This window comes from Equus przewalskii, chromosome 5, assembly GCF_037783145.1.
Source record: "Equus przewalskii isolate Varuska chromosome 5, EquPr2, whole genome shotgun sequence".
Lineage (NCBI taxonomy): Eukaryota > Metazoa > Chordata > Mammalia > Perissodactyla > Equidae > Equus > Equus przewalskii.
Window position 1 is genome coordinate 12,599,319 of NC_091835.1, and position 144,179 is coordinate 12,743,497.

General features: G+C 42.8%; 3 protein-coding genes and 1 long non-coding RNA gene across 7 annotated transcripts in view; 2 read left to right on the plus strand and 2 right to left on the minus strand.

The window, feature by feature from the left end:
* Positions 1-11,698: 11,698 nt before the first annotated feature.
* On the minus strand, positions 11,699-71,920 carry WDFY1 (WD repeat and FYVE domain containing 1). 2 transcript variants are annotated; one of them, XM_070619952.1, is made up of 14 exons: positions 71,456-71,920; positions 60,985-61,045; positions 60,196-60,535; positions 43,293-43,360; positions 37,918-37,991; positions 31,353-31,407; positions 29,755-29,905; positions 27,785-27,897; positions 25,815-25,941; positions 24,606-24,711; positions 19,225-19,326; positions 17,005-17,135; positions 15,862-15,970; positions 11,699-15,050 (listed from the first exon to the last, which is right to left on the minus strand). In XM_070619952.1, the coding sequence occupies exons 3-14, from the start codon at positions 60,330-60,332 to the stop codon at positions 14,991-14,993; spliced, it is 1,233 nt and encodes a 410-aa protein (XP_070476053.1). In that variant the 5' UTR covers positions 60,333-60,535; positions 60,985-61,045; positions 71,456-71,920; the 3' UTR covers positions 11,699-14,990. The 2 variants fall into 2 exon arrangements, with proteins under 2 accessions (XP_070476053.1, XP_070476054.1); XM_070619953.1 differs by lacking the exon at positions 60,985-61,045 and having other exon boundaries at positions 71,456-71,913.
* On the plus strand, positions 71,621-81,240 carry MRPL44 (mitochondrial ribosomal protein L44). Of its 2 annotated transcripts, XR_011540177.1 has the most exons (5): positions 71,650-71,828; positions 73,504-73,972; positions 77,341-77,519; positions 78,316-78,626; positions 79,361-81,240. XR_011540177.1 is itself a non-coding variant. In XM_008519108.2 (4 exons), exons 1-4 carry the CDS (start codon positions 71,650-71,652, stop codon positions 78,485-78,487), a joined length of 999 nt encoding a protein of 332 aa, XP_008517330.2. In that variant the 5' UTR covers positions 71,621-71,649; the 3' UTR covers positions 78,488-78,854. The 2 variants fall into 2 exon arrangements, 1 of the variants encoding a protein (XP_008517330.2); XM_008519108.2 differs by lacking the exon at positions 79,361-81,240 and having other exon boundaries at positions 71,621-71,828; positions 78,316-78,854.
* Positions 81,241-83,818: 2,578 nt separating this feature from the next.
* Positions 83,819-89,470, plus strand: LOC139083460 (uncharacterized). Its single transcript, XR_011540178.1, has 2 exons — positions 83,819-85,439; positions 87,799-89,470. It is a non-coding gene; the product is annotated as an uncharacterized lncRNA (long non-coding RNA).
* SERPINE2 (serpin family E member 2) overlaps positions 86,216-144,179 on the minus strand; it is a 58,401-nt gene continuing 437 nt past the window's right edge. Inside the window, exons 1-9 of one of the 2 annotated variants that reach the window (XM_070619955.1) lie at positions 144,055-144,179; positions 109,852-110,132; positions 106,668-106,895; positions 101,097-101,294; positions 94,076-94,274; positions 92,311-92,411; positions 90,328-90,414; positions 87,831-87,914; positions 86,216-86,851 (exon numbers count right to left, since the gene is read on the minus strand). The exon at positions 144,055-144,179 is cut by the window's right edge and continues 174 nt beyond it. In XM_070619955.1, coding sequence (XP_070476056.1) covers positions 86,814-86,851; positions 87,831-87,914; positions 90,328-90,414; positions 92,311-92,411; positions 94,076-94,274; positions 101,097-101,294; positions 106,668-106,895; positions 109,852-110,110 — 1,194 coding nt within the window. In that variant the 5' untranslated portion in view covers positions 110,111-110,132; positions 144,055-144,179 and the 3' untranslated portion in view covers positions 86,216-86,813. The remainder of the gene's footprint in view (positions 86,852-87,830; positions 87,915-90,327; positions 90,415-92,310; positions 92,412-94,075; positions 94,275-101,096; positions 101,295-106,667; positions 106,896-109,851; positions 110,133-144,054) is intronic. The other variant, XM_070619954.1, reaches the window with a different exon arrangement.

The following is a 144,179-nucleotide window of genomic DNA, read 5'->3' on the forward strand; positions in this document are numbered from 1 at the left end:
TAGCATTACATAAATTTCAGGTGTACATCGTAATATATTTCGAATTCTGCATAGATTACATCATGTTCACCACCCATAGGCTAATTACAATCCATCACCATACACGTGTGCCTAATCACCCTTTCGCCCTCCTCCCTTCCCCCCTGGTAACCACCAATCCAATCTCTGTTGCTATGTCACACAATGTTTTAAATGGACCTTAAACATATGAAAAGATGTTCAACCTGAGAAATGCAAGTTAAAACTAGAGATTGCTTACCTTTGGGCCAAGAAAAATTAAACAGTGTGACAACATCCCCTGTTGGCAGGCTGTGGGGAACAGATTTTTCCATACATCGCTGTGGGAAAGCAAACTGGTTCCAGCCTTAGGCAGGGTAATTTGACAACATCTAGCAAAACTATATATGTGCTTCAATTCCACAGCTAAGAACTCACATGAAGATACACCTCCAGTGATCCAAAAATATACATAAACAAAGCTAATCACAGCAGCATTGTTGGTAATTGCAAAATATAGGAAACCGCTCGTAGGCCACGCATAGGAGGTAGTTAAATAAGCCTCGGGGCAACCACACTATGCAGCGCTTTGAATGAATGAGACGGATCTCTGTGACGGATGTGGTGGTTCCCAGAATGTCTATACTGTTAAATGAAGAAAACAAAGTGCAAAAGGGTATCTACAGGACGCCACCTTTGTGTAAGAAAAAAGGAACAAGAAAATACACATGCATCTACTAATTGAGCCAAAGGAACATAAGCCAGGCATTATCAGATTTTGTACCTATGGAGGGTGGGTGGAACAGGAGTGGACAGAACAGAAGGAGTGGAGCTGAGGGAGTATAAGTATAGCTTTGGGTCCCGTTCCAACATTTGGCTCCAGGTTAATGTTTCACAACTGTATTAGCCAAGGTTCTCCAGAGAAACAGAACCAGCAGGGTGTGTGTATAGAGAGAGAGGAATGTTTATTTGAAGGACTTGGTGCATGCAATTATGCTGACAAATCCAAAATCTGCAGGGTATAGTTTTTGGACTATATTCCCTCAGGTTAAAGATAAATAACTCTTAAATAATGCACCCTAATTAGGAAACAACTTCTTCCTCTTCTCTTCCTCCTCCTCCTCCTTCTGCTTCAGAGGCATGGATTAGGAATTCTAAACTATTCCTGTATATTCTAGGATTCAACAAATAAGTAAATGTATTATGGGTAATGGGAGACAGGGCTCTCACTGTCACAGAAGGGAGTTATAAATGTGGAAAGAGTGGATGAACCATGTGGCATCAGATTGGAACTGGAGTTATTAAGAATGCATGATAGAGGTAGAGAAATAGATAAAGGTGTGTGTAGGTGTGTAGGTATACATAGGTGTGAATGTATCTACATGTGTGTTGGACATAACATGTATTTCCTATGCCCTCTCTAGTGAGAAGTCCTAAAAGCTGTGATGCCCCAGAAGCAATGAGCGCACCTAAAACTCCGATCTTGTTTCTACTTACCACGAAAAGAACCAAAGCCTTTTGAAGAAATGGCAGATACCAGGGCTGACATGGGGAAAGTGCCAGAAAAGCCCAGAAAGTCTTGTGCCAGAAAATAAGGAAGTGTTCAAAGAATGATAGCAACATGTCAAGAGGACAAGAGCCTGCTTGCAGGGGCTCCCGCTGGAAAAATCTGAAATAATTTGAACAAAAAAATAAATATTGATGGTAAAGGAGTATAACCTATTGATTAAAGTAAGAGTTCATGAGTCTACATGGATTGATTTCTAAATAAAGAAACAAGCAAACGGATGAGGGAACAGAAAAGCTCTCCTTACAGTAGAAAGCAGTAAACAATGTAGAAGGAATGCTGGAATCAGAAAATAATGAAGTGATCCTGGTGAATACCAAGAAAATCATTAAGCAAGAATCACCAATGGATGCTAAAACTAGTGGGTGAAAATCTGAAGAGTAATAGAGTATTTATAGGGTATTCATGACAGTTGGTAAAATATTAACAGCTGGAGAATTGGGGAGGGTACATAGGAATTTTGTACTATCCTTGCGACTTTTTGTAAGTCTGAAGTGTCAAAATAAAAAGTTACGAAAAAAGCAGTTGGCAGCATTCTCAATTGCTGATAATTGAGGACCAGGACAAATTCAACAGTCTTATTCATGTCCCAGATGATTGCAATTTTTTAAAATGATGCTAGAATGTTGACAAATACACCGAAACCATTTGTCTTGAAAAACTTACTTCCATAATAGATTTTCTATTTTTTAAAAAGATAATTATTCTAAAGACAAAGGGCCACTGAAGTAGTTTTTACTTGGGGTGAAAGTCACTGGAAAATCATTGAAAACTGGACTATTCCTTGTTCTTTTCTCTAATAACCAATTAGCAATACTATGCCAGACTAAAGAAGGTTGGTTTGGCGGGGAACGAGGGGGAAGGAAAGAATGAAGGAAGCTTTCATATCTTGGGAGAGGAGGTGGTTATGTTTTCGTTTTTAATTCATCTGAAATAAAAATGGAAACTTGAAATATTTTAGTTTAAAATTACATTTATGAGTAAAATGATGTCATAATAGTTTTAAGCCATGGAGTTAAATTATAAACCTAATTAAAATCAATATCTATCACTCATATTTACGAGTATTGAGCCATGTGAATGTATTACAAAACCAAAATATAAATTAAAAATGGAAAAAAATGAATCAAAACATACTCTGTGGAAATAATAACTCAAAATCTTCTTTTTAAATTTTAATTCTAATGAAAATAGATCCTGTTTTAACGGCGTCTCTTACATAATCTGATAGAAACCTTGACTGCGGCTAATCTTTGGGAATATAAGAAACAGATAGAAGGAATTTAAGAATGACGATGTTTATATTTTATGAGAACTTGCAAATAATGTTGGTATTAATCTAAATTTTGCTTCCCTGAGTAGTATAAAGCCTTTCCATTTCTAGATAGGAGTGGTATTTATTTTAATTTACAAAGGCTTAACAAGCTGAATTTTGAATCTGTACCATTCTAAACAGTTTTTTTTTTAAAGATTGGCACCTGAGCTAACAACTATCGCCAATCTTCCTTTTTTCTCCCCCTGCTTTTTCTCCCCCAAATCCCCCCAGTAAATAGTTGTATATTTTCAGTTGTGGGTCCTTCTAGTTGTGGCATGTAGGACGCCGCTTCAGCGTGGCCTGACGAGTGGTGCCATGTCCGCGCCCAGGTTCTGAACCAGCAAAACCCTGGGCCACTGAAGCAGAGCGTGCGAACTTAACCACTCAGCCACAGGGCCGGCCCCCTACCACTTTTACATGGATTAATTGATTTGGCCGGAACAACCTCTCAATGATGTAGGTACCACCATAACCTTCTCTTTAAAGATAAGGAAACTAAGGCTCAGAGACGTTAAGTAACTTGTCCAAGATCACACAGTCAGTAAGTGACACGGCTGAGATTCAAGCCCAGGCATGGAGGCATCAGTCTGCACTCCTAACCACTACACCACCCTGCCTCCCCTTCCCAAAACAAAGTTAGATGCCTATAAAAGGACTGTCACCTGTAACAACAGAAACTAAATTTTGTGAATTTACCCACTGTATTTATCATCAGTCCCAAGAGGTGATTCTGTCCATTCTTTGAAATAAACTATGTGAATTTCCTACTACTGGGACTTGAGATGTGAAACGCTGTGATCCATTTAACACTTCGGCACGGTGTTCTAGAATTCCCTGAGATTCACCTACGGTGTTTCCTGATGAGCATAAATAAAGGATTTAAATTAAAACTTGGGCAACTTGAATTAGCGAAGAGAAGACAGTAGGCAACTTTTTAGATAAATGAAAGGCCACTGAAGGCAGAACAATAACCACTTATTTTCTTTAAAGGCAGAAAAAAAATGGGCTTCCATTTCAGCAAGAACGCTGGCTGGTCTATGCAGAGTGTCCTTGCGGTGTTTGTCAATCACATAGACAGCGGGTTGTAAAGCCCATCCAGGAACGTGGGACGGATTAGAGTCTTTGGCATTTCTTTCAATCTAGATTAAAAATTAAAATTAGAAGTAACAATCCTTAGAAATGGGAGACCTTCAGTGGTAAAACTCTGTTTCCAACTTCTCTTGACTCAACTCCCAATTTCTATCTTGGTTGAACGTTCCTTTCACAGGCTCATTCATGTGACAGTGATTTCCCCAGCACCTGCCTTGTGCCAGGCACAGTCCCAGCTGGGCTGCATTATGACTTCTGTGGGCTCCAGGCCACTTTGCCATCGTGGTTCCCTTTCCCCCCAAAAATACTTTAAATATTATATTTTATGGCTACATTGGTATAAAGACAAATATAATCCAGGCTAGATCCATGATTATTTATTCATTTTTATTATATTCACTTTTTTCTTCTGATTTTAGAAGTTGCGATGAAAACGTTTTTGCGGGCCCCTAAGTACCCTGGACCTAAAAGTGCTGTGCCTCCTAATCCTGCTGGATAAGCAGTCCCTGCCTTTGACAAAGAGTTTATATTTTCACTGAGCTTATTGTCCAATGGGAAAGGTAAATAACAATACCTTGGTAAATAAATATAGACGATAGTTTCAGATGATGGTAAATACTAAAAGGATTAGGGTAATGTGACTCAGCATTGGGATTAGTGAGGCTCTGAGAGCAGAAAATTTAAGGACTCAAGGTCATGCTAAGTATCCATCCTGCACGTGCAGGACCCTGAGAGTGTGTGCCTCCATAAGTTCTGCACCATTTAAGGAAACCAGAAAGTGACTGAAGGTGAACAAGCTTCCATTTAATTTAAATTGTAATTGGAAATGGGAAACCAAGATTAAAAAACCCTGAGGCAGCCTGGAGCAGTTGGAGTCTTGCACGCCCCCTACAGGCCAAACAGTGTGCTACCACTTAGTCACGATGATGGTATCCGTGGACCCTTCGTTCATCTAAAATGGGATATTTGGAATGGCGATTCCACACTGGGGGTATAAAATGTCTGCAGCCCCCTCTTCTCGGTTGATAACTATTCCTGAATAGTTCCCCACCCCCGCACCTTCCCTAGGCCTGAACATTCCAGCAGGCAGAGCCATTTATGCAGCACTAACTACGCTGCTAACATTTCCACATTTCACCAATTTCCTCCTTCTAATGAATATCTCCATATAATAGAATTCTAGCAGGATGTAAAAATGTATCAGGCATTCCTAATTAACACCTCATCTGGCACCCTCATGAATCCAGATGTCAAAAATAAAATGGTTCCAAAGTCGGCGCAGCAAAGATACAGAGGAATTCTAGTTAACTCACACACCTAGGTTGGGAAACTGACAACCTGCTCTTTTTCTTTTCTCCATAGCATCTGTTACCTTCTAACATACTGTATAATTGACCTATTTATTAGGTGTATCATTTACTGTCTGTCTCCCTCTGCAAGACTATGAACTCCATGAAAGCAGAGACCTTTGTTTTGTTCACTGTTTTTTCAAGAACCTACAATAGTACCTATACGTGATAGACGCTCAATATTTTTTCAACGAATGGTGTTAAGTCAATAAAAGCACAATGTATATGGTACCACATACATCATATACAGTATAGTTACGTTTCAGTGCTTGGAAAACTGAAAATTCCACAGTTCAGAACCCTCCAGGCCTTAACTATAGTGCATAACTTGCACTTACCTAATGGGCAAAAACACTGAAAAAATTGAGCACTCTTGGGAGGGAGGGCAAAATAAGGGGTACATGTGTAGGTGACAGATGGCAACTAGACTTGGTGGTGAACACAGTAGACTCTCTATACAGAAGTTGAAATATAATGACGTACATCTGAAATCTATATAATGTTATATAAAACCAGGCTGAGCAATGTGATCTCAATAAAAAAAGAAACCTAAAAATTTTCTTAAAAGTAAAAAATTGATGGGGCCAGGCCGGTGGCGTAGTGGTTAAGTTAGCGTGCTCCACTTTGGCAGCCCCAGGTTCGCAGGTTCGGATCCTGGGTATGGATCTACACACTACTCATCAAGCCATGCTGTGGCAGTGTCCCATATACAAAATAGAGGGACAATCTTCCTCACCAAAAACAACCAAATTTTAAAAATTGAGCACCATTAACTATGGCCAATAAAAAAATCAGAATTTGGTTAGTCTAAAACCAAATACAATGTGGCCAAAAGGAAAATCTCAAAGAAAAATTTGATGGAGGTAGGGGGCTGGGCTGGGCTTGGAGGGTAGGAACGTGAAGTCTGAAGAAAAATAATGAAGACCATAACCAATTAGCTATAGGCTCCTAGAGTGCCCTTATGGAAAAAAACTCAACTTGTTTCTGAGGAAGCTCCTCATCTGGACTATGTTGCTTTGTGTCCGCAGCACTCCTCTTGCTTGGGGTGGGGATGGGGGTGCTCTGCCCTGTGACACCCAGATGAAGAATTAAGAGTCCAGCGGCCCATTGTTCAGGTTACTATTGCTGTGTAACAAATCACTCCACAACTTAGTAACTTAAAACAACGTTTTATTTTGTTCACAGTTTTGTGGGTCAGCCCTCAGTTGGGGCCTCTCATGCTGCTGCAGTCAGTTGTCAGCTGGATCTGCAGCCATTTGAAAGCTCAACTGGGCTGGACATCCAAGATGGCACACTCACAAGGCTGGCAGTTAATGCTGGATGTCAGCTGGTGGCTCAGCTCAGCTGCCGACCAGAACACCTGATGGTCTCAGGTGGCTGGTTTCCCTGCAGAGAACCCCGTGGGAGCTGCATGGCATTTTCCGATGGAGGCTCAGACAGTGCACAGTGCCACTTCTGCCACATTCTATTAGTGAGTCACTAAGGTTGGACATAAATTCCAACACTCGATAAGAGGGTCTAAGAATTTGCAGAAATATTTTAACATCACCACACCCATCAAACACGAAGCTGCAAAGTGGGGTTGATTTAAAGTAAGTCGTATGATGATCAGACACTCAGAACCAGCGTTTGACGTTTATAAAAAGAGGAAATACTTCAGTATATCCCCCATCTTATCCTCTATAGCCTCTGGACACTTTCCTCCAACTGCTCCTTTCAGCCTCTGGAAATTCTAACGGCAGCTTGGCAGGTGGGAGGGATGGTAGGACTGATGGCAGGGGAACAGTCTCTCCAAACTGCTTCACTACAGACTCACTCCCTAAGAAAACTTACATAATTTCCTTTTCGTTTGCGCACACAGCACCCAAGTTATACACATACAGGCATCATTATTTATTAAGTGCTTACTATGTGCCTGGCACTGAGCTCAATGCTGTTGTGAACAGATTCCCTGTTCCCACTGAAGTCAGAGGGAAGAAAACAAGGACTGTGGCTAGACAGGAGGAAGCAAGGAGAGCACAGGAGATGTCAGAGAGATTACGCGAGACCGTTTCAGAACCTAGGCTTTCTACTGGGAATGGGATGGGAGCTGGGAGGGTTTAGAGTGCAGGAGTGGCATGATCTGAGTCACATTTCAACAGGTGTGTTGAGAACAGGCTGACAGGGCAGGGGCACGATCAGGGAGACCGGTTAGGAGGCTGCTGGAATAATCCAGAAGACAGTGGACTGGACCGTGGTTAAGAGCAGCTGAATGGTGAAAAGGGACCATATAAGAAAGCATGTTAACTTTGAAATAAAGTGCCCCCCAAATCACTTGACTAAGTTGTTTTTACACGAGTAAACCCAGAAACGAACAAATTTCTGTTTGACCATATGCTTTTTCCTCTCCGTTTCTTCCTCTTTTTAATACCACACTGGGTTAATTCAACCAGATGTTCCTACGTATTGACAGAAGTGGCTCTCCAATGAGTTCCTCTAACTCCAGGTAACAGCTCCAGGAAGTGCACGTAACACAACTTTTTCTTTTACATCTTTAGCCTGATGTGGCATTTTCAAAGGATGGGAAGAAACGTGCCTAAGTTTGCTCTCCAATCTGTTGAATAAATGAATGAAACACAGAAAAGCTTTCGAGAAGCAAAGGGTTCATAAAGCCTTCAAGAGGAACCCTGGTGAGAACAGAGCATGTCATCGGGCCATTACCACACATGACTCAGCCTCGCGATGTGACTTAAAGTGGGTTAACGCATGCGGTGGGTCCAGAAGAGTCGTTTAAATAAACTTGCAGCTGTTCAAAAATAATTTTCCTTTCTGTGACTTCAGGTATCTTGAATTCAACAAATTGTGCAATCAAACAAATTTTGATATCACAAAGTGAACTGAAACAATCTACAGCTATTGAAATATCTGATGTTTGCCATTATCTTGTCAAAAGAATATGACATTTAATAAGTGAATGATACCTGGAATTCTGAAATATTAAAATCATGTGGTGCTTTTGTGACTTTATTAGTTGGGTTTGATTTTCATGATAGAGCCTACAGGCTATTGGCTATTTTTTTTATTGAGTTAATGATAGGTTACAATCTTGTGAAATTTCAGTTGTACATTAATGTTTGTCATTCGTGTTGTAGGTGCACCACTTCACCCTTTGTGCCCACCCCCCCACCCTACCTTTCCCCTGGTGGCTATTGGCTATTCTTAAAACTTATAGGAAAAAATGAGAATCCCCGTTTGGGGGGGCAGCTTTAAATGAAAGTCCCTTAAGAATTTCACAATTAACAGCCTTACTTTAGAAGGGTGATTCCTATGTTCTTTCAAATTCATTGGCTTGATTTGGGGGCACCTCTACATTCTTTGCTTGCATTAACGTTATTTCAGACAAAAATAAAATGTACTTTTTAGAAGGAATTTTGTAAGTTTCAAAATGACTTAGAGGTAGAATATCATAAAACACAGGTTAAAGATCATCGCTCTTTAGAGTGTATGGGAAATGAACCCATTTTGCAATAAATTTGCATTATATAATATTTTTATATTTATAAAAATAAATTTGACATTATAACGTCATCACAGAAGCTACCTCTCAGTGCCACCATTGATTCATGATTCCAGGAACAAAGAATGGCGAACAAAGTTCTAATGCCCTCTTGATCTTAACACTAGGGTGTGGGAAAATATGCCATTCTGCCCTTGCTAATGGAGTAAAGAAATGTCTATTACATTATCTTTATCCAGAATGTCAAATTCAGCATCTAAAATTTCTTCAAATACAAAAGAGCCAGATGGGGTACAAGAGAAAGGAGCATGGGCTTTGAGATGTCAGAAGGACCAGAGCTTCAACCTTCCGTTTTCCACTTGGGTTTGACAGGGAAGTTCTCTCTCAGGCTCTATTTCTATAATACAAATGACGAGACTCTAGTCAAGAATGTGTTACTCAACTTTCATGAGACCCTCTACACGTCACTATGAATAAGCTTCCTAAAGGATGGTTTGTCCATGTAGTGAAAAGATTTAGAGAGAGAGCTAAGTATAGTCAAGGAGCCTCAGGGACTGAAGAGTGATGGATGGGAAAGGAAATTGTAACTCAAGTACAGTCATGTGCTGCTTTACAACGGGACGTGTTCTGAGAAATGCTTCACTAGCTGATTTCGTTGTTGTGTGAACATCATAGAGTCCACTTATACACAAATCTAGATGGTATAGCCTACTACACACCTAGGCTACATGGTACTAATCTTATGGGACCACTGTCATATATGCGATCAGTAGTTGACCAAAATGTCATTATGTGGCGCATGACTGCACTTCATCACCCACCTGAGAGTGTTTTCACAAATGGATAGTAAGCTAGGTGAAATCTAGAACTTGCCGGTGTGTTTTCACTTTCCAAGTGAGAAGAAACCAGCCCACTCACCAGCACCCTTGGTGATGAGCACATCAGGTCGTCGTGGCGGCATCAAAGTCATTCCAGCCAACCTGTCTTCCTCTGCATCTTGTCTGCTAAGCAGCCTTCCAGTGACGACCTGGGTTCTATCTAGACCGTCCTACAGAAACCCAGATCTGCATGGCAGACAGAATTCTCAGTGTAAATTAATCAAGTGGAGCTTCATAAATTAAGACACTGACATAGGCCTTTTTATTGCCTATTCAAAGGAATAAATTCAAGCATTGGCAATAGTGTGAGGATATTAGCAGTAAGAATAAAAAACTGACACTATGCCCTATTCTTTGACCTAGCAATCCCCACTTCTAAGAATTTATCCTAAGAAAATAACTGGAAAAGTGAGCAAAGATGAACATGTGAGCATGCTGAATTTAGTATTTTTAAATATTTAGTGTTTCAATTAAAATTGTAAATATTCTAAAAATGTATAATCTAACTTCAACATGGGTTTGATGAAAGAAATGAAGGCTTAGCCACATAATGGAACAATGGAACACTGCTGTTCAGGCTAGGTTATGCTGCAGTTAAAATACACACACACACACACACACACTCACACACAACCTCAGTGGACTGAAACAACAAAGATTTACTTTTCCCTCATTCAAGTCCACTGCAGGTCCAGGGCAGTTGGCTGGACCAGCACCATCAGCTGGCTCAGCACCATACTTCTCTATCAGCTGTATTTCCATGACCACTGTGGAGGAAACTGTCATGGTTGGGCCTCTTACCTGCAATTAGATGCTTCTGTGCACACTTCACTGGCTAAAGCGAGTCACGCAGCCTCACCTAACCGCAAAGTGTTGGATCCTGGCAAGCCCAGCGCACGCTCCGACAGCACCAAGCTAGTGTCTCCTGCAACTATGCCGCAACTAAAAACGCTGATATGAAGCTCTACTTTTAGACATGGGCCAGCCATTCATAATGTATCAAGCGGGAATAAAAGTATGGCCCCATGAAAAACATATTTGTAAGTGTGCGTTATATATGTATATGTGCATTTATAAACATACTGGAGAGATATACAGCAAAGGGTGAACAGTGTTTTCTTCTGGGTGATAGGACTAGAGGGTTTTTACGAAAAAATCTTCTTAATACTTTTTGGTATTATCTATTCTCCTTTTTATTATAATGAACACTATTTTGATGATGAGAGGAAATAAAGCTAGATCTCTTTTAAAAGACACACTAAACGGCCATCCTGGTTTCTAAATCAACCTCTTATTGGTTAAGCCGAGGAATCGGTTCTCCTGGGTCTGAACCACTCTGTGTGTACTCACAAGGCTGAGCTGCTGAGGTGGAGAACCAGGGAGAGAGTCATGGTGTCTCCACGTAGCTCGGCGCACTCTGAGAGCTGGTTATCCTGAGCAATCTGACTTCAGGGTTTCACAAACTTTTCAAGAGTGACAATACCTACTTTCTGTACATAAAATGCTCATTATGCACTAGCGCCTTAAGGCAAGCGGTATGGCGAAGGTATGTGCTTTCAAGCCAGACAGACAGGATCTTCTTGGTTTTCTCATCTGTGAAACGGGAAAATAATGCCTCGCAGAGGTTTTACCAGGACTGAATAAATAGAATGTAGGTAGAGCACGTGGTACAGAGAGGATGCTAAACACATAGGCGCTACTGTTATGCCCTATGTCTAGATCAAACAACAAAACCTAAATTAAGGGGCCGGCCCGGTGGTGCAGCAGTTAAGTTTGCACATTCCGTTTCGGCGGCCCGGGGTTCGCTGGTTCGGATTCGGATCCCGGGTGCAGACATGGCACCACTTGGCACGCCATGCTGCGGCAGGCGTCCCACATATAAAGTAGAGGAAGGTGGGCACGGATGTTAGCTCAGGGCCAGTCTTCCTCAGCGAAAAGAGGAGGACTGGCAGCAGTTAGTTTAGGGCTAATCTTCCTCAAAAAAAACCCCTAAATTAAGCAACAGAGTAACAAGCAAGGAACATTTTATTGTATGCATATTCTCAAAAAAACCACAAAAACAGAACCCACAAATAGGAGCAAAGAACAAAGTTTTCTAATTCAGGGTATCATATCTTATAGAAACATAGCTAGTACAAGACAAAATGTACTAATCAACATTGCCCTTTGCTTCCCCAGTCAAAAAAGGTTATAGAGAAAAACACTTTACATTGTATTCTAATATAAATTTGTTGCACAATTAAACTTCAACTTACTCAAAGGAGTTACTGTACAGTAAACTGCCGAAAATAGAGTAGGCATTCAATAATCTGCTCACAATTAACAATTAAGCAATAGATACTTGAATTAATATAGCATGTATTACTTATTTGTTAAACATCACATTTATAATGAGCAGATGGTTTGTCACTAACAGTAACTGGTTTCTTACATTTTAGGAGACACCAGATCCAGTAACGAAAGTAGAAAGTAATTTAATGGAAACTGATTTTAGAAAATATCTCCTTGGGTCTGAGCCACCGCAGGATTTATGACATACTCAGGTCAGTTTCAACAGTTTAAAAATATAGGTGCTAACAAACTGAATTCTTTAGGGGGAGAACAAAGTGACACATTCAGGAGCAACATTTTGTTTATATCCTCTAGGCAGCAGGACAGAACTAGGACATAGTAGCAGAGAGTTACAATGTAATGAATAATGTTTCCACCTAATGCTATAGGGGTGCTTCTACCACTTGCACTAATAAAGGCCCGTTTTGAAACATGTTTACAATGAAGAATTGGCATTTCCTTATCACAGACATCCTAGATATAAACGTCAGGATCTTCTCTAACATCCTGTACTTCCTAATCCCCATTTGTACAAATTAGCGTGAGTACTTAGGAATGGAAAAACCAGTAAACCATTACTTGAAGAAGGATTTTAAATGACCCGTTTAAGAGTAACACGGTCAAAATAAGGCAATAACTAGAAGTCTAGCTGTACTTTCCTTATGTGCCCAGTCAGTAAAATTGAGAAAATAATTTTTGCCCACCTCTATAAAAAATATTACCCCATTTGCTACCTAGCATGTGCTAGAGACAAGACTGTCATGTGTTTTTAAAAAGAAAAATGAAAATAGGCTCTGGAGGACAGAAAACGATATTGAAACATTCTCCTGTCCTTTTCTGGATACCCCACTCTAATTCTTCCTTATATATTCCTTTCTTCCTTGATTTATGTTAGTTTCATCCCTTAGGTGGCACTAAAACCACCTTATATTCTCTATGGAACACTGAGTTTTTCACTAAGAATTTTTTAAAACAAAACAAGCTTGAAAGCTACGGCTATTCTTGGCAGCTGTGATTTCTGCTCAGTCTACCACAGACATTATAAAATCACATTTTACAGAAGTTAAAGGAAAACAAAACCACGGTTCAGCACTCTTCGACACAGCAAGGACTAGATTATATTCTGTTTTCCTTTCAGGACTTCAGAAAATCCCCAGGATAGCACCTTTGTACGAGCTGAACCATGAAGTGAACTAAAGCTAACATTCAACATTGCCATTTAAAAGTTACCATAGCTCGATTTTTCTTCCAGACTGTGTTAGTGACACACATTTTGCAAAGAGCCTAGGAAAAGTTTTTATGGGAAACATCTTTTTCAGATGATATAACACAAAAATTATAAGAGCAACAAAACCCTCAGTCTTATTTCTGAAGGCAAGTCCACTTTTAATGCAGATCATTCCAGAACATGATGTGCCTGACCTCCTCCTCTTTCCTTACTATTTGTGTCTCTTGGCCATTAACACATCTTAGTTTAGTTGCCTGTCCTGAACATTATAGTCCTTCTGACCTGCTGTTAAAAAACAGATTTAGTCCCTTAGCTGAATCATACAGAATGACCACGTTGTCTCGATATGATCCCAACACAGTGACGAGCTGTGAGCTTTTATCAAAATCCACTAGTAAGACTAACAAAAATACTGTTGCTATCTATTTTTAAATTTATCCTTAAAAAAAGTAGGCCTCTCTCCACTCACTTCCATAGCCCTGAAGTAACAGATACACTTACTATTGGTAAAAACAATCAAATAAATATTTGAACATTAATAGACAGGCTCCCCATCCCCCACCTCTTCTCTATCCTGCCACTAAGTGGCCAAAAGCTTTTCAAACGCCATTTGATACAAGAGATTTTGCTAGTTCTTAGGAAAGCAATTTACAAGTTAGAATTACTGTGCAGGACCTGGGTGACAATTACTGCTCTGGGTTACCAATTCCCTTCTATGAAATATTAATGATATTAGTTATGACTAAAAGTCAATGTGGTTTAAGAAGCTTTGGAGTTCTTTTCTGAGGTGTATACTAAACTGCCACACTATCACAGGGGCTCATCTTGGAGCTACAAAACGACAAATAGCATATGTCTTTTAGGAGGACGGGGCTATTCCATGGAACAGACTGATCATTTCCCATCACGATCATGCTGGTAGCTGGATTTTCCATTCGTCGTTACTAATCGCGATGAGAAAAAGTCAGCTGGCTTGTGTGGCTCCCATGTTAACAGCACCATAAAAATGCTTTGTCCTCAGAAGCACATGTCGGGGAAAGGGAAGAATGTGGACAGCCTTGGTTAATGTAGAAATTCTACCACTCACTTAATAACGGTTCGCCCATGGCATTTTGGCTGGAAGGGAAACAACTGAAGCAGGCCAAACACTACGGGCACTACCTGAAGAGAACAGGTATCTTTAAGAAGTCTGTCAATAATAAGTGTAGAGACTATTCACACACCGCCAGGAAAGAAGGAGAGATCTCTGGGTTCTCAAGTTCCTACTGTGCCCCTCAAGAAAGAGAGAACGAGTCCTCCTTCCCCCTAATTCCTGCTCCAACACCAGAGCCGCAGGAGCCCTCGGAGGGCCAGCCAGTCTGAGGGGAAGTGTGCGTGTACTGGGAACTGCTTCGAGAAAGTTCTAAGCATTAACTTTTTTGTTCGGTATTTTTCCTCTAAGACTCTCATTTGCTAAATTGTTCTTTCAGCACACATCAGCTCTTTGTTCACGAGGAAGCCTCGCTGAAGTAATTCCAGTCCTCAGGGAACCACTACAGATGAACCTTGTCCATCTCGTCCCCAGAGGTAGTTCCACAAATGCCCAAAAACCACACCTTTACATGTTTTTTTTTTTAAAAATGTTGATTTGTTTTTTAGTGGCTACTGTCCATCACGCGACAGGGACCGTGGCGCTACAGAGAAGGGCTGCATTTGGTGAAGGTCGCGCTGGGAGGGCGCAGACCTCGCCCAGCTCCTGGATCAGTGTGGAGAAAAGCCAGTTGCCAGACTGCAGCCCACGACAGGCGTCATGTCCCATATCTGCAAGAGAAACAAGGCAGCGGGAGAAGGCAGGCCTCACCACGTGGTCTAAAAGCAAGCATGGACCCTGAAAACAAACAGCTGTGACACTTAAAGAGGGGTCAAAATCACGCATTCTCTCATCCCCTTCTTTCATGACAAAATATCGTAGTTATAAAATAACACAGTTCACTAACACGTGAAAAACACATATCTCGACACCTGAAAATTACATCATCATAATGTTTTGGTACAAATTTAATTTTATTTTTAATAAAAAGCCCACTGGGAAAAAGCCCATATTTAAATTATGCAATAAAATATGTCATAGTTTCACGACTCAAAAGTGGTACTAAGTATGAAACACTGACTTTCAGTTGCCGTCTTAGTGACCCAGGGATTTAATGGAAACATGTGGTTACTTCTTACAACTAAGAAGCCTTCTGCCCAGGATGAAAGGAACATTACCAAGGGAAGGAATGACCAGAGAAAGGGGGCAGCTAAGGGCCAGGCCGGCTGGGGAGAGAGAAACTCTGGACACTAGCTGAGCACAGACAGCGACAGAGGGTGTCCGGCCCTCCCCAGCTCACTCTGAAGACTGAGGCAGCAAAGGGCAACACCACCAGAAAGAGCTGCCACCAAGGGTGTGGAAACTCACAATCATGGACTGTGTTCCTCAGGGTTTTCAACTGACTGTAGGTTGCTTGTAAAAAGGGAAGGCAAGCTTGCCAGTCAGAAACGAGACTGGACTGGAAATGTCTTACGCCCATTCACAGCAAGACGATGGAGCAATCTACACTGAGATGCTCATCGGGACAATGAAGCAGGTTACCTTTACAACGCGATCGGTCCCACAGGTCACCATCAGTCCCCTGGCCACGTCCATGGACATGTGGGAAATGTTATGTTTTCCTTCATGAAAGGTTGCTAGAGAAGTCCGACTGACAAAGAGAAAAGAGACCATTTAAAACCCACCTGTTCCTAGGGCTAAGGGGTAAGTGCTCTTAGCAACATAAAGGAAATGCATAAAATACTAGTGTTAAAATTTGCTCCTAAAATGCGGCTACAGTTTGGAAAACAAACTTTACAATTAACGGATGACAGAAAGCACGATAAGCTGCTAGACTGTTTTATAAAACGTTATATCAAACTCTCAAAATAATTGATTTTTACTTTTTCAGTGGAAAGGCTGACATATTCCTAGACATAAAAACAAAAGCCTTTAATACAGAAGAGGAACTATGGTGCGTGAGATCACAGAGTGTGAGCAAAACGCTCACTGGGAGACGGCAGGCCCCGCAGCCTCTGCCGTCCACGGAGCGGCACTCTCCCACAGCTGGCTCTCACTCTGCCCCAGCCTCCACCACGAGCTCTTTGGCCAACACCGATGGTGCCTCATGAGCTTTCCAACTCGGGGCTCTGCCAAGGTTTGCCCGTATACTACTTTCAAAGCTGACTCAAAGGGAAGGGGAAAGAATGGTGGTTCTGCCCTAATGGATCCGCTTGAGTCAGGACAGAATGGGGAACAGACAGATTTGTCTCACACAGAAATAGTTATTTAGGAACAGATTGCTAGGTCAAATTTGTGAGGAAGAAAGAACACTGGTCTCTAGATTTTTCCTACTAATTAAATTTCTGCACACTGTGGGCAAAGGTCGGAGCACTGGATGCTTCCGTGGAGAGCCAGCTCAGCCACTGCATCAGTGTGCATGTGGCCTTGACCCTGCACAGCCCCCTGAGTGGTGTGGGGGCTCAGGAAGGTCCCTTCGACGGCCGGACTGGTCTTAGCAACGTCATTCCTCTCAGTGTTGGGGAGAAATTTGTCTTAAGTCATAAAGTCAGGACAGAATCCTCTCTTTAGAAATTGTTTATGAAATCGGGAAGAGACCAACGAGTGGGTGGAAATACATCTGCGTCACTTCTTAGGCCCTTCCCATTGCAGACGCGCCCAAAGACAAAGAGATGCAACACTCACTCCTCGTCTTTGATGGAGTCGTAACAGGAATCACACACCCGGACCTGGAACTCGAATCCCATGACGGGGTAGCTTGAGCGTTTGCTGCTGCACTTGCCGCAGACAGCCTGCCCGCACTTCCTGCAGTGATGCTTCGGGATGACAGGGAGGAGGAGGAGGGGAGGGAAACTGAGTTAACACACGTGGATTCCCTTCAGAGGACGGGGAGGGGTGGGGAAGATTCGCCTTCAACTGTAATCACTCCAATTCAACGGATCAACGAACACGCAAAAGGCAGACAATTTCAACACCTGTGAAGGATTTCCAACTATCCTTGCTTTTGGGTCAAATACTGCCTTTCATTCACTCATGTTATCTGTCTAGAGGTCAACAACCAAGATTATTAAAACCAAGTTCAAGTTCATTGAGAAGCCCAAAAGACTAGAGATTTCAGGAAGGAAAAATCTATTTTTATGTCAGAGAAAAGTCTGGAAACGAAGTTTTAAATGTAATATGCCCTCAATAACAAATATTCATAATCATATGTTTTATTATTTCTTTTAATCCTGCAAATTGTGATTCTGGAAATAAGTTTCAAGAACATTCCAAAATAGTCCAATTATTATTACTACTTTTGACATATAGTCGTTCCGCCTTATCTGTGAGGGATACATTCTAAGACCCCCAGGGGATGCCTGAAAGCCCAGATAGTAACAAATCTTATATATACTGTGTTTTTTCCTATACAACATACCTATGATAAAGTTTAATTTACAAATTAGGAACAGTAAGAGATTAACAACAGTAACTTTTCTGTGGCATATCTGAATTGCCAGCATCACTATTCTCAGGCTTTGGGGCTGTTATTAGGTAAATAAGGGTGACTTGAACACAAGCACTTTGGTACCAATATCGCAACAGCGGATGTGATAACCCACAGCTACTAAGTGACTAGCGGGAGGGTAGCAGATGCAGTGTGGATCCACTGGACAAAGGGGTGACTCAGGTCCCAGGTGGGATGGTGTAGGAGGGCACAAGATTTCATCACGCGACTCAGAACAGCACTCAATTTCAAACTTATGAATGGTTTATTTCTGGAATTTTCCATTTAATATTTTCGGACCAAGGTTAACCAAGTGTAATTGAAACTGCAGAAAATGAAACCGCAGATAAGGGGGGGACCTACTGTATTCTTTGACCACTAAAAGTTTCGTGACCTGCACCTTTCCTCTCTCTGCTATAAGTTGTTAACTCATAGGATTAACTTCTTCACGTTTCCTTTAGAAGTAGGGCTGACTTCACCCATCAATGACAACGCACAAGTTACCACCAGGTATGCATTGCGATGACTAGGCTAATGATAGAATTCAGGTGCTATTTCAGAGCGTTAGAACGTTATGAGGGCTAAACTAATTCCTGCACTGCCTGCCAGCTCACATGAGACCTTGCTGGAGAGCAGCTGGGAGCAAATAAAATCAAAGAAAGTTTAACACACACAAACTTTAGGCCAACCCTTCACAGAGGTGCAACCACTTATAAAACAAATAAAATCAGCATTCTTTTTTACTTACCTGCACAAATTGATATTCAACCTGAGTGAGTGGCTACCTTCAAGGCTGCTGTAGAAATACGTTTTTTTGTAGAACTTTAGTATTGCACCAATACCTTGTTACAAGAGTCTCTTTGAAATCTACAGGTTATTTGGGGCATGTTTCTTTAATGAAAAAAAGTAAAACACAGAACTTGAAACATGCTTCATAAAAACGCTCCAGGTACACTTACATGGAACAATTTATGAAGAATCTAAAATTCTTAGTGCCAGAGTCTTCCAGTGAGGGCTAAATTGTGACTATTTATCTGCCTGTGAAAGCATAAGGCCTATAATCTTATGCCTTAATTCATTCTATAATTTTGTGCTTGGCTGGTTAGAAAAACTGACTTTAACAAGTAACAGTCCTAAACTGAAAGATCTTCTTATCTATTTACAAATAGGCTTTCAGGGTTTTCTGTGCATCCTGGCTTTCCCAAGACAGAGCAAGTAATGGACTAACTAGGTAACAGTCTCGCTGGGCCCAGGAAAGGTCCTACTCACTGATAGTCACACAATGATAGTGATATCAAAAATGTAGGAATTCACAGTATTTACAAGGAAAAGGGTGATTCCACACAAAATGACAGACTAATTACACAAACGTCAAAATACATGATGAACCCAGCAATGATTCAATGCTGGCCACTCACCTGTCTCAAGCCCAGCGTCTTTGTGTCCCACATCTGCTTTATATTCCAGAAAAAGGGCTGCTCGCATTTCTGACAAGAATCACTTTCTAACCACTGAGGAGCCTGGCAGAGAAGTCAAAGCAACATGAGTGAATCTGCATGTTTGCAATGATTTCTTTTTAGAAATTAACACAACAGTTCCAGACATTGTTGGGGTTAGCGTTTTTAAAAATTCCTCAATACATCATAGCTGTTTCCATACGCAATATTATGTTTGTGTTGTGGGTAATCTTTATAATTTCAGCAATGCTTAAAGGATTGTTCTATTTTTAATCTATAGATAGGAGGGAGGAATTCAATTTTCACTGTGAATTCTTTAAGGGTTGTCTTTATATGTTTCTTTTTTATGCCAAAGTTGTTTGACTTCTACATCCATTTGAGTAAAAACCCATTTCCTGGAGAGTCTGGTGAACGACCACTTGGGAAGGCTTATGGGGTCACAGGGGACTGACGGGAGAGTTCCTCTAGGGGGGCATCATGGCAGACAGATCTGCCCCCTCTCCTTTCCCAGCTCTCACGAGGGGTCCCTCTCTCCTGGGCGTCCTCACAGCTGGCCCGCAGACTCCATTCCAGGAGTGAGCTCTCTGAACTGCAATTCTTTCCATACAGTTCCGCCCTCCCCCTAACCTAAGAGTTATTCATGGGTCTCATCCATCTCTATATACGGACAGCCTGTCACAGAGTAGACTCTCAATGAATTTCTGTTGAAACAGACTACTGAAAGTCTCCAAAGTACTTTCTTGAGAACTTGGAAACTATTTCTCTAAATAAAACATTATACATTGTACTCAGTTACAAGATGAACCTGTTAAAAGCCTATTTAATCTCAGTCATTTATGATCATATACGTGCAATAGAAAATACTAACTTCTATAAAGTAAACCAAAGATTATGAAGTAAAAAATCATCTTTCCTTGATCTTGAAAGTTTACATTCAAGAAAAATATATAAGAGGAACCAATGATGGGAGAATCACAGAAACCGAATTATACTGATCCTTATAAAATAGGCAGTGAAGATGGAGACGTTTATAGAGATTCAAAAGGGGACTTCTGGCGGCTTAAAAAGGATTGCCCCTGGCTCTTTATTTTGTTTCCCATTGCATCAAAACTTCCGGCCTCCCTATTTCTTATTTTAGATCTGTCACAGGAAGGTTTCCACATGCACAGCCATTAGAAAGGTCTTTCTTTCGGCGTGGGAGGGAAGGCGCTCACAAACAGAACGAAGTGGGCTGACATGGAAGGGAGGTTTCTTTAAATAACTGGGGAAATGTTGGCAATGAGAAGGGAGGACGGAAAGAGTGGTGAAGAGATGCGTATCTAGATGAAGAAGATTACCGTCTTGATGTAGAATTATTTCTTTGTTTCTGTGATCACTGGAAGAGAGAAGGTGGTTTGGGAATGCAGCCAGAGAACAATGTCCCTGAGGGAGGAAGATGGTAACATGGATGACATGGCAAATTGTGCTGTCAACATCATGGGGACGTCTAATCGCAGGGGGAAGGAAAGCCTCCAAGGCTTACGTTTGCGACACACGCCCGTGTAACTCCTGCAATACCATACATATGTGGAACAGTCACGTGGAACAACGTGCAAAACTGTATTCACGACAGCAATGTTCAAGTACGAGTATACACCTCATGAGGCTGGGAGGACGAAATGAGTTAACATTTGTGAAGTGTTTTGCATAGTGCCTGGTTCACAGCAAGAGGCACGTAAGTCCAGGCAGTAGGCCAAGTGTTTCATACGCCTTGATTTCACTTGATTTTCAACACAACCCTAGGAGATACACAGCTACACTATCCCCATTTTATAGGCAAAGGACTGTGGCTCAGAGACAGAAGCAACTGGCCACTGGCAGTTAGTGGGTGGAGACGCTGGGAGATCCCGGAGTCCAGCCAAGTCCCCACACTTGTCCCCTGTGCTCAATACTGAAAGGAGTCCTCTTCATTTCAACAGGTGAGGGTCTCCCAACACAGTCCTGGGGCATGAAAACCAACAGAACTTGCCCTCAGGAAGCATAATTCTGTCTAGGGTTTAGGAAACAATATTACTTTGCTGCGCTGGAAGGTGGAGGGACACAAAGGTAGAAAAATATGCTTAAATAGTTTTCGTGACATAACAAACTAAAAAACAAAATCAGAAATAACTAGGCTTTTTGGAACATATTTTGATATAAGAAATACCATAATTTGTTTCTTTTAATAGCATGAAGTGTTACACTGGAAGCCATCATGAACCATCCTGTTAGATGCTTATTCTCTAAGCAGAAGGAGTTTTGTTTTCTGCTGACAAGGGCAAAAGAGAACATTAATCAGTATCCTGACTGTTTCACTCTTTTCTACATCTTGCTCCATCTGCCTCATTTGAACCATCCCACCGTACTGTTTCTAATCAATTACCGCACTAATCTACTTTGCGCTAATGGATAAAGTATTTTACATTCTGTGACCTACTCATTTAAAATCAAGTTCTCTTTTCAAGAGGATTCATTCTAATTATTGTTATTTGCTCATTTAGATCTGATGCTACTTCCCCAAACGAGTCCCTCTAATTATGATCTGGCAGGGAGGCCGGTTTGTCTCTCTCCTGCTGGGGTGGCGGCTGACAGCCACGGGGGGCTGCAAAAGCTCCAATCAGTATTTCCAGGTGACTCGGAAAGAAATTCCAGGCGAGAACTGCGGGCCTGGAGAATGTGAGATTAATCCTGTGTGCCCTTGCCTAAGGAAGTCCTACAAACTACACAAAACTCAGGGTCAGAATCTTATAGATCATAGGCTGCTTACTTCTGCACCAATATTTACTCAGCTCGTTAAAAAAAAAAAAAAAAAAACTACTAAAAATGATGCATCTTTTTGACACAATTTGCTTTTCCACCAACACTGTCAACCACGGAGACAGATAAGCTAGTAAAGCAAAATACGTTGCCAGCCAGTATGCACTTGATTTGGGGTAATCTTGCATAAACGACTAAAAGGAAGAGAACTGCCCACAAAGGAAGCACCTTGAATGATGGGACTGTCCTCTTTGCCTAGATGTACAAATAAACTCCACAATTGTGTAACCTTGAAGGTAAGAACCCTGCTTCTACTTTCTAACTATTTTCCCTAAAATAACTTACTCAGGGTAAGAATAGTGGATTGAAATCAGAGTTGTTGAACCCTTAGAAGACCCACTGGTAGCACTGAGCCCCAGTGGTCTCCTTCATGATCCAGGGAACATGCCCTCTGAGTTTTCTGCTTTCTCAGGATAAGACTGAAAAATAGGCTAAGACTCCAGGAAACAGAACAGTAAACCAGCTGTTTTTGATGTGCACGACCAGCAGTTGATACATATAAAACAGTTCAAATAACTCTTTGCAAAGAAACTACTACACATTCTATAATATTAAGCCAATGTCATATATGTTTAATAACAAGTTACTCTAAGCTTTACCAAAAGATTTGTAGAAAATTCAGAAAGAGAAATTAGCCAGTAACCATGTAATCAAGATTTCCTCTATTTGACTTGTCTTACAAGGTCACTAAAAAAACTAGCAATCAGTACTTCTCCATATTGTGGACTGCATTTCATTATTTATAGGGTAGTCTATTTCCTTCACTAGATTACGAGCTTCCTACAGGCAAGAATCTTTGTATGTAGAACATGGTAGCCAAAGTCTGGAAATGAGTAATGTCACTATTTTTTTTAAGACACTAAACCCCCCTTGATTACATCTGCTATGATATGCTGAAGATGCAGACTCAGACACAAATAATCAGAGGCCACACAAAGCAGACATGCAGGGTTGGTGCAGATGCTGCATTCACACCTGGCATCCACTGCAGTGGTGCACCGCACACTGGCCTATACACTGTACAAAGGACAGCACCCTGAACAAATCGTGTGATGTCACACAACACGTATGTCTGCAATGGACTATCAATGAGCCATTTATGACACATATTCATCTAAGTTTCCAGACTTTACGGTCACCATGTAGGTACTCAATAAATGTTTCTGAAGTTAAACGCTAAGTCCCTAACATCCCCCTTATTCTAAAAATCTTCTCGGGCATCAACTCTTTTGCTATCTCCATCACAGGCTGCAGATGCCATTTGGAAAAGACAGATTGTACCCATGCTGGCAGAGGTGAAAATGGAGATCCTGCCTGGAAAACATCTGACAACATCTATAAAAAGCCTTAAGAATGTATATATCCTTGGCCCAGAAGGTCTGTCTTCAGAACTTTGTCTGAAATGAACAATTGAGCAATCACACAACAAGGTCAAGAATGTTCATTGCAGCATTACTTAAAATGGAAAAAAAAGACAGAGGTTGCTCATAGATACAGAGAACAGGTTGGTGGTTGCCAGAGGCTGGGGGTGGGTGTGGGCAAAATGGGTGAAGAGAGTCAAAAGGTACAAATTTCCAGTTATAAAATAAGGAAGTCGTGGGGGTGTAACTTACAGCATGGTGACTATAGTTAATAATAGTATATTGTATATTTGTAAGTTGCTAAGAGAGAAGATCTTAAAAGCTTACATCACAAGAAAAAAATCTTGTAACTATGTATGATGATGGGTATTAACTAGAGTTATTGTGGTGATTATTTCACAACATATGCAAATACTGAATCATTATGTTGTACACCTGAAACTAATATAATGTTATATATCAATTATATCTCAAGTTTTAAAAAAAGAGATTGTTTAGACAATTAGAGTGTCTGTCTAAAGACCTGGAAGAGACCTCAGAAGTCATCTCATTCAACTATTGCACTTTATGGAAGAGGGAACGGACACTCAGGGAAATTAAGGCACTTATCTAAAAAGGTTTCACAGCTAGTTAGTGGCCCAAATAAGTTAGAATTCAGGTCCCCTGAAAAGGACACTACCTCAACATGGACTCAGTGGAGAGAACTCAGTGGAAAATAAAAGAAGAGAACAGAGATGGACTTTCCCAGAAACCTGTCAGGCTCCTAGCTGTGTCCCCAGTACTCATCCTTGGTGCGCCCCTCGGGGTTTCCATAACAGAAGTGCTGGGGGCCCAAAGTGCTGCAGAGGGACTCCATGCACTCCAGTCTCTGCATCTGTTGGAGACTGTCTCCAGTGTCCTCCCAGCGTACTTCTTAAGGCTGAAAATCAGCCTAAATGTTCAGTCTGTGTGCACTGCTTGCCACTGCAGAGACTCTCAAATGAGTAGAGGATGCAGTGAAAACTGACACGTGGGACTTGTCAGATCACAACCAAAAAGCACAAGAGTGAGGAGCTCGGTGGGCACTGAGAACTGGCAGGGTGGCCAACCGCAAGGCCAGGTTCTCGGGGCTGTCTGCTGATCAGCCTTGCCTTGCTCTTCCCTCACCTCCTCTCTGCTCACGTCCATGTTCCACACTGCAATGCCACCATCCGAGGAACAGGAGACGAGCTGCCTGGTGAGCTGAAGGTAACACAGCGACTGCACTCTGTCACTGCAAACAACACACACGACGGTCACTTGTCACTTGTGGGAAAACACAGAAATTGTCTTTATTGAGGCTCAAGCCTCTCCCTTAGTCGGAATCAGCAACGGGCATTTTATCACTGTTTGATACGGTAATATGGATTCCTGTATAAACTTTACTCTGCATTCTATAATATATAGGATAACAGTTTCAATGAAATAAACACTACTTTCAAATCACTCATTAAGACTGCGGATCAGAGATGAGAGGATGACTATGGTTTTCTGGACCAATTACCATGATTTCCTTTTCAGGCACACAAGATTTACCTACCTGTTCAGAAACAAAGAACAAAAAGGGGTAACCCCCTTACTGGAACACAAACCATAAGAACAAGTAACGCAACACTATGGAGATTACTGTACACATGCAGACACGTACACCCGCGCACACACTGATGGGGTGAAGGAATCTGCAGGCTTGTCACACTCCTCCCCTGGAGGCCCTGGGAAACCGTCTCCTGACCTGTAGACTTGGGTGGGGAATCTTTCCATGGCTACTTTTCAACCTGATTCTGCTTACAGTAAACAGCGACAGCCCAACCAACAGCAAGGAGGAAAGGAAGAGCCAGTGTTCCTTTCCCTTTCAAGACCAGACGGCAAGAGCATGATAGTACAGCATCACAGCATAGGTGAATATGACTGCGTCAAACCATCCTTCTTAACGAAATACATTCAAGAATTTTAAAAAACAAGTTAGGCATCCAGTTCGAGAATGGCTTAGCATCACATTACACGCAGTCTTCCATGGTCAAAGTCCTCACCTACAGTCCCTAACCCGCAGGTGCCTTATTAAGAAGATATTTCGACTGTCAACGAGGGGACTCCTTGGGGGAGAAAAGTGGAACAGCTCTTTGGATCATGAAGGAAGGGAACGCTGTGCTTTTTTTTTTGCGACAGAACACCAGACACTAGGACTAACAGAAAAGTAGTTAAAAGTGGATTGAACGAGCCCTATCAAATGACCATCTTAAAAGATGGGGTTTGGAGAAAGCAGCATCGGAACACCAATGCTTCCCCTGCCTCCCCCAAACTCAGCTTCTTTCCCCGCCCCCACAAACAGTCACGCACTGATGGCCCTGGAGCAAGAGCGTGCGGCCCTTCCTTCCTCCGATGTCCCACATGATGATGCTGTTGTCGGAGGCTCCAGAGAAGAGTAACCGCTGAATAGGGTCCCACCAGAGGCAGGCGATGCTACCTGGGGGTGAGAGAGAAGGGGCGGGGGGGGGCGTTAAACGTAACTCTACACTAGGACATACACATTTGACAGCCGAAGACTGAACTACGATCAGTTGAATCTTTAAGTAAAAATATATCTTTGTTGTACAAAGGGCCATTCAATACTTTATCATGAGTCATAGAGAGCACACAGTACATCCATCATTCAGAGTTGTAAGATAAGGATTTTCGGTTGTGCATCAAACTACTTTGACCACAAAGATGTTTAAAGAAATTTTTCCTTGTTCTGTACCAAAAAATTATAAAATAGTTGCATACAAAATATTAGTTCAGAAAAAGCTTTTGAAGAAAAAAACAATAGCTGCTAATATTTAATGAGAAAAGGCAGTGAAGTTTACTGTGGTTATCGTAGGCAAGATAAAAATCTAGATTGATTCCAGGTCTCTAGGACCTTGCAGGCATTTTACCCCAAGACGCCTATGTTTAAGAAAATTAAATTAAGTGTCTCAGAAAAAAAAGCTCTGTAGGGATACCACAAAACTATACCAGAGAATTTAAGTAAGAAATCCAAACCTCACATTTCATACTCTCTATTGGCTAAACTTAACAAATTTGATACCCTTACAGAAATCTTTCTTTCTACAAATTTCTCTTTCAACAGATATCTTCATTGTCCCATTGATTGTTGCTTGACTAGAAAAATATTATTAATAATCCTAATAAAATTGAACCAGTCACACAAGCTAAATAATATTTTTGGTGGGTATATAGAAAACTGATGAAGCCATATGCAAAAGCAACAACAGAAACTAGTTTCTCACAGAAACTTAACAAAAGTGAAAAAAGCAGCATTCTGCTAAACTGGCTTTGGGGTTCAATTTTGCATAAATCCTGACCCTGTTTGATCCTATGCCCCGTACACTTCAGCTAGAGGCCTAACAGCAGATAAATATGGTCTTTCTACATGAACACTAAGTGGTTACCAGAACCCATTCCGTCCTTAGCAACCCAGAGAACACATAAGAGCCTGAGGGTCATGAATTAGTCACAAAGGGAAAGCGGTTTCTTCACGGGCTGTGCTTTCCTGCCCAAATCTATCCTAAATTACTGTTCTTTGCCCTCCCTCTTGCTCTACAAAGTCCCTGATCTGAGACTCGATTTTGCCTAAAGAGATTAGCTAAAAAGCAGAGAGTATGTTTAACTCGTTATACTTAAAAACTCTATTTTCATAAATAAGTCCATCATTTATCCTTTCAACAAATCCCTCATTCTTCAATCTAAACCAAATGGCCTCAAAACTTCTAATTTGTTACCCAATGTAGCCAACTGAGTTTCAAAAACCCCTCCACAGAGCCTCGCCAACCCACGGCATTGCAGAAATAACGAAATTCTACCCAGCAATTCTCGTCCCTCAGGCCCTGCACAAGGGATGTTTCCCAAGTCGAGGGAACCAGCCCATACGTTTCTTCTCATTCCATTGGTCTACCAGGTCTTGTTCAGTGTCCCAGAAACTGACAAATTAAAAATATTAATAATAACAGTCTTCCAAAGGTCTTACCATTTACAAGATATTTTAAATGGTCTTCTGATAATAATTTAATTTAAAAAGGGAATGAAATAGAAAGTATAATCCACACAAGCAAGCCAGAAGGGATTCTGACCATATGAAATTCAACCCAAGACCCTACCTTCACTTGGTTTTCACTCTTTGAGACCTCCTGAGATCTAAATCCCACATTTGGCCAATCAAATTGAAATCTGACAAAGCCTAAGAAGTTGATCGTTCATGAAACCACAAAACTGAGAACTAAATTTGGATGCCCAAATGAGGTGAAGAACCCATGGGTGATGACACAGCCTACCTTCATGTCCTTTGAGGGTCGTAATAACTGAACAAGTGTTCTGTTCAAGCTTCAGCAGGGTGATCTGCCCAGAATAATCACCAACAAAAGCATACTGAGTATCAAAATCATATCTGTGGAGAAGTGGTCAAGGATATATAACATAATCCATATCAAAATCCTCCTGTAAAAGAGATACCAGCATTAGTCAAAGTTATATGACAGGAAACATGCATGTTAAAGAGAATAAGCACAAAGTTAAAACCATAACAAAAAAGGAAATGCCCAACTGAAAATCACGCAATATGCAAATATTAAAGGAAAAAGTTAAAACTGCTAGAATTGAGAAAATTAATAACCATTTACTCAACAAGACTTCACTGAGTACCTGGTACTATACCAAACAATATCCTAGACACTGGCAATAAAAAAGACAAGAGCCGATAGAGAAGACAGACATGAAAACAAGTAGTTATCATGAATCAGAATAAAGTGAGAAAAAGTAAAATACTCAATGATGAAAACTGCCAGAAAGAACTAGAACAAAATGGCTATTTATGAAATATCTCTGGAAATAATGTAAAACTGACAGCACACACAGGACGGGAAGCCATCTTTCTTTTGGCTGAGATGATTCACCCTTAAGCGAAGAGGATGGTTTACTTTAAATTGCTGTGGAGAGTTTAATCATCTGGAAGGCAGTTATTTGGGGTAGCAGTAAATCCAAATTTTAAAAATATATTAACTATTGGTAACAACTCATGACCTCCTCAGTACTTTTTGTTTTTCTCAGGAAGAGTGGCCCTGAGCTAACATCTGTGCCCATCTTCCTCTAGTTTGTATGTGGGTCGCCGCCATAGCATGCCTTGACGAGTGGTGTAGGTACACACCCGGGATCGCAACTGGCAAACCCTGGGCCGCGGAAGTGGAGCACATGGAACTTAACCACTACACCACCCGGCCGGGCCCCTTCCTCAGTCACTTTTTAGCCACAGAAATTTTTGGCAAGTCAGTAGTTTATACTCAATAGGATAACTATTATTTTAACTCAAAAACAGGTCCACAGGAGTACAGTAGGCTGGGCCAGGACCACGTGACTGTGTCATTTTCCATCGATCCATAAGAAAAGCCTAACCCCTAACAGAAACACTTATTTAGCATGTGATATATCTGAGTATTTTTCCCATGTTTGATTCTAACGTGTGGTACTATTTCACATGCATATTTTAAATTTCACATGCTGTGCATTCATCTGTAGCAAACATTTTTTACAAAGGCTTTTGATGGAAAAAAAAGAATTTTACTACACTAGATGTCCAACTCCGAAAGAGAAACTACCGCAGGGTATTTGCCTGTTGTTGCTAGCCTTGATCTTGCCGTCACTGAGATCCATGGCTACCAGAGGCAGCCTGAAGCAGGGGCGAGCTCTATGTGAAACAAATTCCATACTGTAGTAGGAAATTCTTAAAGCAGCAACTTCTTAACATTTTGGGGATCCTAGGGCACCTTTGAGAGTATCATAAGGATTATGAACCTTCTCCACACACACACAAAAACTATGAAACTCCTTGTAGCCCGTTTATGAACTCCAGGGTCACAAATCCTTATTATAGTCTCTGAGGGGCTGCAAATAATCAATTAGTAAAAGATCAATTCCCTTTTTCCTTTCTTTATACAACAAAACACCTTTTCTTTCACTTTGAAATGCAAAGGAGTGAGGGGAGGGGTTTGTATTAATGAGGTTTATGTTTTCCAAGATTTTGTATTAAAAATGTATAACAATTTCCAGCAGACAACAGCCATTCATTTACTTATTTTTAACAAACCAATTTTATGCCAAACAAAAGTAGATTCAGAAATTCTTGGATTCTACGTGAAATATGAGGAATCATTCAGTCTTTGGATTTCAACGAACAATTTATGATCAGACTCAAAACTAAGTGTGGGGACAAGGAGGTTGGGACGGGAGGGCGCAGTCCCAGGAAGGATACTGCAAACATGAAGCCCAGGACGTGAAGAAGTGCCGGCCAAGCATGTTCCCGCTCCGCGTGCACATCCAGCTGACACACTTGTCGTGGCCGGTGCTGATCACCCACTCTGCCGTCAAGCTGAAGATAATCGCGGACACCCGGTTCTGATGAGCTGCGGGAACAGAAAAGGAGAGTCTGCGCTCTTCAGAAAGAAAGTGACCTTCAGAATCAAGTCTCGGGGGGTGAGAAGTGGGGCTCACCTCCTCAGCCTGGCGGCCCTGCAGACTCACGGGCCTAAACAGCCCTGGCATGGAAGTGCCTGCGCTCTGTGAACAGGTTTCTGGTAATCTGCCCTTTCCCACTCACTACCACAGGCTTTCCACGGCCCCCTCCACCTCCATACATGGAAGACACTTAGAAGCTACAAATCACTAAAGAGTAATGCTCTAGAGGGATTCGAATAATAGATTAGAGAACAGATTTTTCTGGTTTTTTTTTTTTTTTGCTGTACTCAACAGAATATTTTCACTCTGCTCTAAAAAAAATCTTAACTATCAGTGAGTTTCATATGGAAAGCAGTAGTCTTTTCTCAAAAGAGCAAAGTTTTGGGTCCAGCCCTGTGGCCAAGTGGTTAAGTTCGCATGCTCCGCTTCAGCAGCCCAGGGTGTCGCTGGTTCGGATCCTGGGTGCAGACATGGAACCTCTCATCAGGCCACGTTGAGGTGGCGTCCCACCTACCACAACTAGAAGGACCCGCAACTAAAATATACAACTATATACTGGGGGGATTTGGGGAGAAAAAAGCAGGAAAAAAAAAAAAAGATGGGCAATGGTTGTTAGCTCAGGTGCCAATCTTTAAAAAAAAAAAGCAAAGTTTTTTTAATTGTCTATAAATTTTACTGTTTTGACCCTTTAGAAAGTATTGGCTTCATAAACAAGAGCACCTGCAGTTTTCTGAAATTAAAAAATTGTGTAAGCATTTTGCTTCTGGAATAATTTCTGTTGGTGTCTAACTGTTTATTATTTATGAAGACAAACAACCTGTAAAGTTCTGTCTTGCAAAATAATAGCCGGGAATGAGAAAGGTGTTCTATGACCTAACTTCTAGAATATACGTATTTCCAGGTCGATAGGAGCCATCCTAGGGTAGTGACCTGTCTACTTCATCTGGCACAGGTGCACGCAGCAGTCTGACAAACGAAGTCAGGTAGACAGAGAAACCTCTGACCTCAGCTGTACAGGTTGCTTCAGAAGAACTGAGGGACTCTTTCTTATAAATTGATTAGAAAACACTAAAACTCACTACTATGTGCTCATAGATGCATATATACACACATACCTATGTATCATATATGTGAGTGTGTGTTATCAAAAAATGGAAGCAGTACACCTGTTCAAAAATAGAAGGATGGTTAAATTAAATCTGATATATGCAGCCAATTTTAAATGTTATGAACAGGAAAAGGACGGTAAATAACCCTGAAGAGCTAATTTGATTAGGGTAACAAAACTAAAAAGTTAATGTGAAAGCCTGACTTTGATCCTAAGAGACAGTCTTATGGTTGTGTGTGTGTATCTACACGTATATTTGTGTAAGTACGTGTGTGTATTATAATTACCTGGGTAGGTCTTGATAAAGTTCATTTTATTAAAATCTTCAGACACATGAAATTCCTAAAAGTAAACACATGGAATAAGAAAACAGTTATGGTTTTAAAAACATCATGAACTTAACTTTCAAAATGAAGAAAAATCCAAAAATAGCTATCACCAGACTTGGGACTCAAGATCAGCCATATAAGAATAATATGGAATTGCTTCTTTCATCAGACCCGTCCTCAGGCCACTATTTCTTTTGGGGACCAGACCAAAAGACGAAAGTGCCACTGACCAGCACAGCATTTTTGTCCAGTTCTTCCTCCACAAACGAGAGCACTGCGTTCCCTCTCCGTCTAACTGCAAAGGAGGCATCCTGTTAATTCTGCTCTCTCAGCTACACTGGAAATCCCTCCAGATGACATAGAGACAGCAGAACTGCAAAGACCCATTACTAACAGAGCTCTCAGCTACAGCGAAAATAAGGCAGAGGTTATCTCAGCATGGAAGGGCAAAATTATACATACTTAATATGAAAAAAGGAAATTCAGAGATGGTGGGTGGTTCTCTTCTTTTTTTCATGCTTCCGTATTTTCCAAATTTTTTATAGACTATGTAATACTTTATAAGTAGGAAAAAAAATTGAAAGAATATACTTATTTAACAACAAGCTACTGAACAACTAATGGATCATTAAGAAATTAAAGGAGAAATCAAAAATATCTGGAGAAAAATGAAAATCAAAATACACCATACCAACTCATATGGGATGCAGCAAAAGTGGTCCAAAGAGGGAAATTCATAACAATACAGGCCCACCTTAACAAACAAGAAAAATCTCAAATAAGCAATCTTAAACTACACCTAACAGAACTAGAAAAAGAAGAACAAACAAAGCCCAAAGTCAGCAGATGGAGGGAAATAATAAAAATTAGAGCAGAAGTAAATGAAACTGAAACCAAAAAAACAGTAGAAAGGATCAATGAAACTGACAGCTGGTTCTTTGAGAGGATAAACAAAATTGACGAACCTTAGCCAGACTCACTAAGAAAAAAAGAAAGAAAAAAAAGAGAGAAGGCTCAAATAAATAAAATTAGAAATGAAACAGGAGAAATTACAACGGATGCCACAGAAATACAAAGTATTATGAAAGAATACTGAAAAACTGTATGCCAACAAATTGGACAATTGAGAAGAAATGGATAAATTCTTAGACTCATACCACCTCCCAAAAGTGAGTCAAAAAGAAACAGAGAATCTGAACAGACCAATCACAAGTAAAGAGATTAAAACAGTAATCAAAAACTTCCCAAAAAATAAAAGTCTAGGACCAGATGGCTTCTCTGGAGAATTCTACCAAACATTCAAAGATTTAATACCTATCCTTCTCAAACTATTCCAAAAATTGAAGAAGATGGAACACTTCCTAACTCATCCATGAGGCCAACATTACCCTGATACCAAAACCAGACAAGGACAAGACAAAGAAGGAAAATCACAGGCTAAGATCACTGATGAACATAGATGCAAAAATCCTCAACAAGTGGCCAGCCTGGTTGCATAGTGGTTAAGCTCGTGTGCTCTGCTTCAGTGGCCCAGGTTTCAGAGGTTTGATCTCAGGTCTGGACCTATACACCACTCATCAAGCCATGCTGTGGTGGCATCCCACATACAAAACAGAGGAAGACTGGCACAGATTTTAGCTCAGTGAAAATCTTCCTCAAGCAAAAAGAGGAAGATTGGCAACAGATGTTAGCTCAGGGCCAATCTTCCTCACCAAAAAAAGAAGAAAAAATCCTCAACAAAATATTGTCAAATCAAATACAGCAATATATAAAAGGATTATACACCATGATCAAGTGGGATTTATACCAGGGACGCAGGGATGGTTCAACATCCACAAATCAGTCAATGTGAAACACCACATCAACAAAATGAGGAATAAAAACCACATGATCATCTCAACAGACACAGAGAAAGCATTTGACAAGATCCAGCATCCATTTATGACAAAAACTCCCAGTAAAATGGGTAGACAAGGAAAGTACCTCAACATAATAAAGGCCACATATGACAAAACCACAGCCAACATCATACTCAACAGGGAAAAACTGAAAGCCATCCCTCTGAGAACAGTAACAAGACAAGGGTGCCCACTCTCACCATTCTTACTCAACATAGTACTGGAGATTTTGGCCAGAGCAATTAAGCAAGAAAAAGAAATGAAAGGTATCCAAATTGGCAAGGAAGAAGTGAAACTTGCTGTTTGGAGATGACATGATTTTATATACAGAAAATCCTATTATGTTAAGCGAAATAAGCCAGACAGAGAAAGACAAACACCGTATGATTTCACTCATATGTGGACGATAAACAGACACATGGACAAAGAAAACAGATTAGTGGTTACCAGAGGGGGAGGAGAGTGGGGGGGGGGGGTGGGCATAAGGGGTAAAAGGGCACATTTATATGGTGACTGATAAATAATAATGTACAACTGAAATTTCAGTTATAAACTATTATGACAATAAAATTAAAATAAAAATATTTATGTTTATAAAAGTATATACTTCTTAATGAAAAAAATGAGCCCCAGCATAAAACTGAGAAGATAAAACTCTCAAGAAAAAGCACTAATTAAGAATTCTATGGATCAATGCTAATTGATAATTTCTTAAGGCTCTAAGTAACATGGACATTATGAATTGTTAACTGATCGGACTTAAAAAAAAAAAAAGGAACACTGACTCCTTTTTCTCCATCTTGGTTTTGCAGAGTACAAAAATTGTATCAGCATTGTATATACACTAATCTGTATTGGGTGGAAGATCAATTGATCAATTACTAACTAGTGATAAACTGGATTTACACTGCCCCTTCCCACTCAAGAGTGATGAGAGCTTTTATATGCTGTCCTATAACCGCAGAGTCGACCCTTGAACCAGGAGCCACAAGAAGGGTCCCTAGGGAAATACACACAACCACCACCACCAGTGGAGAAACCACGTGAGGCCAGCACTTCCCAGCTTCTTGTTATACACGTGTACACCCCTCACCGTGATACGCCTACAGTGTTTTCAGAAGGAGAAAACCGAGGACGCTGGCATTACTACTAGATAACGCACTTACAGCTCATCCCCCCCCAACCCCGCAGCCCCGGCCCCCTGCCTACTGCTGGGTGGACTCCTTGGGCAGAGGGCCTGAACCTTCCTTCTTGGTGCTGAAACACACTCAAGGCTTCTTCTCCTTTAATTTAAAAAACAAAACAAACAAAACCCAATGAAACTCTTTTAACAATACTAAAACTTTCTTCATCTTCTTCTCAGCCAAAAACTTCTCTGAAGATCAGCCTACACCCGCCACTTCTGGCTCTCTGATTCCTCACCCCGGTCACTCTCTGATCCACTGCACTCCACCGCACCACCGCCACGGCACGGAAAGGGCGCTCCCTGCCGCCACTTGCTGCCACCTGGCTGCCACCCCCAAGGTCACTTTCCAGTCCTGATCTCATCCTCTCTCTGCTGCACCTGACACCATGACTCAGGCCCACCTGAAACCCACTGACCCTCTGGCTTCCATGACCAGACTGTCCTGGCTGCTCCTCCTCCCACTCTGACCCTTCTGCCTCTGTCTTCCTTGTGGGTCCCCAGTCCTCTGACTTTCTCTTAAATATTGAGATTTCCCAGGGAATGTGACCTTGGCCCTCTGCTCTTCTCAACCTACCTGCTACCCCTAGTTGAAGACAGGCCCAGGCCTGAGTCCTGAGTAACTTCAAGATTTAGGAGTGGGGTGATGGGGAAGCCAGCCAGGGGAAGAAGGGGAAATGATGATCCCCGAGTGTGTGTTAGGAGCTCAGACTACATCCTATGAGCCGAGTTTCCCAAACTTGCGTAGCCATACAAATCATTTAGGGAACTTATTGAAGACAAGTTCCCTGGCTACAGGCCAGACCCACAGCTTCAGCATCACTACGGAGAGGCCTGGGAACCAGCATTTCAGCACGTCCTCCAGGTGAACCTCAGGATCAAGTGCATGAGGGAATCACTGCACAACGGGGAGCCAGTGAAGAGCAGTGAGTGGGAGGATGGAGCAGTCAGCTTTCTCTGTTGGCTGGCTTAGTGTCCAGTAAGTGGAAGATGCGTTTGGGGAGGCAAGGCTGAAAGTGGCAACGCCAGTTAGGAGGCTGTTCAGGATCCCAAAATGAGACTGTGGAACACAGGTAAGGTAGTGATGGAGAAGAGGTGACGGCTTCAGAACTGTCTGCACTGTGGGGTTCGATGTTAGATTAGATGTGGGCATTTAACGGACAACAGTGTTAAGATAGCGTCCAGATTTCTAGCCAGGATGGTGGCGCGTGGTTAGCTGCCCTCTAAGACAGAAACAATGCTGACATAGAGGGGAAAGGTGACGAGTTCAGTTTTGACAGTTGGGTACGTGGGCCTGAACCTCAAGGGTTTGGTCTGAGCTGGGGGGTTGGGAGTCCTCTGAATTTAGATCTCAGTGGACACTACAACACTGGCTCAAACAGTGGTCTGCAGACCTGGTGCTGATGAGAGAAGGAGAGAAATAGGGAGTGAGTGTTCAGAAACCCTGACAGCAAATATTTTTATGGCATCCAAGTATGAAATTAGTGGATTATCACATTCAACAATGGAATTATCAAAAACATCAATCTAGCAAACTAAACCCAAGGCAAACAGAACAAGGAAAATAATAAAGATTAGAGTTGAAATAAATAAGCAGAGAATAGGAAAAACAAGATAGAAAATTAATGAAACCAAAACTAGTTCTTTGAAAAGATCAACAAAATGGACAAACATTTAGCTAGAGCAATGAAGGAAAAAAGGGAGAAAACACAAACTACTAAATTCAGGAATGAAGGGGGATGGGACATTACCATCAACCTTACAGAAGGAAAAAGGATTATAAAGGGCTACTGTGAACATCTCTGTGCCAACAAATTAGATAAGCTAGACGAAATGGATAAATTCCCAGAAAGACACAAACAACAAACACTGAAGAAGAAACAGAAAATCTCTAACAAGTAAAGAGATTAAATTAGTACTCAAAAAACTTTCTGCAATGAAAAACCCAGGACCAGATGGCTTCCCTGGTGAATTCTTCCAGGCTGCAAGTACTAGTTTCTTACAACTCAACAATTTAAAAAAGATAATTAAAAATGGGCAAAGGACTTGAATAAATATTTCTTCAAAGAAGAAATACAAATGACCAACAAGCACATGAGAAGATGCTTCAATGTTATCAAAACCCTATCAAACCATATCAAAACCATAAAAAGATACACTTCACACCCACCAGGATGGCCATAATAAAAACAAAATAATAAAACAGAAAATAACAGGTGTTGGCAATAATGTAGAGAAACTGGAACCCTCATACATTGCTGGTGGGAATGTCAAATGGTACAGCCCCTTTGGAAAACAGTCTGCCAGTTCCTCACTAAGTTAAATAGAGTTCCCATATGACCCAGCAATTCCATTCCTGGGTAGATACCCGAGAGAGCTGGAAAGGTAGCTCCACACACAAGCTTGTATACAAATGTTCATAGCAGCATTATTCATAACAGCCAGAAAGCGGAAACAACCCAAATGTCTATGACTAATGAATGGATCAACAAAGTGTGGTATATCTATATAACGGAATATTACCTACCACAAAAAGGAATGAAGTATTAATTCAAGCTACAACATAGATGAACCTTGAAAACATTATGCTAAGTGAAAGAAGCCAGACATAAAAGGCCACACATATCATATGATTTTTCTAAATAAAATGTTTAGAACAGACAAATCTCTGGACTCAGATAGTAGAGTAGGGATTGCCAGGAGCTGAGGGGAGGGGGAATGAGGATGACTACGGATGGGTATGGGGTTTCCCTGGGGAGGCAGGGTGATGAAAATGTTCTGGAACTAGAGAGTGTTGATGGGTGCACAACCTTGTGAATATAGTACAAAACCACTGAAGTGCACACTTCAAAATGGTGAATTTTATGGTGTATGATTTATATCTCAATTAAAATACATATATATACACACACACAGGCACACAATTAGACCCACAAAAATAGCAATCTATAATAAATTGAAATTTTAAATATCTAGTTTTTCATGATAGTTTGAGAAGCACTTCCTTAAAGAGTTATACAAGTTGTTGGCTGACTGACTAATCCCTAACCTGGTTCTCCTTGCGCCTCCAGTTACACACACATGTGCGTCCACACACATGCATGCACAAACACAGGCTCTCCACCACGCTCTCCTGCCCCGGCCCCCTTCATGGTTCAGGGATGGCAGCTGCTACAGGTCTCACATTCACTGTATGGAGGCTGTACCCTGTGGGCTAGCCTGAGCACCGAACCATCAATCGTGACAGCTCTGTGACACCAGTTTAAAATTAAGCACCAATTAACAGATTAAAATTAATCCATTTTTAGGCCTAATATCTATCCTGAAATAAACATTTTTTATGTGAAACCATCAGGCATCCATTGTTAACTTCGTATAAACTGCTCAACAGAAGTGAACACAGGGAGGTCAGTATAATGAAGACATCCTGGAAGCTACCTACCATTACGGCTCCGTTATCCTGGCCCACAAATATCCGTCTGCTATCGTGATGGTACGCCATAGCAGAGCAGGGAGCTGCCGGAAAGACAAAGAGCACATTATGAGCAAAGCCAAGCACTTTAAGTCATTGTTCAAAGCAATTATTAAAAAGAGCTATACGATTTAGGTTAAAAAAGGAAGGCAAAGACGTTTTGTAAAAATTAATGATGTAAATTGAAAATGTTACTAAAGTTCTGTCATTTTAGTTTAAAATTCTTACTTTAAAAGTTTTCTATGTTATTTTTATAACTCTGGGTAGAGCGAGCCAGCATAAAGTTTCATCTGATTGAAACTTCTACCAGTTTCTGGAAAGATCTGGGGACTGGTGCTACAGTATATGATCTGCTACCCAAACTCAGCCGGTCATCCTGCCCCCAGCCCCATTTCCCCATCACAGGTGAGAGAGCAGCTGGGATCTATAGAAAGAGGGGTTCCCAGGACCAGAATTCCCATTCCATGGCATATGTGAGCAAGTTGGGAAAGCCACTTTGGAATTACATTTTTTTTTCCAATGGTCAAAAAATGTTCCCTTTTTTTTTGTAGTAACTGGAGATGTGAGGTGTAGACATGTTTCTTTGTCCACAGCAGTGTTATGTGACTGGGAGAGCTCCTGCTTCTTCTCAGGTACATACCCCCTTCCAGGTTCTACCTATCCTTCCAGAAAGCGTGGGCCAGAGAATGAGTTTTAGGAAGGAAAAACTCTAAATCGTCTCCTTCTGCTAAAAATCAGAACTAAAATGATTTAGAAAATGGAAATTTGGAAAAAGGACTACTTCGGTTCATTTCAGCCTAAAGAATTTTAATTGACCATGCAAGAACCACAACGAGGAAACTCATGCCAGAAAAAACAAACACACAAACTTGAGTTTACTTTGAAGTAAAACTTCTCATAAAAAAGCAAAAGAAAAGAATCTTATACACGAAGTCACCATTTGAAAATAACTTAAAGTTATCTCTTTACAGTGGGCTGACATTCTCCACCAAGGAAGAAAGCAAGCTATAATACTGGATTGTAACTCACAGGAAAAATGTAGCTAGCTGCATGATCAGACTATAGAAACTGTTTCAGTTGCATTCAAAGAACTATGTAATTGAAAGGTAGGTACTGCAACTGTCTATATACAGAACAACCACAACTGACTACAAGCCTGTCCACCCTTATCCACCATACTGATGTTTCAGACTACAGTCATGCCCCACATAACAATGTTTTGGTCAACGATGGACCACATACATGATGGTGGTCCCATAAGATTAGTAGCATACAGCCAAGGTGTGCAGGAGGCTATCCCATCTAGGTTTGTGTAAATACACTCCACGCTGTTCGCACAATGACAAAATTGCCCAGCGACGCATTTCTCAGAAAGTATCCCCATCATCAAGCAACGCATGACTCTATAAAGAACGATCATGTTTAAGAACTATGACCACAAAGATATACGTATCTTCATAAAAAGTGCTCTATAATAACCACACATAAAATTATCTTTGAGAATCAAATCATGCTTTGATGATTTCAAAGACACACTGTCACCATTTTTGCTTGCTTTTCACATGGTACTAAATCTTAATGGCTTAGTTTTAAGCTTCTTTTCAATTCTTTTATGCTCAATCCTAAAACAAACTATACATAAACACGCCAAATCTCTCTTTGTGTAAAAATTATAAAGCGTTGAGTAATTTTATGAGGTTAGAGAATTCCTACATTTAAAAAAAACAGAGGGGGCCCGCCTGGTGGTGTAGTGGTTAAGTTTGCGAGCTCTGCTTTGGCGGCCTGGGGTTGCGGGTTTGGATCCCGGGCATGTACCTACACACCATTCAACAAGCCATGCTGTGGCAGCATCCCACATGCAAGTGGAGGAAGACTGGCACAGATGTTAGCTCGGTGACAATCTTCCTTAAGCAAAAATAGGAAGATTGGCAACAGTTGTTAGCTCAGGGTCAATTTTTCTCACCAAAAAGAAAAAGGCTTCCCTAGTTTATTTGTTTTGTATATAAAGATGTCCTGGCTTTTTTCCTAGAAGAGAAGCTTCTAGTGAGATGAGCAATATAATTTAAAAAAATAAAAAAAGGTTTGGACATTCACATAGTTTTATAAACTAGCAAAGCACAAATCACTTTTCAAAAAGGTGGCCTTTTTAAAAGGCATCAGTGCAGTGCAAAATCCTATGCTTACCTCTATGCCAACTCTAGTTTTGTAAATAAAGGGTTTTTTTGTTTGTTTTTTTGGAACACGGCCAGGCTCTCTCATTTATACATTGTTACGTTGCTTTCAGGCAACAAGGGCAGAGGTGAATTGTTGCCACGGAGATTGTTTGGTCCACAAAGTTTAAAAATATTTACTGTCCAGCTCTTTGCAGAACATGCTTGTCGACTGGGGTGGGCAGCACAGTTTAGGAGTCAGACAGGCAAGGACTGTTACTCCATCCACAAGCAATCGACCCCACCCCTCAGGCCTGTTTCCTCATCTACTAAACGGTGAAAATATCATCTTCCTTGCAGAGCTGTTGTGATGATTTCATAAAATGATATTTCAAAAAAAAGGACATGAGGCACATGGTTGATACAGAAACTAAGAGTTATCATTTTCCTTCAGCTAAAGCAGAGTCTGAAAGTTACTTTTGTTACGTGACGTAATGTTATGAAACATATCGGGCCACCTAGAACAACATACTAAGGTTTGGCTTATTGAGCACTCTGTTAGATGACAGGAAAAAGTTAAATTCATGGATGACCACGAAAATGTCCTAAATTGGGATAGTTTTTCTTTTTTTTTTCTTTTAATTTTTGTGAGGAAGATTGGTCCTGAACTAACATCTGTTGGCAATCTTCCTCCTTTTTGTTTGAGGAAGACTGTCACCTAGCTAACATCTGTGCCAACCCTCCTCTATTTTATGTGGGATGCCACCACAGCAGGGCTTGACGAGCAGTGCTAGGTCCACACCCAGGATCCGAATCTGTGAACCCCGGGCTGCCAAAGCAGAGCGTGTGAACTTAACCATTATGCCACTGGGCCAGCCCCTCTGGGACAGTTTTTAGATAGTTTGTTTTTAGATACCAACATGGCACTTGTTTTTCAGACAGTTTTTAGAACCAACATGGCACTTTTCCTATCATATTTTAAATTTAATTTTAAAATAAAAGTCATCCTAACACAGACAAGCATTTACTTCTCATAATTCATTCATTCCATTTTCTTCTGGCAGTGTTCTTGCAGTCTTATCAGTAGAGACAATAAAGAAGTAGCTGGAAGCAACAAGCTGAATATGTGTAGGTGCAGACACGCAGATGTCACCCCACAGCGGGCGCTGTGCTGGTTCTTTCCAGTTTCCACTGGCTTTTCCAGCCACAGCCCTCTGGGAGCCCTTCCGGAGGATACAGTTAAGCCAAATTAGCAAGGGATGGCGACAGAGAGCGCCAAGCCACGTGCCCAAGACCTAAAAGCTAAGGAAGAGTAAGCACATCTACTGCCAGGTTCTGGTGCCCTGGGAGAGAAATTAACTACAAAGCTGTACTAAACACGTGGAAGAAACACAAGCCGAGGAGAAACTGAACTAAACACAGGATGAAATCCATCTCAGTCTCTATTCTATTGAGCATGAACTCCAAGGCCGAGGACTCAAGGAGATTAAGCTCCGGTCAGAATATGAGGTGTGGGGGAGGGGAGGGGGTGACGACTCATGGCAACAGCATTAATGAGACTGTCCACAAAGATGACACACGTTCCCCAGCACTGGCAGGAGTTCCTCAGGCTCTTGCTGTTTCCAGCTATCAGATCCATCACAGGGCCGCTGGAAGGGAGGAATCATCAGTGTAAGAGAAGCCCTTTTTTGGGGTTGGGTAAAAGGTGGACTCAGAGGCCCAGGGTGTCCCACCCTCCTCTGCCCCGACTCTAAAAAATCCCAAAGTCAACTTTTCAAACGGGCTCTCTGAGCACATTTACTAAGATGTCGGTCACTTCATATTTCAGACTGAGTAACGACAATACAAGTAGACATGGGTACCAGGAGATTCTACGGCTTGGCACAATAAATTCTGATTAGGTTTTCTGGTTGTCTTCTAACGTGCTACACGTCGTTATGTTTTATGGTTCCGTTTATAATAGTTATCTTTATACCAGTATTCCAAAAAGTCTACTTCATTGTCATCAAATGATTATCAAGACAGAGAAGCTGACCAGCCTGCCCAAGCTGTCAGCGGAGGCTAGAACGCATGAAAACCGTGACAAACTACTAGTTTTCTGTGGAAGTGATTACAGGATCCAAATATTGTACGTATGCTGGAATATATGTGCAAATGAGAAAGTGAGAGCCGAGAAAAGAGGCGCTCGGAAGGATGACTTAAACTCATTATACGGAATTTGCTGACTAATTGGCTGCTCTGTATTTCTAACAAACCCCACAGCCTCCGGAATAACTCTTAAGAAAGCTGTGAGCAGTGTCAACAGTGTCTGGAACCACTGACAATAGCTCTTCTTTAGAGAACTTTATAAGGGCTTCAGAAGTAACACACCTTTAAGCACGCCCAAAAGCCTTGTTTCTTTTCCTAGGGGGTCCTCTGAGTACTGAAACCCTGACCTGAGGAAAGTCCCTCACTGAGGACCAAAACCACTAGGAAATGAGCAGCCACGGATGCCTTCCGTGTGGCCATTTGGAACAGCAGGATTCAGTCCTGGTCTGGACCTGGATGACATCCAAGCTTTCTTTCCAAGAAAGGATGAAGAAAAGTGGTGGGAGAGAAGGATGGCAAAGCTGCTTAGATTTGCATGAAGGGCTAGAATTTAAATGTAATTTTATGCCACTACATCTCAGGGCTGTTTTAAAATCTCAATGCAAAAGCTTTATCTTCTGGATTTATTTTCAGAATGTACTTGACTACTGAGAAAATCGTCTATTTAAAATGTGTTGAACCTTAGGCAAATCTCTCATAGCACCCAGAGTTTGTGACGAGGGTGACCAAAAGAATGGCCCTGAAGGCATGGGAGGGACAGAGCCCTGTTTGAGTGTCAATATCAGCTACTACTAAGTACAAAGGTACCACTAATATAAATTGGCAAAATAAAAACAAAGGAAAATGGAGGCGGGGGGCCGCGGGCTTTTCCTCTTTTTTTCCTTCTTCTTCCAGCTTTGCTCAAGTCTGCTTCAGTTAAACCAGTAGACCCAACTTCCTGTGCAAAATAAGTTGTTTTCCTGCTGTTTAGCACAGCCTGTCGAGGTATTAGGCAACTAAGAAATTTATTTTGAAATAGAGTAGTGCTTTTTAATCAGTCATTTTGAAATTTAAACCATCAAAGACACTACAGACATTTTCCTCCAGTAGAATAGTTCAGCTACTTACAGGCCATCGTGTGGTAGATGCTGGGCCAGTACTGACCGCTGTCTCTTTTCAGCCATACTCGGATGGTTCTGCAAAGAGAAGAAAAAAGAGTAGTCTTTAGTTATTTTATCTTCTTTAGTCATTTTACCTTCTTTTGTGCTCCAGGAAAACTTAACTATTCATTTTATTTTCAAAACCATTTCCCAACTGATCTTGGAAACTTAATCAATTGGGCAAATAAGTATACACACACAGAATACATAGTATGTTATATATAGTATATATACTACATATACACATATTATATACAGTTACATATAGTATGACCATATATGGTAAGTTATGTAGTAGCTAGGAGACAGGATTTCAGTAATTTTAAAAATATGGAAAATGCTCATTATATAATGATATAGAAAGGAAAATGACAACTATTAACTTCATTTATCGGTAAAAAAAAAAAAAAAACCTGCAAACTTGTTCACTTGACTGTCTGAGCCAAATGAGAAGAGTAGTAGATACAAACAGAAAGAAAATGCTTCTGGAGAACTCAGACAGTGGTGCCTACAAAGCAGGGCCACCCCACTGCTCATTCGCCAATAATTCCCAGTCTTCATACCCTGGGAGGAAATCATTCCACACGAGGCCTCTGGGCTCTCTTTCATCAGAACACACACAGGGAGATGAGGAAATCCTGTACACTGGCAGGAAAATGACAAATGGCCAAAATAGCCAAAGTCTAATATTCTGGCTTATCGCCTCAGAAGAACAATAAGGAAGGCTGTGACCGTCGCGCCTGCAATCACAGAACCTCCTGGAAGCTTTGGGCCTCTTGCTCTTCAGAATCCCTAGGACACTCGCCTCTTCCTGTGAAGCCGTACTCTGCCTCTGCAACAACTCCTAACTATCTTATTGTCAGCTCTAACACAGTCATTCTTATATTTCTGACAGCAGCACAGATTCTGGCACACAGTCAGCACAGAATAAATGTCTATTCACCTTAAGCTAAAATACATTAAGACTAAATATTGACACTAAATGTTTCCATTTCACTTGAAGTTCAAGACAAGTAAGACTGCTCTATGAGGATAAAAATCAGACTAGTGGTTGCTTCTCGGGGAGGAGAGTAGAATCCAAAAGAATGAGGGAACCTTCTAGGGTAATGGCAAGGCTGTGGGGAGCTGTTCCTTGGGTATATGCACTCGTCAGAACTTGTCCAACTAGACTTAAGATCTCCACAGATTACTGTATGTGATTAGACCTCAATAAAAGAAAATAAAAACTAGATGTTGCCCTTCATTGATCCAAACAGATAAATAAGATGACTTGGCAGCCCAGATGGCATAATGCTACAGTGCATGTGAACTGGACACAGGGCTGAGGGTAGGAGCAGTCATGTGTACAACATGCCCCGTCTGCTGGACACTGCTGAGTGGGCACAGTGGAACCTGTGCCACGCTGAATCTCTCACATCTTTCTCTGCATCCCACCCCTGATCACAACTGGCTAGACCAGAAATGGGCATCTGACCCTAGCCAGGTCAATCGGTTCCTTCCCCGGGGAATTGGAAACCAGGAGAGAGAGAAACAGATCAGTATGTCTCCAGTAGTCGAAATGGCTGCTTCTGATCTTATGTTTTGCAATTTGGACTCTTATCTGTCAAAAAAATGAAAAGACTGAAGACAATCCATGGAGAGAAGCACAAATGAGCTGAAGAAAGTCAGGGGAAGTCCCCGCTGGCAGCTGCTCTTGAGGCCGACCGACTGCCCTGGACTTCAGCTCTGGGAGGCAGACACTCCAGCATCCTGACCATAAATGCCCTTAGAGGCTTACGCCAGCCGGAGTTATCTGTGTTGTCTACAGTCAAGCAGGTACTAACATACTACATCCGCGGGAGATGAAAGAAGAATCCCGAACAAACACGGTCTCCTCATTCAAGCATCATTAAACAAGCTCCTATGAGACAAGGCTCACAAGACAAGATAATCAAGCAGACTTTCAGGAGGCACCCATATCGTGACAGTAAGTTCTAGAAAGTCCAAGTTCACAACCAAAATCAAAAGAGAGAGGGAGATCAGACTAAAGCATGTACAAACAGACCTATTAACTTTACACTTCATAATTCAACATCTTAAATCAAAATTTAACACTCTGTGAGGTAATGTTTAAACCACTCTGTTATTATTTGTGGGTTCTTGGTTACTGTTCATGATTACTTAACAAACCTCAGAAGTTAAAACTTTTTCACGATATGGATCTTTCTAGTTTGTAAACCTTTAAATCAAGTTATGAAAAATATTTAACTGCATGGGAAGATGTTCATGATATCATGTTAAGTGAAAGCCCTACAGAAAACTGATAAACACAGCATGATACCAATTTTAATTTAAAATACAATCTGATCAAACCTCTAGATCCAACTACCAATTTATAAGAAATGCAGAGGACAGAGGAAGGTAAGAAACACCACCACAGGGGTGCATTCAGCAAAATCAAGATCGCGGGGAAGTCTACAGGCGAATGACCCAGTTTCTTCTACAAATAATTTGCCAGAGGAAAAAAAGCAGAGATGGAGCACCAGCTTGTGATTGAAGAGGAGTAAGTGACGTATCAAGCAACCACAACGTGTAAGCTTATCTGGATCCTGATTCAAACAAATTGCAAAATATATGTACATCATTATGAAACAACGAGAAATAGGAATACTGACTAGATATTTAATGATATTAAACAATATTGTTCATTTCTTTAGGTGTGATCATGGTGTTGCAGGTTTTCGCTTGTTTGCTTTTTAAGAAGTAAGTGGTAATTCCTAAACAAGATGCTGGCGCTTGTCTCTGTTCCCAGCATGCCCGCCATGTCCGGCCCTCCTCACTCACACAGACATGCAGCCTCCTCTCAGGTTTTGGTAGGCTCTTCCCTCTAGTCTACCTTGGGCATGAGACCACCAGTTACATCTCCCAGGAGCCACGCATTCCACTGCACCTGTGCTCAGAGCACAGCAGTGGTTGTCTGAAATCAGGGGTTCAAGTGACACAATTAGTGCCTATGGCCCCCTGACCCAGACCCTACACCCCAGTGAACTGTCATCCTCAAGTCTCCAAATACACTTAGCTCAGTCACGCCCTAAGCCCTCCTCCGTCATCACCCTCCCAAGGACTCCTCTCCAGGCGGTCGTTTATCTGGGCGCACCGCAGGGTGGGTACCATTGCAGCATAACTCCCTCATCTAAAGTAATCCAGAGAAGCTTATAATGATGATCCTTGGGCCTGAACTACTAATATGATGTTGACTATATTCTACGTTACTTAATACGCAATGCTTATGGATACACTGCATTACTTACATTCAACACAGGGGATGAAGCCAAAGGAACTGTAACTAGTCAAAGGCAATAAAGTGAAGTCACGCAGGGCCGTGTCAAGCTCACTGGCCTCCGTTCACACAGGCATCACAAAGGTGCTGAACCTGCCAGCTATCTGTCAGGCTTTTTTTTTAAGGGTCTAAAGAAGAACAGAATGCTGACACATTCTAAAACACTTCAAATCAACCCCAAGCATTGTGGGTCATGAATGCACAGGTAGCTCAATAGAGGACCCTGTGTCCTCCTGAAAGAAGAGAAATACAGTCAGGTGTCACTTAACGACAGGGATCTGTTCCGAGAAATGCATCGTTCGGGGACTCTGCAGTCATGCGAATGCCACAGAGTGCACTTACACAAACTAGATGGTACAGCCTATACACACCCAGGCTCTGTGGTACTGCTCTTACGGGACCACCGTCGTATATGCGGTCTGTCCCTGACTGAAACGTATTATGCGGTGCATGACTGTACTCAGAGAGCAGGGAAGTCCATTGAGTGGAAACCTTAAAGCTCACCTCTTCCAACCAAGCATCTAAAAAGTCAAATTTTAGTTTCACGTAGTTTCAGAATGATATTTCAAGTAGCCCAAGGTCAAAGCGGAACCTACCCAGCCTCCAGCATTTTTGAAACACAGCATTATCTCCTTTGGAGGACGGACATCAGCACTACGACGTGGTCTGGATCCCGCTGACACACTGGAAAACTGGCAGGACTTAAATGATCTCTTGGGGTGTTTCATCTGAAAACTGTTTATCACATCCAGGCTAAGAGAAGACCATCCTTGATTGGAAGCCGGCTTCCAAATTAGGCTCTTGACCTTGATAGTCATCTCTACCTCAGTATTCACGCCTTCTCTCTGTAATTTCCTTCCTTCTCTTTTTCACAGGAAGAACTCTTTCCCTTCCTGGCATTAAAACCTCCCACTTTCAAGATTAAATCAAAGCCATGTTAAGTTTAACCTCTAACACTCCAGCACTCCCAAGAACCTATGTGCTAAAGAAAGTTGCGTCATTTCTACTAAGTAACATAGGAATTTGTTTTGTATAGTGTTCAGAATATGTCTCATTGGTTTAACAGCTTAATGGTTGTGAAAACAGGCTTAAGTTGGGCTGCTTATTAAAAAATCAACAAATTCCAAGGACTAAAAAAATTTTCTGTTTAGTAAATTGGAAATAAAATCTACTATTCAGTAAGTTGAAAGCAACACAATATATTTTAGTAACATTTTACAGAAGCAAACTATTAAAAACATCTAGGATGATATTAATAAACCATATAAGCACTAAAGTGTTAAGATCAGATGGTTTTATTTTTATGAAAAGCACAATATTTTCTGCCTAGATGAATATCAGAGCTGTTCTCTTCACTAAGATAAAACAGCTTAACTTTTCCTTTCATATTTTGACAACTTGCCACCCACACACCTAAACTCTTTTTCTTGCCGCTTACTCTAAGCGTTTTGCTAGTGGATGGATTATCTCTGATATTCTAAGACCATGTCAATCCGAAGAAAAAGTGTTCCCTTAAAACCAAAACCTTAGAAACAGGTTCATTCCTTGCCAAGCTCTGTTTTTAAGTTATTTTAAAACAATAGTCTGATATTTTTCCAAAAGGTGCTTAGAAAGGAAATGTGTCATTTCTTTTAGAGCTTACAGAAATGTTGTTCAAACTTCCCCAAGCTACCACGATTCCTGTGGAGGGCTGTGCCATCAATTCCCCTGGCCTCCTGGTTAGAGACACACAGACTCATATACGGCTGCAGTATTTCCAAGGACAGACGGGGAAAGGTGTCTGCGGAAGACTGCAGTGTTATATACACACAGAGACGCTGTACACACAACGCCACCGCCACTTTACTCTCCACGGTCGTTCAGCATGGTGGGTGATCCGCGTGGCTTCTAGATAAATGCAATGTCCGAGTTGGCTTGTATTTATTGTAAATATTCCAGACTGAAATGTTTTTAAGATGTATCACTGTGCAGGGACAAGCAAAGGAACAGCTGAAAATAATAAGAAAGTGCCATTTCTAGGGCTCTCATAATTTTTGTCAGCACCGTAAATTAGAACTCAGTCTTCGGCAAGAATTTTGCTGCATATAGTGAGAAACACATTTCCTGCCTAATAAGAATAATGATAATAGTAATAGAAATAACAAGGATAAATTGACTTAGGAATTCCAGGTTTGCCAATTGATTCTGAAGAAAGTATTTAAAAGGAAAAAAAAAAGGAACTACACATAAAAAAAAATTCTTAACACCATCATTCAAAGGAGTGAAAACTGGGGGAAAAATGTTAAATAATGAAATGGGTTAATGACATGTTAATTCAATAGCTTATACAGTCATTAAAAATAGTTATGAAGAAGATGGAGCTGTGAGAAAATGTTTATGAAATGTTATTTTTTTTTTAAAAAGCCTAATATAAAGTGATAGAGCTAAATTCTATAAGTACTCTAAGTCGGGCCAGGCAGGGCAGTGAGGAGGCTGCTTAGGGAGAAGGAGGGATGGGGACACCCCTGAGAGGCTCTGACTCTGGGTCCTCATGAGGGGTCCCTGGAGGAAGGACATGGAATGGCCGAGAAGCGGGAACACAGGGTCGCAGCTCCGCTCAGTAAGCACTAAGAACAAGCCAGCCATGAAATACCTCCTCGTGAGCACTTGAGGACTTACCGTCTGATTTTCAAGCGCATCTATCTAAAATTCTAAATACAAAAACTGGCCACGGTCTAAGAGTGTGTCTGCTAAATCGTCACCACTGAGGGCAACGAGGCTGAGGATTAACAGCAGTCAGCTGTAGGCAGGGTGCAGCCACTTTTCTTTCCTCAGTTTGGCAGATTCTAAGAGGCTCTGGGGACCCTCCCTGAGGATTCCCCCTTTGAGATCTGTGCTGCCCTCCACCTGAACTCAAGCCATGGGGCAGGCCTGCAAGTCTGGAGACCGTCCTGCCTCCAGGGGTCTATAGGGGCTTCAGTGCCTCCCTGGGGCAGTGCAGAGAGTGAGGAAGCCCAGCGCCATCAGGAGACACGGACCTGGACACACATCACTCCCGAGGAGAAGTATGCAGGGGCAGAGAGAGCAGAGGCGGGCAAAGAGATCAGATGGAGAAAGGCAGGCAGCCACCAGAGACACCCAAAGGCACAGGGCTCAGGGGCCTCAAAGATGCAAGCAGGCAGCAAACCGTGACTCTTCATCAACGTGTCCCTGCTCCTCTTCTTACAAGTTCACAGCGGAGAACCGTCGTGGCACAGACAATGCTGCTTCCTGCCTTCCACACGCAATCAGGAGTGAAGAAAGAGTTGTGATCCTCTGAGAACGTGAGGCCACATCCTCGTGGCAAAAACGACAGCCAAGACCTCCGTTTTAATACTTAGAGAGGCAGAAGCAAGGAGGGAGAAAGTCGCAAAATCAAACCAACCAACGCCAGCGCTGGATTAATTTTATGACTCGACCTACTGGTTCCGTCCAATTTTATTGCTCTCTTCTCAGAAGACAATGACAATTCACATCTCAAAACATTACAAAGGTAATTCATTCAAAGCAAAGCGGCTTTATATGGTAAATAATAAGTAAAACCATTTTTTTTAAAAAAAGGCTATTCAGAAAATTCCACATTTTATCCTTCAAAGCACTAATTCCTAAACAATAAGAAAACATGAAGCATTAAATTACTTTTTTTCTCCAAATAAATCCAGAGTGTAGAAAAGCATAGGTCTAACTTCAAAGCTCTCATTTAGTTCAAAGAAATCCTGAGTTTTATGCTAAATAGGAACAGTGAGTCTAACAAAATCTCTCCCAACCTCAAGGTCTAGATGTGGCTGAGCCCAACTAGAGTATGCAAGATAATACGTAAGTGCTTGCAGGAGATAGTTGCAAAATTGTGCCCAATCCTCTCGCCCTCCCTGGACGCACGCCTCCGCAATGTGGCTCTGCAGCTCTTCCCATCGAGAGGTGAGATCTCTTTCTCTGACCCTTGAATATGGGCTGGCTTGTGACTTGCTTCGGCCAACAGAATGTGGCTACAGAGACGGAGGGCCAGGGCTGGGTAAAGAGGCACTTTCTTGGAAGCCTGCCACAGTTACATGAACAAGAGGGGCCAGCCCGCTGGAGGATGAGAGATCGTACAGAACGGAGCCCAGCCGTCCGAGCTGAAGCCATCCTCCACCAGCCTGCAGCCAGCTAAACCCCAGACATGTGACAGAGATCAGCTAAGTTCAGAGGAGCTGATCCACACCCAGAGCTGACCACAGATGTGGGAGTGAGCCTGGGTGTGACCAGAAGGCCTGTCCAGGTGACCCACAGGTTCATGAGCAATGATAATGCTTGCTGTCTTAAGCCACTGAATTTTAAGGTGGTTTGTTACATAGCAATAGCTAACTGCTATGATGCTATCTGTTCCAAAAATAGTATACCTTTAAGAATACTTAGGAATCTGACCTTAAAAGTAAAAATTAAAAATAGGGGCCGGCCCAGCAGCATAGCATAGCAGTTAAGTTCACATGCTCCGCTTTGGTGGCCTGGGGTTTGCCAGTTCAGATCCCGGCTGTGGACCTACACAACGCTTATCAAGCCATGCCGTGGCAGGCATCCCGCATATAAAGTAGAGGAAGATGGGCATGAACATTAGCTCAGGGCCAGTCTTCCTCAGCAAAAAGAGGAGGATTGGTGGCAGATGTTAGCTCAGAGCTAATCTTTCTCAAAAGAATAAACAAATAAATAAATAAAAAAATAAAAATAGCATGTGGCATCTACTGAGTGCGAAGGATTTCAAATGACCTAGCAAACAAATCACTCTGCTGTAACCTTTTTTTTTTTTTTTGCAGGGAAGGATTTGCCCTGAGCTAATATGTTGCCAATCTTCTCTTTTTTTTTCCTTCTCTCCAAAGCCCCCCAGTGCATGGTTCTATATCCTAGTTGTAAGTTGTTCTAGTTCTTCTATGTGAGCCACCGCCACAGCATGGCTACTGACAGATGAGGGGTGTGGGTCCATTTGGACTTGGAAATGAACCTGGTCCACCGAGGCAGAGAGCACTGAACTGTACCCACCAGACCATCAGGGCCGGCTCTGTAACTTTTCACTGAAATACAGGATCCTCACTTTACACAAGATGCTACTGTGAATCCCAAGAAACTGAAGAAGTTACCGTAAAAGCACAAATGGAGTTATTACTCTTAAATATTGTTCCACATTTTTCAGCCTGTCTACGAAGAATAATAATTCTGTATATTCTTTTATCCTATTACAGTAGATACATGAAAAGCAGACTAAAAACCACAGTTCTGATCGAGAATAAAGTCTTTATTCCCGGGAGATTAATCTTTGATCTGCTCAAAGATCTGCCTGGTGAGCAGGGTAGGTAGAGAGGCTCCTTTTTATTTCTTCCAGTCCCTTTAACTCTCTCAAAGAGCTGATTAAAAGGAAGTTAAAAATACATTTTAGGGAATCGCCAAGTCCATAAAGTCGCATCTACTTAAGCCACCACACAATAGGAGCAAAGACAGATTCAAAGCATGATTTTTCTTCGGAAAGACAAAGGCTCTTGAACCAGGGGGCTCCTTGAGGGGTCGTGGGTTGTATCATTTTTAAACCTGTAACTCCATGAGAACATACATTTGGGTTCAGCACATAGTATTTTCCAGTCTGACTGCCTTGAAAATCAAGCCCACACTCGGATAAATAGATTCAAATGGCACAAAAGTGTTTACGTAAAATCACAAGGTCAAGTTCTACCTCACCTGCCACATCAGCGCTTTTAAAATGAGGTCTTCTCTAAGATTGCTCAAAAAACACCCTAATCATCCCCAAACAGCTAAATTAAAGCAATTTAACCATCTTTAAGTTGTCAAATGATATACAGGGAGTCTTCAATTAATCAATTAAGAAAACACAGAGTTCAGCATATGTTACAAATTAAGCCCAAGGCCTGATTTCTTTTAAACTCTGAACAAATAATAAGTTTGAGGAAATGTGATTTTCTAGTCACTCCTTGGGCTGCTCATACGATTTCATATTTGGTAAATCTCCAAACATTTCTGTTACCTACAGCAAGGAATACTTTTTTCCTAGTCTGACAGTACCTTCAGGGGCTACAGACAAAAAGGTATAATTCTGGAAGCCTGAGTGGTTTCCATAACATAAGATGTTAGTCCGAAAGGGCGAGGAAAGGATTGGTCGTCAGGGCCATGTCCTGTTATCACATAAAGAGCTTCCTTGCAGCCCAGGCTCCTGAACTCTGCCCCCTTCGCTCCTGCTGCAGAAAGAAGGCTTTCTCCTTTGGTAACAAAGAGGGAGCACAGGAGATTTTTACTGAACTGATTATCTAAACTGAAAGGCAGAGAAACCAGCTTCTTTTTACAGAGAATTAGATGGGCTAACAAATAATTAGATGGAAAAATAAAAATTTCCATCCTCTTCTACCATCGAGGGAAGGAATCTTGGACAGTTTCAAGGGTCCGTGACAAGGATGACTTTCAGACTGATTTCGTCACAGGCAGATTTTTATCCCGGGAGGAAGGCCACTGCATGACCTCTGCACCAGCCCCTAAATGAGCAATGTCTCTCCAGAAGCCAGATGGCTGGTTTCTACTTGCAGATGTTTTCTGTTTTACTCAAGGCACCACTCGTGCTGTTATCTTTTCACTGTGAGCATCAAAATTATTTTTGTGACCTCTGTGCCACCATGAAGGCTAAAACCTATCAAACTCTGAAGAGCAGGAGTAATCGAGACTGGACGGAGTCAATGTGGGGTCTGTGCAACACTATTTCTTAACTTAGCAAAAAAAAAAACGAAAAACACTCAAACGTTATGCATAGCCTAGAAGTCCTGAAACACAAGGTTTAAACTAACCCCAAAGAAGCACATTTCGGGGCAGAAAGGAAGAGTAGCCTATTTTTAATTCTGTTCCATGCTTCTTCATTCCCAACAGGTTTGTTTATTGATTCACTCAAACTAACATTTGGGAGACCCCTGAACACCTGCGTTCTTTCTGGGAGTGTGGAATTTTGGCACATGCTAGGCAGAGGGTGCCGACGTGACCAGCCCCTAATAAAACCCTGGGTACTGGGTCTCTCATCAGCTTCCTGGGAGACACTATTTCACACACGTGGTCATAACTCAGTGCTGGAGGAACGACACTCCCGCGTGACTCCACGGAGCGAGGACTCTGGGAAGCTTCTGCCTGCTTCCCTCTGGACTTCACTCCATACCTTTCCTTTCGCCAATTTTGTTTCGTGTCTTTTCTCTGTAATAAATCATGGTCATGAGGACAAACATGGTGGCAGTCCTCCTGGGGAATCAACAAACCTGGGGTTGGTCTTGTGGACCCCTAACACAGCAGGGCAAAGATTTTATAAGGGAAAACTAACGACTGCCAAGACTTGCAAGTAATCCAAGAGGAAAATGAAGAAGAGGCCTCACTCAAAGACAGATCTGTCAGTGACCCACAAACGGTACTGTCCTATACAGACAGGAAAGTTTTTATTTTATTTAAACACACACACTAAGTAGGGACACCTTTAGGTTTTGATGAGATTAAAGTAATCAAATGGAAAATAAACAGGAATGACAATAACAGCCAACACCTATACACTGCGTTCTCTACGCTGGGTGCTGTTCAGTGTGCCTTGTGTATATCGAGTCATCTAATTCTCACAAAGACCTGTGAGGTAGGTACTATTATCATCTCCATTTCGCAAATGAGAAAACTACGATGTTGAGATAAGAAGTCACTTGGCCCAAGGTCACGTGGCTGGGATTCTAACTCAGGCATTCTGAATCCCGAATCTGTTCTCAACCATGCTGTAAAAAGAAAATGATCATAACAAGGAAGGGCCACCCTAACAACCAAGGAATAAACGCATTCCCACGGGAGGCGGCCTGCCTCCTCACTTCTTCACTTCATTGTGTAACACAAAATAAAGAGTCTACTGTTAGGCACTGCATGACAACACGAATACAACACTTAACACCCTGGTTTTCTGTGTAAACTCCCAACTTGCAGCTACGCCAGGTTAAAAAACAAGCTATTTAAGATTGTTTCCACACACAGTACAGTTAGTAAATATACGACTTATCCTTCAAAGCATCTTGATATGCTTAGAAATGTCTAAGAGGAAACGAATGTACTCAAGTAAATAGCTGGTATCACAACGAAAAAAGGGAAGATGCTATCAAACATTTTTTAAAGTTGGTTTTCTGTAATTTTTATCATTTACCAGCCTCAGTGCAACATCCTAAAATATTTTAAAACACAGGAGATCTGTCTTTTTTGACTTAGGCCAGACAAAACTGAGTTTCTTGAAGAAACCAGTCTTGGCCTTCAGGCCCCTGAAGCCCTAGCATGCAAGCACGCTCCACTCCAAACTCAAAAATGAAGACAGCGGGCCCACAGCCTTATTGACAAGGCTTTATAATAACGTTTTTACCTTTTAAAAATTCTATCCTTCAACCCATGGTCTAAATTTTGGACGCCGTCCACAGCAAAGAAGTTCAAAAAGCTAAAGTGTCTAGGGAATTAGTTCCTGCTGCCTCACCTCACCACGTTTCAGTTCTATTTTGAAAGCCGCATCTCGCTTCTGTTTCCCCCGTTAGAAAAACGACTTCTGTCGTTCAAATTCTTAAACTTACTACCAAGGTTATTTTGTTTTTACAGCTTCCTCACTAGAGACGCAGTCACGCTTCATTGATTCGAGAATATTTTTTTTAAGGTTTACAAATTTATCACTCGCCTACTTTGCAGGCTCAAATACTCTAGTTACAGAGTGCAGGCAACTTAAAGCTAAGGTTAAAAACACTAATTTAGGTTTAGCGGATGAAGGAAGTTTAAACAAAAGAGCTTAGGGTATTTATTACTCCAACAAAATATGAATGAATGCATCAAAAGAGTAACACCATTCTTGGTTAAGCCCTCACAGCACAGTCATTGCCGAAGGTTTCTGACCAGACCCCTAAGTTCACTGCCCCAATCACCACCAATGACTCCAGGTGTGATGGAATTAAGCCTTGCTATTCCACACTGGTTAAATACTCTTTGGAGGGATAATTTCTACTTAGCTCTGTCATATACAGTTTGGTTTTATTGGGAAATAGGTGAGTACATGTGAATGACTCCAAGCAAATATATCCCAGAAACTGACAAAAAAGGAGGACAAAGCGTAAACAGTATTCTCTCCCAGTAGGTCTACACACGCAAGCACAGCGACAAAGGTCTCCTTTCTTGTCTAGCAGTGGTTCTCAAAGCATGGTTCCTGGACCAGTGGCATCAGCACCAACATTACTGGGAACTCGGCAGAAACGTCAACTCTCAGACCCCACCCTAGACTGACTGAAACAGAATCTCTGGGTGGGACCCGCCCAACTGGGTTTTAACAAGGCCTGCATGCGATTGCGATGCCTGCTCAAGTTGGAGAACCACTGTCTAGAGAGACCAGGTAAACAAGTACATTAAGCCTACCAGGGTTTCTCAACCTTGACACTATCGACATTTGGGGCCAGATAATCCTTTATGTGAGGGACTGTCCTGTGCGTTATAGGAGGTTAAGCAGCATCCATGGCCTCTACCCGCTAGGTACCAATAGCACCCTCCTCCAGTCGTGACAAGCAAAATGTCTCCAGATCCTGCCAAATGTCCCTTGGGAGGGGCAAAATCACTCCTGGCTGAGAACCACTGCTCTAGAGTTTAGAAAAACGGACACTAAACTCAGGACAACCCTCACATCTTCCATTTTCCCTCTCAAAATGCTCTCAGCTTTTTCTCACTGCTTTTGGCTTTTATAAATGAATTAACTTCAGCTGGACCCTACTTTGTTAAAAGTTACTTTTCTGAGCGTTAGAGCAGAAGTTGTACAGAAAAGGTGCAAGCCGATTTTTTTTAAACCCTGAAAACTAGCAGAAAGGAAGGAAAGATGATTGAATCACAGCAAAAGGAAGAATCCTAGCCTTTTACACTTGCTGCCGGAGTAGTCAATCATTAACTGGTACGGTGTGGACTCCATTTCTCCAAAGGTGTAGAAAAACTGGGTGCATGGCAGAAAGAATTAAAGCCTCAGTGTCAGACCTGGGTTCAAATCTCAGTCCTATCATCTGCTACAGCGTCTTCTGAGCCTCAGTCTTCTAAGCTGTCAATGGCCATTGCAATAGGATGTTCCCTAACACTCCCAGCGGGGCTGGGGACAGCACCGCCAATTCAATGCATTGCTAATTCTGCAGTAAATAAACGAATATTCACACCACATGGGAGAAATAAAGATCACAGCCTCATCTGTTCAGTTTTAACACCAAATGAGTTTTCAGGCCCAACTTACATAAAAAAACCACTTTTGACTTTTAGAATGCATTGAATTTTGGAAATGTTGATAAGGGAAGGTGAATGCGTGCACCCGGTGGGGAGGTGTGAGGACTGGATGTGGCAGCATACATACGGTCCAATTCTGTACCGACACAGAGAAGGGACTTTTAAAAGGTTAGCTCCCGTCATTTCTAAAGTACAAATTCTGTCATCTGCTTGCTCTGAACTCTCCAATGGTTCCTTGGCACCTGCAAAATGAAACCCAAATTCCTAAGAGTGGTACACAAGGAAGGTCCCTCCAAAACCGGACACGGGGCTTCCCAGCTCTCAGTAGTCTCTCCTGCCACGGCCACCTACACCCCTTTTGCTCCTGTCACCTAGAAGTAACTGTGGTTCTTTACCCTTCGCTATTCCCTCCTGTCCTTTCCTCTGCCTGGAACAGGGATGTGCACCCGTCCTTCCCTCACACGGACCACTCCTTTATCCAGTGACATCTTCCCTCAGAGATTTTCCTGGAATGCTGGCTCTCGCCCAAGGACACTCGTTCCTCTGTGTCTCCCCAGCACCCTGGAGGTTGAGAGCACAAGGCCATCTCTTCACCACACCATCTCAGCCTTTTGGAAGTAGGGATTTTGGTGTCAGCTGTCTTTCTATTCTGCAGGTCTAGCACAGGCCGGGCACACAGTAAGCATCCAATAAATGCTTATTTGATGAGTAAGGGTGGTCAGTGTTCTGTTTCTTCAACATGCTGGTTCCATCAGGTCGGGCGCCATAAAAATCAATGAATCAGAAGTTACATGAGGCCAGGTATTGTGGCTGTGGGTCCCTGTTGTAACCCGAAGGCCTGGCGCTCCATAAGTACAGTATTTCTAAATACATGAATGAATGAATGATTGACTGATTGATTGAAGAGTATGACACCCACTTCTGACAATATAAAAACAAACCACCACCACCAATAACCCAAAAAACCCCACAGCTATGTACTTTCATCAAATCTCATCAAGTGTGGAATCTGCTAAAAAGATTGTCCTGCCTTCAAGGAAGTCCCATGGGCCTGAAACACAAACTAGAAACCCAAGGTGCCAACTCCCACCTGGTCCAACCACCTGCCAGGGCCCTGCCGTGCCCAAGTGAAAATATGAGCTGATTGCAGGCGCCCCCACAACACTGCAGACCCAGAGCAGCTAAGTAATCATTTTCCATAAAACATTTATCAGCACTGCTCTCAGCCAGTAATCTCAAATATTCAGCAATTTACCCAATACACATGAGTCATAAATAAAATATTTTACAAAATAAAGACAGCAAACTTTCATAAAGTGTCTGCATCTATGTTGATATCATGCAAATATCGTTATTCTGCCCTTTGCCTTTTCTTCACACTCCCATCTTCTCCCATGGCTCATGCCCCCTCGCTCTCCCACTCCCTTCCTGCTTACACACACCCACACCCAGCTACTACCAACCACTCCTCACCTTGTTTAAGGTCAGCTACATGTAAACTGGCAGGGAGAGGCCACTGCCTGCCCACAATAAACTCACTCCATAGCAAAATACAAAGGTCAAGTAGGCACTGGGGGCTTCAGGTTTTCTCTTCCCATTCAGGACAGGCCCCCAGTGTTCCTTACTTCAAAAGATATGATTACAAAAAGCTGGAGTGTGCCTTCAGCTTTAAGAGAACAGCAGTCCGTCCCATGTTCCAGAAAGCCTTTTGATTTCTGGAATATCCCCATTCAAGACCACTCATTGTATCACGGAAACAAAGTTTCACTCAATAAACATCAGTCATTTCCTCCAAATTCCCACAGGAAAGCTACTAACCTTTTAAACTTTTAGGGTTTTGAAAACGCTGAAGTTTTAAAACAAATAATCTCTCTGCAATGCAATCATACAGCCCTGGGAAGACCAGAGAGCTGGAGTGGCCAGGGGAGGGGTGGGGGGCCGCCCACAGGGGCCTCTCCAACTTCACCCATATCTCTGTGACTGACTCTCCATGGGCCTCAGTTTCCCCTTGGGTAAAATAAAAAATCCGATCACACCAGTGTCTCCCAAAGTGTAGTGGGTATTTAATGCAAGACCTTAGTACAAGAAAAAGGCGACTTTCGGCGCAGACAGATTAACATGTTTAGCTATTACTTAAATTTTTTATGGCAAGCAATATTGATTTTTCATTAATGGTAGAAATATAAAATTTTCCTTAAAGTAAAAGCATCTAAGTCTCTGTAAAAATAAGTCTCTTTTAGAAAACAAACTATTTAGTAATTAAGAGTTGAGGTGGTCCTAGCAGCTGTGGAAAAATAACTGTTCTAGGAACCTGGGGATGTGTGAAACAGAGCTGTAAACCCAAAGTAAGGCAGAAGGAAGAGCGGAAGCCCCGGAGGTTCGTTCCAAGAAGGGAATCCCGGGCACCTGGACCGGTAACCGGCCGCCAGTCCTCCTGGCTCCCAGAGAGGGCGGCGTAGAAGCGACCGCGGAGGGCCAAGAAACCCCCCCGAGGTCGGGAAGCCTCCGAGAGCCGGGCAAAACCCCACAAAGGAGAAGCCAAGGCGGGGGGTCCCCAGCAGAAGACGGGCGGTGGGACGGAGGCTGGAAAAAACGAGGGTCCCAGACTAGAGGGGCACGTGGGGATCCCTGGTTGGAGGGGCGCGGAGGGGACGGGAGTCTCGGGTTGGAGGGGCGCAGTGGCACGGGGATCCCTGGTTGGAGGGGCGCGCAGGGGACGGGAGTCTCGGGTTGGAGGGGCGCGGTGGGACGGGGATCCCTGGCTGGAGGGGCGCGGTGGGACGGGGATCCCTGGCTGGAGGGGTGCGGTGGGACGGGGATCCCTGGCTGGAGGGGTGAGGTGGGACGGGGGTCCCTGGCTGGAAGGGCGCGGTGGGACGGGGGTCCCTGGCTGGAGGGGCGCGGTGGGATGGGGGTCCCTGGCTGGAGGGGCGCGGTGGGAAGGGGTTCCTTGGCTGGAGAGGCACGCTGGAACGGAGGTAACAGGCTAGAGGATTACAGTGGGGGTCTCGGACTGGAGAAGCGAGGCAGGGGCGGGGTCCTGGACGGAGAAGCCCAGCAGGGGTCGAGACTGGAGGACCCGCGGGTGGGAACCGGGGGTCCCAGCGGACAGAGGGGCGCGGCGGGGGCGTCGGGCTGCGCGTCCCGGGGCCCGAGGACGCCCCCACGCGGAGAGGGACCCGGCCGCGGACCCCACGCCCCTCCATCCCGTAGCTGGCCGGCGTACGGGCCGCCCCCGCCGCGCCTCGGCCCCGCGCGCGACCGCCCGCCCTACCGGTCCTCGCTGGCCGTGATCACGCCGTCCTCCTTGGGGATGAGCAGCGCGGCCGTGACGGCGTCCTGGTGGCCCTCGATCTTGCTCAGCAGCACCGGGCGGCTGCTCTGCGGCCTGGAGTGGATCTCGGCCGCCATGATCGCGCGGCGGCGGCGGCCTCCCCGGCGGGCGGCCCATCAGCTGACGGCCGGGCGGGCGGGGACGCGCCGGTTTCGCTTCGGCTCCCGGGCCTTGGGCGCCGCGCCGCCGTAAGCTCCCGAGCGCTGCCGCCGCGGGCCGTATTGCCTGGCGAAGCCGCGCGAGTAAAATTACGTGGCCGGAAGAGGGCCACAGGGGGCGCCTGCCGAGAAGGGAGGAAAGTTACAAAGATTGAAAAGTAAAGTCAGTCACCCAGGAATGATTGGGCAGTTGGCGGGGAAGAGAATAGTCCCCCCACACCAGAGCCTCCGCAAAATAATAATACTACATTGTATCCATTTTAAGAAGCCATTGTTTGGAAGACATGCCCATTGCAGAGATGTTGAAGTGTGAAAAAGCAGGGTGCAATTTAGAATCTTTGAAAGACAGTGACACTCATTGATGGTGACTATGTACCAGGCACTATTCTAATTTCTTTACATGGATTATCTCCTTTAATAGTGATAACCTTAAGAGATGGAGAGAGAAGTGCTCTTGTATTATTCTCATTTTAGAGATGAGAAAATTAAACTATGAAGAAGTTAAATTACTTGCTTAAGGTCACATAGATATGAGAAAGAGAAAAGCAGCCCTTGACCCCCAGAAGCTTGCCTGGTCCTGTCAGCCAGGCTTCATTGTTGCCAGGAGCTGGCTGGGTGCTCAGAGCTCCTTCCTGTGGAACACAAACAGCAGACGAGGCTGCTCCATAATCATATCTAAACACAGCCAAACATGAACGCTGTCTGAACCACGAAAATGACTAAGCATCCCCCATTCTGACTAACAGGAGGGACTCCTGTTTCTTTACCAGTTACAGCTTTAGCCCCTAGTCTTCCACCCTCTAGGCAAGATTTATTAAGACGTCCAGTCGTAGAATTACACCCACTTCCTGACAGTATCCAGTCCAGAGGGAAGCCCGTCTTCCTTAAACCTTCTTTAAAATCACCTACTACAAATCTAAATCCTATAATAAGTCCTATCACCAGTGCCCCATAGTTCCCAAGATATGTCTTCTCCTTCCAACAAGCAATCAACCCAACTTGTTCGACTGCAGGTGTGTTCCTGGTGGCTTTTGGCTGGAGGACATCAGCAGCTAGTAAGTTAAAGAGTCATGATGGGGACCCAGGAAGCCGTTGACTCCAGAGACCTCCCCTGTCCAACCCACCCTTTCTCACCGCTATATTATTCTGACTCCTGGACTGCAGAATTGCACTAGAACTGTAGTGTCCACATGGCTATCCAGCACCTGAAATGTAGCTAGTCCAAACTGAGTTGTGGTATGAGTGCAAAATACACACCAGATTTTAAAGACTTTGTACAAAACAAAAAGAATGTAAGATATTTCGTTAATAATTTTTATACTGATTACACGTTGAGATGATAAAAATTAGATATATTGAGTTAAATAAGATATTATTAAAATTCATCTTACCTGTTTCTTCTTATTTTTTAATACGGGCTAACAAATTTTAAACTACATGTGTGGCTCACATAGTATTTCTTTTTTTTTTTTTTGAGGAAGATTAGCCCTGAGAGAACTACTGCCAGTCCTCCTCTTTTTTGCTGAGGAAGCCTGGCCCTGAGCTAACATCTGTGCCAATCTTCCTCTACTTTATATGCGGGACACCTACCACAGCATGGCGTGCCAAGCGGTGCCATGTCCGCACCCGGGATCCAAACCGGTGAACCCCGGGCTGCCGAGAAGCAGAATGTGCGAACTTAACCGCTGCGCCACCGGGCCAGCCCCACACATAGTATTTGTATTGGACAGTGCTGCACTAGTACTTTCTTATGATGAAGTTAATAACATCCGTTCATGGAGGCATTTATTCATCTATTCAACAAACATATATTCTACACCTACTATGTGCCATATGCTGACAAGATGCATAAGACATGTTCTTGCAAGGCTGGGACAGTATAATGACTAGACTGGCTACTGAACAACTTTTTTCAAACAACAAATACTTATTGTGAGCCAGGGACCATAAATGCAGCCATGTTCCAGAGAGACAAAAATCGCTCTACCATTAGAACTCACATTCCAGTGAAGGAACCAGATAATCAACAAAATAAGTCGCTAAATTACATCGTATATTAGAAGATGTTAAGGGTTGTGAAAAAAATAAAGCGAAGAAGGGTGGTAGAGACTCTAGGGGGTGTGCCAATTTTAAATAGGCTGGTGTGGTAGATCCGGAGATACACTACACAGATCCGCCATCTCAGAAGGAAGGAACTCAGCAGACAGTCTCCAGCTTTCAGCTACCTCAGGGTCTGTCTCAGCCGCAAAAAGGCACCGTGGGTTGGCCATGCCCTTTACAGGGCAGCCCATAAAGCTCTAAATGAGACAATAATATAAAGGCCTGGCCATTTCAACCTGATACAGGACACACTGATAGGAGATTCTTGCTCGGGCACTCTCTTCTGGCTTGGATGAGGCTTTGTCAGGCCCGTGTTGCTGTTATCTTCTGCCTAATCCTGTTACATCTCCCTCCCTTCACAGCTATTGATCCCTGATAAGTACCCCGTGCATCAAACTTTGTTTCAGCATCTTCCTCCAGAGAATGCAGCCTGAGGAAAGGCCTCATGGGAAAGGTGACATTGAGCCAAGAAGGAGAGGAGGGAGTAAGCCATGTGGAAATATGGGAGAAATGCTGTCCAGAAAAGGGGAACAGCAAGTGCTAAGGGCCTGAGGTGACAGCATGCCTGGGGTTTTCTAGGAATGGCAAGGCAGCTAGTGTGGCTGGAGCTGAGTGAGTGAGGGATGAAGACAGAGGCATCACCAGAACATGTCGAGCCCTGAGGCCATGGTAAGGACTTTGATTTTTACTTTAAGTGAGATAAGAAGCCATTGGAGGGTTTTGAGCAGAAGACTGGCTTCATCTGCCTTCGGTTTTAAAAGGCAAGGGTGAAAGCAAGGTGTCAGTCAGGAGGCTAATGAAATACGGCAGTTGAGAAATGATGGTGGCTTAGAACAGAGTGCCGGTGGGAGAAGACGTCAGATTCCAGATATTTCTGGAAGGTGGAGCCAATGAGATTTGTTGAATATGGAATATGAAAGAAAGAGAAGGGTCAAAAATGACACCAGGATTTGTGGGCTGAGCAACTGGAAGAATGGAGCTGCCCTTTACGGATCTGGGGAAGACGTGGGAGGAGCAAGTTTGGAAGAGAAGACAGAGAGTTCACTTTTGGACATACGAAGCTTGAGACGCCATTAGATGTCCAAGTGCAGGTGTTAGAAGACAATTAGGTACAGGAGTTTTGTATACACGACTGAATAGTGAAGAGGTCTGGACCAAAGACAACTTTGGGATTTGAAGGCATGTACGTGGAGTATACCGCAGCCCTTGGCGGGGTCAGCACATGCTCACTGGTTGGCAGCAGAGGAAAGGGACCGCGTTATCCTTGACCTTAAAGCAGTAGAATGATCGGAGTTAAGTGAGAGGCTGTTTACAAGGGTTAGCATTCACAAATTTTAATCAGGCTTTTGACCTCATGTCCCAAGTTGCCCCACAGGCAGAGAAAATGAATCATCACCCAGAATGGCTCAATGTGTACAACAAGGTCTAGATAACTCTCACCTCACATGACTGTGGTGGACTCACCAAAAGAGAGTGTAAGTGGCCCAGTTTACTGAAAAAGCAGCTGCTCCTGTGTGATTTCTTCCAAAATGCGTGTAAAATCATACACACATCTTAGCTGCAACATATCTTGATGGCAATTTATGTGAACAAATTAAGTTATAAATTTAGTTCACCTTTATGCCACATTTGTAAAATCAATGCTTAAATATAAAATGATTTTTTTAAGCATATAGATGGTACTTACAGCCACATGAGAGTACATGAAGTCCAGCAGGGGCTGGGGGAAGAGTGTAAATAAAGAAGAGACACAAGGAAACACGAACATGTAGACGTCTACAAGAGGAGGAGGAATCAGAAGGGACACTGAGAAGGAGCCACTATAAGGCAGGAAGAAATGGATACAGTATGTGTTGTCCTGAAGGCAAGAAAGCAGATATTGTTCTGAGAAGAAGGGAGTGGTTAACTGTGTCAAATGCTGCAGATTAGCCAAATGAGATGACTGGAAGTTTCCATGGAATGGCAGGGGCAAAGGCGATAATAGTAGAAGGTCGTTAATAGAGTTTCTCGGAACTGATGGACCATAGGTACACAGACAGAATTGATTTCTGAGCTGCCTTGTTGAGTTGGAAGGTGGACTCTATTAATAAAGTTCTACTATTGACTGCCAGCTCTGTGAGCTTGGGCAAGCCACTTAACCCTACCCATGGAAAGAAAGCGACCTTTAGAGTCAGAAAGCTTTGCCCTTTACCAGCAGAGAAATCTTTGGCAAGCCCATTAGTGTCTTTACCTGTTTGCATCTCTAAGGTGAGAATCATAGTATTACCTTTGATGGGTGGTATAGGAAGCAGAGATTATGCATGGTAGCTGTTATTGTTAATTCACGTTCCTTACCTTGGACCTGATCATCTCTAAACAACTGTCAGGCTATCACTTTCTCTGATTCTAAATACCTATGTCTTATGCTAGAGTTTCTCAAGGGGATATTTTATAGTTTTATTATAATAATGATAATAAATATTATTATTTGTTCTTTTAACAAAGAGTTCCTGCTTTGAACATTTGGATCAACTAAGGTATGTCAGCTTAACGGGTCAGCGTTCTAATTTGGTGTTGACTTTCTACTCTTCACCTTGCTGAAACTTTAAATGTAATTACCATGCCAGTCATTTGCCTGTTTGCCATCAGATCCACTCGCCCTCTACCTTTCTCCTGCTCATTCTATATTACAGGAGGCTGACTTCTGCAAACTACATTTTCCAGATTCCCTTGCCAACTTGCTTCCAGAAAAGTTTGTACAATGGGAGGCAGTGGTGGGAGATTGGAGGGCAGGAGGAAAGGAGAAACCAGGGTTTTTCTCCTCCTTTCTCTCTGCTTAGAGAGGGTGTCTCCTCCGCTGCTCTAGTTCCCACTGGATGTAACTTCCCTCTTCTGTTTCAGTTGTCAGCAGGCAGTCTCTGCTGGGGTTCCAGATCCCACTGGGCTTCCGTCCTGCGGTTGCTAAGGTTGCTAATCTCTAGGTTACCCCATGGTAACCTCTTTGGCTTTTCAGTTCTTCTAACAGCTTTGTAACTAGTTCCTTTTATTAAATTCTTTTCATTGAACCAGCTGGTGTGGGTTCTGTTTGCTCAATTGGACCCTGACTAGTACAACAAATAGCATCATGAGGACTATATGTAGAACTCACTGGAACTATGACATGATATAGTTAAATTATAATGCAATATTAACTAATTGAGTATTTTTAAAAATAGATATCAACAATATGACCAATATAAATGATAGTCTCATAGAGAGTCACTTATTCACATGCAATATCCAGATTCTTTAATTTACAACTTTTAATGGCTCTAATCTGATTGACTCTAATCAAAAGGAGGTACTTTTCTAAAAAACTTTATCAGCATCTTTCAGCAGACGTTGTTATATATACCTAATCAATGTTTAGCTGTTCAAAACATGTTAAATCTGTGGAGTAGACTGAAAATGGGATCTACATGATTTCTTGTTTTTAGATAAGCTTCATCTCCTTAGACTTTGCCAGAAGCTCTGGAGACATCGTTTCATCTCAGAGAGGAAAAAAGACTGGATGATCCTTTCCAGTAGTTGTTCCAGGAGTTCATTTAAGCTGTTCTCTGGGTTTTACCCACGCTGACACTGTAGGCCAGCATAATAATCCGATTGCTAAAAGTTCAAACCACTTCTATAATGTTTTATTTATTGAAAAAAAACAAAAACATTACCAAAGCTCATATAAGTTAAAATAGTACATTAGAATTGTTGATATATATTTAATATTAATATTATTAACCTCCTATAATTCCAGGCCCAGATTGCTTCACTGATGTGTTCTACCAAATATTTAAGGTGGGAATAGCATCTCTCTTTACATAAACTCTAATAGTGAATACGAAAAGAAGAGAAGAAATATTTCTCAACTCTTTTTATGAAATCAGCACCACTTGATATCAAAACTTGACAAGGTCAGGATAATAAAAGTAGAAGCCAATCTTATTCATCAACTTAGAAGCAAAAATCCTAAACAAATATCAGTCAGCAAAATTCAATGCTATAAAGAGGCTGTTACATCAAGAGCCAAGTAGGGCGTATTTCAGGAATTCAGAATGGCTTGCTATTTGAAAATCTATAAATGTAGTTCATTATGTTAACAGAATAATGATACTAAAATGACGTAATTCTCTCAAAGAAAAAACAAAAGCAGGGATTGAAGTTTCAGGACTCTAACCATATAGTCTAATATCTTTATTTTTATCACCCTTTAAAATATTTCCCTTCACAAAATATGTCCTCTCTCTCACTCAGATCCAAGCTTTGCTCAGTTTAGCTGAATCATGAGGAAACATTTATGTAAAGTGGAGATCCCGCCCTTAAAATCTTCTACCCAAGATTTCTCAAACTTGTTTCTCAAAAGTGTCTCTAGCAACAAGAAACAGAATCTGTACCTACAGAGATTAAAGGGTGGGGCCATGTCTACTTTCTAGAGCTAACATATGCTGCCAATCATCCTCTTTTTGCTTGAGGAAGGTTGTCGCTGAGCTAACATCCGTGCCAATCTTCCTCTATTTTATGTGGGATGCCACCACAGTGTGGCTTGACAAGTGGTGCTAGGTCCACACCCGGGATCCGAACCTGGAAACCCCAGGCAGCCAAAGCAGAGAGTGCGAACTTGACCACTACACCACTGGGCTGGCCCCTTCTCCATCCTTTTTGTGTCTAGCAATATCCCCTGCATCTATCTAGACCCACCATTCTGAGGCCTTCTCCTAAGTCTCACGAGTATAGAACATTTTTTATCTTGTCATTTTGATCAAATTGATTTGATGTCACATATATTAGTTATCTATTGCTGTATAACAAATTACCCCCAAAACTTAGTGGCTTAAAGCCACAAACATTTATCATTTCATACAGTTCTTGAGGGTCAGGAATTGGGAAGCAGTTCAGCTGGGTGATTCTGGCTCAGGCTCTCTCACGAGGTTACAGTCAAGATGTTAGCCAGGGCTGCAGTCATCTGAAGGTTTGACTGGGGCTGGAGGACCTGCTTTTAAGATGACTCAGCCACGTGGCTATCAGCAGGAATCCTGAGTTCCTCACTGGCTGTTGGCAGAAGGCCTCAGTTACTCACCACCTAGGGCCTTTTCACTGTTTCTTGAGCATCATCACAACAGGGCATCTAGCTTCCCCATGAGAGAGTGATCCAAGAAACACAAGGCATGCAACCAAAATGGAAGCTACAACGTATTTTATCATCAAACCTGAGAAATGATATAACATCTGCATTCTATTGGTTATACAGAGCAACCCTAGTACAATGTGGGAGGGGACTATATAAAAGCGTGAATACCAGGAGGTGGGGATCATTGCGAGCCATCTTGGTGGCTGCTACCTCACCAAGGAAGTTTTACTTCCATAATTATGAATTAAAGTGTTTATATCAGACTTACACTAACATTGATACATTTTTTTATATGATGATGTTCAAATGTCAGTGCACTAAACTTATTTCTCTTGTATACCTTTTTCTTTTTTTTTTTTTTTGTTTGGTCCTGAGCTAACATCTATTGCCAGTCTTCCTCTTTTTTAAAAAATTTTCTCCCCAGAGCCCCAGTACATAGTTGTATATTCTAGTTGTAAGTCATTCTTGTTCTTCTGTGTGGCATGCCACCACAGCATGGCTTGATGAGCTGTGCACAGGTCCACACCCAGGGTCCAAACTGGCAAACCCTGGGCCACTGAAGTGGAGCACATGAACTTAATCACCTGGCCATGGGGCCAGCCCCTGATACTTTTATTTTTTTGAGCAAGACTAGCCCTGAGCTAACATCCACCACCAATCCTCCTCTTTTTGCTGAGGAAGATTGGCCTTGAGCTAACTTCTGTGTCCATCTTCCTCTATTTTATATGTGGGATACCACCACAGCATGGCTTTGATAAGTGGTGCGTGGGTCTGTGCCTGGATCTGAACCAGCAAACCCTGGGCTGCCAAAGCAGAGTGCACAAACTGAACAGCTATGCCACGGGGCCAGCCCCCTGATACATTTTTTTTCACAGAGCATTCTCTGGAGAGAACTCCATCAAGCCAATTTAATTCCTTGATCAATTTTCTATATAGCACAAGTAGCCTACTTCTAATCATTTGCATTTTCATTTTTTATTGCTTACTTAATGTATTTTCATGTCTTTTTTTCACATTTATTTCATAACTAAAATTTTATTGCTCAGTTTTACCATGTGCTTTTTGCTAATTAGTTTTACTATCATGAGTTTTGTTTTATTTTTGGGCCCATTATATCCACTAAGTCAAATTTTCCAAAGCTAAATTTTGCAGATGTAAGTTTGGTGAAGAAGACTTGATTTTCTATCTGTATTTATCTATAAACCAAACTTTTTTATTTTGAAAAATTCTAACTGTAGTTAAGTTTCATTTAATGGTAATTATTTCCTTCTCCAACTTTTCTCATGAGTTGGATTAAAGACCAATACTTGGTGGTTATTCCTTAGTTATTTTATAAGGCATTTGCAAGTCATTTCAGATAGTTCGGAATTGCTCTACTGTCCAGTCGGGTCCTGTCACAGATCTCACTGACCTTGTTCTCCTCCAGCTTTCTCTGCACAGGTTCTAACTGCCTACATCGTTGCTGAAGGAATATGTGAACAATATCCCTGGCATCAAAACACAAAGGGCTCAAGTGTTCCCCAGGGGTTAAAGTGAACCACTTCACCTCGTCTTCTGCTCGTCCTAAGGGTGACTTCATCCGCTCTTCCACCTGACCCCTGACCCACTGAAAATCAGAAAGTTGTTGACACTTTCGTGACCTTTAATCAAATTAGGGATCCCATCATGTTCAAAGAAAATTGGGTTTTTTTTTTTTTTTGAGGAAGATTAGCCCTGAGCTAACTACTGCCAATACTCCTCTTTTCGCTGAGGAAGACTGGCCCTGAGCTGACATCCGTGCCCATCTTCCTCTACTTTATATGTGGGACGCCTACCACAGCCTGGCTCGCCAAGCGGTGCCATGTGCGCACCCAGGATCCCAACTGGCGAACCCCGGGCCTCCGAAGCAGAACGTGTGCACTTAACCGCTGCACCACTGGGCCAGCCCAAAAATTGGCTTCTTGAGGGAAAAAAATTATTGGCCTCTTCCCCCCTTAAAGTTTTTTGAGTCTGGGTCCTGGAACCAAGTAGTCCCCTTAATATGTGTTAACTGAATAAATGAACAAATGAATTAATCAATTTAAAAAACATGGTTAATTCCTGAGCTCCATGAGTTACACCGGTGGCAGAAATCTACTGAAACTCTATAATTTTGGTCTGTAAGCAACCCCCTTGTTGAATTCCTGAGAAACTCTTGACACACGTCATTTAACATTGTCATGCTCCAATGAGATTACTAGATTATTTCTCCCTCAAAATGGGATATTGCAAAATAATGGTTCCCTGTGCTTTCTTCTAATCCATTTATACAACTGATGGTCCACGAATTTTCAATACTTCACATATAGGATAATACAAAGGCCAACCATGATCCCCTCTCACACCTTCTTAGAGAATTTGCTTCACCCAGAAATCTATCAGCTTGTTTTGTGATATGTGCCAAAACCCCTTTTCCTCTCTCCCTCCCCATAGGGAACCCTTTTATAGGCTGGAATGAACCATTCAGATTCTTCCTCTTAAAGGGTTAAGCTAAGAAACCTAGACTGAGCTGTATGATCTGTGAAAGAAAAACCAGAGCTGGACAGTAGCTAAAAACAGACTTTATTCAGGAACTATTGCAAGAGGGGGAAAGAGACCTCAATAGAACTGAGCTCAGTTCCCAGTACTGCATGGACAAGTGGGAATTTATAGCCAAGCACCACGGTGGAGGTCAGTGGGTGGAATATTACTAAGAGGAAACATCAGCGGTAAGGAGGGTTCTGGCTAAACCACCTTGACAGGATTCTTGCTGAAGGCAGGCCAAGGTGATCAGACATAACCTGCAGGGTGGCAAATTTGATTAGATATCAAGAGTGAACAGATATTGAGAGCGGAAGATTCTTTTTAAACTGACTTAACAGGATTCTTGCTGAAACTGGGTGATGCAGCTCTAACAAGGATGGACATGAAGCCTAAGATTGAAGTCTAGTTGAGAAGAGGGCTGAGAGGAGCCTGACTAAAGTTTGGTGAAGAGGAGCTTTGTAAGGTCCTGGCACTGGAGAATCTTGAGCTAAGTAGTAATGTGCTTTGGTCAGTGTTTCAGGGAGATGAATGGAGGTGAGCTGTGTCCAGGGAAGGGAGGAAAGCATGAGACTCGTTTGGAGGTCGTCTATCATAACCTGGGAGAGAGGTAAGGATAGCCATCGGGTAGCTGCTGTGGAAATAAATAGAAAAAGGACTCGGCAGCTGGACAAAAGAGGATGTTTGTAGAAATAGGAACAATTGAAGACGTAGGAGTTCCATCTGGGTAACTGGGAGGACACTGATGCTGAGTCTAGATGTTCAGCAGACAACTCAAAATTGGGAATTCAGATAAGACTTCTTTTGGGAACTAATATTAGATTTTTAAAAAATTATATTAACAGTTTGGTAGGAAAGCAATACAATGATATTGCTAAAGAGCATAAGAGAAAGAAAAAAAACACGACTTAGAATTCCACTGTTCCTATTTTGATGTTTTTTTCTGCTTTAAAAAAAGTTTGTGCTGTTAGATTGTTTTTAACTAAAAAACTTAATTTTGGGTAAGTCAATATCTCTTAGTCTGGGGCTCCTGAAAGGAAGGCTTTCGGAGATGTGTTGGGTAAGTATTTGCTCATAAATAGTGGCTGGATTCATGGTCGGGAACACTAAGACTGAACGTATATTGACAAGAGGTGGTTTCCTTTAAACTGAATGTGGAACAGGTATTTTGTTCTGCTTTAATAAGAAAGTAAGGAACAAGAGAGCAACTGACAGGTGAGGCAACTTCTTCGAGAGATGTCTGGATCCTGAAGTCCCTGAAACTCACCGGAGAGTAACCCCAGGCAGGCCAGAACTAGCTATTGCGCGTGCGCAGTAGAACAGCCGCAGCCGCCTCGCCGTCCGCGTGCTGGCCCCGCCCCGGCCTCTCTCAGCTCTCCACCCCCAATTCCGGGGGGAAGGTGTTACCGCGATACTGGTCCGATTTGTTTCCTTCCGCCCTCCATTGCTTTCTCCTCGGCCATGGCGTCCGGGTTGGTGAGGTTGCTGCTGCCGGCGCCTCGCCTCCTCCTGAGTCCGGCCGCCCCCGCACTCGCCCCACCGGTTCGGGGAGTGAAGAAGGGATTCCGCGCCGCCTTCCGCTTCCAGAAGGAGTTAGAGCGGTGGCGCCTCCTCCGGTGCCCTCCGCCGCCGGTGCGCCGGTAGGAGCGGCCGCGGGCAGGGGTCGGGCTGGGTCGGGGACGCGGAGCGCCTCCCCGATGGCTTCGGTACGGCGGCGCGAGGGCTGCTCGTCGCTCATGTGCGCTGGGCTCGTGCTCGGGAGTTTTGCGATATAGACCCGCGTGGGCCGGGGACGCAGGCCCCGGGGTAAAGGAAGTGGATTTCTGCCGCCGGGTTGAGCCCCCGACACCTCGGACTCCCGTTTAGAATCCCATCAACGGAGAGTTGCGAGCAAGGAGGCCACCCGGAGGGTAACCTTTAGGGGGCTTGGGTGTTGTAGCCCCCATTTTGCAATACCCGAGCAGTCTTTGGGTCCGGGTGAGAGGGAAGAAAGCGTGTCTTTGACCTGTAGTCGTGGCAGAATGGATGCACCTCAGACTTCTATGGCTCCATTTATGGGTACATTTTTGAATTCCATATTATTGCTATTACAGCGAATAACAGTGATTGCTTTGAAGTTATTTCTCCTTTGGAAATTTAGTATGAAATTTTGGTAACTAATATTTGCCCCCCAAAAAAACGATCCAGTTTATATACCTACCAATGGGAATGTACGTGTTCATGTTCCTATACTCTTGGAACACAGAATATTAACTTCTTTTCCTAATAGGCAAAAAATAGCATTTTTTCTTAATTCACATTTCTTTGATTGTAAGGTGAGTCATCCTAGGCTTTTATATATATATGTGTGTGTGTATGTATGTGTGTATATATATAAAATCTGTAATTTAGATTATATGTGTCTTATGACATACTACCCAGATCTTTATACTTTACTGACCTTTTTTAGTTGAGAGTTTTATTTTGGGTTTGTTGTCTTTCTTTAAAAAAGGCCTTTTAGTCATTCTTGGGGATGATTATGAACTTTTAACCTACTTATAATATTGATACTAGATTATTTAATAGTGAATTTAAATGGATGTTTTCAAAACTTACATCGATAAAATACACGATAAATATAGTACAGGCATACCTCATTTTATTGCGTTTCGTAGATGCTGTCTTTTTTACAGGACCTTCCACCAGCAAAAAGATTACCGCTCACTAAAGGCTCAGATGATTGTTAGCAGTTTTTAGCAATAAACTATTTTGAAATTAAGGCATATACATTATTTTTTTAGACATAATGCTGTGGCACACTTAATAGACTACAGTAGAGTGTAAACATAACTTTCATATGCACTAGGAAACCAAAAATCCGTGTGACTTGCTTTATCGCATTATTCATCTTATTGCAGTGGTCTGGAACTGAACCTGGAACATCTCCGGGGTATGCCTGTACTTATCGTTTATGCCTTGAACCTGTGAAATGATGTTTTATTTCATACTCAGGTATAAAGCATAGTTCCATGGTTAGAGCAGAAATTGGGAACCTAATAGTTAGGATGATGGTTTAGTCTCTGATGTTGAAGAGCAGCTGTAATGTGGCAGTTGGCTCAGAGGGAAACTTAATCCAGCGGTGTATGCAGCGAAGAACCAGAAGTAATCATCTGAGTTTTAACTTATTGAAAATCAAAGCCTGGCATTAAAATGAAACTCAAGTCTGTATTTCCTCTGTATAATTAAAATTGTATCACAATGAAGAATGTTTGCATCATAGTAACATCTTGTTATTCTCCACACCATCTCTTAGTGTCTTCCGTTTTACATTTTCAGTTCAGAGAAGCCCAATTGGGACTACCATGCTGAAATACAAGCATTTGGACACCGGTTACAGGAAACCTTCTCCTTAGATCTTCTCAAAACTGCATTTGTTAATAGCTGCTACATTAAAAGTGAGGAGGCCAAGCGTGAAAAACTTGGAATCGAGAAAGAAGCTGTTCTTCTGAATCTTGAAGATAATCGAGAACTATCTGAACAAGGGTCATCTTTTTCACAAACTTGCCTCACGCAGTTTCTTGAGGAGGCGTTCCCAGACTTGCCCACTGAAGGCCTTCAGAGTCTTGTTGGCTTTCTCACGGGTGAAGAAGTGGTGTGTCATGTGGCTAGAAACTTGGCTGTGGAGCAGTTAACGCTGAGTGCAGAGTTTCCCGTCCCCCCGACCGTGTTACAGCGGACTTTCTTTGCGGTAGTTGGAGCCCTGCTGCAGAGCAGTGGCGCCGCGAGGGCTGCACTCTTCATCAGGGTAGGTAGTTATTAATTACACGTGCTGGGACGCACTTGATGTGCACAGAAGGCAAATTTTTGGTAATTCATTTCTTATGTGACCTTGGAAGAATATGTGTGAATAATTCTACCTGCAAAAATCTGAGAACGACCTAAAGATTTTTTGTCGATGGTGTCTTAATGATTCTAGTTGTCTCTTATTGAGGACATTCTCAGAGATGAATATTAAATTCCTGGTTGTGCATTTGTAAGGACTGCGAGCCGTGTCTTTAGCTTTATGTTCTTTGGTCCACAGATAGTGCCTCCATGGTAGATGCTCGGTGGGTGTTTAGTGAAGAAATGAAGCTGGAGGGCACATTTGAGGGCCCAGTGCAGTTAGGGAGCTTCGTGCTTAAGTACCAGCTGCTGCTCTGCTCTTACAGGTGATAAAATGTTGGATTTCTGAGTCCCCGTGATGTACATCTAACTCCTTGTTAGCCAGTAGCTTAGGTAATTAAAGTACTTTTATAATTGGTATAACTTGTCTTCCCCTGTCCTGTTAGAATTTGTCAACTGGGCGAATTTTTATCCTCTGCATTGGATGAAAACACGAGTTTTTGGTCACTCTTATGTAATGGAAAGTCACACACTCACTTTGTCACAAAAACAGTCTTCATCCAAACATTTGACTGTTGGGTCCTTTAAACCAGCATCCCTTGCTGTGGGAATTTGTTCATTTAGTTTTGATACTGAGGTCGATAGTTTGACAGAGAAGGATACCTGTATTAACGAGCACTCAGGCTTCCTTCATAGGTAAGGCTGTCTTCCTCCTAACCCGGGTAGGGCCTGTATTCGGTGGGCTGTGTGTCTGCCCTTGGGAAGCAGGTATGTCACCTGACCCCTCTGGAGAGGGAGCTCAGGGAATGAGGAGAAGGGAGAGCAGAAGCTTTGACTTGACCTGATGGCTGTATGCAGGTTTAGTGCTTTCTGAGCCTGGTTGATGTTTAAAACAGATTCTGGTGGGCACTCTGTCCCCTGCTGGAACCTGCGAGCCATGTCCCTTGACATGGATCTTGGCTACTCCTTCCATTCTCAGCTTCCAGTTTCCTGGATAGGATTCCTTTAAAAGTGACATCCCTTCTTGGAGTTCCACATCAGCTCTCAAGGGTTTTTATATCCTTGACATCAGTTGCAGACTTGTACCCCACTACTACAGGCAGCTTCTGCCGGCCTGTTTCCTTTAAGCAAGGAATGCGTGTTGGCTTCCCGTTGACTGTACATCCCTTGCCCCAGATTCAGAGGCCACTGGACGCTTTAAAGCCCTCTGGGCCTGAGGTGAAAAGGAAAGCCTTCTCCCTGACCCCCCAGTTAAGTAGCTTTTTCTAAAGCAGAGTCCTCCCTTGATTTCCATTCTCTTTATCCTTGTAACTTCCGTGGAGTCTTAGAAGCAGCGTCTAAACAATTTTTGGTCACCTATTTGAAACTTTCACAAGGTAGTCATGAGACTCTTTTGGAAATAATTGTTTACCATATTTTGGTGCCTCTGTTGACAGTTCCAATTATATATGAGATAGATCATTCAAATATCTAAGTCAGGAGCTTTCATGTCCTATTACTGCATCTCCCATACTGGAACTGACAGGTTTGAACTGTCTTATTTCATTCATTTGTCCACTTGACATTTGTTGTCTACTGGGTGCCAGGCACTGCTCAGCACTGGATCCATAGCTAAATAGGGTGTGATCTTTGCCTTCAGGGTCCTACTCACAGCTAATGGGCGGATGGAGTGGAGTGTGTGAGGTGCTCTTATAGACATTATAAAGGTGCAGAGGGAAGTCAGCAGAGGTGTCAACCAACTCTAATAGGGTTAAGGAATGTTCTACAGAAATGACACTTGCCCCTAAAAAAGACATTCCGGAAAGAAGCCTTGAGGACAAGCTTGTGCTTCGGGGAACTGCAGGTCATTTTGTGTGGCCACATCATATTGTATCTGGGGAAGTGGGAGATGAGTGTGGACCTTTAAGAGCCAGTGTAGGGATGCTCTTTTAAAGTGGAGCTCCTTAGAAAGTGGTTTGGGTCAATAGTATTAGCATCACTGAGAACTTGATAGAAATGCAGATTCAGGCACCACTTCAGACTACAGAATCGGAGTCTCTGGGAGTAGGGCTCAGGAAGCTGCTGTACCCAGCTCTCCAGGTGATGTTCCTGCAGCCGGAAATTTGAGCAGCACTCTTCGTAGCCATGCTAAGGAGTATGCATTTGATTGTCTTGTAAAGCCTAATGTAGTGGCAGCTGGAGGAGTTTCAACTGGGAAATCTCCATGATCAAATGTGTATTTTAGAAACATTTCTTCCTACTGCCTCCCTTTTCTGGGGAGATGAGATTGGAGTATTCAACTCACACCCTACTGAAAGTTCTAATAATAAACTAATAAGAACAGGAACCAATAGTTAAAAATAGAACGAGGCATAAGTAATCACCCCAGAAAATTGAGATTTCTTTCTGTATTCCTACTAATATCTTAGGCATTAGAATTGTTGTTCCTTACTCTATAATTGGTTATTCTGTATGGCAAATAACAATCCAGTGATCCATACATAGGTGAATAACCATCTTTGTCTCATAAGGCATCTCTATCTCTATACATTAAAAAATTCAAAATCCCCACCTGAGAATGGACTTATAAAAGCTTGTTATTAACGAAGCTGAAGTAGACTTCCGCTACTTGGGGAAGTCTTGTAATGAAATTGACCCTGTTTCGTGAACTAAGGGATCTTTGCTTTTTTAATTTCTCCCCTCCTGCTCCCATTTGCCCATCCTGTTATTGTATACTGTATTTTTTAACGTGAGTAATTGCAATATGCTGTTGTAAAAATTAGTGTTTCTTCCCATATTCTCTGTACAACGTAATTTTTTTTACTGGCAAAATGAATTCTTTTCTGCTTTGGATGTTCATAATTTATTTCTCAGTTTTCTCAGTCTTATAAGTTGACACTCTTATCAAGTCATGAACAGTTTTAAAAGGCAGTTAATATGAAATTATTTAAAAGATCTTTTTAAATCATGAATTTAGTCAATGAAGTAGCATTATCTAGAGGTCCTTAGTGTCTTTTTACAAGAGTTTCTGCCAGAAGTTATTACGGTTTATTCACTGTCACCTCATTTTAAAGATATTTTTCTTACTCATAAGAATATATTTCTAAATTATGAGATTGGATTTCACCTTCAACTATGATTTTTTTTTTAATAAAAGTTTTATGAAAAAACTATATGGGAATGAAAAAGAATAATACATTATGTCTTTCATTTCCCATTAAGTTTTTAATTTTGGTTAAAAGTGTACTTTGAATTCTGGTCCTTACTTTCTTTATACTAATTTAAATGTATAAATTGTATTTTCATATGCAGGACTTCTTAATTACTCAAATGACTGGAAAAGAACTCTTTGAGATTTGGAAGATAATAAATCCCATGGGGCTGCTGGTAGAAGAACTGAAGAAAAGGAATATTCCAGCTCCTGAATCTCGGCTAACGAGGCAGTCTGGGAGCACCACAGCTTTGCCTTTGTATTTTGTTGGCTTATATTGGTTAGTAAAATTTTAATCTTAACTTCACAACATTGATTAGAAGCCTTAAAAACTGACTTTTCACAATCCTATACAACCTCTGATTGCATTAAGATTTTTAAAAATCTCATTCCCACGATTATGTATTTACTCTGTCCTTCCCTACTCATCATTCTTAGGGGAAGGTAAGTAGTCTATGGTTTGCTAATAGCAGCTTTTGTTAACCAGCTATTCACTGTAGAATTTCATGAAGTATATGTTAATCTAAATATTTCTGTAGAAAAATAAAAGTTTCGATCTGTAAGTGTTACAGATTTTAACCCTAATGCACACTTGTATTGGTTCAACTGACCGTAGAGCTGGAAAAGAAAGGGTTTAGTTGTCTATCAAAATGTATATTGATTTCAGGTGGATTGAAGTGGTAAATGTACACAGTGAGTATCTCAGATAACTAGATTAAAATTTAGGTAAATATTTTTCTAATCTTTATATGCTGTAGGACTTTATAGGTCTATGAGCAGTGGAAGACATCTCAAAGGAGAAAATGGATAGTGTTGTAAAAAGTTTCAACTTTAATTTTAATTGAAGTGCAAACTACAACCATGAGATATGCTTTTGTTTATCAGATTGGCAAACCTTAAACACATCCTTTATCAGTGGTTCATCTACTGCTGGTAGGAAGGAAAAAATGGTACAGTATTTCTGTTACTTCTGGTGTGAATATTATTGACAAAATAAGATTTAGAAGATAAAAAGGGTTTGTGGACTGTGTTTTGTGATGCACCATGTGATTGCAGACTGCTCTTGTTTTTTCCAGTGATAAAAAGTTGATTGCAGAAGGCCCTGGGGAGACAGTGCTGGTTGCGGAAGAAGAAGCTGCTCGCGTGGCGCTTCGGAAACTCTATGGGTTCGCTGAGAATAGACGGCCCTGGGACTATTCCAAGCCCAAAGAGGGTGTGAGAGCTGGAAAGGCCGCCGCTGCCAGCTAACCAGCCAAAGACGTGGCAGCCTGAAATTTGTGAGCAGGACAATGAGACAAGTGTCAGAGATGTTCAAAGCTGGACATTTTTCAAATTGTAAAGAAATATGTCTAATTCCTCATACTGAGTTCCGAGTTCCTAAAATTAAGTAAGTATCCATCAGATCACTTTTTTTTTCTTTTTAACTATTTTTGTTTTATCAAAAGTCTTTTTTGATGTTTTTCCAATGAACTTTTCCTAAAGTCTCTGATTTTATTATTGTGTATAACTTGTACAGTTAGGTGTATTTTATTCCCTTCTGGCTTTCAGGTACCATAATTTGTATGTTTTATGAACTTTGCTGTAATACCAATAAAAAAGTTACTCTTTCTCTAAATATTTCGTTATAGTTTAATTGGATATATCCAGATTAGTGAATTTTTGCCTTTTTAATATAATTTTATCTAAAATAGTAACGTTATAACTCTTAACCTTTAGAAATGTAAGATGCAGATTGTAACAATTAGGTATTTACATGATCTCTACATTCTGTCTAGGTTTAAAATTCTGTATACTAACTCATTTCATAGTTATTCAGTTTCCGTAAAACAAATAAATGACAGTAAAGGTAAGTTTTATGCTTTTAGAAGAAAACATTAAAAAAGCAGCCTAAATTGTTGATGCTAATGGAAAAACTATGTATTTATCAACTTAATATTCTGTAATCATAAGCATAGATACTATGTACCAAGCACTGCTCTGAGTGTTTTGCTGTAACACATTTAATTCAGTAGAGGACAAATCTTAAGAGAGTGTCCTTCTGGTTCCTTAATCCTTAGAGTTCAATTCAGTAATCCTCCCACTGCAAATTCGCTTTGATTTCTTTCTTTCTTTCTTTTTTAGTGAAGAAGATTGGCCCTGAGCCAACGTCTGTTGCCAGTCTTCCTCTTTTTGCTTGAGGAAGTTTGTGCCTGAGCTAATAACATCTGTGGCAGTCTTCGTCTGTTTTGTATGTGGGATGCTGCCACAGCATGGCTCAATGAGTGGTGTAGGTCTGCATCTGAGATCTGAACCTGCTAAGCCCGGGCCACTGAAGCAGAGCGTGTGAACTTAACCACTGCCACCTGGCTAGCCCCCTGATTTCTTTTTAACTTTTTGGCAACAGTCATAGTTTTTAGTTTCAGTCCACCAGTAGTCAGACTCCCAGGGGTTGACAAGAAAAGTGGGACTTGGGAGTTGAGAATAGAAAAGAGGTAAAATGTTTAAACTGACAGCACTTTTGCCATGAAATCTTTTTATAAAGGAAGATGAAGGACCTTTGAAACTCCTCTCCTGAGATAGGTTAGGAAAGTGGGTCTTAACTTCATAGGTGAGGGATCTTACAGCTGTCACAGCTAACGCAGACACTGGAGGGGAAGGTTTGAGAACTACCCAGTTGACTGAATTGATAGTTAAATGTAAATTATTTCACCTTTCTTCTGAGAGTTAACCTCCAACTCCTAGTAATTGAATACAGGGATGGAGGACCAAACCCAGTGGTAAAATACCACACTTAGTGTATCATCCACAAGTCAACAAGATTTGATAAGCATCTCATTGACCGCATAGGAGAAAAGAGATTATGGAAAGTTTCTGGGAAGCAAAAGATAGTAAGTGGTGTTCACCTACTTACTCATCCAGCAAAGTGTCGGATTCTAGCCAAAGTATTTTATTTTAGCTGAGCGTTTTTTCAAAAGCTCTTTAGAGAATTCAGTTGCAAACTCAGTAATCCTATTTTTCCCCGTAAGTAGTGCTGATATTGTGATCCCAGATTTCTCCTGTTCAGGGCAGTTTACAGGACCTTAACCTACAAGTTTGGAGGGCAGCTGTGCTCACCCTTAGGTTTTCAAGCTTGTAAACCTTGAATGCTTTTAGATTTACATATGGAACAAATCTAGCTCTAGTTCATAAAAACTACTTTGCAAGTAAAGGGATCCAAATCCCTTAAAAAGAATATGATTTCAACACGTTTCTAGGTGAAGTCGTGTTTGAACCGAAATTAAGTTGTACTTTTTAAAATCATCCATTAAAATATGATGGGCTGGAATGCAGGAAACGAATTATTAACATACTTTCGCAGTTCCATATGTTGAGAAGACAGTTGTTATGACCATAGGAATTTGATGGGATATAAAAGCACCAATGCTTGAACTTGGCACCACAGAAAGTAACGTCGTTTACTTTGAAATTCTGACCCCCTTTCCCACCTTGTCCCACTCTAGTTTCCTGAGCCCAAAGTCTAATTGCACCAAAAAAAAAATATCCCCAGCCAAAAATGTAAGATTAATGTCTGAAGACTTAATTACGTAAGCCTTATTCTTTTTAGTTCATACTGTGTTTTTATTTTATGCATATAAAATAGGGAATATTTTCAAAATGTTTTATGTGGTCATGAAAAAGTGAACTATAACTAGCAGCTCCGAGGGGCTGTGTGTTCAGCATGGTCTAAGTGTTGACCACAGGGTGGTGCTCTAATCCCGCTTCACTGTTAAGTGGCAGGCAGAGTGCCATTACGGGGAGCACTGTGCTTTCTCCCTATACAGGAAAGATTATATACGGGGCATATGCTCTCAGTGAAACATGACTTTTCTGGGACCCTTACAGCTCTGATAGTCTTTGAATATGTCTGCAGAATATAGCTTACCCTCTCTCCTGATGCCAAGGAATGGATGTTCGAGCTCTTTTGTATTTACTGGAAAGAGGGAAAATTGCGGGGCTGACATAGATAAAACTTTTAAAAGACATTTCTTTGGCTCCTTCTTGCTATCTTTTCCTCCTGTTTCTCTCTGTGACGGGAGAAAATGCACTGCAGAGGCAAGGGAATCTTAGTGTCCACCTTGACACGTCGTAAAACCAGATGTGGATAGTCTCACAGTGGGGGCTCAGCTCACGACATTCCCCAGCTGAGGGATGCCCAGCTGGCAGCATGCCGCCCATGTCTGCACCCTAAACCTCACTTTGTAAAGCCCGCCATCGTTGTGCCCCAGGACCTGGAGCCACATGGCTCACAACGTTGGTTGGCTATCAGCGCTAGACAGCTATGGTTCTCTTTGTAGAACACCAAGAATGCTGATGAAATCCCAGCTTTCTTGGGATTCCAGGAGAAAACTCATTCAGTTAAGTCATAACCACAAGCACACGTGCTCCTGAAAAAAGCAGGCCGTTTCGGCGGCGGTGGCGTCTGCTTTCCACTAACACTCATTGTTCATGGTCATCGATAGTGTTTGTTAGTGCTCACTAACGACAGAAGAGTAAGAATTTTAAGAAATATTTCTGAGAAAGAATTGAGAAAATTAAAAACATTAACTACTTCCCCCTTCAACTGAGGAAGAACTCCATTATTTGATTATTCGCAGAATACCTTTTTACCACATCTGTTGTACATTAATTTGCAAAATGAATTAATGAGTTCTAATGAGTTTTGCAGGAGAGATGAATAAGGAGGTCATTGACAGCTAGAGAAGGATGTTTCTAGGCAGAGGAGGAAGGGTTTGCCTGACTGTCCAATGACACTCCCTCTACAGAAGTTACTGATACAGCGTCTCCACGGCAAGACAACATGTCCGTAAGGGCCAGGAGACGATACAGTTAATAAGACAAATACAGTCAAAAACCAGCTGACCATCCTCAGATTAACTGACGACAGTGATGCCCATGGGGCTCCTGACAGCCTGTCACTGGCACTCAGTTCTGGGTCCTGGGATCATTGTCTGGAAAGGACAGGCACAAAGGCCTTCCACCTTCTCTTTACCTTTGGTAGCAGGGATTGTAAACTTCAGATGAAGGAGGCATAGCACTAAGAAATTTAAAACTCACTGCCACCTTGCTACCTCATATTCAATCATTTAATCTGCAGAGACTAATGTACTTGACTATCATGTAAAACTGATTTCTCATTTAGCACATTTCTCCTATAAATCACAATATCAGCATCCCTTTTTCTTCAAGATTTGGGAGAGGGGTCAAGGGCAGTTTGGGGAATCTCAAGAGAAATGGCGTGTTAGAGCCAGTGGTGTCTTCCACTCTGGCCGCCCGAAGTGGACTCTCGGTAGGACACAGTGTCGTTCAGCATTCACAGGAGACCAAGGACATAGAAGTCATCCATCCACCAGCTTCTCTGGCTCGCCTCTCCCGGCAGTCACCACTGATCAGTCCTCAAGTGGCGCTTGCTCCTCTCCTGGCTCACAGCAAATCCCTCCCCTGCCTCTTGCGGGTTCTTAGACCCCTTAATATGGGGCTCATGTGGCATTCAGCTTTTCATTATCAGAAAAACAAAGACTTATGGTACAACAGCCACTTCCTTGTGTCTTTGTAAAGTTCTCTTATGATTGGCATTTTTTTCAGGTCACCTGTCATCAAAAGACTCAAAGGCCAATAAGACAAAGAGTTTTCACCTTATTTGGGTCAGTGCCTACTCTTTTTTTGCATTGTGTCTCAGACAGAATTCAAAGTCCTCATCTCATTAAGTGTCAAAAGAGTGACTACTTGTTCTTGGCCTCAGTGTTTCCATTGGTCTACCATTTTGTTTACAAAACTTGCAGCCTGTCTCCTGTCTAAACTCAGTGTGACATCTAATCTATATGATAAATTGTTGGTTCACACATGTCTACATAGCAAATAAAGATTCTGACACCCTGTTCCAACATGTGGGTTTTTTTCCTCACACCACCAATTCTTGGATACCAGATGGGTGTCCTACAATTCAACCCAATTCTGATGCTGAGGAGGGCTCAGGCCCACAAGACTGCCAATCCCAAATCCAGTTGGTGGTTTATGCTGCTGACCAACTGGCTATGAACCAGAGATGCCCACAACTCCCATCCTTGAGTTCAGTTAATTTGCTAGAGCAGCTCACAGAACTCAGAAACATCTTACTAGATCACTGGTTTATTATAAAAGGATATAACTTGGGAACAGCCAGATGGAAGAGATGCACAGGGCAAGGTCTGAGGAAAGGACATGAAGCTTCTGTGTCCTTTCGCAGCACACCACACTCCCCACGTCTGCCCTTATTCACCAACCCAGCTCTCGAAACCCTGTCCTTTTGGAGTTTTTACGGGGGTTGGGGGGGGGCGGGGGGGGGGCGGGGAGGGGGGGCTTCATTACATATGCAGGCTTGATTAAATCATTGGCCATTGATTCAACTTTCAGCCCCTCTCCCCTCCCCAGAGGTCAGGAGGATGGGACTGAAAGTTCCAACCCTCTAACCGCATGGTTGGTTCTCCTGTGGACCAGCCCCCATCCTTGGTGGGGGGGTGGTTCCAAAACTCACCTTATTAACATAACGAAAGACACATTTACCGTTCTCTTCACTTAGGAAATTCCAAGGGTTTTGGGAGTTCTGTGCCTGAAACTGGGATGAAGACCAAATATGTATTTATTATAAATCACACTATCACAGCAAACACGATCTTTTACCACAGGTCTGTAATTTTGGTGGTGATCTCCATATCTTAAATTTATTCCAGTCTACCTCAAGTAAAGGAGTTTCCATAAATTTTATCTTTTTGAAGTTAAGACAAGGCCTACTGACGTGTATCAAATGATAAAAGTTGAATTGTATAAAAATAATAATTTGAGGGGCCGGCGCAGTGGTTACATTCGCACGTTCCACTTTTCGGCAGCCCAGGGTTCACTGGTTCAGATCCCAGGTGTGGACATGGCAAAAGTCATGCTGTGGTAGGTGTCCCACATATAAAGTAGAGGAAGATGGGCATGGATGTTAGCTCAGGGCCAGTCTTCCTCAGCAAAAAGAGGATTGGCAGTAGTTAGCTCAGGGCTAATCTTCCTCAAAAAAAAATAATTTGAGAGGAACTATTTCCCCCAGTCCAGAGACTACAAACAGGTTCTAAAAGTCAGCTAGGGTGAGAATCTAGGTATTGACTGCTGAGGATGGGCTAAAGACAGCAAACTGGAAGGGTCAAGTGAAAAATAGAGGGTCCATAGTCTGGGAACCTTGATATGATTTTTCGACATTTCCAAATTCTTTTTATCATGTATTTGAAATTTTACTATCTAATATATTGAAGAGGCATTAAGAAATGGGACCAGATACATCAAAGTTTAATGTGCCCAATAAAATGTGACCAATTTATATTATAGGGGAGTAGCCTATCTGAATCATACAATAGGGTTATTCTATTAGGCAATATTAGAAAGGCAAACTCTTCTGGTCCTTTCTGGACTGATATGTGCTGGAGTCAAGAGCCCAGGGATCTAGTCTCAGGCCTGCAGCCATTTGAATCTCCTCTCGAACTAAAGCCTACTTGGTTCTACTTCCATATCTTGTGAACACACTTGCAATAGTTAGACACTTTGCTGTGCTAGGATTCTCTCCTTCAAAATTAACTTACTCAGGGAAAGGACATATTTATCACTGTGACCCCTAGTATTTGGTACCCAGTAGGGACTTGAATGAATGAATGAATGAATGGAGTGCATATTCTCAGATTACTGGTAACACTATTCCTATTTTAAACTATTCAAAATAATATAACTGAATGGGATCAGAAAACTGGAGAACCAGTAAAACTGGCTCTAAAAGGCATTAATAACTATACCAGGATGTTTGCTAGAGTACGAGTGGCCTGAGGTAACCCTTCAAAATAATTTTTTGGCATTTACTCTTAAATAAGGGCATGAGTCTCCCCTTCTCCTTTCTTTCTTGGTTAACCACAGTATCCATTGTTAAATAGTCAAAAACAGCAAGGCTCAGCCCACTTGACAAATAGGGATCATAAATGGCAAATTGGTGGAGTGTTCAATGTGAGGTTTTAATGTTTCATTCAAGAGTGACAGTACAGGGGCCAGCGCCGTGTCTGAGTGGTTAAGTTCGTGCGCTCCACTTAGGCAGACGGGTTCACCAGTTCGGATCCTGGTTAGCACTGCTCATCAAGCCATGCTGAGGCAGCGTCTCACAGAGAAGAACTAGAAGGACCTACAAGTATGTACTGGGGGGGCTTCGGAGAGAAAAAAAAGGGGGAGAGAAGTGGAGCTCATGGATTAGAACAAATTTTTTTTAAGTTTTGATAAAAAATGTTTTAAACCATTCTGATTTAGGTGAAACTAACCAAATCTTTAGGAAATTACTGGGGAAAAACCCCAGGCAGATCAAAAATGCTAACATTAGAATTGTGATGAGTTATCCAAAACCAAAAGATAAAAAATCTTATTTCAAAAAATAAACACTCCAGCCTATCACAAAAATGAAACATCCACTGTTCACTCAGATTTCCAAAGTCTATTAGGACCCGACCCGACTTCTTTCTGCACTTGCTACAAATCCCCACCTTTGCTGAGAATACTCGGCCCTCGTTTGTGGGAGTGCAGCTGAGATTAGAGGTGACACTGATTAGAGGCAAGATTTCTCGAGAGTTCCTCCTCTGAGGGGCTCTGCCCCTGGACAAGTGTTGAAACGGACTGATGTTTGCAGGTTCAGAGGCAAAGCGGAGGAAAAGGCCAGGGGTCTGGATGTTCTGCTGTTTACCCTAGTGCAACGGTTTATTGCAAGAGGCTGAAGGACTTTAAAAAGGCTCCATTTCTTTTGTTGTATTTTCAAATAGCAGAGAAGAGGTTTTGTGGTTTTTTTTTTTTTTTTTTTTTTTACTACTCATAACACTTTATTTTTACTTTGTACAAAATACAAAAATGCAAATCCAAAGAGTACAGACCAGTAGTGACAGGCACACTGCACAACAGCAAACCTTGTCTAGCAAGACATTAGTTTTTCAAACTTTATTTTAGTGAATACATGCATTATATAAAACAACAACAACAACAACAAAAACACACAAAGAGGCTAGAGATTTTTCTATTTCTACCCCCAAAATAATGCTTACTATCGAGACTTTGGATAGTAGTCTTTTTTGGGACAAAAAAAAAAATTTAAAAGGCCAATAATACTTTTCTCATAAAAAAGTAAAAGCTACCATAAAATGTCTTTTTTTTTTATCACATTGATTAAATTTCTTCTGAAAAGCCACACATATAAACAAAACAGAACGAAAATCCTGAACTGGACAGTAAATACTCAAGAGGGTTGTTAACCTAGGTGACCACTCAGTAGTTTAAAGAATCTTTTAGACACTTCGAAGCCTTTCCATTCATTTCTCAGTACAGTGTTCCAGCCATCCTGCCCTTTTTTTCCTTGAATACATCCCGTTACAGAAATGCTTGCATCGTTGAGTCTCTGTTCCTAAGAACTAGTTTTGAAAAAGAAAGTAATGTACAAAAATATTTAACAGAACTATGAAAGATGTAGGAAAGGATCTTCATAGCAAAGTAGCCTTTGCTTTGCATGGTTTCTTTTGCATTCTCTTCAGGGTTTGTTTATCTGCCCCATGAATAAGACAGCACCTACAAGATTAAAAGGAAACAATGCATAAGTCTCTAAAAAACAGTCCTTAAAATAAGATGGAACGTATACTTAGGGGAAGGTCTCTAGGCTCTGTTTAACGTAATGCTCCCAGGCAGTGCTATCCAATAGAACTTCCTGCAATGACAGAAATGGTCCACATCTTCATTGTCCAACATGGCAGCCACTAGTCACATGTGGCTACTGAGCCTTTGAAACGTGGCTAGTATGACTGAGAAATTGAATTTTTAATTATACTTCATTTTAATTAATTAAAAAGTTAAAGTTAAATAGCCACGTGTGGCTAGAGGCTCCCATGTTGGACTGTTCTGCTGGGGAGCACACTTATTATGATATTAAAGATGCAGTGAGACCAAAGGATAAGGAGTTATCTTATATCATTGATTCAAAAAAGAGTAAAAGCTAAAATTTATTAGTTTCTACTTTCTTACAACATGAAGCAACCCCTCCACAAAGACAATCTTATTTATCCTCATGATTGTACTAAGTGATAGAAACAATTGTTAGCCTTAAAGATGAAGCTAAGGGACAGATCCAAGTTTGAACCCATGACTCACAGAGCAAGAGCCACTGAATGAACAATTCTCAGGGCATAGCAATAGAGCGGGCTTACGAAGGTTGAAGACAGGTTACCTCCTGCAAAATTTAACTACAGCATTTATTAAAAAAAAAAGATGTCAACAGTGCCCCCAAAGGGTTGCAGAGCTCTCCGTAAGTTAAAAAAACAAAACAAAACAAACCTAAAATCCTGTTGGAGTTTAAAAGATTCCCCAACATAGTTTGTAAACACAGCCTTGAATTTCCTCTCTTCAAGGTGGGTGCTCATATTATTCAAAGTGTTTGCAATTGTTGACACAAGGGAAACGAATTAAGAACAGCACTGTTGGGTCTAACTATGATTGCCATATACCTTTCTGAACTCTAACAGCTACTGAACAGTCAAAGAAGAGACTCACTTACCCGTCGGATTATGTCGGATGAAAAAGAGAAAAGGTCTGTCTACTATAAACCAGGGAGGCGACGACCGTGCGATTAAAATGGCAGCTATGGGGAGAAAAGGAGAATGCGTTGAGGCCAGCAAGGCAGCTGACTGGTTGGATCTTTGATGCTGGACACACTTAGTTCCTGTCCCGTAGGCTGGCCATGTTATGCCAGGTCCAGTGGTCACCATTCACTGAACATCTACCACAGGCCAGGCCATTTACATTTACTGTCTCATTTAGTCTGTACAAGCACCAGCTTCTGTAATCAGTGCGCTTACTCCTCGTAGGGTTTTTACGAGGATTAAGTGACATAAAAGCTCTTACAATCTCAGAACGATATTTGCCACTTAATAAACACCCAATGCATCGTCACTTTTCTTACTAGCTGTTTTTCATTCATACCATCCACCTAGCTGAGGAAGGGTCCCTGGGCCTTTTAGCCCATCCAAATCCCTCTGGACATCAAGGCCCAGCTCACTTCTCAGCCATTTTGTCTGTGGCTTCTCCTTTGGCGCATCATCTAGATTTTCTTTGCACTGGCAGTGTAGACCACTCATTTGGGACCAACTACCTTATGTTGCTGTTCAACTCATCTGGTGTAGACACTGGACTTAGAAAGCAAACTTCTTTAGGCTCTTGGTCTTAGACATACGTACTCTGCCCTGCTTCCCAAAAGTGCTTTGACTTAACAAACCCATGAGAAGGCCATGCAGGAGGGCAGGTGTCAGGCATAAGTGCCCCATGCTTGCTGCAATGGCCCAGGCTGCTTGCTCAAACCCCGAGAGAGTAATAACGACTTAGGCTTGATGTTACAAAGGAAACACCTGCAGCCATGCTGGGGTAAACCACTCAACCAATCCAAGGTTGTTAAAAAGAAATCAATAGTTGGCAGGGGTTATGGACTGAACTGTACACCCTCCAGATGCGTAGAAGCCCTAACCCCCGGTGTGAGTACATTTGGACATAAAGCTTTAAGGAGCGATTTCAGTTTAAATGAGGTCATGCAGGCAGGGTCCTAATGCAATAGAACTGGTGTCCTTTGAAGAAGAGAGGAGACAGCAGGGATGTGCGCTCACAGAGAGAAGGCCATGTGAGGACACAGTGAGAAGACGGCCATCTGCCAGCCAAGGAGAGAGGCCTCAGGAGAAGCCAAACCTGCCAAACCCTTGAACTTGGACTTCCAGCCTCCAGAACTGTGAGAAATAAATTCCTGTTGCTTAAGCCACCCAGCCTGTGGTACCTTGTAATGGCAGCCCCAGCAGACTAACCCAGCAGGGCTGGCTTCCTGGGCATGTGTCCTGGGCAGTCACTCAGGGCCCCACAGTCCCAAGGGCCCTACAGTTGGTTTAGCGCTCTGCTGTTGCTGTCTTGAAACTCTTAATAAGTTTTGAATAGGGGCTCCATATCTTCATTTTACAGAGGGCCCTGCAAATGATCTAGCCAGTCCCGACAGCTATACTAGTTAGCAAAATTGGTCAATAACTTTGGCAAAATTTAGATGTCACGAATAACTACCTAGAAAAGACAAAAAGCATTAAAAAAAATTCCAAGCCCTCTTATTCTAGATCTTTGTTTTAAATGCCATTTTAAAGGAATAAAAATTAAATGTTTATTTTAGAGAGGCAATAAAGTGTCTGTTGAGAGTATAAATGGTACCTTTTAATGACCAGAAATATTTGACCCAGTTACAAGGGTAGCTAAAATATTCACTTTATGAGTTCACAGAGTTTAGCCATATCTATTCATCCAATCTCATATGGATAATTAAGGGGTAAAAAAAAAAAATCAGTCTAAGATTGTTCTATTTTCCCCTTCATCGTATAAGCCACCGAGGAGAAAGCAGACGTACCAATTATTAAGGAAGGTGGCATGGCAATCCTGCAGTCATTTTATAGTTGCTAATCCTTCACTTTATTCTAGATAGACCTGACTGGCTATTTTCCTATCTTATGCTCTTATTGTATGTTTCAATCTAAAGACTGGTCTTTTCTGCCAATAAGAAGCCAGAATGTGCTTTAGCCTCCCAAGAACAGGGGTCAGCAAACTGCCATCCTCAGGCCAAGACTGAGGGGTCAGATCCTATTTCTACAAGTAAAGTTTCATTGGAACACACCCATTTGCTTGTACTGCCTATGCTGCTTTCACGCTACAGCAGGAGAATTGAGAAGCTGCGATGGACACTTCATGGCCTACAAAGTAGAAAATATATACTATCTGGCTCTTTACAGAAAAAGTTTGCTGACTTCTGTCCTAGAGGAATTTCTCACTGAAGTGCATTCCTTAATGAAACGGACTCTGAGCTTTGAGGACACAGGTCCTCAGTCTGTCTAAATTCACCACTGTCTCCCAAGGGTAGACTCACAGGGCCTGGCTGGAAATAGGGCTCACTATGTATTTGCTCAGTTGGTGAATGAACCAGAACATGCTTGCTCCCCTACACCAGAGCCAGCCCTGCCGTGTGACCCAGGGCTTACTTGTTGCTGCTGAAGCTTTGGTTCCATCTTCACTGACTTCAATTTTTGCTTTTTGCAAGATGTGAGAAACATGAAGGTTTTCTGATCCTGTTTCCAGAAAACAAAACAGAAACAGCATTTGTTTGATAGGCCAGCTACATGTTTGGTTGCAGAAGTAACCTCAAAGCCACGGCAAATTCCAATTCTTAAAAGGTGTTAGGAGAAGCGACCTCTTATGGTCCCATGATTGAAGGCTGTAGGATGACTGTCACCTGCAGTGAATTTCACCCTCTGCTAAGTGAACGGTGATGTCACTTCAGAGGAGGGAGTCCCAGACCCCATATGTTAGTGCCTCTATCATTTCAACTCTGATCACTAAGAATTTTATTTAAAAGAATATAAAAAGAGCAGAGCTTTAAAAAGGAAGACTAGTTTTCCAGAAGCAGCAAGCCAACAATACTATTTCTCAGTTACAAAATGTCAGGTCGCGAAAGGATTTCAGATGGCATTTACAGATGGAGAAACTGAGGCCCCGAGTGTTAAGAAATCTGCCCTCAAATCACATGGCTAGTTAGTGGCAGAGTAAGTGCTGGCTTGTCACAACAGAGGCCACTCATCTGTTCTGGGCTGTTAGTGAGAGAAGAGTCTCGAGTTCAGACAGTTGTGGAGGGCGGGACTCAGAAACGCAGCTGTGCCTCTGGGGCCTTCTAGGGAATTCACTTCTCAGCAAATCCTCACCACTCAAGCAATACCCCCTGCATGCAGCTTGCAGGGAGAATGCAAACGGAACTTAATGTTAGCCTTGACGGGACAAAGCTCTGGAGGCAAAGGGAAAAAGTGCTTTTTGTGTCGTCTGGTTTTATATTGCACTGATGCTCAGCTCTACTATTACCGATGGTGAATGAGTCACCTTTGCAGGGCCCAAGTCACCTGCAGGGTTAAACAGAACATCTCAGGAGAACTTCCCGTGCCTGGTCCTCCCTCTGAACACCTGTGAACTCCCTGGGAACACTACCTATTTAGTCTTTAGGCTACAGAGGATAACCGGAAGCAGAAAGTGCAGGTTAAAACAGTGCTTCTTGAACTTCATGGGGCTGAGGAATCGTGTTAAAATGGATTCTGATTCAGTAGGTCTGGGTCAAACCCAAGACCACACATTTCAAACAAGCTCCAGGGGATGCGAATGCTGCTGGACAGGGGATGAGAGTTTGATTAGCAGAGGATGAGAGTACCAGAACATCCATGGAGCGGCAATTTCACGAGGGGCGTCGTGTTTATGCCCAGGACGACACTTGGGTGTTCACCCACAGGCAACTGAGGTTGGTAAGGAATTAATTTCTTATCACTAAAGGTGAATATTACAAAATGGAGTACAAATAAAGTTTAAGTCATGATTTTCTTTGCAGGAGGTTGCTGTGGTCTCAATGAAAAAGATGAGGGACTGATCATTCAAAATAACCCTAGGAAAAGGCACATATGTTGGCAAATGAGCGGCTGTACTACTAGCTGTGTCCCAGATGCTTTGGCAAAAAAATGTTCTAATCAGACTCCTTTGAATTTATATTATTTCAAATTAATGAGCATGAAATGGCAAAACACATTCTGGATATAGCGCATGCCTGCTGTTTGATGGAAGTAAGCAAGTATCTGAGAGCTTAAAAATCTTGATTTTTCAAACACAGGGGAAAAGTCTGCATTTGGAAAAAGAGACTAATATCTAATTAAGAGCCAAATTTTGGGGTAATAGAGAAAATACATGAAATGCTTCTTTGTGTGGAGTCAATTGGGCTTCCCGTGAAATGTACCTGTGAAATGTAGAGATGAATGACATGCTGATTTAAATGGTTAAGGATCAAGAGCAGCATTTGGTGATATAGCAAATTAAATCGTGGAGAGTTTTAGGGCAATGCATTCCTAATTTTGACCTTTTCTTTCAGAACAAATCGGAAACTCAGTTTGTAACATAATCTTTAAGTTTAAGAACAAATTTGAAATTGAACGTACTTGTTATTTTTGCAAAATTTGCCTTTGATGGCTCAAACATCTCGGTGATGCCAAGAACTTTCAGCGGCTCCTTCAAATCTGTCTGTGCTACAGCTGTGAACCTAGCATGAGAGCAGAAAACAGAGAGGAAAATCATTAAACTGTAAATGATATAATCAGTGCCAGTGGGAACATGTTCACAAAGATTCTTTTTTAAGTATGCTCGGAACACCAAGCTAAATTGTAATCCCAAGATTCAAGGACCAGGTAAGTAGAGAACAACTCATTTCTCAGATACTTAGCTGGCAAAGTGAGCAGCACTTTGAGTAGTAAGAGCAAGTAGGAACATTTTCCACCTCACGGGCAACAGGCTCCCCATTCCAGCACCTAGGAAGATCTACGGAAGCACCTCCTCTTATTAACAGGGAGATGCAGGGTGTTGACAAGTGTCTGGGATTCTGGAATATCCGCAGTTCTTCCCCACGTCCAAGCAAAGAGCCATCACCTTGGCTGCTGAAAGAACCACTATCCTTACTGGGATTGGGAATGGTCAAAAGAGAGGAGATACATTCCTGCCAGTTCATGTTGGGATTCTGAAAGCATCTATTAAAACAGAGGCAAACATTAGGAGTAGGTGGCATGGTGTTATATGCGGGTGTTATATGGGTTTCTTGATATCTGTAGGCTATCTGGCCTTACAGCTGTACATATGTAAAAGTCAGTCATTAACCCTGTCATCAGAGGATGTTTTACTAGATTTTATCACATCCTGTGGGAGAGCAACAAAGCCAAGGGAGTGTATTCTCATCACAGATGGGCTATAATAAGGGTAATTTACCATTATAATTGTAATTTACCTACAATGTCACGATCTTATTCATTTATATCAAGCATTGCCTATGTGAAGGCTTATTTTACAATAAAAAATAATCTTGGGAGGATTACTAATACTTATTATGAATGTACACCTCTAATTACTTAACTCAGTGACTGGAGAATTAACAGCTATTAGAATAGGAGGTATCTCCACCTCCACTGAGGGTAGTGAACAGCCCTGGATACTGGCAGAAAGGTTGAAAAGTTCATAGAAAGGGGACATTCCTTGCCTCCTTCACAGATCTGGGCAAGGCATTCTCTGACCTGTGAGAAAACTGAGGATTCGGACAGAATTTGGGATTAGTTTTCCCTTAGTTTCAGGTCATAACAGCTCAAATTCCATCTGGATTATACTTTTAGGGAATAAAAGTATCTATGGGCAGAAAGACTGCCCTAGATTCTAATGCAAGAATTCTACTGGGTGGTTTCAACATATTTCCTTACCACCCAGCTTTTGGACCTCAGTCTTCAGCAACTCCCAGCTAAAACTTAAGAAGTAACAAAAATAAAACTCCTTATCAAAATGTGAGGAGTGCTACTAAACTTTATTGTACTTTCCCCATATTATAGGATGATACGCATGTGTTTTTCAGTCTTTTGAACAGAGGGAGGTGTGTTAAAAGCCCTTGCAGTGGCACGGGAGCTTGTGGTCCTGTGGTGGCTCAGAGGCCAGGCTGCCTTCTCTCCTTCCCCCTTATCATTATCCTGCCATATAAGAGGCACAGGGATTGGGGAAAAAAAGCTTTTACAAAAGCACAGCCTGGTATTCCCACCATGCAATTTCTGCAAAATAAAATGGGCTTCACGATGCGCCATGTTGTAGCCTCATGTGGTCTGGTATCTGACACAGCTGCTCCCAGGGACTGAGCATCCCCCCTTGTGTTCTCTTTCAGGGAAAGGGGCTACTTACTTGGGCAGGATGACCTGCACCCTCTTGGGCACCATGGTGCTCATCCAGCTGTCTATGGTCTTGGTGCTGATGTGAGGGATGATGGCAGAGAGGGGCGTGGAGCTCTCCGTGGGCAGTGCGATCAGCATGCTGATGCTCTCCCCGTGGTAGGGCAGTTCGATGAAGTTGTACCATAAATCACTGGGGGTGCTTGTAGACCCTAAAGAAATCAGAGGCAGGTTCAGTGTATCCTTGATGACTTCCAGAAGTGGCATGAGTGGTTTCTGATCACCAGGTAGCTTGAGAGGGAAGACAGAAACTCAGTTAGAAAACTTCCCTTTTCCAAGTAATGCTTCCTTAGAAGGACAACGAAAAGGATAATTATTTTCTTCCTTCTTGGCAAAGAATTCCCTTTTTTCAGTCTAGACATGTCAACAGAATGCCTTTGGGTGTCACTAAATTTACATTAATTCTTTTGAGTAGAATTTAAGTAGATCATAAGGCTTAGAATACAGTGCTCTGCAAGAAGTTGACCCTTAGCATATGAATAAAGGAATGAATTTGAGCTGCCTTAGTGTAATTCTTTTGGCTGAGCCTATGTGTGCTACTGAAAAGAGGGGATAAACAGCATCCATGCGCTAGGCTCATGTCAACCACTCAACACACTTAGAATCTACAGCGCCCCACGAGGTCAGCAGCCCCATTTTACAGTTGGGGAGCTACAATTACAGAAATTAACTAACTTGCCAAGGGACACATGGCTAAGAAGTGGAGTGCTTGGACTCTGGCTCAGTATGCTAACACCAAAGATGATCTTCCTACTTCACTAGCCTGACTCCCTGCTCAGTCTTCACCCATTTCAGTAACTCTCACTAGGGCTTTTAGACACTTTATGGTACCTGTGCATACTAATGAACACCCAAGAAGGCTTTAGACCAGCATTTCTGAAAATGTTGGTTGTCTAGAGAACACACAACCTGCAAGATGCTCTGTCGACAAAAGAGATTCCATATCACAGCAAGTTTAGGAAGCACCGGACACTTGATGCTTCTTGCAGATTCATAGACACCAGCGCTATAAAGGCTCTGAGACATTCGGAAGTAAAGAACTGTTTAATTCTAGTTATCCCCAGGTTTCCCAAACTAATGTGATCAGAGAGCCCTTTGATCCCAGGTAAAATAGTCAAAACATTTAGCAACTGAGCATCACAGCTGAGCACTCTTGATTAGGGTGGGTGAAAGCACAGTCCTGAAGGGCACCGGCCAGGAGCCTGGTGCATGGATACGGGGCCCAGAGAGGCTATCAACTCCCCGGGGAGAGTCTTCACCAAGCTTGCCTTAGGATCCTGTGAACCCTTTCCACAAGGCATGAAATAGTTATAAAAATTAACTAGGTGACTAGAAGACCAGCATTTCCAGATTTATGGTGGATTTCTGAAATGTTTTATTAAACACTTTAAACTTTTTAAGAACTTGGGGACCTTGGTGAGGTTACTTAACCTCTGGGTGCCTGCTAGTATGGAGAATGGAGATTTCAGGGATATTATTAAAAGTGTGCAGCACACAGGGCTGTTGTGATGATTAAATGAGAAAAATATGTAAGGTATTTAGCAGGGCCTGGCCCATGGTGGGGCCCAAGAATGTTGGCTCCTTCCTTGTCCTCCTCTGAATGAACTAGAAAGACAACATATTTAAGAAAGAGAGAGGGGCTGGCCAAGGGCGCAGTGGTTAATCGCGCACGTTCCGCTTCTCCGTGGCCTGGGGTTCACTGGTTTGGATCCTGGGTGCAGACATGGCACCACTTGGCACGCCATGCTGTGGTAGGCGTCCCACATATAAAGTAGAGGAAGATGGCCACGGATGTCAGCTCAGGGCCAGTCTTCCTGAGCAAAAAGAGGAGGATTGGCAGTAGTTTAGCTCAGGGCTAATCTTCCTCAAAAAAAAAAAAGAGAGAAAAGAGAGAGTGAGTTTCTCTCATGATTTTCATTTCTCTTCTCTTTGGCGACAACTTTTGCCAACCACTGCATGACAGGGGGAACTTCAATAAGCCTGTTCCCCAAAGATGGGGGTTGGGAGGGAGGGACTGAAGACAGAGAGAGAGAGACGGTGAATTTTGTTACATAATGAACACAGTATAAAATATGATAAAAATAATGAAGCTATCAGGATATATGACACTACAGGACGACATGACAGTTTCCTCTTAAGGAAGAAACTGTGGGCGATGGGTGGAGAGCTCGGTGTATACTGCTCCATGTTGTCCCACTGGCCGGCAGGCTGCTCAGGAACCCAGGCAGCCGGCCCAGAGCAGGACATATGTGCACACTCCCTCTGGCCTGGTTCCGTCTTGGGGCTGCCTCAGAATCAAGGATAGGACTCTTCGACTTTACCTTTACCCTGCATGATAAAATGGTCTCAGTAGATACTAAAAAATCAATGGGAAAGTCAGAAAAAATATCACTTCCTAATGAGCCCTTTAATCCTCAAAGAAAACATCAGGTCCTTCTCTGGCAGAGCTAATCTTTAGAAACTGTGGAATTTGGGAAGTGGTTAATAAACGATTACTCCAAGGCATGAAAGAAGGACCTGGAGGCATTCGTTAGCTGTGAACTAGAAGTGTTTACTGTTCCGATAAGAAGGATGGGGTTATAAATCATGAAAAATTATGAGCTGGGCTGTTTGAGGTCGGGGGACAGCCTCTGTTTCCACCAGTTCATCCTCCTTGACTGGATGCATTGACTGCTCGGTAATATGGATAACTGCTAGCCATTTTGCACCCAGCCACTGTCAACTTTCCCCCAAACCCTCTGCACTTCAGCCTACAATACAGACTACTACATGCAGTAGATCTATTTTTTTTTTCCAAATATATATTTCAGTTTCTACTGAAGGATAGGCTGAACAGTTCCTTAAGAGCTTAGGCAATCCATAAAGCGACTTGAAGTAGGAAGTAATTAGACTTTTATCTTTAAGTTTTGCTGTGATGAAACATTCAAAATATTCTTTCTGATTCTACAGGCTGAGAAGAGCTCTTGACATTTCCCTGAGCCTAGTCATTGCCTCCTGTGTAGGACTTGAAGTAGGAATGATGGGCTTTCAGAAAGAACGGATCATGCCCACCCTGCTGCTTAAAGAAAGTTCTAAATCTTCTCCATATTTTTAATACTTGATTCTTTGCCTATCATTTCTCATTAAAGGTTTTGCTGATCACCATTCATCTAGGAGAAAAGACTTCTTTTCCCCTTTTCATCTCTTTCCTTCTTTTTAGAATGAGCGAACCCGCTTCATTCACATTTTTATGTACTCCAGAAATCAATCTTGTTAAAGAATATTCAGTCTACTTCCCAGACGTTAAAGAATGGAGAGCCTGGGGCAGGCTTAATCAGCTGCGAGAGTAATGGTGCCATTTGCTGAGCTAAGGAACACAAGGGTGGTGGGAGGGAACAAGACTGGCGAGGGCAATAACACAGTTATCCATGGAACTAGAACTTACTAACAACCAAGCAGAGAAGTAACATGGATGGGTGGGTAGGTATGCGCTGGAAGCTCAGAGGAGAGTGGAAGCTGAAAATATACTGTATATTCATATATATCTCTCTGCATCTGGAATTCCTTATGGGCCTTTTCAGAATAAAAAAGGCTCTCAAGTCTATTCGTAACCATAAAAACAAAATTTGTAACAATTTGGACTCAGCAATTTCTCTTCAAGGAAATTAGCTTTATAAGTTCTGACACGGTATCTAAAAATTTATGTATGAGAATGCTCACTGAAGTGTTTATTATGGGAAAAAAGTAAATGGCTACCCATAGGATATTATGATACATTTATAACAGGGAATATTATGCAGCTGATAAAAGGATCAAGTAGATCCACATAAATTGATATAAAACGTTTTCCATGATATACTGTCTAATGAATAAAGCAGATTATAGAACCAAAATTACAGTGTAATCCTACTTATGCAAAAACGTTTCACAGACATATTTCATCTATCCATAGAACATATATGGATGTGTCTATCCATAGCACATATACCTAGGACTTAATAAGGGTATTCATGCTGGGAAATGAGATTACAGGGGACCATTTACTTTCTTCCTTATATACTGTTGTATACGAGGGTTTTGCAATGAGCATGAAATATACTTTTACTAAAAAAAAATCTTAAGCCTTTTTTTCTAATAGAAAAGTTTCTATCCTCAAGGTGCTTCTATTTTATGGGATGTTAAGTCAGAACAGTTTTCCTCTTTAATTTTTCACCCTCTCTCCTTAATATTACTAAGTGAATCTTCTGATGACATCTTGGAGGAAAAGTAAGGAAGAGAGACAAGTGGAAAGGCGATGTTTCGGCAGAGTGACCAAGAACAGTGAGGCTTGGTGAGGCCCAGGAAACCTTCGACAGGTGGCACTGGAGGCTGTGTGAGTGAGTTTGGGCAGAGCAGGTGGTGCTTCCCGGCAGCCTGGCCCACCTCAGCTGGGACTGCCTATCCATAAGCCCTGGTGGTCGTGTTGGCCAGACTGTGACGAGACAGGTGGAAAATGGGTGACCAGCTAAGCGGTCTGCAGTCATGAAAACGAATGCCCGCTTGGACCCACCACAGACGGCTGTGCTTCCTCACAGCCCCAACAAGACAAGCTGTCCTGCTGCCCAAAGTGGGAAACCAGGGACCATACGACACCCTCGTCCTCTGCCACATGGCCAGTGAAAGGAGCTGGGTGCCAATTCCCATTATCAGGAAGACCAGCTGACAGGCAAGAAAGGAGAGCAAGAAGGACGACACCAAACTGTTGACCATTTGCTTGAGAGGGAATGAGAATGGTGCAGAGAAGGAGACTTCCACATTCTGCTCTGAATTCAGAACAGCCGAATTCAACAGGAAATGGACGGGACACCAAATTCGGTCATTTAAGTGGAGTTTAAGAAGGAAATTATAAAGCATGGGTAGAGCACAGAGATACCATTAAGGACAGTACCCTGGGCTACAAACACGATGATCATCCTTAGGCTGGGAGGGGTGAGGGGAGGCAATGGTGACCCAGAGAGAAGAGCTCGTGGGCACACCGTGCTGGTAGGAGCTGAGACCTTTGGTGGAGGATGCAGTGGCCCTGGTGACTTCAGAGAGAGGGCAGGGAAGTCAATGTCCCAACCCATCTCCACCCTTACCCCATCACCTGCTGGTTCATCCCACTAGCCAACCCAAGATGATGCCAGAGGGCAAGGGAGCCCACTGATGCCGCCTCCTGGGGGCTCAGAACAGGGTGGAAGAGGGTAGAGAAGGGAGGGCACGAAGCAGGGGAGGTGGAGGAAGATAGCCAGCACAGCGTAGTTCTGTAGACTTTGAATCTTTGATGATAAGAATGGATTTGTGCATGACTTTTTATAAAACACACATGTATATATTCTAAGACACATCAGTTCTTAATTGAAGAGCTACCCGGAGATGTAACTCCGTCTCCGAGAACATCCTATATGCTCAAGCATGTTACATTCCTATAAAAACAAACATTTTAATCTTTCAGGGAAATGTCTACGAAATCCTTGCATTTTAATCCTTAACTACTGACTTGTCTATTTTTCAGCAACAGAAATATACAGTAATTGAGGCCCCTTCATTTTTTCTTTTATTAGAATGCAGAAAGGGTACAAAGATTGACTGAAAATAAAATAGCTTTGCTTTGGATATGAGCTGGGGACCATGCTGGCATTGTGATGAAGTCTTCCTGGGCAATACAACCTGAGAAGGACTTATGGGCAAAAAGAGCCTTTTATTATTTTCAGTTCCTTAGCACGATACCGTTCCACAGGATTTTTAAATACCTATTATCTTTTAAAAGAATTTTATTGAGTGAATGACAAAATTTTACCCAGAAGCTTGAGCTTGATGAATGACAAGCAAGAAGGAAAGTGACTGTTCATTGTGTACCTCACCTGAGCCGTCCCTTAATTTGAAAAATCAGGCAGCTGGCAAAATGGTGAACAGTGCTTACATTTTTCTTAAAAAAAACTGAACATATATTTCGCAAAGGTAATAACTTGGGACAGACACGTCCAGATAGAGACTGGAGACAGAAAGGCTAGCTTACACAGGAAAAAGATTAACTTATATCAGAGCACAAGTGCTTCAAATGAAACCAGGTTGAAAAAACAGTCGCCAGACTTAGTTATCTATGCTGTGTCAACGGTAACAGGGATGGGTCATTATTTTTCCCGATTATAAAACTGATACATGCTTATTTCAAAAAATTTCAAATTCAAATAAAGAAAAATAATCATTGGAAATACTATTACTGTTAACATTTTACTGAACATCCTCCAAGGCATGTCTCCACAGACGTATGAATATATGGAAAGTATTTTACGTAAATGAGATGAATCAGCATCTGCTGTTCTGTAACTTGTTTTCTGAAATCAACCATATATTGTGTGATCTTTCTACTTATGTAAATCTAAACCTAATTATCATGTGTGTTCCACTGTATGTACATATCTGGCTTCTGTTTATTTGCTGGTGTTTGATTATCTTCATGATATAAATTCCCGGTATGGGACTGATGGGGAAGGGTTCCCCGGAAGTCCCCCAGACCAGGGCTCTCCCCACCACCAGTGTTCAGGGCGCTCCCTCCCTCTGACACCAGAGCCACGACTGGGTTTTGTCGATCTCTGTGATTTTTGCTAATCTGGTAAATGGAAAAGCAATCTAATTTTTCCTTTTATTTTTAATTTGGTAATATAAGATTGCTAATGATGAGTTGATAATGCTTCTATATATTTAACGCCCACTGACATTTCTTATTTTGAACTGTCCTTTCATCTTTAAATTTTCAACCTGAAAGTCTGTATGTGTTATATATTAATACATAACCTTTCTCAGTAATACAAAGACTTACCCGTGAGCTTTTAAAAAACCCTGCCCCTCCAGCCCCTGCCCTCCCCTTATTAAAAAATTGAAAGTCAGATTCACGCTTGAACGAGTGAAAGCACTCAGGGGCCTTTCTGCGGCTGGCACATTCTAGAACGGAGCCTCGCCAGGCGGGAACTTACCGCAGCGGAACACGGAGAGCTGGGCGAGCATCGGCACTTGATAGGACTTCCCGTCAGCGGCCACGAATGTTCGCTTCTTTGTGTTCTCAGGCTGAAACCGAGATTTCCACAAACCCTTAAAATACACCGCATTGACCAGGACCAGTCTGGTGAGCACACCGTCGATAAGATCTGGGGACAGCAGGTTGTCGATCATACCTGTGAAGTCAAAGAACAAACAAGGAAGAAACTCAGGACTGGCGGTCTGTTTGAGGGCAAGAGGCAGCTGTTGGATCACACAGAATGAAAAATCAGAGGCTGGGGCCGCCCCGTGGTTGAGTGGTTAAGTTCGTGTGCTCTGTTCCAGTGGCCTAGGGTTTGCTGGTTTGGATGCTGGGCACAAACCTATGCAGTGCTCATCAAGCCACACTGAGGCAGCATCCCACACAGAAGAACTAGAAGGACTTACAACTAGAATACACAACGATGTACTGGGGCTCTGGGGAGAAAAAACAAAAGTGGAAGATTGGCAACAGACGTTAACTCAGGGCCAATCTTCCTCACCAAAAAATAAAGGAAAAAAATTGATTTCTAAAAAAAAAAATCAGAGGAATTTTTAAAAGATTAAAAACGAAACTTTTACAACACCCTTTTGTACCTTATAATTTTTTTCCTCACTAAAAATTAAAGCTGAAAATAAGTTAAAAATCAGAGAACCAGAAAAGACTTTAGAGATCTTCTATTTAGGCGTTAACAAACTTTTCACCAAGAAATTCTTTTATAACTAATTCCCTAGAAACCCCATGTTTTAGAAAATTCTACTCATCCAAGTAAGCTGTAATTAATTAATAATTAATTTCCCTATTTTTGCTAATCACGGACATGTATGACTGCCAGTGAGGGGTTTTGGTCAGCACAAGAAAAAGCAGTTGCTGTTTTGTTTTTAACCACTGGGTTGATTGAATCCCAGTGAAAACTAAATGAACGCTTCAGCCTGTGCAAAGATACCAAAGGTAAATGCTTAATTTCTCCTAAGATTTTAGGAATGTTGAGCATTAGTTTGGAATCCCTGGTTATCAGAAGACCTCATGGCTAAAGGAGAGTTGAAACTAAAACCGGTATCTATATTTATGGGTCAGCCATTGAGCTCGGTGCAAATATTACAGAGACAAAAAGAAATGGAGACAGTCCTAGAAGAACTCCTAATTGTGAAGGAAAACGCTCTTCACAAGATGTTGGGGGTGGTCCATCCTGTTTGTGTCGGGAGGAAAGGAGCAAGTACAACTGCTAGAGTTTCACGATGCTCTTGTGAAGTCACGAAGACCCTTCTGAAGTGCCGTCTGTGCCTGAAGCTTTGGTTTTTCATTTAGTTTTCTTTTGCTCAGTGTTTGCAGGTTCAGCTGTGTGGGTGTGTAAAGAGCGATCACCAATACACAAAGCTATTAAAAATGAGTTCAATGTAGCTTTTAGCCCAGGCATATTAAAAAAAGTAGTGCATAATACAAATGCAAGTTGTAAGACATTAAATGGTGAAAGTAAAAACAATGGTTTCTGAAGAAGCAAGAATGTCTATTTCAGCAGAGAGAGCTTTACGTCCTTTTAAATGATGCTCTAGAAGATTCTGATGTACAATAAACAAACGTTTAAATAAGTCACGGTAAAAGAAAAAAAAAAAACAAAAAAAACCCGGCACATCAGGGGGTTCCCCTGAGCCACAGGGTGCTGAGTAAGGCAGTTTCATCAATGCTCGTTAGTTCCACAAGGGGGCACCAACGCCATCTTACAGCGAGATCTGGAAGGAAAATACACAAGCTATAAATAGCCATCATTCAGTCAGTACAAGGCGGGCCTCTGCCAAGAGGAAGTTAGAACTCTGTGCGCCAGCGATAGCAAGCTCCTTAGCGTTGATTCCTCAATAGTGAATGTTTCTTGCCTTTGCTGGGAACACTACCCAATCCAACCCTTACTTGCCTTTGATACATAGCTCAGTGGTCCTCTGCCTCCTCTGACCCTCCTCCCGACCTCCCAGAAGTTTCCAAAAAGCCCAATGCTCAGCACAACCACTACACCGTGGTATTTTATTCTAGCCAAATTTAAGGTGTCTGTCTCCCCCAACGGAACCATGAACTGCACAGGAGCAAAGACCCTGTCATTCATTTTTCTGTCATGCCTAGCTCTATGTTCAGCATACAGTCAGTCCTCACCAAGTGTCTGAAGAAATCTCTTCAGCCCTGTTTTTCTGCAGTAAATAAAGCCTCTGGTTGCCACTGGTAGGACTAAGATATAATAAGGAAGCATGAAGAAATAAAAATAGAGGGGAGAGAAAGGTACGAAGTGAATAGTTTAGAGGCAAGGAGGCACATGGGGGAACTGCCATCAATGACTGCCATAAATATGCATCCATCATCCACCCACTCACCCACCCACCCACTCACCCACCCACCCATCCAGCCACCCACCCATCCACCCAACCCATCCATCCACCCAACCATCCATCTATCCACCCATCCATCCATCCATCCACTCACCCATCCATCCACCCACCCATTGGTGGATGCCTACCTACCACGTGCCAGGTACTCTTTTAGATAAGAGAACAAATAAACAAAACACTGAACCCTACCCTCAAAAAGCTATGGATTAGAGAGAGTTGAAGGCTGACATAACTGACCGGGAAAAGTGTAAAGCTGTAACTGTAACAAACACACCTTGAAGTGGAAGTACTCAAAGAGGTGAGTGCAAATAAGAAGGGGATCTGATCTGGTCAGCGAGGTCATGGGTAGATGGGTCCTTTGAGGGAGGATGACTTGAGCTAACAGCTATAAAAATAGCTCACACTTGTTGAACATTTGCTAAGTGACAGGCACTTTGCTAAAAGCGTTATATGTAAGATTTACATCCCCATAACAAGTTACTGTAGTTGTAACTATTCCAGTAGGTGGCACTATTATATCTCCATGTTACCGATAAGGACTCTGAAGCACAGGGAGCTTAAGTAACTTGCCCAGGGTTACACAGCCAGGAAGTGGCAGAACTGAGATTCAAACTAGAACTTATGCTTTTAAGGATGATGCCATTCATTTGACAGTGTGCAAATGAACAGGCATTAACAAGGGGAAAGGGGAAGGAGAGCATGCCGGGTAACAGGATGCACGTGTGGGCATCTGTGAGCGGCGAGAGGATGGTGAGTAGGAGGGACTTTGAGAAAGCCAGAGTGGCTGGAGCACAGAACATGGGGAGAAGAGGCTGAGACTGCAGACAGTGGCAGGGAGCCCAGCTGGGCCATCCTGACCTCCCAACACCCTGGAAAGGGCCTTCATGTTGGTTCTCCCACCCTGAGGACAGGAGCCATCGTCATCAACACGGACGGACTAGGCAGTCTTTGCATGTGGCCTGTTCGATCTGCAGGGTCCTTCTGAGCTCCACTAGGTAGGCAGGTCCCTCTCAATGGGGCAGGTCCCCCCCAGGGGGGCAGTGTGGAAATCTGGGGAAGCGTTTCTGGTGATGTGGGCAGTGGCCAGCGAAGCTCCATGCCCTGCAATGTTCTAAACACTCCCACACAGTGACGAAGTGCCCTGCTTCCTGCGTCACTTTCAAATGCCCCACTGGATATTGAAGAAACCAGCTTATGGTCATGGAGCCCAGAACCTCACTGTTTTTCACAAGTAAATACAAAGTATCTTTTATTCTGCATACTTTGAATGTACCCTGAATCTGCCAGGAATGTGACCACCTTGCAAACCGGGTGGAGCCTGTATTTGTTTTGTTCCGAAATTTACCAAGAGTTTTCCCGATCTCAGAAAAAACTGCATCAACGATGGTAACGCACCTCATGGTTTTTATGTCACCAGTACAACACACCTGTCTTGGTCTGCTTTTGTAGCTGTCCCTTCACACAATTATTCTAGGAATATGACTGCGTGGGTACATATTCAGATGTAGCTGTGCCCAAGGGTTTACCTGCGGAACTACATATATACATTCCTTCTGTTTTTCCTTGTGTTACAGTTTGGCATTATATTAATTTTAAAAAATTTGTGTATGTGCGCATAGGTTATATGAACTATGCATTTCATTTCAGGATAGTAAAGAAAGTATTCAAAATAATTTGTTTAAAAAGAGGGAGTTGGGTCTGTAGGGTTGAAAAGCACTGGTCAAGTCTCATCGATCTCCCTTCCCCAGAAGCAGGAAGCAATTGACTGAGTCAATGTGTGTTCAAGTGCTTTGCAAACTGTCAAGCAGTATACGAATGGGATTTAATACTCCTAGTATATAGGTAAAGAAGAGGGCTCAGTGACATGTTAGTCATACGGCCACCTAGCCTCGGAGTGCCATCAGCTTTCCATCTCTGTTCTCAGGCCTAGAGGCTAAGAAAAACCACTTCAGCCCTCCCACTTGTGGTCTCTGGATGGTTTTAAGGTTTCAGCAGGGAGCCCAGACTGCAGCGTCCAGGATCCTGTTGAGAAGGAGTGCCGTGCATCTGCCACAATCATCCTGGCTCTCCCCCACCCTCCAGAGCATTGCTTGTCCACCTCTGCACTCGTCCCTGGAATGGGTCTCAAACATTCGTGTGTGTGTGTGTGTGCGCATCTGCTGTCAGGTGGTGGAGGTGGCCTGGGGGAGAACTTGTTTTGATGCAGAATACTAGGCCTCTCTCTGAGATTCTGACTCAGCAGGTTGGCGTCCAGCGATCTGCATTCTAAACACACCCCAGGCAGTTCTGATGCAGGCACTTCAGAAACCCTGCTTTGAGAACATGACTTGAAAAGCCAGCGTTTCCCCAAAATTTGTCTTCGGGCCTCTTCTCCCCATTGAGGCTCTTTTCCTTCCGTTCTCATGACCTTAACCCTCCCTTCTGGGAAAAATGGCTCCCAAATTTCTCTCTCTCACTTAAACCTTCCCCCATTGTTCTACACCTGCCTTTCCTCCTGAGTGTTTTCACTTGGACCTCCAGTTTACAAATTAGCAGGTTTAAAACACCGACGTTAGACATTTCCTCAGTTTAGCAGAAGAGACACACGTAAACAAGTAATCATTTCGAGTGTGGAAAGTGTTATAATGAAGGGCATAAAAAGGCATAATCATATGCCCATCACAACCCAAGAGGAGGCGCCCACTTTGCGGAGATGACAGGAGTAAGAGGCAAGGAAGGCGAGGAGAGAGCTCAATCTTGAATCTTAAAGGCTGAGAAGGACATTCCAGGAAAGGGGACAGCAGGTACAAAAGCAGGAAGGAAAGAGCAATAAAACTTTCAACACAGACAACGGCCTGTGGGCAGGGACTCCGGGGACGAGACGCAATGAGGAAAGAAGAGAGTCGGTGGGGCTGCATTCTGCTCTGCTGACCCTGCGGCAGGGAGCAAAATCCCCAAGGGGCACAAGAGCAGTGGTGGCAGAAGAAGGGAAGGAAGGTAGACTGAGTCATGGGGCCTGGGAAGAAAGAAAAGACAGGCCAGTCAGCTGGGTCCAGGCCTTTCACAATGGAATTGCCACTGGACTTGCAGACACCGGTGGAATCCTGGAGTCTACGCACACTTTCATTCAAAAGGACAGAGTCCTCCAACATAGTTCCCTGGGAACTGGGGCCACTCACCCCTGGTTTCGTTTTTAACCCACACGTTGATGGAATCACAGGCGGAGGGTGGATCCTCAAAGTTCACGTTCCGGACTTCACACTGAAACACATCTTTGTTCCTCGTGACAAAAGGCACTTCCATTTTGAAGCCGTTCTTCACAAACACTGCATTAGCCACCGTCACAATATCTTTATTCTTCTTAGAGACGATGGCTTTGTTGATCTTCTTTAACACTTTACCAACTCCTAAAGGAGATGAGAGAAAAATGCAGCAATATTTCCGCAAGAATTTAGAAAAGTGTTTTTTTTTTTAAAAAAATATCTTTCATAGGATAGCAAATAAGAGCAGTGTACACAAGATAATAACAGGAGACTAAGTCTTTTGCTTTCTCAGGGGCCTCGTGTTAAGAAGGAGAGGAGAATAAAGCATAACTATTAACAGCTCTTAAAAATCAATTAATTGTGCTTCGAGCATCAAAACAAGCATACACTCAAGGCATCCTCGACACCTTCCCCACGCAGACCTCGCTCTCCTGGAAGACTTTGTTGGCACCGGCTCAACAGAAAGAGCAGCAACCTCCTCAATTACGTAGCCAAGGGGGGATAAATCGAAGGAATCTTCCTAATTCATTCTCTCTTTCTTTCTTATTAATCTTAAGCACTATTTCTTTTCCCGCCAAAGATTTAACAGTGCAATTTCTTTTTTCTATTTTGGGGAAAAAAAATGAATAAAAGAAGCATTAGAAAGACTATAAAAAATTGCTATGTGCCACCATCCAAGAACAATGTGATTTTTACTTGATATCAAGCTCAGAGAGTCAGGGGATTAATTTTATGGCAACGTAAGCTTTATTTTACACGAGCCGTTCATACATGCCCCATTTATTTTAGAGCATGGAAAAGAGGAAAATAAGTTATAAGGGTGGAATGCGTTTCTATAGAGAGCTTGAATTACAGATCTGTCTTACTCGCTTGGGGTCTTTTCAAAATGTCACTGTCCTAAAACATCCTGCAGGGTCACCTTGATGGTCTCCTGGAGAGCCAGTTGACTTGTCACTCTCGGAGTGTCTCTTCTTCAGACCCCTTAAATAAGGGTGGGGAAAAGCCTCTCATGATCCACAAAGAGGCGACCCCTAGGCCCTTTGTTAGGCCTCTCATGACTCCACCCCTCACCCTGTCTGTGGGGCAGGTCCTGGAGGAGTGGGCAGGGCCACTCTATAAGTAAGGGAACAGCGGACTTCAGAGGCCAAGTCCCAGGACCCGTCCCTTTCAGCCACACTGCCTCCTCCACACGCCTTGGTCTCCTGCCAGGAGAAGAGGAGGGCAGACCTTCCTCCACTGCCCCAAACCATCCTGCCTCCATCCTCAAGGGGAGCATCGCTATCGTGAGTTTTCAGAAGCTGAGCCTAAACGAAGGCATGAAAAAGCACTCAGGCTCCCCTAGATGAGGGTGTCACACACACTGAAGTCACTCACATTCTACAGCACATTCTGCTATCGATTTTGGAGGCAGATAGGGTGGGGGTGGGGGATGTTGCCAACAGGCCAATATCGTCAAAACTTTAGAAATACTGCTTAAAATGGATGTGGCTCAGCATTAAAACCAACAACAAAACTCCAGTTGCTGTTTTGGAATCATATAGGCCGTCAGGGCCTGGGTGGCTCTGGGAAAGGCCATAAATTCCAGCAGTGATTCACTATGAAGATATAAATCACCAAGAGTTTTCTGAACTTCCAAGCAAGGGACAGAACAGTGTGTTCCAAGTATTTAGTCCTTTCATGCTTCCAACAGGTGAACAAATTGCAAACTCATGCAAAAGTTTAATGCCATGTAAACAGAGCAGGCTGGTTAGGTATTTGGTGCTGACAGCTCTGGAAGCTACGCTCAGAACACAGTCAACAAGCGCGATGAGCGAGGCATGCAGTGCATGAGTCCCCATCTCTCTCGTCTTCTTCCAGCTGGAGGCATTAATGCAGTCAAGATTCCTAGAACTTTATGGCTAGCAGTGGAAGAACATGGGGAGGAAAATTCTCTCGTTTTCCAATACAGTAACAAAGAGCTAGATGTGAAGAGTGACTTGCTCAGGGTCATGGTGCATGCTGGCCCCAAAGAAGGGCTCTGAGGCCAGCTCTGCTCCCTGATACACTCACTGTGCTGTGGAAGAGGCAGGTGGAAGGTGACTGGCTGAGAAAACCTGAACTAAAGCTCAGCAACAGTGGCAGGAGATGTAAGCTCTTGGGTTGAAACAGGTCATTAAAAATAGGCCTTTCTTTCAAGAAAACTAAATCCTTTCCAGTGGGCTTTACTTAAAAATTTTTTTTTTATCTTTTTATCTTAAAATAATGATTGATTCAATCCCAGGTGCAGACCTACACACTGCTCATCAAGCCATGCTGTGGCAGCATCCCACATAAAATAGAGGAAGATGGCCTCAGATGTTAGCTCAGCGACAATCTTCCTCAAGCAAAAAGAGGAAGATTGGCAACAGATATTAGCTCACAGCCAATGTTACTCACACACACAAAAATAATAAAATAAAATAAAATGATGATAGATTCACAGAAAGTTGTAAAACAATGTAGAGGGTGGTCCCATGTGGTCCCTTCTCCCAGTTTCCCAGTGACACTATCTTGTATGACTGTCGTACTGCACCACAACCCAGAAATTGCCACTGATGTAGTCCACCGGGCTCATTCAGACTGCCCTTGATTTACATGCGTGTGTGAGTGTCTGTGTAACTCTATGCAATTTTATCCCCAGGTAGATTCATGTGTCCATCACCTCAGTCCACACACACAACAGCTGCATCACCGCAAGGCTCCCCAGTGCTGCCCGCCACGGCCACCGCTCCAACCTGGCTTATAGGTTTTAAAAGGCCATCCACAACCACAATGCATTTTGAGCCCTGGACACCAGGGAGGTGGGGCAGAAGGGAAGTTTCCTTTTAGAGATAAGAAAACTGCAGCATTGGAAGATCAAGTGAGCGACCCAAAGCCCCACAGCTGCCCGAGAGACCAGAGTCCAGTTCTCTAACTCCCAGCATTGCAGCGTCTGTTCTTTAGAGGAGACTGGCCCTAAAGCTCAAATTGTGCCAGTGAAACCCCTCCTGGCTGCTCTGCGTGCTTCTCGGGGCTGTAAGCGAAGAGCCAGCAAGGAACCCTCCCAAGGCCAGGTCCCAGCCAGAGCTGCGAGCGCACGCACCGTTCACGCCGTATCTCATCACCGTGGTGAGCTGCTTCTTAGTCCTGCCGTCGGCTCCCAGCTGAAGCATCCCCAGCACGGATGCAATGCCATGGGGGGAAATGACGATGTTGTCATGAGGCCGCGATTTGACAATCTGGTTGAAAACCTGGATTCCTGTGTCAGAGCCTAGCTCCTCCAGAGACAGAGGATTGAACTGGGAGCAGACGGAGGGCAGAGTCACTGTGGCCACGAGGAAGAAGGGAAAATGCCAACTCATGGTTCCTTCCGGCAAGGACAACCTGAAAAATTAGATTAAAAAAAATTTTTTAATTCTACTTAAATGAACACTTTTTTGGGGTCTACTTTGTACTCAACTAAGTATGATTTATTATACTCAGTATAACTGAATGCCGTTAACATATTTAAGATAGAACAGTGTAGATTAAATCAGTTTTCACTGTATTTTGTTAGGGGGATGGGAGGGAGGGAGAGGGAACCTCCACTTGGTAGGTCACAACTACATTCCAGACACTATTCTAATCATTATTTATTTCTCATAAGCACCTTTCATTCCATTAAACCAATATTCACTGAGGGCCTACTGTGTACCAGACTCTTGTCTAAGTGCTGGGCATACACCTGTAAATAAGACAGACAAGACCCCTGCCCTCCTGGAGCTGACATTCTAGAGGGGAGACAGAAAATAAACCAGTAAGCATAAAGTCATTTCAGAGGGCTAAGGACCGCAATTAACATAGTGACGTGAATGAATGAAGAGCTGGGGGTGGGGTCACATGAGATCGGGTAGTTGTGGAAGCCATTTCTGCAGAGCAGACACATATGATGAGGCCCGAATGATGAGAAGGAGCCACCCCTGCACTGACGGGAAGGGCATGCCAGCCAAGGTGGATGTTAGAAGTCGGCGTGGCTGTGAGGTAAGGAATGTGGAGGAGACAGGCGGGGCAGGAGGTGAAGAGGAAGGAAGGGCCAGATCCTGAAGGGCCCATAGAGCCTAGGGTGGCTCTTGGAATTCATTCTAAGGGTTACACGAAACCAACGAGGGTCTGAAACAAGGGAGCAAATCCCTTGGGTTGCTATGATTATCTTATAATTACATGTACTCGATTTTTTTTTTACCATAAGCATATTACTTTCTTAATTAGAGAACTGTTATTAAAATAAAATTGAGTGACGCCCTTAGACCTACAATAGGGCAGAACAATGGGTAAATTTATCAATTGTGAGGCTGGCATTGTTTACCCTGATATCCTCAATTACAGTGATTCGTTTGAGAGCTGCTTTCTTCCTTGATTACCACTTACTGAGCTTTCTTTGGCTGTGACATGTAAGAGGTAGGACATTTGCATGTGTTCACAGAAAAGCAAATTCTTTCATTAAACAGAACTTAAAAGCGGCAGCTGGTAAAACAAAAGCAGAATTGGTGAGGTGGCTGATTTGGTTCCTGAGGAGCCAATTTGTCCTCCTGTTGTGTGCATTTACATGTGGGAGGTTGGGAGTGTCTGCAGAGTGCAAGAAAGAGGGGAGCCTTGTAAGTGACAGGTGACCTACAGCGAGGGGTAAATGCATGTGCTCCAGAGAAAAGCAAGGGTTCCAGGACAGCATCAGGCAGAGCTGGCATTTGGTATTTCCTCATCTTCCTTTCTAGTCACTTGTCCTACTTCCCATGCCAGGTCATAGTAGATGTTCAATAAATACATGTGGGATTAAACCTGATGGCTTACACTTTCTATTTTTGTTAATTATTTTTTATTGCATCAAAAGAATGTTTATTGAGCATGATTAAGAAAATGGTTGTATTTAGTCCTGAGCCTCAGTGTTTGTTCCAAACACGTTCCATGGAGAGCGAAATTCACTCGGGTGTGAAGAGGAGTGTCATGGAAAGCAGACTGCCCCCACTGTCCCCCCAACACACACACCCTGGGCCACAAGGCGAACCACTCAGGCCATCATTCAAGGTGATGGGCAATCTTCTTATAGATTGTGAAACAAGCATATTTTAAAAATTCAGAACATTCAGAGTTTCTCCAGAGTTTAATTGTAAAATAATTGTGTAAACGCAGCCTGTCTAAATTCAAAACGTGTAAGTGACCTACATACGCTCCTACTTGGGGCTTTCGTATGGCCAGTGTGGCCTATTTTGACTTTGGCACCTAGGACTGGCTCTAATACCATGACAATCCCTTGCGTTTCTTTGAGCTTGCCGGACACTGGAGAACTTCCAAATCCTGACTATGGAAGCTTTACTCATTTCATCTAAAATGTTGACATTGTGCCCTCCCTCCCTCTTTCCTCTCTTCTTCATTTCTTTCAGGAAGTAAATTTCCTCTTTAAAATTTAACAGATCACAGAGCCATCATAAGTATAAAAACAATTCGTACGATCTCTGTTACAAATGGTCAAATCCTGTGACTGGTGCCAACTTCATCAATCTGAACTGTTGACTCTTGCTCTATAGTCTATTCCAGCACTTACCTTCAGCATCCCATAATCTCCACTCCCCAAGCCTCCCAGAGAAATCCATCTGGAGTAGCAAATATCTGAATAAATATTTGAACCTGCACACTCAGAAAGCATAAAGGACGTCAAACTGCTTTTGCCTCTGATAGCTTAAAGTTGATTCACCCAAATGCTACAGATTTATGTAGAAGGTCGTAAAACAGGTAGAAAGGATCGTAACAGAGAGAAATTTAACAGCTCCAATGTCTTAGAGTCAGCAAAGACAGTCTCCTAAATAAATAGCTATCTTATTCAGCAGAATTTTGCTTGGTTATGCATTTTTGCTAAAAGAACAGTTTCATTATGAAGTGAGGGAAGGCTGCCATGGGTGTTTTTCTTGGTTTCCTGGGTTTGTGAAGTTTTTGAGAGATGTCTATGAGTGGTTTCATAACAGTGCATTGGGACGGTGTCAGAGCTGTGCAGAACTTGGAATCAGAGCGACTTCTGATTGATGCTCTGGGCCTAACTTCTTCTTGGTCTCGCTTTCCTAGGCTAAATGCTCACCCGTCTAAACCCACCAGGCTTATGTACACGTCTGACACTAGGCTCTTGCTTCTCGCCAAAGTTCAGTAGCCAAGACAGTGGGTGCTGACCCATAAATTACTTTAGGCTTATAAATGCCTAATATTGACATATTCACGTCCAAATAGATAATCTTTTACATGAAATAACTATTGGCGTTATCAGGCTTTGAAATGCTAACTCTCTAGGACAAGCAGATTCTCATTACGGGAAGACCCTAGTAACCTCGTGTTTATTTTTATTTTTAAGAGAAATTACACTTTCAACTTTCAACTAAGAGAGAAAGAATAAAGCTGTTGCCCAAATGTACTGCACAGCATCAATACAGAAGATCATAAGTCTGTTTAAATGCTTCCGTTTCTTAAATAATCTTTTCATAACAGTGAAAAAAGTCTGGAGTTTAGGCTATCTTTGGAGGGAGATCGTAAAGCTATAAATAAAGCCATCATCACAGGCTTATCCTTCCAACTGTGGATTTCTCTTTCCCCACTTACTTGTAGTTTCTCTTACTCCAAACCTTTCCTTTCCTGTGTAGGGTATGTTTTTGAGGTACCTGGGTACTTCTTTGAGCTTTAAGTGAGATTTAGTATAGTAAATAATGGGTTGGCAGTCTTGCAAACGCCAGACTCAGAGCGCGTCCCTACATGTATAGAGGCACCACTTGCCAATGGTAGACATTAGAGAAACACACTCCCTACAGACCCCATGACTTCAACCATCACCTCTACACAGCTGATGCTCAAATCCATAGCTCAAATGCTCAGCTGGATTTCAGTGCCATACTTCCAACTGTTTGCTGTCAAGTTTCACCTGATTCTTCAGAACACCATCTTGACCTGAAAAATCCTCGCTGGATGGGTTATGCAGAGCCACTAAAGTGTGAAATCTACCACCTCTCCTCTTAAAGGGTCATACTTTCTGTTGTAGCCTTGGTCTTGCCCACACCTTTGCCTCCTCCCCGCACCCTCCACCTACTGGGCACCAGCGCGTCCCCTGACTCCTTCCGCGGCTTGTGGGAAGCCTTCCCTGATGGCCCCAGATGGGGCTACTCACGCTCTTCTCTGAATTTCCATAGCATCTCCCAGCTGCACCTCTCATTTTATTTTTCAAGTATGTTTCTGCCTCCCAACTAGACTGGAAGCTCACAGAAAGCAGGGCTGCGGGACTTGAGAATCCTAGTGCCCACGGCGTCTTATTTATTTGGGGCCTTATCACTGGCAGGCAGTAAATCAGAGGTTGACCCATGGGATAATCCAGCTGCTCAAGTGTTTGGTTTGGAATACAAGGCGTTCTAAAAATATATTAAGCAACCCAAAGTTAGAAGATGTCACATACAATCTAGATGGAGAGTTATTCTCAGTAAAAATGAAAACGAATGGGAGTTCTGGTAACACGGGGCCCTTATTCCCACGGCAAACATCCTGCACAGTGGGCCTGTGCTTTCCCATCTGCCACAGCTCCCTCTGCTCCCTGGGGCCTCCGGCCCAGCCGGCTGCCATCACTCACATTACCTCTCCAAGCTGTGCAAGCACTCATGGTCAGACCCCCCGCCTGAACGAATGCTACTCCATTAAAAAAGGGGGGACTTGTATAGCCAGCCACAAAAGATCAAGCTCATTTTCAACCCAATAAATTCTTTTTTACAAAATAAAATGAATTTTACATATAACACATGAGCAAATGATAAATAATACAGTATCTGTCAGCTCAAATGATAAATAATATGATATCTGTTGGCTCTATTTAGTATAACAAATAAGATATATGTAAACAGTTTGGGGAAAAAACTCTGGAAAGACTCTTCTGGCTCCTGCTCTTAGCCAGATGATTCCCATCTGTTTTAGGAGGACCCAGGAGTGTCCAACAAATGGAAAGTACTCCATCTCTTTCATTCTCTAAAAAACGTTTAGAGCGATATATTTTATAAAATACATATTTTTTTAACATCTTTATGTCATGTAAGATTTCAAATATATGCAAAAATAAAACAAATCTCCAGTTTGCAACATCCGGATAAAATTATCAACTCATGGTTTATTTTATTTCTTCTAAAACCAAAGATTATTTTGAAGCAAATTCTAGACATCATACATGTAACTCAAAATATTTTCAACACATACTCTAAACCTAAGGAATTTATATATATATATACACACACACACATCATCATGATCCCACTCAAAAAGTAATAACTCCAGGGGCCGACCCCGTGGCTGCATGGTTAAGTTCATGCGCTCCGCTTTGGTAGCCCAGGGTTTCACCAGTTTGGATCCTGGGTGTGGACCTAGCACCACTCATCAAGCCATGCTGAGGTGGTGTCCCACATAGCACAACCAGAAGGACCTATAACTAGAATATACAACTACGTACTGGGGGTCTTTGGGGAGAAGAAAAAAAATTAATAACTCTTTTACATGTTAAATATCTAGTCAGTGTTCAAATTTTCCTGATTGCCTTCAAATTTTTTTTTATAGGGTCTTTGAATCAGGACCTCAATCAGCTGCACACATTGCAACTGGTTGATATGTCTCTGGGCTTTTTTAAAATCTTCCCCTGGTTGCTTTATTTTTAACTTTTTCCTTGGAACTTTTTTGTTGAAGAAATCAGGTTATTTGTCCTGTGGAGTTTCCCACAGTCTAGAGTTTGCTAATTGCCTTCATGTGATGCTGTTTAACAAGTTCCTGTCTTCTGACTTCCTGTCGTCAGACCTAGCGCGGGGCTGTACAAACTCCTGGGCCGGATTGGGCCACATTCTGTTTTGTCTGTGGCTGCATTCGAGCTTCTAGAGTGAGCTGAGCAGAGCTGCCCAGTTGCAAGAGAGACCATATGGCCAGCAAAGCCAGAAACATTCACTATCTGGCCCTTTACAGGAAGTCTGTCACCTCTGCTCTAGAGGTGGATCAGATTCCAATTTCTTATTTTGCAAGAATATTTCATAGAGGTGTTGCACTGGGTGCTGGAAGCAGGAGACAGCGGCCATCTCTCTTTTTTGTGATGTTAGCAGCTACTCATGATCATTGCCCAAGTGCATTGTTTCATTAGGGGTTGCCAAATGGTGCTTTTGTAATTCTAACTTTCCTTCTTCATTTATTCGATGGAGTACCTCTGAAAAAGGATATTTCCACAACCAGCTGTTTGGTTATCTTGAGGTTCAGGTTGCACAGCAAACACAGGATAAATATGTCATTCCCTAGATCATTCTTAAAATAATGAGTGGGTGACCTCAAATTCTTAGAGTTGACCAGAGGGGATGTTTAGTTTGTTTGCTTAGTATAATTACGAACTCATGTTTTTCAACATATTTGAAGGGTCTGGGTCCATTGAAATTTCACCTTTTTTTTTTTCTGCTTTATTTCCCAAAAGTCCCCGGTACATTAGTTGTATATCTTAGTTGCAGGTCCTTCTAGTTGTTGGATGTGGGATTCCGCCTCAACGTGGCCTGACGAGCACTGCCATGTCCGCGCCCAGGATCTGAACCCTGGGCCACCGCAGCAGAGCACGCGAACTTAACCACTCGGCCACGGAGCCGGCCCCTAAATTTCATTATTTTGATTGACAATCAATATGAGCCTCTTCAGCCTGGCTCCTAAACCTTTCACATGACCCTGGGGACCCAAGAGCTTCCCTGTTTTCTGGTTTGACAAGATGTTCTGGCTCATTTTGCACACTTCCTGTCCCAGGTGGAACTGGCCGCTTCTCCAGGGACCTCTGGTTCCTTTTAGTGGGAGACAGTATGTAGAGATCGCAATCTGAGTATCCTCACCTAACAAACTCTAAATCCACCATGGGAATACTGGGCAACAGTGATGTGGAAAGTCCTAAATCCATTTACATCATTCTCTGGACTATACCCAAAGATTGAAACTGAAATTATGAAAGATTTAGACTGCTTACACATGAATTAGTTTGCCTCCTATAGCCATACAGTCCAGGGGAGGCACACTGGATGATGGAAAGATGGATAGTGAGCTGGGCATTAAAAGTTGGGCTAGGAAAATTAAAATGGATCATCCTCATGGGAAGGCAGTGAGTCTCCTGGATCAAGCCCACCCTGAGGGTGGGATTCTAACAATGCAGCACCTGGAACCAACAACTAGCACAGATCTTGTCAAGGAGAGTCCCCTAGTTTATCTCAAGGGGGAAGGTATGACAACCAGCCCCCTCCCCTCAATGACATTTTCTCAAGCACTGGGAAAGTGTTGATATCCTTCTGGTCTCTGTGTTTCTAGGATCCTGGTTCTTAGAACCTAAGGCCCCTTATTATGTATTCTGTCTTTGGACTAATCATTTCTTCAGAGGAGCTACAGCAGGTAGAGGAAAATAGCACATCAGATTATATTAACCTCATGACATCCCCCAACAGTCTTCTTGACATAGCTTTTCAAAGAAATAAATGTGAAGGAAAGGTCCCGAGCTGCCAAACTGAAACTTCTAAGTGGCCTTAAATAGGACTGTGCACCCTAGCACTCAGGCCAACTGTTTCTCACCAATACTTTGCCAACAGGCCAAGGTCTAGTGACAGTAGTTGTTCATGCACAAATAAATGACGTTAAGCCTCAAATATGGTCCTACAAGGGTGAGAGGAGGACTCTTGTCTCTCAAACCTCTACAAACATTACTGAAATATGTCCGCCCAAACCCATCTTTATTTTCCAAACATCTACCACATTCTCCTAAGATAGAAAATCAGATGAACAAGCAAAACTAGCTGCATCTTGATACCTTTCAGAAGTGTACAGAGTGTTACCAGAATGAGTCAGCATCTTTAAAACCGAAAGAAGAAACAGGAAATGCCACCTGATCAGAGTGACAGCAGCCTGGTGGTTTCAAAATGAGCCCTTTCCGGTTACTGAGGAGAAGCTTAGAGATCTCTGCGAAGTCTTAAAAAATTTTTATCAAGCTTAGAGATCTCTCTGAAGTCTTAAAAAATTTTTATCAGACTTCAAAGTGTACGCTCAATCTATGGCACTAATTAATTTTGCCAAAAAGGAAGCTAAAAATACTTCAGAAAGAAATCTTCCACCACTGAAATGTATGGCAACCACATCCTACAGGTTCCTTCTATGAAGAGACACTTTTTTTTTTTTTTGAGGAAGATCAGCCCTGAGCTAACATCTGCTGCCAATCCTCCTCTTTTTGCTGAGGAAGACTGGCCCTGAGCTAACATCCGTGCCCACCTTCCTCTACTTTATATGTAGGACGCCTACCACAGCATGGCTTGCCAAGCAGTGCCATGTTCGCACCCGAGATCCAAACTGGTGGACCCCGGGCCACTGAAGTGGAACGTGCGCAGTTCACGGCTGCGCCACTGGGCTGGCCCCGTGAAGAGACACATATTTTGTTACATACACTCTAACAGACATCCAAGTGCCTTTCATCCACATATTGTTCATTCTGAAATCTCTTGTGGGAAGGGGGAAGGTTATGAGGAAGAAGGCGACTGGGGCTTTGTTAGTTGTCTATCTTTTAAAATACAAGATTATATAGGCCAGCCCGGTGGCGTAGTGGTTAAGTCTGTGCACTCTGCTTTGGCGGCCTGGGGTTCACCAGTTCAGATCCCGGGCATGGACCTACCCACTGCTTATCAAGCCATGCTGTGGTAGGCGTCCCACATATAAAATAGAGGAAGACAGGCACGGATATTAGCTCAGGGCTAACCTTCCTCAAAAAAAGAAACAAGATTATGGGACACGTATTGTATTCTCCTATAAGTGTCAGGGAAAATTAATCTATGGTTTAAATCCCAATTCTACCATCCACTTTCTAACAGATCCAAGGCAAGGCACAATCTTTATCAACCTCAGCTTTCTCCTCTACCTTCCTAGAAATCAAATTTCAAGGGTGGTCATGAGAATTCCATACGCACAAACAGAAAGACAGTAACCAGCACAGTACCTGACTCAGACTAGATGCTCAGTAAATGTTGGCTTCCTTCCCGTCTTCCTCAATGCTCAAGACCTGAAACGGTCCCTGATTTTCATTTCAACAGCTATTCAGAAAGTCTCAAGAGATAAGCTAAGAAAAGGGGTCAAACGCAACACTTCCACCTTGATAAAGCCCTCTCTCTATCTTTATAGCTTCCTTAGACTATTTAAGACATAGAACAAGACAATCCTGGTGTGTTTCAATGTCTCTGTAACAGAGTGGAGGAATGGATCATGGTAGAGGTGGGTGAATATGTTCCAAAAACTGTTAATGGCTCTGAGATATGTTTTTCAGTCTGTTGACTTAGGTCATTAAATCTGTTTTACTTATGGTATCAACTCTATAGATTTTCTTATTGACAATCTTTAAGATGCAACAGTTCAAATGGGTGATTCCCTAATCAATAGCCAAGGGATGACCTAACACATTATAGTGATATTGACCACTGGTTCTCAATGTTTAAAACAAGGTAGCACCTTTGTAGACATGAAAAGTATTAGATACTTTATGGCTAATTATATTTTTAGTACCTGTGAAAATACAGGATAAAACTTCCATGAATTCATAAATACTTTAATAAAATGCAAATTCTTTTTATCTATAAGAGCATCTGGATACATTTCAAAAAAACCAGATTTTGAGATATTATTTATTCACTCAGTCTATACTCAAGCTGGACCATGAACATGACTCTTCTGACCCCTTGGAATAATTTTGATGTTGTCTATGGGTCCTCAACTCATAGGAGAGAAATCGATGCTCTCTAGATTGTTGCTAGTAAAAAATAAACAGTAAGTGTTGGAAGTGTAAATTGATAAACATCTTTCTGAAAGGCAATTTTTTGTTTGTACAATCTTGAAAATGTGCATACCTACTGGAACAATAATACTCCTATTAATCGATCCGATGATAATAAAAAGATCTGGGTCTAAAAATGTTCACTGTGGTATTATTTCTAGTAGCAAAACCATTGCAATATTCTTTGCAATAAATATTGCAATAGCAATGATCACTGAAACCTAAATTTCCAATGGAGGGAACACTGTGGATGCTGTTTTACCAGCTTTGTGAACTAATCCTCTAGCTTCTGTGTGTTCTGTTGCTAGCAGTTTGCACTTGTTATGGCCAAAGGATTGCTATTGGGAATTGGAGCCCGTTTTCTTAGTGGGCTCTCCGTGCCTGGGAGTTTACGTACATCATTCCTCCACCCCAGAGGCCCACAGCCGCTGACCACTGGTCTGGGAGTACAGAAGCCCAGCTCCTTTGCCTGGAGGTGGCACAGACCACCTGAAGGTGTAGCTGATGCTCCAGAGCTCCCCTTGGGATCAGGCTGAGGGAGGTACTTCACCTGACATCACCCCCTTGATTGGCCGCTTCTCTTTCTCATTCTCACTCCTCCCACTCCCTTACTGTTTGACCACTTCTTCAATGACTCATTTGCACTTTATCCTTGGCTCAGGGACCTTGTCTGGGAGAGCACGACCTACAAGATCCAACAACAAGGGTCAGTTCATGACTCCATCCAACACAGTATCATCCACGGCTAGGAAACTATCTTTGAAGAAAACTTAAAGATACGGGAATATATTTTGGATATATCTTAACTGAAAAAAAGAAAACTACGGTATGATTGACTGTGTAAAAATTATACACGGGCACAGAAGAAAGACCAGAAAGAGATATTAAGATATTATTTATATAATTATTTCTGATGACAGGAATATGAGTATACTTTATTATTCTTTATACTGTTCTGTATTTTTCAAAATTTCTGCAATGACCATATCACTTAAAACAAACATCCCTTTTCAATTTATAAAAACATAGCAGCAGGAATGTAGAGCAGATGAAAACGTGTAGTAAGAGGGAGAAGGGTACAAAGCACGAGAACAGTGGGTAAATCTCGGGATTATAAAAACTTGAATAAAAAATGGTAGTTATTAGGAAAGGAGAAAACTGAGAAATAATACAGTGGGATCCCTTTACATACACTAAAATGAATGTTACACCCCATTATAACCCATAGGCCGTTCACGTTAAGTTTTTTCCAGTAAGTGGTGGCTCTATTTTGGTGAACATTATTTGACCCATTTATGTGGCTAAATCTACATATTAGATATTTAATGGCACGGATTACAGTTTATTAGTTTTTTTAGTCTCTGCATTTAGCATACTATCTGGTATATGGTAAGAACTCAATAACGTTTATAAGATAAACTGTAGTTCAATGGAAATTGTTTCCATTACTATTCTGTGGAGTGGCAGCAACAGTTACTGCTAACTTTTAAAAAAATTCCAATTTGCTTAAAACTTGTGGAATTCATTCTTAAGTACTCAAGAATAAGAGCCACCATTTATTGAATGTCTACTATATGCCAGGCACTGTCCCTGGAGATTTATAATTTCAACATCTAGCTGAATCCTCAACTGGAGAAGAAGGCATTAGTATATACATTTTACAGATGATGAAAACTGAAGCTCTGAAAACGAAACAACTTTCTCAGATCATACAGACGGCACATGGTAAAGAGATGTCTGAAAAGTGACCCTCTGAGCCAGGATGTCACGCTGCCTCTTGCAACAGAGTTTAAAGGGTCAACTGAGGAAAGGTGAAGAAACACTGCCTTCTTTCTACTTCCACCTCTCTGTCCTGTGCTTAAATCATCAAATTCTCAGAGTAAACAAGTGACCGCAGCTTTGCAAGGCACAAGAATTGAATAGAATGCTTGTTACTCAAGTGCAGCTGGTTCTCGACTGGAAGGGAGGGGGGCGACATTGCCCCCCAGGGGACATTTGGCAATGTCTGGAGACATCTTTGATTCCCATACCTGGGACAGGGTGCTGCTGGCACCCAGTGTGTTGAGGTCAGGGATGCTGCTAAATGTCCTCTGGTGCACAAGACAGTTCCCCACCACAAGGAATTATCTGGCCCCAAACGTTCATGCCAAGCATGAGAAACTCTGCTGGAGCATAAGAAAGCACACATTCCTGCTCTCCCCCAAGGTGTCACACGATGATACCACCGACTTTCCTTAATTTAGAATCAAAGCTTCAGTCTGAGGTCAGACTGTTTCTTGTCAAAGCAACAATGGCACTGGCACCAATTGTCATCATGGTTCTCCCTGGAATTTTTGATGCAAGGCTTCTCTCTGTGGGAGACGAAGGAATCCAGCAGATTGACTTCTGTGAATCCCCGAGGGGAAGGATTGTGTGACAGGTAATGAAAGCGTTGGGCTGCCAGCCCACCTTAGCAAATCAGGCTCATCTACAGCCTGTTGAAAAGAAGTTGTGTGGCTGGAGGGGGGACGCCCCGTTCAGGGAAGTCACTCGCACCAGGCCTAGTCAATGCAGGAGGAAGATGGGCCCCAGCTTCCTAATGCCGGGGACCCTTTGTGCACCCCTGACATCCTTCCCATAAAGTAGCAGCAGGGAATCGGGCTGACACAACCAGTCATTGCCTCCCATCCCTCCCATCGGCCTGTCCTTCCCACCCCCAGCCTGGTCTCTCCCCACCCCCAATGGCAGTCTCGTCTTTTTTTTTTTTTTTTTTTCTTTTTTGCTGAACCAAAGTTAGCCCTATCATTCAGGTTCAGGGAACAGAACTACCAGGTACAGAGAGAAAAACCTAAAACGCTCACTCATACCCTAAATTATTCTTAAGACCACTGTACTTACTCCCTAGGAACTTTCTGAACTAATTATACGCAGTTGCGTGCTTAGCTATGCAAAACTGAGCCCAAACCCCTTCTCTCCTTGCTTTCCTCATGAAAAGGGAGCAGGGCCCAGCAGGAGAGGGAAGGCTACTCAGCAGGTGAATGCTGAATTGGGTCTCCAATATTACCCTGCACCAAATTACCCTAAAAATGCCACCTGCAGGAGGCCCCATTCTGCCTGCTGAGATGCCTTCTTTCCTCCGGAGCTTCAGAATTAGCGGGAGGCCTCCAGCCCCACCAATGATGGAGATGCTTTTCCAGGCCATGAGGGCCCCTGCTTTGGCCGTGTGAAGAGACGATGTGGCCTTTAATCGGGCAGGAGCTTGAGACTCTTGCATCCTTATATCAGTCAGCCACGGAGGAGGGCAAGGAGGCCCGTATTCAACTGTGTAGACAGGGACTATTGATTTCCAGGGCTCAAATTCACAACTAAACCCACATGGTTCTTTTCAAATCAGGGTGTATTCCCAAGGTCACCATGTAAAGAACTGTCTGATAGTAGGTACAGCTGTCCATTTACGTAATTCACAAACATTAATGGAGCACCATTCTGCCGAGCCTGGTGCTGAGGTGAGAATACGGACAGAAATGGACCTGGCACCCACTCCCCCGGAGCTGAGAGTCTAGAGCCGTGGTCCTCAACCTGGACAGTGTTGTCCCTCAGGAAACATCTGGCAACATCCACAGACATTTTTGGTTGTCACGACTGGGTATGGGGGGACGGTGCTACTGGCATCAGGTGGACAGAGGCCAGAGATGCTGCTCAGCATCCTACAGGGCTCAGGACAGCTCTGCACAACAAGGCACACTGTCCACTCCAAATGTCAACAGAGCTGAGGAGGCACTCCGAGGAAGGGCCGCAAAGGTGGACATCAGAGGGTGAGCTGGATATGACCAGACAAAGGGGGCAGGGAAGAGCCTTCCAGACAGAGGATCGCAAGTGCAAAAAGGCCTTGTGTTAGGAGGTACCATAGATGGTTCCAGAAACTGAGATTCTGGAAATATTTTTCTCTTCACACTGTCATCATCTTACGGTCTTCAGAAGACAAGGTCTATCCTGGGGCCATGATCTTGACGGATGGCTCACGATGACACACACCAGAGTCCAAACTAGACAGAATCTGGAAGGACCATTCACCCTCCAGTGTCTATCCTGTCGCACATCTTTCTTTCTCAACGACCAGATACAGCACATTAGAAGAGGCAGGAAGCGAAATGCCATTTTTTCTTAGACTTAATACTAAAAGCAAGACCCGAAAAAGAAAAACTGATAAACCAGACCTCATCAAAATTAAAAATAGTTGCTCTGCAAAAGACTCTGCAAAGATGATGAAAAGACAAGCTACAGACTAGGATAAAAATATTTGCAAATCACACATCTGACAAAGGACTAGTATCAAGAATATATAAAGAACTCTCATAATGCAACAGTGAAAAAAACCCCAAACAATCCAATCAAAAAATGGCCAAAAGACATGGTCTGACGTGTCACTGAAGAGCATACACAGATGGCAAATGAAAAGATGTTCAACATCTTCTGCCATTAGGGAAATGCAAATTAAAACCACAATGGGCTATCACTACACACCTATCAGAACGGCTAAAATAAAAACTAGTGATAATGCCAAATGCTGGAGAAGATGCAAAGAAACTGGGTAACTCATACATTGCTGGTGGGAACGTAAAATGTTATAGCCACTCTGGAAAACAGTTTGGCAGTTTCTTACAACACTAAGTATGCATTTAACCATATGATCCAGCAATCCTGGACATCTATTTCAGAGAAATGAAAACGCATGTTCACACAAAAACCTGTACACCAGTGTTCATAGCACCTTTATTTGTAACACCTCCAAACTGGAAACGACCCGGTGTCCTTCAATGAATGAATGGCTAAACTAACTGTGGCACAGCCACACCATAAAACACTATTCAGCAATAAAAAGAAATGAACTATTGACACACACAGCATCTTGAACGGATCTCAAGGGAATTATGCTGAGTGAAAAAAGGTCAATTCCAAAAGGTTACGTACCGTATGATTCCATTTATAAAATATTCTTAAAATGACAAAAGTATAGAGTTAGAGAACACATTAGTGGTTACCAGGAGTTAGGGAGGATGGAAGGGAGATGGGTGGGAGTGACTGTAAAAGGGTGACACAGGGGTCCTTGGGATGGAACTGTGCTCTATCTTGATTGTGGGGTCACACAAATATACACGTGATAAAATTGCACAGAAGTGAGTACACACACACAAATGAGGACACGTAAAACTGCTGATACGTGAATAAGGTGGATGGAGTGTACCAATGTCACTTTCCTGGTTGTAGTATTTACCGTTGTGTACCACAGTTATGGAAGATGTTACCTTTGGGGGACCTAAGGGGGGGGGTATATGGGATCACTCTGTATTATTTTTTATAACTGCATATGAATCTACAACTATCTCAAAATAAAGAAGTAAAAAAAAAACTTTATTTTAAAATTTTAGTCAACAGACAAATACACCTTAAGACAGATCTTTTTATGAGTCACTTTAATTCTTCTCCCAATACTGCAAGCACACTAAAAATGTCAATATTCTAAAAAAAAATTAAAAATATGCTTTTGCACAATTGTGCCTTTTCATAATTCTCTTATTTGTGACAGCATCAATTCTTAGACTTCTTGGCCTCTGCCGTCTCCTGAGACAAACCACCCAGGTTCAAATCCTGGCTCTACTACCAAGTGACTGTATGACATTTGACAAGTACTAAACTTCACTCTGCCTCAGTTTCCTCATCTGTAAAATGGGTATAATATTAGTCCCTACCCTACAGCCTGTTGTAAGGAATAAAAGAGGGTAATACAGGGGCCAGGCCAGTGACGTAGTGGTTAAGTTTGCACGCTCCACTTCAGCAGCCTGGTGGTGGCCCGGGGTTCACAAGTTTGGATCCTGGGTGTGGACAGATATACCGCTCATCAAGTTATGCTGTGGTGGCGACCCACATACAAAATGGAGGAAGATGGGCACAGTGTTAGCTCAGGGCCAAGCTTCCTCAGCCAAAAAAAAAAAAAAAAGGGTAATACATCTCAGGTTCTTTGGACGGTTCTTGAACACACTGGGCTCAAACAAAGTTGGCTCCACCATTCTGCAGTTTATTACCATTATCATGAAGAGTCAAGAGTCCTCAGGTCCCTCTCCTCAGCCTCTCAAGGTCTACACACCAGCCCATCTTAACAGTTCCCACAGCTGCAAAATACCCCCCAATTCCAATTTCTAAAAATCAAAAGGAACTTTAACAGCTCTCTTTTTCTCTTCACTTGTGGTCTTTTTTCAATTGTGGCCCATTTCCTTCACTTCTCTGCTGTAGGAGGGATTCAACCGGTCTAGTATGCGAGTTTAATCTGAGTTTCACCTCTGGTCACAAGCCCTCGGGGAAGGTGGCCTTGTGCTCCTAGGGGCAACAGCTGGTCCCCATGCAGCCTCCATGCACGGTCCTGGTGATGGGTCAGGAAACGACGGATGGTCACTGGGTGATTTAGGAAACGGGCATCAGCTCTGGTGACTTTCCTGTCTTCTTTCCAAGACTGCTAAGCTCATGAATAAAGAAAAGCGTTTTTCTACCAGCTGGAACTGAAATAGGGTGGAATTAGACTAAAACAATGGAAAAAAAAATGTTAGTGTGGCAAACCCAGACAAGACCTGTCTGAGTGGTCAGGAGACTCAAGGGTAGAAGGCTGCATCGTAAACCGACTCTCACCACTGTCCTCTATTCGCTCAGGTGGAGGAAACACCTAACACAGAAAATGCTTGATGATCGCTCAGAGAAGCCATTTAGAAATAATGCTGAGCCATACTGGAAAGCCTATTATGATGGTAACTGGAGAGAAGAGGTGATCTAGGAGAGATCTTAAATTTTAGCAAGGACTCTAAAACTGTTTCTTTTTAAAAAAAAAAAATTGTGTAGAAAGTTCTATAGAAGTCTCTTTATCCATTTTCACAGAAATTCTAGGATTGGAGGAAAAAGTACTCCTCATCCCTAAACTAGCTGTTCCTACAGGTCCTATATCTCAATCAGCGTGGCACCCCATCCATCCAAGGGTCTAAGCTGAGAGTCTGGGAGTCATCCTTCATCGTTTCTCCCGCACAACTGGAACCATGGGCAAGCTCTCTCATTCTCTCTCTGAGGCTGTTTCTGCACGGTCTACTCTCTCCACCTCCTTTGCCCCTAGTCAAGCCACCAACATTCCTGAAAGAGGACATTAGTGTCCTATCCCCGACTCACTGCCTGCACTGCCCCAGTGACAGAGAAAGCTGACCACGACCCTTGGCCCTAAGACCTGAGTCAAAACCTCCAATGGCTTCCCTATGCTCTTACGATGAAAAGTCCACGAGTTGGCCTGCTGGGTCTGGATCTGGCTTCCTTCTTGAGATACACTCTCCACACAGCAGTTTGCAGAAGGTGCCAGGCTCTTTCCAGGCTTTAGTTGTCTCCCCTTCCCTTTGTGCCTTTGGGTAGGGAGGAGACCTTGTCTGTCCTATTTATCACTCTTCTCCAGCATCCAACACGGCACACGGGACACCAAGGTACCAAGATGCTCTCTGCATCATCAAGGCATTGCAGAAGAAGCCAGATCTTCAGTGATCAACTTAATTCCCTTTGTGTACTAATGTCAATTACAGTAGCAACCATCTTACAAGCATGTTGTGAACTAAAGTATTTAACTGAGTCTTTTTTTTTTTTTAAAGAAATTCTAGAGCAAGGTTTCACAACGTTGGCACTATTGACATTTTGGGCTGGACAATTCTTTGCTGTAGGTTGTAGGATGTTTAACAGAATCCCTGGCCTCTACCCATTAGACGCTAGTAGCACCTGCCACCCAGTTGTGACAACCAAATGACCAGAGACACTGATAAATGTTTCTGGGAGAGAAGGAGGATCACCTTGGGTAGAGAACCATTGATCCAGAGAAAAATTAGAAATGGGTGGTTAGGATTTTAATTTTGCCCACAAAACGCCTAATTAACCCATACTTTGTCTGAATTACATGAGAAATAATGCATCTTAATATCATATTACCAACTACCATTTATATCATCATTTCAGTAGGAACATGCATCTAAATCTCTAGCAATGTTTATGAACCACCATAGGGGCTTGGTTGGTCCGTCCCGAGAGAGTCTGCTTAGCTTTCTGCACCAGTCCTCTGGCTGATGTCTGACATAAAACAGGTAGCAGAGATGGTGGGGAAGCAAGAGGAGGTCAGAGAAGAGTTAGGGAAAGGATGGGGCTCCTCATATCTGAGCTGACCTTTCACCTGTGTCTGGTGCGTGAAAACAGGAGAAAGAAACAAGATATCAGGTTAGTGCTTCAGGTCCTTCCTGAGAGCACCATCCCACAGAATCCTCAGGCAGTGGAGTATCCTTTCTTTCTTTCCATGGTGTGGCACAACTCAGAAATGAAACGTGAAGGATGGCCTCTCAATACTGCTCTAACCCCCTGTCCATGGCCGGCCCCTTTGACTAATGTAACATTGTTATTGAGCTTGGAGCACCTCTTCAGGAATGCCAAATGACTTCCTACTTTTACCTGCCACATTGCAACGATATTTTCAATTATTGGTTAAACCACAAATGCCCCATGAGTCATTTAAATAAATCTCACATGTCTGAAACAGTCAACTGTGTTCTCAGAGCAATTCCCAGCTGTAAAAATAGAGCCACACGGAACGTATTTTTTTCTGCAGCTAATTGAAAATACTGCACATATAATGCATGATTTAAAGCACCCAGGAGGAATTTCCATTTGCATTCCCTATTTTAAAAAGTACAATCAAGTCCTGTCTTAAAGTGTTCTGCACATTTAAGTCAATATTGCTCGCCTGAAGCCCCAATCACTCCTAAATTTTCACACTACGAATTGATGACCTGAGGTTTTTAATGCTCCAAGTGACTTTTAAAACAATAGCTTTAATAGGGCTGTTTCCTGAGAAAAGAAACACTCCTAGACTTGACTGATGCAAACCTCTGTGGCCCAGAGGAAATCTCCAAAAGAGCAGCAAGATGCCTGCCAGGAGGAAGGGACCACGCATAACATCACTCACTCTGGAGTCTGAGCTGTGATCTCTTATGTGTCCACAGCGCTGCCCTGGAGGGAGAAAGGATGCCTCCATGTTCTTGATGGTTGAGCAAATGGTAGCTGGCAGAGTCTCTGGCGATGAAGAAAGGGGTTGTGAAGGTGGCAAGTGCCAAAGAAGGAGTGCCCAGACTCTGGGGGTCCCCAAAAAGGAGAGTTACGAGATTCATCATCATCTTTCATTTCTAACAGAGCTTTACAGGCTGCACAAACACTCTTTGCTTTCCTAGTCCACAAGACAGTTCCTGGGGCCCTACGCCACAACTCAAGCACCACGGCAGAAATTACAAAGATGAAGGGAAAGCACAGCCTGACCTTAAGAGCCACAGACTAACAGAAGACAGAAGCATTTAAAGGACCAAGAAACAAGCTGGGACGTGATAAGAGTCTTAAGATTTCCTGGCAAATGAGGAAGGTGTCCATCTGCCTTTACTTTACACGCAATAACGTTAAATTTGATCGTGAGTGTCCCTCCAGACAGCAAATTAATAAGAAGGGAAAACGAGAAGAGCACCCGTAACTTACCCTAAAAGCAAGACATGAGAGTGACCAGCAAGTGTGGCAAGCGACAAGTGAAAATCAAACTAGCAAAGAATCAAAAGCATAGGAATTTAAAGTCAAATAACACAGTGGACACTCAATGCATATTTTGAAGGAACGAGAGTGCTACTCACAACTTAGCGTTATTCCTTAGATATGCAAACTTTAACCCTTAGCCTTTGTTCCACAAATTAAGAAATAGAATTAGAAATAATGGAAGGACACAGAAATCATCTATATCAATAACCTGTCACCAAGGGCTAATGTCTTATACTATCTATAACTAAGACATAGAGATCCCCCAATGTTTGGGGATGAAGACACCTGCTGTGTGGAACCCTGTTGATAGTACTGAGCCTCCTGTGCTCTAACTGACTAGAACTTCTCTACAGGCCATATGGGATTAACCCAGGTTGAGTTCTATGACTAGAGCCATCAACTATGTCACGTGCTTTCCTATCGTACCTATCAACTAACCTTCCCATAACAAGTGGGCTTCCCATGACAATTTTATCAATATGGGGCACATGCTAATTGGCCAGAGGACCATCTTTTCATGCTTCCATCTCTTATGAGTTTGGGAACTGTTAGTCTCTCTGACCTGCAACAGCCGTGGGGGTCTCGACAAAATCTAGTGTTTCTTCTGTGGTTCATGCTGTGGAGCCCCCACAGCGTTGCCATCGCAGGAGAGCCCACCTAAGCAGTCAGCTTCTCTGACATCATGTAAATAAAATGCATGATGACCCATCAAGTGTTTTTCTTCTCCTTTTGGCAACACTGAGTATTCACTAACAATCTTTCTTCCCCAAGGCAAACAGAGGGAAGATAGGAAAGTGCTGAGCTTGTGTTACAGAATCTGAGAAGGATGAAGGGAAAGGAAGAGTACAGTGTAATTCAATCAGCTTCCTCGCACACGCGCGTCTCCAAGTAGGTTCCTTCACGCAGTTCAGGAATGAATGGTTTGGGAAAACAGACAAGGAAGCAACATCTTTCCTACCCTCCCTCCAAATACATTAAAGACTGGTTTAAAAAATGGATTCTAGCGTGGACACACCCATTATATTCCATTTTTCCCTGGATGACCAGGGGATGCTTTGAACTAAGTTTTGCCATCCACAGAAGTGATCCCGTGATGCCTGGGCAAACTTTCATCTCTTCAATCTCAGTTTCTCATTCCAGTTCTCATCAGTAAGTCCCTCTCTACTCAGGCTTGGTGCAAGACACCCAAACAGGTCCAGTCCACCCACATCCTTCGGCGTAAGTTCTTGGCATGCATGACAACCAGTAAGACAGCTACGCAGAGGAAGCTGGGAGTGAGTATAGGAGGTCATGGGTCCCAGATTCCCTCATTTTAATTTCTGGGGGGAAATTATATGAGAGAGACATCTTCCAAAAGAAATTAAACAAGTAAATAAAAATATATGTATCTATAGGCACGGATTTGGAAATACTTCTAAAGTAGGAAGAGGGAAGGAGGGATGGGAAAGAGAAGACAGTTAAAAACTTCCACTTCAAGAAGGGCTCGTTGGCTTTTATCTCCAATCCTTTGCTCGCTTCTTTCAGTACAAAGAGTTTGTAAACAAATAAAACCCCAAAGGAACATTTTAAAAGCTGACCACTCTATATTTATATGTTTTTATTTCCCCAGCAAGCAACCATCTAACCAGCAAAGGTCTGCAAAGCTTAGAAACCATCTGAATTCACAGGAAGAATGTTCCAAACTTAGCTTTAGTCACCTAAATATTGAGGTTCTTTCTTTAGCCTGACTTAACTTTTGCTGATGTCCCCGCTGGTGCCTTCTGAAGGGACCTGATGAGGGGAGGGGAGCTGTTCACTTTAACATAATTGTGGAATAGGCCTGTCGGCTGGTCCAGGCCTGCCTGCATCAGACAGATCACGCACTTGCTCTGTGACTCAGTTTCCTCATCTATAAAATCAATGAAAACCTCTCTCCCCCACCCTGACCTCAGAATGTTGCTATGAAGATTGCATGAGACACTGTCCTGGCAAAATGATGTGACAACTCAGGCACCACGGAACTTTTCCTCATAGGACCAGCCTTTATAGCTCCCCATATCCAGAGCTAAGGCAGAAGAACAAGGACTTCTGGAATCAATGGCTTAATGAAAGTTGACCTTTGTCTGACCTCTGCTACATGATACTGCACCGAGGGATCTTCAGAGATGGGGGACACCCAGCCTCTTTTTATCATGAAGTCACATTTCACAGGGGGAGGACATTTCCCCAGTCTCTCACGGCCAGTTACGGAGACAACGTTCACCAACAATGGAGCTGGTGAGTAGCTGCACAGGAGATGGGGGTGAGGGGGCATTTATAAAGCTCCTACTGTGTGCACAGCCCTGTGAACATGCCATCTCACTGAATCTCACATGAGCCCTTCAGGATACAGTTGAGTTAAAAGAGACGCACAGAGGTTGATGTCATCTACCCATGTCACACAGCAAGAGGTGAGACCACGTGAATATGCCCACCGCCATGAGACGGACATTGCCAGAGGCTTCCCCAGAGAGAGGGCAGCGATGCTCCTGTCGCCCGCCTCTCCCTTGTCCACTCCCTGCAGGTCCCTTTTCATTCCCTCAGTCAGAGCTCAGGATTGACACTGGTCCCCTTCCCAAGCTTTCGCCTCTCCTTTTGCTCCCAGATGCACAATGATCTTTTCAGCATAACTGACGACCCTCTCCCACACTCTAAGAGGCATCCCTTGTCCGGGACAAAATCCTTTCTTTAAGTTCCAATGACCACATGTGCTCGGATATCTGGTATCTCTCAAATACAGCCCTCCTCTTTTCCCAACGAGAAGATCCCAATCTCTGCTCCCCTGCCACCCAAGTTTTGGTCAACCGGACTAAATAAACTTTACGACAAATATGTGAAATCACATATATTATGATTTAGAAATAGTACTTTGCTCTCCATTCCCACCTTCTAGGAAGCAATTGAATTCCAAGTTTTCCCAGACATCTTCTACATGCCTGTCATCACTTTCTGAGTTGTCTAACAATTTTCCCAAGCACATCATCTCCTTTTCTTCCACGATGCCTATGATACAGCACTTCTCAAATCTATGTGCAACGCTGTCACTGAAAAATCTATCCTAGGCCATAAGAAGCCTTTCAAAGAGCATCAGGACGTTGTCCTCATGGGTAAAAATATATTCACCATCCCCACAGCATATTGCTGACTGTGTTACTTTTTAAAGTGACCCTTAATAGACTTGATAAAATTTCATTTGACAGACAGTAGCCACCTCCTCACAAATCCATTTCCTCTTCTTCCCAAACACAGAGCTGGACTACATTTCCTAGCCTCTGCTGTAGGGCAGAGTGACCATAAGACTGACATGTAGTCAATGAAATAGGAATAGAAGTGATGGACACCACTCTCAGGCCTGGCCCATCAAAACCTGCCAAACGCAATCCTCCATGATCTTTCTGGTCCACCAGCTTGAGGCTGACAAGCACCATGCCCTTGGAAACCGCCTGTTAACTAAAGCGGAGCCATAAAATGGAAAGAGGGTGGGTCCCTGAATCTCCAGGTTTGAGACAGACACACCATTTTGGGCTTTATGCAAGTGGAAAATAACCTTCCATCATGTTGGAGCCATGGTACACATTTGGACTTACTCATTATAGCAACTAGCATCCCCTTAACTGATATGACATTTAACATTTGGCACTTGTGAAGTCATGACCTCAGGCATAATTACTAAATCTGTATTGAATTTCTATGCTTTTTTCTTTTTTAACTCTTTTTCATCATAAAACCTCTATAAACATTCATAATAAGTATTGATACAGAGGATTTCAGGCTAATGTGCCTTCCCCATCTGTTCTCAACCAGTCACTCGAGAGTCTCATTCATCCACTGCTTTTGGTCCTGATAAACTTATCAGGACCTTTGTAAAGTGGAAGATTCTGTAAGGACCCTGGTATACAGCAACTCCCTCTTTCTCTGAGTGACAATTTTGGGGAAATTCTTCACTTCATATTCATGAAATTCAACAGTTTTTAAAGTAGGACACTCTCTTTTTCACAGAGAAAATTCTACATTTTAGTGCCTTTTAATGACTTATTGGGGCATCGCTCAGGCACCATTTTGGTCTTCGTGCCCAACCCAGACCCAGAGAGAGCAGGCCTCGATGCAGTTTTGTACGCTCCAGTGTCTTGTAGTCATGAATGTTTAATGAAAGTAAAAGTTACATGTGAGTAATGTTTCACACCCTCTCAAAGTCGTCCACTAAACCCTTCATCTTCTTTTTTAAGAGATCTGACCTCTCTCCCGTAAAGGAGTTATCTCCTTGTATTTAGCCAAAGGCCAATTCTTATTATTATCGGTACAAATCAATAAATAGTGATTCAACAAAATGTAGGGTAAGAAGGGTTTTGTGGAGAGTAACATGAAAGAAAACAAAAAAAAGGACTGCATGACCCACGAGGGCTATCTGGACATTCGTGTTTATCAGCCACGAGCCAACACCTCACATTGTGCAGACTCCCCTGTCGCACACGCTACCATTGGGAGAGACTGTCATTTGAGAAAATTCCATGTGTCAAGGGCTTTAGCATTAGCTCTGCTGAGCCAACTGGACTCCTGGAAAGCTGGGCATGGAAGCCCATGGGAGGAAACTGAGTCCTGGAGATGGTCCATCACTTACCCACATCCCTGCACCTTGTGAAGACTCTGGGTTCCTCATCTACGGAACAATCTTGGGCTCCCAGCCTTTCAAGGCTGCCAAGAGGATGGAGGGGAGCAATGTACGCAAACGGTTCATGGCCCATGAACCCATTACAGCTTGTGCTGGCGCCAGTGACTGCTCCCGTCATTAGGGTCACACACTGTTCTCCTGGAGCCCTTTCAAACCAAAAGGGAGGGGAAAGGACTTTTATGCATTCTTCCCAATGATTCAGTCCACACCAACCACTCCAGCATGACCTCCTGAATACCTCATCCACAGACTACTGACCCAGGGCAGTACTGAGGGTCAGCACGATGGATCCACTCTGACGGAAGAAGTTTATCACCATGGTGCACGATGATGATAAAAAGCAAACCAATTCTGAGGCAATTTCACGGCTGTGTTTAAATCCTCTGTAGACTATACACCTCCTTGGTGCCTCCCCCAGTACGATATGCCACCATTCTAGACTACTCCGAATTGTTAAAATATCATGGATGTCCCTTTTCTACCTAAATATAGAAGATCCTCAAAGGTCAACCTGTTTTGTGGATACTTCTGTGTCATTCAAAGCACTTATTACAGAGTAAGTGCTCAAATACTAGCTCTTAAACTGAATGCCACCCAAATACAATAGGGCTGCCACTTTCTTTTGAAGTCCTGTGTGGGGCAGATTCCTCAAGAGTGAGACTTGGGGAATCTCTACCCTCTGGGAATAATCTTCTTTGAGAACATGGGAATAAACAACATAGAGAAAAGGAGACATGAATGAGCCAAGGGGCTCTAAGGAATGGCTGGTAATAGCCCCCAAGTCAGTGGGGTACTCATGTGGGGGCCAATCAAGGGTGGGTGACAGGTGATGGCAGTTCTGTCACCAAAATGTACCCAGACTTGGCATCTGGAGAGGTGATAAGTGACAGGAGCAGAGAGGTGAGTTCTCAACCCGCCACAGCCCTGACCTTGCCAAGGGACTTAAGTCACTGTACTTCCTATTTCCCTGTCTATAAAACGGGAACAACACTATCGTTCTCTGCAAGAAAGAGAACATCCTCACCATCTCCATTCTAGCTTTGGAAATGGAGCAGAGAGGGAAGGATTTTGTGCCCATAAAAAAACTAAGTGTAGAGCTGGGGTTTAAACCTAGGTTCACTTGACTCCCAAATTCATCCTCTGTGCAGCAATGTTCCAACCTTTCGTCTGTGGGTGCCCTCACTCTTGCTCAGCCACCACTGTCTAGCCTCAGTCATTCACTGAAAACATGTTTCAGAATCAAAAATTTCTACCGTTGACACGCAGATCTGGAGAGAACATTCCTGATGGGAATCTCAGAAGGGTGCTCTGCACACCTGAACCTCAGTTTTCTTCCCTGTAAAGTAGGACTAAGCTCTGCCTTACAAGGGCTCTTAAGATTCAACAAGAGCATATATAAAATGTGCCTAACCGTACCTGACACACTGATGATCCATGATCTCTCATTTCTTTCTCCCCTTTCAAGCATTTTTTGGGCAGGTGCTATGGAAGGAGCCCAGAGGGATAAAAGAGACCACAAAATCCCTGAACCTTCCTAACAGGGTGGATAGGACACACACATAACTAGAAGACATGGTTGAGAGTAAGAAAAAAGCATAATTTTGCCATTGTCCATGTAAAAAAAATGTACTTATCCTACTCAAAGAAATTTTAGGCTAATAAGTGATATACATGCATGGCAACAGCTATGTTTTCAGTGCCTGCTGGATGAATTCACATTAGTGTGATTAGCACTTTGATATTCATGATTTACCACCTTGCTGCACAAAACAGGGTTACTAGGAACACTTGGGTATCTCTGGCCAATCCTCCAAATGGCTATTTTCATTAACATGTCACTAAGAAATGAACACAGGTTTGGCATAAGATGATAGGAGTCTATCAGTAAATTAATTCCAAAGAGAAAATCCAGACCTTTAGAAAGAATGCTCTCTTTCTAATTGTCATCACACAGAATTCTCCCTGGTCTGCCCCATCCCATTACCTGAGCAGTGGGCATACACTGAGTGCTGTATAAAATCCCAAAGGAATGTTTGCCAGTAAAATCCTAAAAAATCATAGTCATGGCAGCAGAAAATACATTTCCTATCTGGAAACGTTTGCTGAGGTTAATCCAACATTCAGAGAACTCTTTTGTATAGTGAGGGAATCAAATCACAATTAAATGACCACACATTTTAAATACATTTAGCATGTGTTTAAGATGGTTATTTCTGGGTATCTGGACATCAGTGGCTATAGCAGAATGACTATTTCACAGTCTGAAAAACAAGAACAAAATGAGAAGACTCTGGATGCTACACCTGCCAAGACCAAAATATTAAACCAAATAGATTATGTGCCTACTGCATAGACATTTATTCATTCTTCATAACTAACAGATGAGGGGGAAAAGGGCATCCAGCCTGACAGGGCTAGCCTGCAATGTGCCCTGGAAAGACCTCCTGGTAGCAAAGCTGTTTACATTTGCTCACACAGGTGGAATAAGAGGGAGTTGATTTCACGCATCAGCCATCCTTTGCTCCACGGCCAGTCCTCAAAGAGCCGGGAGCCTGTGGAAGGACAGATGACCAGCTATCACTGGGAGTCCTGCCCACCGAAAGTGTTACAGGAAAGGAGTCTGGGAATCCAAGCAAGTGAACACACAGAGCGAGTCCCTCATCCAAAGATACAATGAAAACATGAGTCCTGGAGGAGGTCAATGCCCGCCTGGACCACTGTGACAAAGGGAACCCCACTGCCACCTCGTGCCCTGAAAGTCAGCTCCATTCTAGCCCCTGTGCTCAGCACCTAAACTATAGTCTCCACTTCACCCTCACACTTAAGATGTGGTTACCTTCATGCCCAGCTCACAGATGAAGAAAGTGAGGCTTGGAGAACTTCAATAAATTGGCTATGGCCTCCTGGCCTCCAGCTAGTAACGGACAGAATCTAGATTCAGACCAAAGCCCGTTGGCCTCAAAATCCTCCATACTCGTAATTACTACACTACACTAAGGAAGAGGAGGAGGAGGAGGAGGGGGAGGAGGAGGGGGAGGAGTATAATATATACTATTTAGATGTGACAAATTTTGAAATAAAAGTAACTATTAAAAAAAGAACTATAAAAACTATAAGAAGAAAAGTGAAATCTCATACAGTGTTCTGAGCTAGTCCCCACACATTGTGGGCTTCAATCAGGGATCTTTTAAAAATCACGTCACACTTGTTCTTTGGTGATGTTGAGTTTATCCAGTTCAGCCTAAGGCGTTCCCTTAGACTCTGGGTAAATGCGCTCTACCTTTCCAATCGAAAGGTCAGCACTAATTTTAGATCAGAGGCCCAGAAAGAAAATAAGTGTGTAAGGACTGAACTGGGGGACCAAAAGGCATAAAAACATTACTTCAAACATAACACCAAAATATGAGCTTCTTTCCACCTCGTGTGTTTTGGTTTTGTTACTGAAAGATACTATGCAGCAAAGTGAGAGGATGGTCTTTTGAAAGAAGCTGTCTCCTTGGACAGGAATTTCTTTCTGAGAAGTTATAAATATTGACGAGACATAGATCTTCAAAAATTCATGGTATCAGCCCACAGTTCACACATTTACAGACCTGAGTTCAGGCTCTGGCACTGAGACATACAGGTTGGATGTGTGACTGGACACCTCCGTTACTCCACCTTTTTCTTTCTCGACTGTCCGGGCGGAATGATATGAGTTGAGTATCTGTCCTACAGGAAAGCATGAGGCTCGTGGACACAACACAGGGCCTCTGTCAACCGAAAGCAAATACTAATGGCAGTTGGGGTAACTTGCCTGCCCAGCACATCCCTCTCAAGACTCCCTCCCTTCCTGACCACAGGCTTGAACATGTGATTCACACTCTGGCCAATCAGAGTATCTCATTCCATGCACCACAGCCATTGGTCCAAGGAAAGGCACATGACCCAAACTGAGCCAATCAGAGTGCCTCCCTAGGGTTTTTCCCCCTGGAACTGGCAGGAAGCCCCTCTTTCCTCTTTGATGGTGAAGCTGTAAGGAGGTAAGCCTGGAGCCTCCCGCAGTCATGGTCCCTGAGAGAACAAAGGGCCTGCAGAGAGGAGGAGAGACCAGAGACATGGAGGGAGAGAAGAGAGCCCCAAGGCCCTGAGTTTCTGGTTCCAGTTACCTCTAGGGCCATGCCCCAGGGTCAGCACTATATGCCAAGATCCCCTTTGCATCCCATGTTTTTGCCACAGTTATTCTGCTGCAGGTTTCTGCACTTGTAACCAAAAGATAATGCAGTAGTTAAAGCTCATATAGTCCAAACAGTGACCAAATCCTCAATAAAAATCATTTCTTCCTGGGGCTGGCCCTGTGGCCGAGTGGTTAAGTTCGCGTGCTCTGCAGCAGGCAGCCCAGTGTTGCGTTGGTTCAAATCCTGGGCGCGGACATGGCACTGTTCATCATACCACGATGAGGCAGCGTCCCACATGCCACAACTAGAAGGACCCACAACAAAGAATATACAACTATGTACCAGGGGGCTTTGGGGAGAAAAAGGAAAAAAAAAATTATTTCTTCCTAAGTGGATTCCTTAAAGAATTGGTGAAAAAATTTAGTAGAGGAAGGAGGCACTGCCGCTATTTATACAGAATTTTCTCAAAAGAAAAAAAGAAAAATCTGTTTTCATTTGCAGTCACCTTATTCATTTTTGAGTGGGCTTCATATGTGGTGGTAAATTCTTACCAACCCACACCCTCTTTCAAGATTTTGTCCATTAAAAACTTAGCCTAAAAACAAGTGGTTATTTTTTCTATAGCTATATTAGTTGGCATTAAATGGAGGGGGAAAGTAGGGGGGAGAAAGTGCTGATGCTATTTTTGGTACGCTCTTCAGAGAAATTCCCCAGGTTACCAGAGTTCTCGCTGTGGGGGAGTGGGAGGTACAACACCAACGTACATTTACCAAGATTTGCAGCCACTACAAGAAATTCTTTCTGCCTCTTCATAGGATCTTTTTTTCCCCTTTACATTAAAATCTCCTCCACATTATCTTTCTCCCAAGAATTAACTGATAAAAACAGAAAGGCACAGTGGATTCTAATTCTCGAATTATCTTCTGAAGCAAAGGGCAAAATCTGAGGTCAAACTGAAGCAAGAGCATGGGGTGTTCCTGATCTGATCTTGAACTAGGGTGCCCACTCCAACCTTTGAAGGAATTCAAGGATTAAACAGGGGACGTTTGTCAAAATACAGGAATGGAATTACAAATAGAGGCTTGCTTAGGCTCGGTGGCCATCCCTATGCACAAAAAGAGCCCCAGAAGGAACGCCAACTTCTCTGGACTGGGCTTACATCCAGACCCAGAAATCTAACAGCAGAATAAGGGGAGAATCATTGACTGTATAAATAGACTCAGCCCGTTGGGTAAAAGGCGGCATTTCTCAAAGGAGAAATAAAATCGCACTAAGCTTTCAGTGTTCTTAGACAAATTGTGAGCTCATAGATAAGCAATAACCTATAGTTTATTGCATTTGACTCCATTCCACACCTGAGGGTTTTTTTTTTAAAAACCCAACATTGATTTTCAGATCAGACATGCAATCCACTCATGAGGCGAGATGGTTTTGGAAAGAGAAGATGGGCACATTTATGGGTGGAGACAGTGGTTTACCAAGAAGATCCAAGTATATGGGACCCAATTTATTTAACATTTTTAAAAAAAAAGCCTCCAAGTGGGAATATCAACTAAATCTTCCTGTTGGCCCTCAATGCTATTTCTGAGTACTATAGAGCCAAGCTGAATGATTTCACAGGTTTGAAAGAGAAAGAAAGAGAGAGATAAGAATATCATGTAGATGAAGACAAAACATTTTTAAAAATTTTATTTAGGTCTGATATTTATGAGAAAGCTGGATCAGAAAGGAAAATAAGCCAAGCAGTTTTTTTTTTTTTAATAAGACAAAAAAATCTTTGAGGTCATTATTTCAACACACTCATTGTATAGACAAGGAAATTAAGTTCTAGATGGTCACCTATACAAATGCTTGGTGGCACAGCCCAGACTCTCTCCCAACCCACGGTTCTTTCCACCAAACTTGGCTGAAGACATTAGCCAAAAAACAATCACGGCAATAAAAAAAAAGAAAAGAGGCCAGCAAGAATCCATGCATCACTATCATTGATGGAAATAAACCAGAAAGCATTCGCCTACCTTATACAAAGCATGCAATGTGGAGTGCAGCCCGGCCAATGGACCTCAAGGAAGACAGAACCAAGCCAAGAAGAGTTCAGATGAGGGTAACCAGAGTGAACACACACACAGAAGCACTTCTGTATTAGACTTCTGCTGTTTTCTAAGGAATATTCTATCTCAAAAGACAGGGTTGATTAAAGATTCCTTTAAAATGTGAAGATACACATTAAACGCAGAAGTACCGGAACCAGGGGTAGGGATCCAGGAGGAGAGCTCCCCTTTAAGCACGAAACACAAGCACTCTTTCATAGTGTGCAGTAAACTTGTGAAAAATATGAATATGGTTTAGTTCAGACATCCATTAAATGCTTCTGGGTCACGCACCACTGCTGGTGCAAATGAAACTAAAACACAGACACATCTTCATGGTGCTTAGACTCTAGTGGGGAAAGCATGTTGCTGTAACTCTAACTGCCATCAGAGAGGCATCCACGGGGAAGGTGCATGTGTGTGTGCACACCACACACGTGCCATAGACGATTGGGGTAGGGATTGTCAAGGGTGACTGTCAGGTAAGAATTTTTCGAAGATGTGACACTAGACCTGAGTGTTGAAATGGGGCAAGTTAGCCAGACAATGAATACAGAAGATGGAGAAAGAATTCCAGGCAGAGGTCCAGCAGGAGGAAAGGGAAGGAGGCACAGGCAGCACCATGGTGTGAGGAGTCTGCAGGAAGCTCAGTTTTGCAAGAAAATAAAGTTTTGGGAAGGGCACAAGGCAGGGAGGTGGGAGGAGGCTGAAGAAAACTTAGACTAGTCTCATTACAAATGGCCAGCAGCCTAGGGAGTTCCTGGGGAGGAGAGTGGAGCATTGTGGAAAGCTCCCTGGCTGAGTGCTGAGGGGTTCTGGACCTGTTCTGTCCAAAGGCCAGAGTGACCTTGGGAACACACTGTATGACTCTTGGCACCATGTGTGAAATGGGGCCCACCATGTTCCAGGGGCTCAGGGCTCCTGGGGCAGCCTGAACTTCCATATTTATAGACGTCCCCCTGCTGTTTGGATGTGGAAATCCGCCCTGTCCCATCTCCTCCCATGGTGGCTGTGAGAAAGTGGCGGGGTGATGAGGTCTATGCAAATAGTTTGTAAACAGCAGGGACTACATCTCAACACAGGTGAGGTAAGACTAGAATTAGGTGTTAACCACCCACCTTAGGCAAGTTCAAAAGCATGTTGTGAAACCCTGGGCCACCGCAGTGGAGCGCGCGAACCCAACCACTCGGCCACGGGGCCAGCCCCAATTTTTGTATACTTCGTTCAGGCCAACAACACATCTGCCAGCTGGAAATGGCACACTGGCCACCATTTTGCCACTTTTGGACTCAAAAGCGGAGCAGGGCCAGCATGACTAGAGCGGAGGTTTATGGGATTTCACAGCACAGAGAAGCGACAGGACTTAGCAAGTGTCTGGAGGTGGGGAATGTCCCAGAGTCTAGCATTACTATGAGGTTCCTGCCTTAACACCTGGTGAAGGATGGAGCCACCACCAAAAGAAGAAGGGACAAATGTGGGCTAAGGATGAAATGGGTATGGGGTGGATGGTGAGAACTAAAATCAGTTTGGGATGTATTGTAGGTTTTCTGCCTAAAGGCCATGGGTAAGCCACTAGACCTTAGGTAAGTAGCAATTACAAAATGCCAATCCAGGACTCACTTTGTACTGGTGATAGTTGAAGCTGTGGCACATGGTTCACCCAAAGAGCAGAAGAGGGTAAGAACAGAGCCCTGCGTAAGCCCAGGAGATGGGCTGGAGATTCCAGGGGGGCAGAAGGAAATCAGAAGAAGATGGCAGCTAGGGAAGGAAAAGGCATCAGAAAGGAAGAAAGGATCTGCATTTGATGCCACAGAGGGGTCCAGAGAGCATCCGTGGGATCATTCGGTTCAGGAATCATGGGTCTCCTACTGTGGAGAGACTGGCCAGCTCACAGAGCTCAGAAGGAAAGGGAGAGTGGGAGCGTTAAGCCGTTTAAGAAGCCAGGGGAGACCCGTGGTCACTGGAGACGAGATGGGGATGCAGGCACACGGGAGGTTAAGGCATTTAAAAAATATTGTTAAAAAAGAAAAGAGTTCACAGGGAGAGACTGAAGATAAAAGTGAGAGAAGGGAGCAAAATTCCTTAGGAGGATCCTGGGCGCCACTGGAGACATCGGGCACTGCCCCAGGGAGGCCTTCTCTCGAACCTTCTCTAAGTTCCCCGCCCAACTTGATTCTTCTGTTATTCTCCCCTGTTCATTTTTTGTCACACATTTCCTCATATCATAATTATATTTGCTTCTTGTCTGTTTCCTCCCACAGGAACAAGAGCTCCAAGAGAGCAAAGACCCGGGATGTTCACCACACATCAGGGCCTAGCAAGGCACCAAGACACAGTAGATGCTTAAGAAGATTTCCTGGATGCCTGGGTAAATTCAGAAAAGTAGGAAGGAAACAGGGTAAGACATGGAGAGACTTCAATCCAGTGGCCTCCACTTTCTCGGTAGAGTGGACCATGAAGTCACCTGCCAAACTCGAAGGAGGGAAGGGAAGAGATCTCCTGTGTCAAAAAAGAGGTTGCAATGGGAGTACCAGCTTGCAACCTGCAAGGAAGGGACCTGTGGTTCAGAGACACTGAGATGCTGACATTTCTGATTTCAGAAATTGAGCATCCCTGGGTGAGGGCAAGACTTGGATGTAGTTAACAGGACTCAGTCTCTAGAGTGGGTGCAGGTCGCTAGATTTGATATGGTCAAGGAAGTGGGAATTGAGAGCTTCTCCCACATGGACTTTGGGACTAGAGAAGGAGAGAAAGCCCATGAGCCAAAGACCCTCATGCTGTGGGAGAATGACTGGCTGACAAAGAATGGCCACACAGAGGTGTAGCCAGGAGCTGGCTGGGCCACCACCTCATTTCCAACTCTAACACCTCAAACAATCTCTGGCTAGTATCTAGTCACCCACATGTGGAACTGAAAATTAATGTCCTTTGGAGATTGAGTCACTTTTGTCCTTTTAAAATTACACTAATATGTGAAGTTCACGGGAGGCAGAGATTTTCTGCATAGATTCATTTTTTTTTAGAATAAAAGATAGATGACATCTTTATGACCTTCAATAATTGCCCTGCACTGTGCAATATTTTCAAACATGATTTTATTAAAGAATCAAAACTTGGGAGTTGAAAGAAACCTTAGATTATTTAGGCTAACACCTTCATTTGCATAGCTGAAGAAAATTTTTGCTGAAATATTGCAAACTGCACATAATTACTGATTTAGATATGCAGACAGCGTTAAAATTATCTTCAACTTTGGAAGCGCGCTTTAGATAGAGAAATTAGCAATGCTTACATTTCTTCCAGTTATGTGTTCAACTTTTGATATAAAATCTCCAAAGTGCAAAATTAGCAAGTAAATTATTCCTGAACAGTTCAGAGAGGTAAACTGCTTCCTGCATTGAAAGAGGAAGTCAAACCTTCAAACACCTTTTTATGTGGATGCTAAATACAAGAATGTTCTCTGCAAAGTAGTCAAAGCAAGGCACAGCAGCTTCGATTTCTCAAGAGACACACACGAAGATTCTTTTTCGTTCATTAAAACACTAAAACCTTCAATAGCATCTTCCATCATACCTGAAGGTGGAGTGCTGTCTTATGTAACAGAAGCCTTCCCTCCCCGCTCCGTTTTTGGCCAAATTAAATACCTAATTGCGCCCAGAATTTCTGAGTATTTCACCTTGCCTCAGTCACTAATCAGCACCGCAATTCCCATTTCTACAGATGATGAAAATCGCAAAGACCTGCTCCAGAAGGGTTAAATCGGGTGCCAGAAGCCAATTTAAAGGCTCTCCCGCAAACCACTGGTCACCCCCACCCTGCTCAGCCGCTGGTAACAAGTAAGAGTCCGTTTGTCTTTCCCTATCCTGGCGGCGCACACCCGAAGTACCGGGTAGGGGACGCCCGCGAGTACCTGGGTACCTCAGGTTCAGGGTCACGGGCGCCAGCCTGGATGGACCGGCAGAAGCCACGCCGGCGCCAGGACTCCCAGCTGCGGGCACACCTGGGCGCCACGGCCGGCGCGGCCCCTCCTCGCCC

Coding starts and splice junctions, on each gene's coding strand:
- WDFY1 (XM_070619952.1), bottom strand. CDS start 60,332: ATGGCGGCCGAGATCCACTCCAGGCCGCAGAGCAGCCGCCCGGTGCTG. Junction 37,992..43,292: donor CATCTACCACACGATGGCCT/GTAAGTAGCTGA, acceptor TCTTTCCGGCAG/CTCCCTGCTCTGCTATGGCG. Junction 15,971..17,004: donor GACTCCATCAAAGACGAGGA/GTGAGTGTTGCA, acceptor TCTCTTTGTCAG/TCGGACTTCTCTAGCAACCT.
- MRPL44 (XM_008519108.2), top strand. CDS start 71,650: ATGGCGTCCGGGTTGGTGAGGTTGCTGCTGCCGGCGCCTCGCCTCCTC. Junction 71,829..73,503: donor CCTCCGCCGCCGGTGCGCCG/GTAGGAGCGGCC, acceptor TTACATTTTCAG/TTCAGAGAAGCCCAATTGGG. Junction 77,520..78,315: donor TATTTTGTTGGCTTATATTG/GTTAGTAAAATT, acceptor TGTTTTTTCCAG/TGATAAAAAGTTGATTGCAG.